This window comes from Girardinichthys multiradiatus, chromosome 5 (genome assembly GCF_021462225.1).
Source record: "Girardinichthys multiradiatus isolate DD_20200921_A chromosome 5, DD_fGirMul_XY1, whole genome shotgun sequence".
NCBI classification, from domain to species: domain Eukaryota; kingdom Metazoa; phylum Chordata; class Actinopteri; order Cyprinodontiformes; family Goodeidae; genus Girardinichthys; species Girardinichthys multiradiatus.
The window spans coordinates 44,703,896-44,848,074 of NC_061798.1; the positions used below are offsets into that span (position 1 = coordinate 44,703,896).

At 40.5% G+C, this 144,179-nt stretch overlaps 1 protein-coding gene and 1 long non-coding RNA gene across 5 annotated transcripts; one reads left to right on the forward strand and one right to left on the reverse strand.

Moving 5' to 3' along the window:
* The first annotated feature begins 837 nt into the window (after positions 1-837).
* On the forward strand, positions 838-111,096 carry fbxw7 (F-box and WD repeat domain containing 7). Of its 4 annotated transcripts, XM_047365366.1 has the most exons (15): positions 843-975; positions 17,685-17,849; positions 18,591-18,667; positions 34,670-34,906; positions 35,007-35,561; positions 81,288-81,370; positions 82,851-82,992; positions 88,776-88,910; positions 89,857-89,980; positions 90,070-90,206; positions 91,218-91,331; positions 98,778-98,959; positions 101,199-101,424; positions 101,931-102,141; positions 107,967-111,096. In XM_047365366.1, exons 4-15 carry the CDS (start codon positions 34,739-34,741, stop codon positions 108,233-108,235), a joined length of 2,346 nt encoding a protein of 781 aa, XP_047221322.1. In that variant the 5' UTR covers positions 843-975; positions 17,685-17,849; positions 18,591-18,667; positions 34,670-34,738; the 3' UTR covers positions 108,236-111,096. The 4 variants fall into 4 exon arrangements, with proteins under 4 accessions (XP_047221321.1, XP_047221322.1, XP_047221323.1 ...); XM_047365365.1 differs by lacking the exon at positions 17,685-17,849 and having other exon boundaries at positions 838-975; XM_047365367.1 differs by lacking the exons at positions 843-975; positions 17,685-17,849; positions 18,591-18,667; positions 34,670-34,906; positions 35,007-35,561 and adding an exon at positions 40,337-40,726.
* Positions 111,097-111,431: 335 nt separating this feature from the next.
* LOC124868296 lies at positions 111,432-113,376 on the reverse strand. Its single transcript, XR_007038299.1, has 2 exons — positions 113,036-113,376; positions 111,432-112,826 (listed from the first exon to the last, which is right to left on the reverse strand). It is a non-coding gene; the product is annotated as an uncharacterized LOC124868296 (long non-coding RNA).
* Positions 113,377-144,179: the final 30,803 nt, after the last annotated feature.

Genomic DNA, 144,179 nt, shown 5'->3' on the forward strand with positions numbered 1-144,179 from the left:
ATGAAGAACTGAAACTGTGATGAAACCCATCTTTATTGTATGGTAAATATTAAAAGGACTCTGATTTGTTGTACAATGTTATGTGTTTTTCAGAGTTACCTGATTTAAAAAAAAAACAACAGATATAACTTCTTAAACACAAATGTTCTTTCATATTTTATCTTCTGTTTTACATGCTTACTCCAATAAGCAAAATATTAAAAGACTAAATCCACAACAACTCAACTTTTTTACCCATGTCTGTATGTATTGTTTATATATATAGGAATAAATCTAGACTATATTTAGGGATAATATTCTGTATTTAGTTAGCAATTTATCCCTCTGTATGTACCTGTGTAATATTATTATTACTATTATTTTTTTATCATTATTACTATTATTAAGCATACTTATTATCATTCATTTAATCACAGTAATTACACAGCAAATTTAACGTATGTTTTATATTTTATTATTTTGATTATTTTATAAATATTACTACGTAATACTACGTCACATTTAGGCGCAGTGGAGCGAACAAAAATGGCGCGTCATCACTTTGCGACCACCACTGTTTCCAGTCGGTAGAGACGATCAAACCAGGCGCTTGTTGAGCAGCCTGTAAACGGCTAAAAAACACCCACAACTTACACGTAGTTTGGTTTCAGCTGGTGTGCTTTCCCTCCTTGTAACTATCCGAGGCCACCATAAGCTGAACTCTTCAAGAACCGAGCCAAGGGTTCGAGCAGACCACTTAGTATATCCGAGCAGCTAACGTTAGCGGTGTTTTGCACGAACTTGGCTCATCTAGCCGGTCGTGCTAACGTGTTAGCCTCGGATAGTCAGGTGCAAGCTGACTGCCGCTGCTGCTGCTGTTTGGTGGGGGATCAAGCTTTGGTTTCCGGCGTCGAGCTTCCATGGATACCTCGCCTTGGATTTACGCTGTCAGACGCAATTAGCGGAGGCTTCTGTTTTCTTCTTCACACCTCCAAGGTAAATACAGTTCAGTGCAAGATCACAACTGATCCGTTCAGCAGTGAAGCGAGGGGCCTAGCATCAACTAGCATTAGCTCGGTTGCTATCTGTTAGCATTGATAACTGAACGCAGTTTTTTTAAAGTTGGCGTTAAAGCGTTGTGAAAGAACATAAAAGTCCGGTTTTGGTTAAATTCTCTTGGTCGTAGTTGAGTTTCCCTAAACAAACCGCAACCAAAATCCCAGGCATGCTAAATTCGGGGAGTTAATCACAGAGCGCATGAACTGGATATCTGTGGAGTTCAGCTAATCTTTATACAACTTAATTTATTTATTTGTCAAAACGCGTTAATCGAACTATTTTATGCTGGCAAAATACGTTTTAAACCCTGTGAAAAAGGGTGAGAAAGTAGAAGCACTGAGCAGAGGAGCAGCATGTGGTTAACTTGGAGAGCCAAGGATGGTTCACAATACCTTGCAGTATAACGCGAACCAATAACTAAACTACAGCTTCCACTGATGCCTACTTGTAGGTGTCACAAATAATAACGTTATAAAGTGTTTAACTGGCCAATTTTAGATCCGTTTGGTACACCACTTAATGTGTAGCTTTACTTTTAAGTGGCAAACATCTATGGAAAAGGTAATGAAATGGTCAGTAAGAATTTAATATTTACATATGATGTTATAGGCATGTTCCAGAGGTTGTTTTTTTTTTTATTTCAGAGCATCTGATGCTCATCCTTAAAGGCTTTTCCAGGACGAAAGCAATACAGCTTGGGAACTTGAGATTATGTTTTTAAAACCTGCATATTTAATTCATTTCTGTCTTTCAGGTCAGGCAGATGTGATCAGTTGCCAAATTATTTGCTAAATCTATGTGTATGTGCAATAAGAAACTAAGTGGCACTTTCTGAATAAAGGCATGTCAGCAAATTTTCTAAAATAAACTATTTTTTCTGAAAGAGCACTGAATTCAGGTGATACTGAGAATATTTGTGTTGGTTAGAAATTAGGCTGAATGGTTATTTTATGTCTCTCAGTTTACACTCAGTTTTACTTTACACTAAAACCTATGGAAAAGTTAAGACACAGGAAGTTTCTTTATTTCCAATAATTTGTTTATATTGCCATCGACTGATTGTCTTGTAATAAGCCTTTTTTTCAGCCAATTGATCATGGTCTTTACTGTAGAATATGATTTATTTTTAACATAAAAACAGTGATGGTAAACATCATTAAAACAGTAAACCGGCATTGTTTGCTATTTAGAGATTACCTTGTTGGAGCCAAGTGCTATTTTAGAACTGCAGTTTTTGGTGTTTTTATTTTTAAAGATGGAGCCAAATGAACAGGGAAATATTGTCCTTGTGACAGACGGTGTGTAACAAACTGCTTCAATATTCATGTGAAAGTAGAACCATGGCCATGTTTTGTGTTATGTGAATGATAGGCTGTTAATGTGGGACTGTAGAAAAACAACACATTCAGTGCATTAAGAGTATCGTTCGCTGTCATTCATGCTGGATGAATGTAATTTTTTTTTAACTGATGTTCGGGTAAATTGGAAAGTTTCTAACCCCATGCATACTTTGTTTCTGACTCTCAGCACATAAAATGAAAGCCGTAACACTCCAAACCCTAAAGTGATGGAGCTGTAAACGAAGATGTAGCTTTTGTTTTCTGTCGGATTGTACATCTTTGTTTTCAAAAATTGCAATCCATCTTTTTTGTTCACCAAGATGTGATTATGCTATTTAGCTTGCTCTGAACTGTAACTTCAAAGTACTTTGATTGTTGTCTATGACACAATTTTTCCATAGAGACAACTGTGTTGGAGAAATGTCTGAAGTTCAGACAATTAGTACTAAGGACACATTAATCTATTGTCAGGAGGTGGGAATCAGCCAATTTTTCCTTGATCGTCCGGGTTAATACTGAAAAAAACTAACAAATTCAATAAACGTTATTAGCCTGAGCCAATACGTGTGGGTAGTTGTAATATTTTCATCGTTCTTTGTCTCGTGACACAAACACCCTCATTAATCACTCGGTTTGATCACGGTGCACTAATTGTCTTCTATCCTGCTGTGATGAATGTTTCACAACGAATCTTCTTAGTGATAGAGGATCGATGGGTACAGATTTTATGTTTGTTTTCTTCTAAATCCAATACAGTTGTTTTTTAAAGGCTGTGACATACATAGAGTGGGAAGGTAAAAAACATTTGGATTTGGTGCTCTCGTGTTACTGATTGTTTTGAAATGTTGTTAGAAGAAGCTGCTGTTGGCAGCAATATTGTAATGCTTTTCTCCACAAGAGTCACTCACCATCAGAACACCTTTGATGTATTCTTGTGAAAGTACTTTAACCACCAGGAGTTACAGAACTTTTCAGTCGAAATGTGAAATGTTTTCCTCATCATCTTTATGTTTGCTTCAGTGTGGTTTGGTGATGATTAAACAGTGCAAGTGAAAAGATAGGACAATGGTGTCAGGAAAGGAACGGCATATTTTCAGTTCACATGGGCATCGGGATGATGAAATAAGATTTCCTGGCTGATAGCTGTTGCGAGACCTTGAGAAGTGAGACCGGAGCGGTATCTCAAGAGTTTGTTTGCACAAAGCCTTACATTCCCACACTCCTGACTTTTGCTGCGCTACGGACTCCAGGGCTTTCCTAACCCCTTTCTCATGTGGACAGTGAGATTTGCTGTCGTTTGAAGCATGTATTGTCAAATCATGTAGTTAGCTTGTGGTGCTCAAGTGACATATAGTCTGAAGAACCAGATCTTTCTAACTCAGATCTTTACAGCTAAAATGACTAGAGAACAGTTTGTGAAGATCTGTTCCTACTTCAGCTATATAATGCCATCATTGATAGGTTTATTCCACTATTTATTCTGTTTTGCTGTCTTGCAAAGTAGTCAAACTCCTTGGGCCTTTTCACATGTAGCCATGTTATCATCAGAAACATCAATGTATGTAATTGGGAATTTATGCGATAATCAACAAGGGGTGATTGTGAAGCAGGGAAATCGACACATGGTTTTATTATACCAGCTTTGCTCTGTTTTTGTACTCAGTCATGTGCAATGTTGGTTTTCTGACATACATATAAAAAAGACCTAAAAGTGACCAGAGCGGCTTCTTCTATGCTTGCTGTGTCCCCTACATGGAGCAGGATTTCTACTGGGTTTCTTTCAGCTTTTTTCAATCTGGTCTTCCATAAAGGTCAGGTTTGTGGAGTGTAGGATTAGTTGCTGTCCTATCAACAGATTTTTCCACATGAACTGTGGATCTCTGCAGCTCCTCCAGTGCTCTTCACCACTGCTCTGTTTAAAGCTCTTCTCCCCGTTTGCTAACTAGTCCTCTAACAGGCCTAATTCAATTGTATTTATTGTGGGATTAAATAACACACCTGGACTGAGTTCTGTAGACAGTTGGTGGCTCTGGGTTTTATTTAGACGTATCAGAGTAAAGGATATATAAGAATATATTGAAAATAATGTATCATTTTCCTTCCACTGTGCTATTATGCACCACTCTGTGTTGGTTTATCACATAAAATCCAATTGAGATTTGTGATTTTAAAAGTTGCATTGTGGACTACTCTTTCCTCTCATTTCCATCCATAATTCTCATCAGAGCTGCTGTCTTTTGTTCAGATTTCTATTTCTTGCCAATTTGTTCTTTATATTGATTGCATTTGTCTTATGTTTTAGACTGGAATCCTGCTGGGGTTGTTAAAGGAACTGAGAACCACTGCTCTTTGGGATGTGAAAGGCCTGGAAAAAAATGTCCCTTTATACCTTTGATGGGTCTCAAGTTCAGTTATTGTTCTGCAAGTCTGTAGTGCCGTTAATCAGGTCCTGGGACTCTGCAGTGCCAGAACATTCTAGCTTTCTTGTTTTTCTTCTGTTAACTTCTTGTGTTTGTGTATATGAATTATACATGTTTTTGTTTATTTTGAGTGTGTATGTCCCCAGTTAAGATTGCATCTAATAAGGCTGCAGAACATTAAGAAAACATGCCGATGTGGTAGTATTGATGTATATAGTAATGACGAAATCTGTTGCTATTAAGCTGCATTATTTTTCCTCTTCTCTTTTTATCGTCATGATGTTCCCACCGCTGAGCTTCACCATCTCTGTCGTTATGATGTATATCAGTTGTTTGCATTGAGTTTGAGAGTCTATCCATTGACCAAATATTGTTATTGTGCAAAGTTTGAACTCATCGTGCTCTGGCGAAGTGGAATTGGCAAATTGGGAAACTGTTGGTAATCCAATGCAGTTGATCTCAAAATGCAACAGCTGATTGGCTGGCACAGATGTCAGATTTCTGTTATTAGTTGTTTTGAATGTAGATAATAAAAAAAGAGATTATTTTAAATTCAATATTTTGGACCATTGTTATTGTAGCTGCAGGTACAAGGTACTTCAAACAGAGAAACATGGTGAAAATCTCCAGGTTTAGCAGTAAATGCTTTGAGATGTTTGTTGCTCAGTAATAACTAAGAGGCAGACACCACATGCAGTATCAGCAGTTTCAAAATGAAATGAAATAAAGGAAATATTTGTTTTCTGGTTCACGGGATGTTTTATGACTTCATCCTGATGTAATTTCCTTCGGACTCAGAAGCTTTACTGGAAAGTTTGGAGTTTACATTTGTGTCAAGTTTACATCTGGTGAAGAAACTCAAAGCAGGGAAGTCTAAAATGTAACAGAACGTGTGCTGGAAACTAGTCCCAGACAGCAGAAGTAAAGTAGTGTCATGTCTGTTTGGTGTAATTTAACAGGGAACTGCAGAGGCAAATTAAACTGCTCTGATAACCTTTAAAGTGAGAAACTGTGTTGGGATTTAACTGGCTTGGCAGAAGTACTGTATGCGAGCAGCGGTAGTACAGAGTGAGATCAAGGAAAAATGAAATCAAAGGGCTTTTCTTTCAGCAGGTCCGGCAGGGATCTCCCGTCTCCAGAAATTCCCTTAGAGAGTGTAACTTTGAGGGAACAAAAGACAACATTTAGGACAGTTCAGCATCACTAAATGGTCAGGCTACAATTAGTTCACACTCTTAAAGTTACATTATCCCTAAAGCTTTTGTCCCCACTGGCTTGGGATCAAGCTTCTTGGTTAATTACTTGCTACAGTAAATATAAACACCACTGAACCGAATATTGAACTAAGTTGTAGGTAATACAATTATACATTTGTTGTTATTGTTACCAGGTTTTGCGCTTGGTATCAAGTTAATTTGAACCAGGTTGCTTGATTGTTAAGTTATTAGAAATAGTTCTTCCTATAAATCCCTTCTTGATCAGTGGGTTCTTCTCTATCGTGTGTCTCCTTAATAGTTTAAAATAACCTGGAGGGTGAAGCAGCTGGGTGTAGGTCTGTTGTGGAGTTGTGAATGACCCTCTGCTTTGTATCAGTGAGGCAGAGGAACGTTGTTAATAATTCAGTGCTCTGCAGGCATCGTACAGATTTTCTTGCAAACAGAGAGGAATCTCCCAGGCTTTGATGTGGGCCGGGTTGTTAACATCGGGCGACGGAGCAGAGATGAGAGGAAGTGGACAGTTTGGGACGAAGCAAGTCAAGAAATGCAGTCGTACAAAATAATTTCAGCAGATCTTGCTGTTGGGGGTTAAAAGTGGTGTTTTTCATTATGAAGGAACGAACAGAGGTGTTTGTTACGCTCGCTCCTCCTCTGTTCCTCATCCTCGTTTTACCACAAAAATGGCCCAAAATGAAGTGCAATCGGTTGCTCTGACAGGAACTGCTGAATATTTACTTAAAACTAAGTCACTATTTTAAAACTAAAAATCACTATTTTATTTATTAATGTGGACCTATGAAATTCTTTTGATCCTTTTTTCTATTTGTAGAGGATGAATGTGTAAGATGTAAGAGTTTTTTTTTTTTTAGAAAAACGAACAAAAAATGGTTTAATTAAATTATTATTTATAATCTTCTATGAACCCTAGATGTCAGTTTCTCTTTTTAACGTGTTTTATAAAAGAAATCACAGCAAACCAAATAGATTAATACGACCGTGTTCCTCAGATATAAGGAGGAATTATTTCAATATTTCAGCAGTAATAACTGGTTTAGCGTAGCATTGTGAGTGTGTTTTTTACCCGTCTCCTCGGTGACGTTAAGGATGCTGCTCCTGTTTCGGAGTGGGCGATATCGACGTAAAATTTCATCACGATATTTTATGGTACTGTTGTGATAACGATAAAAATGATAATAAAAGACTATAACTTCTTTTTGGTGTTTTTTTAATATTTGTTTTGTGGCACTAGAGTCCTTTATTTTTCATTTTTCGATAGTAGGTAGACAGGAAAGACGGGCAGACAGAGAGAGGAGGAAACATTCGCCAAAGGTCACCAGGTCCGGGACTTGAACTTCTGCACAATGCCTCTGCACATGGTCGCACGCTTAACCCCTACACCACCAGCGCCGTGCCCCTTTCACTTCAGCAGCTGATATAATTTCCGAAATGCGGAAAGCTCTAATGGAACCCTAACCCAGGAATCATGGAATACTGTAGGATTGGTTAATTAAACCTAATGAATCAGGGTTTTTTTGTTCAACCTAAATTGTAGTTTATGCTGACACTAATGGATATGACCCCATCTCTCCCTCAAACAGGTACCTGTGTGGGAGATCATGGCGCACCTCACTGCTTTAACAATTACGGCGTTCAATGCAAAGCTCTTGGTTTATAAAGCAGGAGAACAACTCTCCCCGGAAGGTTTATCGGTTAACTAGAACCACAAAGCAAGCATATCAACAAGGCATATAAAAACAGAGATGATATGAGCTAGCATCAGCCTGAGCCATGCGTTCATTGGCTCTGGAGCTAGCCTGCCACAAGCCGCTCCCCAGATAGGCTCCTTCTCAGAAGCGAGATGAACCTTTACTCAAGACTCTTTCTAGCAGTATGTGCTATCTCATGCATTTTATTTTAGATTAGGTGTTTTGGAAAATCATGGCAGCTTTTGAAAATCCAATTAACAAAGCAGTGGAGCAGGGAAGGTTGCCCATAACCCCTTAAGAGACTAAATAGGCTGCATGCTGAACATCATTCTTGGTGTTATAGTAAATTGGGTGAAAAACATGCACAATGCTGAATAAATATTGTTTTTTATTTTGCAAAATGGACTGTTAACTTCACCTTTACATGAAATGAATGTGTTAAAAAAAATACCGAACAATAACTGAGAAGTATATTTTAGGGATCCTAAATATAAGAATCATTGTTAAATTATTCCCATAAAAATCGGATGATTTTCTTCTTCTCTTAAAATGTGTAATTATCATACGATTAGATTCTTTTCAGGTAGCAAAATATATTTACTTGTTAAAAAATGGAATATAGAGAGATAATAACCTGGAAAAATAACAGAAAGAATATAATAAAATAGATTCATAGAGCCTCGAGAGGCGGGAGTAGAAAATGCCGAAACTACATGTTAATAAATTTAAAAGTACAGAAATTATTTTTAATTTTTGAATTCTTTCTTCAGGAAAGGTGCCAGAAATCTCTGCAGATGCATTTTCTATCTTCTATGTTTACTGTCACTATTAACCTTATGAAAGGCATAGAAATGTTAAAAATACCTAATAATTTTACTAACATATGTGCACCCAGTTACTTTAAACACACCCACTTTCTGCATTTATAGATACATTGAGTAAAAAAAAAGTCTGAAACTGAACTGGCTATTGGAGGTTTCAGTACATTTTCCTCGGTGTTATTCCTCTACACCATCTCTGTGACACAGAAACAGACTTAAAATGTGCAATTCAAAGTTATGTAGATTAGTTCTCTGGCCCAAATTTCCCTCTGCGTGGATGAATTATTTACCGTTTATCTAAATTCAAGCAGGCACGCAGTGAGTCGGCTCAGATTTAAAATACATCATGTATGATTTCATCACATGTTGACACATTTAATCAGAAAACCTTTTCATCATGTGAAGCAGCTTGAGAAAGCGCTCCGCTAGTAACCAAAATAATGGAAAAACTAAATGTCCATTTCAATTTGAGCCTCTTAAATTTCTGTGTATTTCAGATGTTTGAGTTTTTTTAATAAACTTAATACTGGCCATTTATTTACACGCGGATAGGGGAAATAAGAGGAGCTGAAATGTTGAATTATTTATGTTGGTGTCGTGCAATGCAGAGAACGTGTTGGGTTGTCGTGGTAGGATATCCTCAGACTTGACCCGCCTGGCTCTCTGCAGGCAGCTGGCAGCCAATTAAAGTGCCTTTAAGTCTATTAAAGAGGATAATCCTTGAGGGAGAGTTTCAGTGAACAGACAGAGCAGGTAAACACTCCCTGATTTTACCCACCATGCAGTTGTGTTCTGTCCCTGTCGTCTGCAAACCATTCCGGCTTCAAGATCTTTCCCTTTTTGCTATTTTCACCATCAGAAATCATGAACATCCCCAACAACCCTGAGGAAAATTAACCCTAGATTATAATCACATATAGTGAGTGCCACTCAGATCTTTTATTCCTCTGTATTTGCAGTACTAATGAACATGCTATAGGGAGACCTCAGTTGTTTTTCTATCTTTATCTCTGGATAAATTGGAGGCTGTGCAGTACTTCCCTGTCCATTGACTGATAGGTTTAACCCTCTCTTATCAACAAGATGGGTTAAATCTTTTTTCCCCTTATCGTTAGTTTCAGTTTGCCGTCTTAGCACCTCCTGTATTCTTACTTCCATTATGCTGATAAAGCATCGCCCTTCTGTTACTGAGGAGGATTAAACCAGTAGAAAATATTACAAGTGAATGCAAACAATCAAAATGCCAATAAGTTTTAGCACAAATGGGTAAACACTGGGCATGGATTCTCATAGTATGATGAACCTGAGGAAAAATAAACACAATTTCACATTAAAGAAAAACATTTTAAACAAAAACCTATGACATTTCCAAAATACTTCTTATTTTAAATATCAAAACAATTATAACAGTTTTAATAATGTTATTAACATGTATTAACATTTATTTTGATTTTAATACATATACTACTATGGAACAAACACCCATGAAACTTATCAGTAGTTTTTAGGTAAATGTGCTTATTGTCCCAAATATTATATCCTTATCATTCTGCTCTGTAGAGTACCACTGGGAGTAGAACAAGCTTAAATTAGCTGGTTAAACATTCGGGCTAGCATTTGGCTGTTAACAGACCTGTTCCTCATAACGTGCTAACTGTAAATTCAGAACTACACTACCCTGAGAAGAGTGATGGGTGGAGCACCTTTACTTTCCCATGTCATACGTGTTTGAGGTTATTGCAACTGGAAATCTAATAAACAGCCAAATGTATCTTGTAGCTGTTTTCAGCCAACTGACTGGCAGTGCACAACAACAAATTGATAAGGTTCATTAAACTCCTGTCTCTCTGTCATCTTGTCTGAAGGACTTGAGCAAACTTGATTAAACAGTAGCAACAATTATAACAGAAAACTTGAGATGTTTTAAAAACCTGGGTATATTTTAATACTGGTACCGGCCCATGCCTGCAACACTAACATTTAATAACTCAACTGGTCATTGTTGTATATTTCCTGACAATTGCTAAATCTAAAGTTTGCCACTGGTATCAGTGCATTGTGTGAGGGGTCTGCCTTTTACCACAGGCATATTTTCATGGAGTCTTACCTCAACCAATACACTCCTCATTTTATTAGTAGGCCTCAATATGTGCCATAATGATATGACTTTATAATTTATAAGGTCTGTAAGTTTGTTTTAGAGTAAAATGTACCTTTTATGACTGTCACTGTGGCACCATCTCACATTTAATAATTAAGTTATTGCAATATCTCTGAAGAGATAGCCATGCTATGATTCTTCTTAATGCTGATATCACCGGCCTCTATGGTGGTCCGTGTGGTGTTTGTTTGGTCATGTGATGCAGAGGACTGTGGGTAGTTTAACTGAAGCAGAAAAGTAATCAGTAAGTCCATGGTGTGATTGTTTTTCACAGCGTTGAAAGGGTAGGAAATGTATATAATATATATCTGCAAATATTGGTTATTGGTCATAACAACAATATTAGTAATAAATACCAATATCAGTGCAAATTTAAATCTTGGTGCATCCCTAGTTTTAAATGTTCTGCTAAGCTTCAGGCTTACAGTCTCTGGATTTGATTTTGAAATTTAGTGCTGGGCATTATGACTGCTTGTACAGGAGTTGTAGTTTTTTTTAGAATATTGCAGTATATCTGTGAATATTTGATTAATAGCCTTTTCATTGCAGCCTCCTTGTTTATGTTTAGGTCAAACAATATGCCACTTGTAGTGGAAATTACTATCAATTTACTGCAAAAAATGCGCAGATTCCTAATTGCTTGAGGTCCAATGTAAAGTGTCCACAGGGGGTTATGATTTCAGGAGCCGTTTCACCTCTGGGGCTGAAACAATCGGATTAATCATGATGAATTGATTATTGAAATAATCAACTAATTTAGTAATCGAATCATGTGAATTCCCATTAAATATGAATGTTTTCTTAATTCTTGATAAAACATGCAATGTTTTCTCATTTTGTTGTGGAATGTGAAATTCGGTGTATAAAATGAAAACCCTGCCCTAGTTTTTCAAATGTGGCATGAATAAAATTGAACATGCTGTGGTGGCTGGACGTTCCTATTGTAGCAGCAGAGCAGGAGACTCTTAGTTCTTGACGCAACCGTCCGGAGCTCCATTCCCGACTTTGGGACCCTTCTCTCATTGCCCATTTCCTGTCTGATTACTGTGACTGAAGGCGACTAGGGACAGAAAATCTTTAAAAAGAGAGAAATGATGAGAATGATCAAATAACCAGAGGCTTGTATTGCCTTTCCCTTAAGAGAAATTATTCTGGATTAGCACTTTTTAATAAGCCATTCATCATTCTTGGACCACTTTGGGAGAATTTGAGGAGTTTATTGTCTTTTTCTGGCCTTGCCTTCGCTATTTGATGGTTGGAGTGTGCGTAGGGGTGTCAAGTTCAACTGGCCTGATCATAATTCACTCACGTTGTTTAGACAACAGCCTAACCCTAAACTAGTAAAGCAGCTGTGAAGCTTTATTGTTTTGCTTGATCAAGTTACCAGACCGCATAGTTGCAGATTCTGTACTTTTGCTTTAAAGTGCATCTTAAAAGTTGTGTAATGCCTCCATGTGATTTTTATTAATGCATCATTTGTAATTATGATTCAGCGAAGACATTTCCTGAGCAAACCTTTTGCAATAAGCAAATAATTTAAGGAAAATAATCAGGAACGTCAGAATGTGTCACGCCTCCTGTCTGGGTTCAGTGAGGTTGTATCAGAACTTGTCGCCATGATTAACCTCAGTATAGAACAATCACATCACTACCGTCTGGGTTGCATGCTAACAGTTTACTATGCTTTCTGGATTTAAGCGTCCATCCCTCCTTTTGTTTTTATCGTCCTAAAACCAAAGATTGTGTAAACCTTCGCCTGAATGGGAAGGCTCTTCCAAAGAATATTTCTGCAATTATATTTCCACAAGTGATTCACAGGGGTCAACTTTCTATAACTCAGAGCTATGCTCATTGTTTTACTTTACTTTTGCCTTTTTTATTGAATGCCATTTATGTTATGAAAAACAATAAAAATATTCTAACACAACGTTAAAGTGCTGAATGTTTGTCTGAGTACATGCTGTTTAATGACACCCAGATGCATCTGTATAAAGTATGCTCAATTTAGAATCGCTTTTGAAAACGTTTTGTGTATTTTTACTCAAACCTTGGCACAACTTCCGACTTTTAAATGTTGCTGCTCACCGTAAACCATAGCTGAGGATTACACCTCTTTAATCTCACATGGGCTCATTTTAGGTACAAGGTCAGGCTCAGTTAGTGGCACCCCCTGTTAATTATGTGTTAAAAAGATATTCTTTCATTCGGAGCATATTCCCACACTACAAATGTTATTTTGAGTGCATTTATTTAGTGGTGGCCTTTAACATTTGTTTTGAACAAACTTGGCGACTCATTTATTGGCATCCCGGCTGGTAACGTTTACTTGTTCTTGCCTGTAGTCTTCACCTTGTCTTCTCTTCAAGTATTTCACAGGCCTGGAATAAATACTGAGAGAGATCTTTAACAGGTCCTGTTGGCAGATTCTATTTAGATCTTCCGGAGTCGCAGGTCCTCTCTTACGCTCTGTTCACTTCAGCTCACCACACGGTTTTTCAGTAGGACTTAAATCTAGGGCCTGAGATAGACTTGATTTGTATTTAAGAAACGATATCTATGGTGTCCACATGTCCTGGATCACTCCTGATGAAAGAGCCCATTTTTAGAGTCTACCACATCATGGTTTAAAATGTCCTTGCATTTCAATGTCATGCACTCCAACAAGGTTCCCAGTGACACTGGAAGAGCAGGAGGCCCACAGCACCACAGATTCTCCACCATATTTAACCAAACTCACCCGGAGTGTTTTGCAAAGCTCAGTTTTGCTCTTGTCTGACCTAAGCACATGGCTCCAGTTAAAGTCAACCTATTCACATTTGTTCTGGGTAGGACTCCGGGCTTGTTGAATTCAGTCACTGGTGGTTCTTATAGAGACTTGGTGAATTTTAAGATGCCACTGTTTGCTGCTCTTTCTCTTATCAACAGTGAGCTTTGCAGATTTTTTTTTATCTCCTTTGATGAACCTCCTCCATATGCATGGTGTCAGGATGAACTTGGATGCTCGTCCATCTTGGTGCCACGATACTAAAACAAATAAATCTCTGTGTTCTGTCGTGTTATTATCCCCTGGCAATAACCAAACGGATTACTAATTCAAAGTTCCTAAAAATCTCTGATCATGTTTGACATATTTGTAACTTCTGTGCTTGCTTTAACACTCAGCCCTAATGAATGCTTCATGCTGCGACAACTAAGAGTTGTAAGAGGTTGTAGCTCTGCCTTTTATGAGCTCATCATCTTCATCGTTCTGAAACTGGGCTTGTCTTGTTTCGCAAAGTTGAATTCAGGAGCATTATGGTCGCATAATTGAAAACAGCAGAAACTCTGTTTCTGGACTTGTCGGCAGACGTGTCACTTAAAAACTCATTCAACGCTACAGCAACCAACACATGAAACGGATCGGAAATAATAGGAATTACTAAGCATGCAGTGGTGAGAATTAAGTCCTGCCGTCACATCTGAAACCAGTATTTAGTAATCCTTACCCTTTACTGTCTTACAGTTATTGAATTTCAAACAGCTGGAGACTCATTCTGTTATTTTTCTGAATTGATTGTATGTTACAGGTAAATTATAATAAGTTAGGATATAATAAAAACTATTTGTTTCAGTAATTCAATTTAAACAGTAAAACATGGAGTACACACAGATTGATATGTGTCAAGCTTTTATTTCTGTTAGCTTACCTTACAGCTAATGAACACAAAAATGTATTTTCTCGAACAATTTAAACATTACTTGAACCAATAAAAATGGATTTTTAATTTGAACGTGTTATGTTATGTCCTGCAACCAAGGGAAAAAACAGGATGGTCATTGATACGCTTCTTGAGGAGGATAAATCACAATCAGAATCAGAATCAGAAAAGCTTTATTGCCAAGTACGTTTTTGGACATACAAGGAATTTGTTTTGGCGTAGTCAGTGCAATACAATACAAATTAAAAAGTATAAACATATCTACAATATAATCAGGGTGGTTTCCGGGCTTTGTTAACAAGGCTGGTGGCAGATGGGAAAAAACTGTTCTTGTGGCGTGAGGTTTTGGTCCGGATGGACCGCAGCCTCCTGCCAGAGGGGAGAGTCTCAAAGAGTCTGTGACCGGGGTGGGAGGGATCAGCCAGAATCTTCCCTGCCCGCTTCAGGGTCCTGGAGGTGTACAGTTCCTGGAGCGACAGTAGACTGCAGCCAATCACCTTCTCAGCAGACCGAATGACACGCTGCAGCCTGCCCTTATCCTTGGCTGTAGCAGCGGCGTACCAGATGGTGATGGAGGAGGTGAGGATGGACTCAATGATGGCTGTGTAGAAGTGCACCATCATAGTCTTTGGCAGGTTGAATTTCTTCAGCTGCCGCAGGAAGAACATCCTCTGCTGGGCTTTCTTGATGAGGGAGCTGATGTTTGGCTCCCACTTGAGATCCTGGGAGATGATGGTTTCCAGGAAGCAGAAAGATTCCACAGTGTCAATTGTGGAGTCACAGAGGGTGATGGGGGCAGGTGGTGCTGGGTTCTGCCTGAAGTCCACAACCATCTCCACTGTCTTTAGAGCGTTGAGCTCAAGGTTGTTCTGGCTGCACCAGTCCAACAGATGGTCCACCTCCCATCTGTACGCGGACTTGTCACCATCAGAGATGAGTCCGATCAGGGTGGTGTCGTCCGCAAACTTCAGAAGCTTGACAGACTGGTGACTGGAGGTGCAGCTGTTGGTGTACAGGGAGAAGAGCAGAGGAGAGAGAACACAGCCTTGGGGGGAACCGGTGCTGATGGTCAGGGAGTCAGAGACGTGCTTCCCCAGCCTCACGCGCTGCTTCCTGTCAGACAGGAAGTCAGTGATCCACCTGCAGGTGGAGTCGGGCACACTCAGCTGGGAGAGCTTCTCCTGTAGCAGAACTGGGACGATGGTGTTGAAGGCAGAGCTGAAATCCACAAACAGGATCCTGGCATAGGTTCCTGTGGAGTCCAGGTGCCGGAGGATGAAGTGAAGGGCTAGGTTGACTGCATCATCTACAGACCTGTTGGCTCTGTAGGCAAACTGCAGGGGGTCAAGGAGGGGGTCGGTGATGTCTTTTAGGTGTGAGAGCACAAGACGCTCAAAGGACTTCATCACCACAGAGGTCAGGGCGACGGGTCTGAAGTCATTAAGCCCTGTGGTCCTTGGCTTCTTGGGAACAGGGACGATGGTGGAGGACTTGAAGCAGGCTGGCACATGACATGTCTCCAGTGAGGTGTTAAAAATGTCTGTGAAGACTGGAGACAGCTGATCAGCGCAGTGCTTCAGGCTGGCTGGTGAGACAGAATCCGGACCAGCAGCTTTCCGGGGGTTCTGTCTCCTGAAGAGTTTGTTTACGTCCCTCTCCTGGATGGAAAGAGCCGTCCTCGGCGTGGGTAGGGGGCTGGTGGGGGGAACTTCAGGGTGGGGGTTGGAGGTGCCAAGGCCCCTCTTGAGGTTGGAGAGATGGGGGTGGTAGATTGTGGCTGCAGCTGTTGGGGGGCGTCGTGGGGGATGGTTGCAGGACTGTCCCTTTGTCTTTCAAAGCGGCAGTAGAACTCGTTCAGGTCGTTGGAGAGGCGTCGGTCATTGATGGAGTGGGGGGCTTTCGGCTTGTAGTTGGTGATTTGCTTGAGCCCTTTCCAGACAGACGCAGAGTCGTTGGCTGAGAACTGGATTTGGAGCTTCTCAGAGTACAGTCGTTTGGCCTCTTTCACTGCCTTGCCAAACTTGTACTTTGCCTCTCTGTATATGTCTTTGTCCCCACTCCTGAAGGCCTCTTCCTTATCCAGTCTTAACCTTCTGAGTTTGGCTGTGAACCAGGGTTTGTCGTTGTTGTAACTCACCCTGGTGCATGATGGTACACAGCTGTCCTCACAGAAGCTGATGTAGGAAGTCACAGCCTCTGTGTACTCGTCCAGACTGTTGGCAATAGTCCTGAACACATCCCAGTCTGTACAGCCTAAACACGCCTAGAGATTCTCCACAGCCTCACTGCTCCACTTCCTTGTTGTCCTCACAACAGGTTTGCAGAGCTTTAGTTTCTGCCTGTATGCAGGAATCAGGTGGACCATGATGTGGTCGGATTGGCCCAGTGCAGCACGTGGGACGGCGTGATAAGCGTCTCTGATGGTGGTGTAACAGTGATCCAGAATGTTGTCCTCTCTGGTCGGACATTTTATAAACTGTCTATATTTGGGGAGTTCGTGGGTCAGATTACCTTTGTTAAAGTCACCAGCGACGATTACTAAGGAGTCCGGGTTGGTCCGCTCCACACTCAGTATCTGGGTGCGAGCATGCGCTGTGCGACCTGCACGTTAGCTTGCCATAGTTAATGAAGCTGCCTGTCCAGGATGCTATTTCCAAGCATATTAATGGAAAATTAAGTGGAAGAAAAAATCTGCAGTAGTGGACATGCGCAGATTCCTAATTGCTTGAGGTCCAATGTAAAGTGTCCACAGGGGGTTATGATTTCAGGAGCCGTTTCACCTCTGGGGCTGAAACAATCGGATTAATCATGATGAATTGATTATTGAAATAATCAACTAATTTAGTAATCGAATCATTGTTAACTGGAGTATACAGAGTCTTAGACATGCTACTTGCTGAAAGAACAACCCACTGTATAAAAATATATATATTTTGCATTTAAGATGGAAAAACCTTTAACCTGTAAATATGCTCTATCCAGAACTCCTTCAAGTGGCGTAGCTTTAGCTTCACCTGGTTCAAGCTCTGTAAGAAATGTCCTATCATCTGAATGTAATCAGATAGGATTAGTAATCCAATCTGATTACTAATCAAATAATTAAAAAAATAGTCAATGGGTTGGTTAAGTTGCAAAATAATTGTTAGTTGCAGGCCTATTCACCTGTGGGGTTGGTTCAATGTTGGGCTGAAGTCAGAGCAGCTGTCTACCACGAACTCTTAGAGCACCTCATGATTCATCTGCTGACAAGCCTTGTTGAGATGCTGATTTCATTTCCTAACAGGACTTGGGACGTGCGTACATCACCATAAGGACCCATTCCTGCTTTAATGACCTTGGCATCACTGGTTCTTGATTGGTCAGCAAGCTGACCTGGCCTAAACTTGCCAGTTGAATTATGCGGTATTGTCTTAAAGGAAGACGAGAGACACCAGACCCAACCATACAGGTGAGCTGAAGACTATTAAAGCAACTTGATCTTCTGCAACACTTCAGCAGAGCCACAGACCTGATCACCTTGTGGCCATGCTGCATTGGTGCAGTAATTCACGCAATATGATCTCTGTGGGTATTTGATCTATGAGTTTCACTTTGTGAATTAAATTATTTAAATAAAATTTTAGGATGTACCCTTTTTTTTTTTTTTTTTTATCCAAACATCGGGTATGCTAGCTTCATCTGCAGCCTCTGCTTCTTTACTGTCTTTGTGAGGACAGTTTTTATCAACATTCAGCTGGTTTCCTTTAAATAGATCCAAAAAATGATTATGCATTGATAAAAATATCCATCATTAATGCAACTCTCAGAGATGTTTGGATAGATAAATTATCATCAGGGTGACTTTGAAGTAGAAAAGAATGGGCATGTTTCTTGGCTGCCAGCCGTTGCCCATTGTTCACTTCCCATCTGTGACGCAGAGGAAGAGCTGACACATCTGTGATCATGACTCACTGCTACATGCTCTTGCAGGTGTTGAATGGTGTTCCACACGGTGAACATGTTTTTTCATTCAAAAGAAGTAACTGTGTTTTCTCTGCCGTTTGGTTAAGGAACTCTGAAGTCCCATCATCCTTATCTTGCTGCTCTGGCTTACCTGCTTTCTTCTCAAGTTCTACACTCGTTTGGCTTGTTAGGTCAATAATGGGACCTCCCATTTATATCCTAATTGGTCTCTTGTTTTTGTCCACAGAAACAATTAACCGCTGCAATAGCACCTGGATTGGCGAAGTGCAATTGTGGCCTGAACAAAGAAAGAAAAAGAGAACTGTGAGTTGAAACTGCTAAGCTCTGTGAACATCTCTGGGCCTGAAGGTTTCACTTGGAGAAGTTGTTATGACGTAACACCAGACCTAAGTGCTGTATGGTTGTAAGGCTCATCGTCAGATGGCAGAGCTCTGGCTTGAGTTCATCTTGTAAAATCAATGCCAAGATGGCTCTGAAGCTGTTCTGGCAACAAGTGCTGGCCTAGCACCTCACTGAAAGACTCCAGATGAGTCAGGCCCGTTTCACGTCGCAAGTTCTGCTTTTATGCCAAAGTTGAAAAAGGGCTTGGCCTGTTTTTTTCAGAGCAGGAGCAAAGTTTTAGGCTAATGGCTTTTCAAACGATTAACTCATAAATATATAAATATTTTACTGTTGGGCCCACATTTATTCATACACCTGGCAGATTTATGCCGGGAGTCTTCTGGCTGAAAGTAATATTACTGTTTTTGAGCGGCCAGAGTTCTGACACAAATCTGATGGAGGGGTATAGATTAGGGTGATGATACGGAGGCCTTCCAGTCATGCAATTTTTTAGTTTGAATGTTAAGAAAAGAAATCATTTTTTTCCCTCAAATTGATGCTCTTTTGACATCTTTTTAATTATTTTCTAAGAGAGGCCTCTCCTAAAATTCTCTTAAAATAGATGTTTTTGCTAAATTTGCCAAGAGTATAAATAATTAAGGCCTGAAATGTGAAATATCTTGTTTAATAATGTTCATCTGCTAACATGGTAGTTTATTTGTTTAAAAGCATGAAAATAGCCTGATTTCCCATCGCTTGAACAGGCGAGACGACCAATTACAGACCAATTGGAAACCTGTTAGTCATATCCATGTATTGATTCCCTGGAGACGTTTTGTTTTTAATAGACAAATATTTCAAATCAAGGGCCTAATATCACGTATGTTATAAACAAAGTCCTGTGCTGCCCAAAAATATGCCTGTTTATAAATGGACGAAATGATACATTATAAAACTGCAAATATCGTCGGATTTATCAGCCGCATTTATTCATCAATCCACCTCTACCCCCATACTTCTGCTTTATCATATAAATGTAGACCACCTTCAGATTAATAAGATACTATTATTTTAAAAAAATTGTTGATTAGAGCAGATTAATTCAGTGTTTAAGGAGTATGCACCTTTGTTTAGCTCTAGATAATAATGTAAAATATTAATCGCTTGACTGAACAGAGATAAATAAAACGATTTTAAAAATCCAAAACACATCAAAATGCATTTTACAGCTTTTTTTATTAAAATCACTTTAGAATTAGACAAGCTTTTAAAATTTGTCTTAAATTGTTTTGCACTAATTAGCGAAACGGTGAAACTAATTGTGAAACCTTTACTGTGTTTTGGAAAACGAGAAATGGTGATTTTGCTTTTTAGTTTTTCCCAAGATATTTCCAATACCTTGTCTGATTTCTGGGATCCCAATTATGTGTGTCGTCTTGTTTTCGTTACACCCCTTGTACCTAGAGTTTGTTTTAGAGAGTGCGATACAATTAAATTTGCCTCATTGATTTGCTTCTAAGGTCAAAGCAAGAGATTTGAACGAAAAATAAAAAACAGTGGGTTATCTGGTTCTTAGACTGTTTCGTTTAATGGCCGGGGGAGGACACATGGAGATTTAGGGTCACAGAGGGAGTCCTCACAGGAGACAAGAACATGATTCCTCTTCTGTATGTACGGAAGACCCCACCCTGTGCTTCATTGTTAGCTTCCCAGGCAGGATGCAGACCTTTCACACTTACAGACGAGACCAAGTGGAAGTTATTGGAGACATTATGAACAAACTGGCTGAATTAAGTCCCAGGCATCCTGCTTTTATTTGGTTATTTGTAAAAAAAAAAAAAAAAGTAAAAACCAAACAAACAGAAGGCTAAGTTGTACTGATTATTAGGATTTAGCTTAAGTTTGTTTTGGCAGAAATCAGCATGAAAATGTCTGTTAATTAGAAATGACTGATTAGGAGACTGCATGCATCTGGGCTGTTGTCTGTGTGTTCAGAGCTGTAATATTTGGGGGGGCTGTTCCTTAAAGCCCAAGCGTGTGGCGCAAATCCTGAATAATTTATTCCAGGCACACATTGGTAAATTAAAGGTAACGTGATAGCACCCTGCGTTGTCTTCCTTGGGCGGCAGCCGCATTTTTAAAGTAAGGACTGGTGCTCAGATGTCAAAGTGTTAACCTTGGCTTCTCCTTAAAGCTCTCTCTGCTGCTGGGGTCTGAAGAAGGGGGCATTATATGCAAGGTTTTAATAATTCACAATCACAGTTTGGGACTTAATCTTTATTTATTTGCTACTTCCCTTTCTTTTATCTGCAGTTTTATTCCAGATATGACTTTCTAATATGATGGTATTTACTCTGCTGCTGGGCATATTTCACAGGACACAAAGCTTTTTTTTCTGCAAATATTTGAGCAGCTGTTGTAATCTCACTGTGCAATAACTGATGTAGGATAGACCCGTAAATTTAAAACTAAAGAATAAAATCAGCCTTATTTTATTGGTTTCATATAGTTTTTTTTGGCCTTTTCTGAGTTGCATCTGTTCCCCATGGTTTGCAGTCTTGTAAGAGTGTTTCTGTTTCTTCCACACATGGAGTAATGCTGTGTTGCACTAATGCAGGGAGAAGTGCTCTGCTGTTGTTTTCTGAGAAAGTCCTGCAAACTGCTTTCTAAGCACAGTGCTGAAAGCGACTGGGATTTAGTTGTCCTCTGTGTCACTCCCTAATCAGTCCCACACCTCTCACCCACTCATTCTCTGTAAATAATTCAGCACAGCGTTTTTCCTGCATCACAGAACCTTACACAGATCTGATGGTGAATATGGACGGTAGAAAACATGCGGTTGCTGCTGCACATATTAGAAATAATAAGGTCAAACAGCTTTGATGAATGGTTCTGTTGGACTTTTATGGTTAAGGCGTCTGCTTTAGATCTACATTGTTGTGGATAATAGGGTAAAGAAAAATCTTTTCAAACTGCAGTAGATGGACTTTCCCCAAATTAAGAATTCAACTCAAGCCATGGTTTGTGTGTAAGTTTTAAGTTGCTTTTAGGACTGTGGGTTTATCACTCAACTAAATGATTATTTTTCTTCTGAAATGTGTTGGTTAGTTTTGCTTTAGGATTTTCTAAGCTTAGTTCTCGTGTTTAGGGGAATTATATAGTTGCGCCTTTTAGTAAGCCCTTTTTTTTAAGCAGGGCCCTTATGATGGTCTATTTATATTCTCCGAGTAATTTTGTGCCGAGTTTGTCTTTTATCTGAACCTTGTTGAAATGTGGTAATAATAGACAGCGTTTTATCTCATCATTGCTTGCTGGATGTTTTTGGTTCGGCCACTAGAGTGCAGTATACTCAGTGAGAAACACCAATAAACTGTAGGTCATCATGCATCAAGCAGAATGTGTTTTATGTCACTTTATCTGTACTTTATACACATTTGGACAGGGCATATTCAGCTTAAATGTTACGATCACTAATTGGTTCGAGGACATTAATCATAAAGCGTCAAACATTAATTGTTTTACAGCTAGCTGTGTTTTTCTGGTTTTATACATTAAAAGATCACATTGTAGCAGAGATGCATGGATCGGACAATTTGTGGCTGATTACTCATTGAATTTCTTACAAACCTGCCAATTTTACTGGATTCCACTTAAAATCTTATTATGTTATTCTGATTTCACTGTAAGCAGTATTAAATTTGCAAGAACTATTTGGATTATTAAAGGACTTGGCTAATTTCATGCAGTTACCTTTTTAATAAAACCATGTTGTTCACATGGAAACGGTACATTTCATTTTTGTCCAGCAGCTGGATAGATTGCTCACTGTCTGAGGTCTATGTTTGCTGTAAACCCAAAGCAGAAAGACAGTATTTTATTTATGACAAGTGATATTGTGATCCCGACATTTACCAACGATTTCACAAGTTTTCCTAACATCGTGCTGCTCTAGCTCCAGTTTCTCTTTAGGCGGTGTAAATACAATTATTTTAATATTTTCTTTTAATAAGTGAATAATTGACTTTCTTGATCAATTGAAAATTAAACTTTCTTAGCTATAGAAAGTTTATAATAAATGTAAAAATGGTTTCTTGAAACAACCCATGCACACCCCCCATCTCTCTGCATTAATGCTATGGAAATAAAACCATAAAGAATTACACCATTTCATCATTCTCCTGTTCAGAGATTGCAGTTAACCAGCTGTTTTCTTTATTTTTTCTTTGTTTTGGTGTGAAAATGAAATGTGCACCACATCACAAGGACCTTCTTGCAGCAAGGCAACAGTGCTACCAAGTGCTTCATCGTGCAGCCATCGAGTAAAGCCATCCTCCATAGCTGAAAAGCCATGTTAGCGTGGTGTCTGGCATTAGTGACAAATAACAATATGATCCCTCTCAGTTCACTCTTCACGAAGTCCTGTTCTGCATTTTGGAAAACCAAACACCTGTAAAAGTGTTTCAGTATTCTTATTTTCTCCGAAGATGTTTCAGGAGGAAGGCTTTTAAATTCCCACCAGCAGACACATTGATTTCTTGAAAAGGGCTGATTTCATAACAGGCATCTCATTAAACAGACTTTGTACCCCCAAACTGGCCCATGCCTGGTAGAGGGTTGTTTCTCTCCTCCTTCGCATTTGGCCTTAGTTGCTGATTAAATAACGAAACCTGAGACTAAAATCCATTTCAAAGCTCAACAAACACCAGGCAAGGTTGGCGTCCAGCTCCCTCTATTATTTATAATCCCATTTAAAGCAACCCATGTCTGACCAACGTTCTGTACATTAAGAGAAAAAGTAAAAACAGTAATAAAACAGTGTTTATTGGGTGGCTTAAACACCAGTTAAGATGCATGTTTAATGGACCATATCAGCCCCATTCTGTTGCCTTGACTTTTCCAAAGCCAGAGTTACCAGTTCTTAAAATATTTTTTATCCCGATCTTTTGTCCTTTAATGTGAAATAACAAGAATTGCCCACTGTATATTATATTCTAGATATATCACACAAAGACACAGATTCTAATGTAACAGAGTTTTAATCATTATGATACGGTTTGTAGAGTATAGGACGTATTTGAGCACTTCTATACTGTACGGTTGATTTAATTATTGTTTCCATAATGGGTCTACTGTTTCATGTGCGTACCTGGCTTGCTGAAAGCTGATAGTGTTGCTCCCCCTAGCTGCAGCATGTGAGATTAGCTCTTGGTCCTCCTGTGAGACTCAGTGCTGTGGTGCATTGAGTCTCCTGTTTATGGATCAATGCTGAAGCAGTGAGCTGACACAGTGAAAAGCAATATTCATAAATAATTCACGAGGCACCCTTTCACCCTGCTTTGCCCGAAAGTCCTGAGCAGGAAAAGAACGAAACTATTAAGATGCTCTTTTGTGCTTGACAGATAAATGTTTTGCTTTCACCTGCATTGATGCAAACAGAGAGTTAAGTGATGAAGTGACTTCCTCACTTCGTCCCTATAGATTATTTCTGTCCTGATGTTGAGTTCATTGTGGTGAGGTTATGGGCTGTTGTTTCAGGAGATCTCTGCCTCTGAAGCACCATGTTGAGGGATGTTGTATCACTTCCTGGGATAGCATGGAGATCGGCATATTGACCTAGCTTTTCACTATTTACACTTGAAGCAACCTGCTCCTGGTTCCAGACACACGAAGCATTAGGTCATAGAGAAATAATAAACAGTAACTTCTCTATTGTCCACCTGGCAGAAGAAAAATGGTGGTTTCATATAATATTTGATGCTGTGTTGGCATTTTTGGTCTCACTATAAAGATCTGGCAGCCTTGTTTATAACTTCAGATGGACTTACATTCAGGACGTGACAGGTGTTATTTGACCAACAGGTGTTATTTGACCAACAGGTGTTATTTGACCAAAAGGTGTCAGCATCTGTCTTTAATGAAGCAGAATAAAAATAGAAATCTGTGGTTTTGTTATTGAGTTTTGTTGGTTTGACAAGGATATTTTGAATAAAATTGCTTTGACTAAATTTGCAAAAAGCATTATTTCTGCAGTTTGAAAAGAAAAAGCAGTGAAATATTATTGTTCTCTGCATGTGTTGCTAAATCTTTGAACAAGATAAAAACTAATATGACTTTGAAGACCTCAAAAAACATTTTTTATTTCTGGACATTTAGTTTCTTTATCATTATTTAACATTATTGATACTTTTATACAGATTCAGTCGCATTAGGCTTCTAAAGACCAAGATAGCGACAGCCTTAAGACAGACGCTCGGTTGGACATGGAAGTTGTTTCCATAAGAGTGGGGAAAGTATGGTATTTTCTGGTCTGGACAAGTAGGAAAAGCAATGAATATGGGATATATTTGCTTTTCAGACTTAATTCCATGTCCCGTTATCTTAGTGTTGTATTTGTCCACCTGTTCGTCCATCCACTCATCCATGCCTTGTTCCTTGATTTCTTGGTTCTTTGATTTTTGCAGGTTTTGCATTGAAAACCTGACTTTTTCCTAATGTGTGCGCAGAAAAGTATGTAAAACGTGTAGGAACCCTGTTATGAACATTTAGGCAATCATGGGTTTTCTCTTCTTATAATCTCTGCATCAGATGAAGCCTTTGCCTTTTCCCCGCCTTTCTGTTTCTGTGTACTTGAGGTGATGACGACATACTTTGATTTTTGGATTAGTCATTTAACATTATTCATGTGCTATTAATAGCCAGCTGTTGCTATTCGTTTAACAGAGGGCCCTTTCTCAGTTTATTATTGGCGCCCCTGCTACTTGCCATCTCTCCCTCTCAACCCCCACAGCTTCATCAGCTCCGGTAACGATTAGCCTTTTCAGTTAGGTAATGTGTGATTTTTCTTATACACGTTAACGTGATGTCTGACTTTAGTGATGAGGCGAGCAGTTACCCGAGAGTAATGTTGGAATTAAAAATGTGCATTTATAACGCTCATTTCTAACTAGCACCTATTGAAAATGCATTAAGATATCCAATATACTGCCAGGATCAGAATATTTGCACCATTAAATGCTTAATGACGTTGATGGAACTTAATTGCATATTTCAGAGGATTTATTTTCCAATTGCCTCTTTGGTTTTTCTTTGTCAGGTATATAAAGTTGTGACATTATTAGGATTTTCAGCCGTTTCAGTATCTGTTCTGTTAAGATGTCCACACTGATCAGCAGTGCATTCATACAACACTGACAGATTATTACTATAATAATCCTGTCTCCTAAAGGCTCACCCAGGACCCCACCCCTGTAGTAAACCCCCAGTGCTTATCGGTTTTTCTAGTGCACGCAGAGTGGCTTGGATTTCTTCTAATATTCTGTCCACGACTTCCTCAATTAACGGAGCAGCCAGGAGCTCAGATTTCATATGGGAAAAGCACTTTTTTTATCGGCAAGTTGAAGGAGTTCAGTCTGAGTGGGTTACCGCTGCGGCTGCTGGTCGTGGGGAGTGTACCGGTGACAGCAGCACTCACAGAGATGGCATCCCTCGTTGCACAGCAGTCGAAGGCAGTGGAGGAAACGGAAAGAAACGGATGAAATAAATGAGAGACGGAACCTGGATAGTGTTTGTAATTAAAGAGAGGGAGTGTGTTGTGGATGGAAGGACTGGGAGCCACAACAGGAGACGTGCTGCTCAGAGACCGTAGTACAGCAGAAGTAGTACTGAGAGGTAGGAACTGGACCAAAACTGTAGTTCTCACCTCAAGTGCCTTTACTTTGGATTAATGTAAGCAATGACATCTGTGGTATGACCATCCCTGCTGGAGTACCTGTGGATCAGCACCACATGGGATACATTACAGCTGTGAGGATGTCTGTTGGCGAACAGTAGGAAGCAGGAAGTAGCTGCGTCTTGCCGCTCGTCTCTTTTCTCCCCACACCTTCAAACCTCAGCACAGCCCGGCTGCTAATGAGCACGTTGATGTGTGGCTGTGGCTGCAGCATCATCTCCTCCCTGATGAAGAGACTGGGCCGCACAGCTTGCTGCTCAGATCTCCTCTCCTGCAGCCATACTTCAGAACAGCTGCAGCGCCTGGCTGCCGGGTGTCCACCTCGACCAAAGGTAACCACGCGAAGCGCCCGACAGCATGGCCGCATCAGGCAGCAGGAGTTATTGCTATTTATGTGCAATGCAGAAAACAAATGAGGCATGGCAGAATATTGCACAAAGCACTGGTGTGAAAGTGCTGTGTCCTTGTTTATCCTGTTTGGGTTTTGCCTGAAGCGATTATCCAGGTATAAGAAATATACACCCTGAAGAGAAGCGCCGTAATTGATTCTTTAATGGAGCCATGTGATTTAATGGCAGTCTGGCTGCCTTGACAACAGTGGACCTGCTTTCAGGTTGCCCATTTATTTAAATGGATGCCTTCAGTCTGCTTGTGGTTGGCCATGATTGCTGCGAGAAAGCTTCTTCTAATGACGCGGTTATACAACAGAGTGCATGTTTCCGGGTGCTTCTGTGCATTTGCTGGTTTATGATGAGAGCCTGAGTTGGCTCATCATGGCTGTACCTTCCAAGGATTCCCTTTCTTCCATAACATTTCATTCAGACGTAAGCAAGCAGAGGAGGAGGTTTTAATTCTCTTCCATGATCTTCCTGTTAGTTTGTCTTTGTTACACCAGAAGGCTGATTCTCTTGGTTTCCAGGAAGATCGGAGCTCTCATGAGTATTGAGACATATTCACAAAGGAACATTTTGTGGTAATGTTGAGTTGTTGCATGGCAACAATTTTAAGGAAAATAGATGAGTGACAGTTCTAGCGAAGGACCGTTTATAGACATTAGTTTCACTTTGAGGTTGTTCTTTGGAGGAACTGTTCTGTTGAGTAAATAAAAAATTTTTCCTCATTTTAGCAGCTGGGCTGCCTCCAATCATTGTTTATTTAGCAATTACATTTTGATTCATCTAAATAAGCAGTTTTCTTCCTTAAACAACAAATCTATTTATTTTACATAATTAGCTCTATAATAAAAAAGAAGAGATGCAATTTAATGAATGAAAAACAGTTAAAAGAAAAAACAAGAAGTTTGTTTCTGACAGGAAATGACACGGACGTTTCCCAAAATATAATGGAAAAATGTAGAATATAGTAGATTTTAAAAAAATCATCGTTTTACATTTCTACCAATAAATAGTGTAGTTCTAAAATGCTTTTTACTGGCATAGATGCCATCAATCCCTTCTTATAGATCCTCAGGTATTTTCTCTGATTAAGTTAAAAGGCTTCCTGGCCAACAGCTTTAGCTTCCTCCAGATTCTTTATCAGATTCAAGTCAGGAACCTGGGAAGGCCACTTCACAATGTTAGTATAACTTCCATTCAGAAGACGCATTATTTAAATCTAAACATGTCAGGGTTATGAATAATTTTAGGTCTAGCTGTAGTGGAGATGGAGATATTGAGTTGCTTTACCATTACACAATATCTCCACCACTCTTCATGAGTTTTAGTGGCCATGCCTCTGAAGATATACAGCAGATGTGGGCGTTGAAGCCAGGAAGTGAGAGAAAGAGCATCACACTTGAAATATAACATCCTGCCAACTATTATGAACAAGCATTGCTTTTTTAATTCTGATATTTGTCTTACTGATACTTCATTTAATTCAGTTTCAATTCAGTTTTATTTATATAGCGCCAATTCAAATAACATGTTGTCTCAAGGTACTTCACAAAAGTCAGGTACATACATTCCAATTAATCCTAATCATTGAACAGTGCAGTCAGATTCAGTTATTTATTCAAATTGGATAAAACGTTTTTCTATCTAAGGAAACCCAGCAGATTGCATCCAGTCAGTGACTTGCAGCATTCACTCCTCCTGGATGAGCATGTAGAGACAGTGGACAGTCACTGGCATTGACTTTGCAGCAATCCCTCATAATGAGCATGCATGTAGCGACTGTGGAGAGGAAAAACTCCCTTTTAACAGGAAGAAACCTCCAGCAGAACCAGGCTCAGTGTGAGCGGCCATCTGGCAGGACCGACTGGGGGTCGGTCATTTAGCTATGAGTAACTACACAATTAAATGTCATTAAAACAAGATGGTGTAAAAATAGTTTTGTTACCTGCATAAAGTCTTCACAATAACTGCTTTCAGCAATGAAAAGTAAATTCAGTGACTTTGTTTTTACTGTCGGCTCAGAAGCACCAGGGTTGTTGTCTCTGCAGCTGCTCGACTTGCTGCTGTGATTGTTGATGAAACCTTTACCGAGCATCTGCACCTCCTTTATCTTTACACTAAATGTTCATTTATTTCAAACCTCTACAACTTTTCAAATCTTTTAAAAGTGCCAGTAAGTCTTTTATCCACCATTTTTGTTTCAAAGCTGCGTTTCAGACGAAGCTAACCAGCGACCGAGCCAAACACAACGCATCCTGCTGCAGAGCTTCAGAGCTTCACCTGACTGACACACAGATGTTTAAAGGTTTAAACACATAAAAACACTATGCTGACTGATTTACTTTCTTCCTCAGACAGATCAGAGCTCAGATCAGTTAAAAGCTTCTCCTGTCAATTAAAGATCTTGGAACGCTCTTCATTTCTGGGTTTACAACATATTGAACCAAAACCTGGACCTCCATAGCTGCTGTAGAACTTCCTGCTCAATGAATCAAAGTTAGGTGTTAAAAGTTAAAAGTTCCCAACCATTTGTGGCATTTGTTGGAGGAAAGAACATGACCTTGAGCTTTTAGCCGCCAGGATGGTTTGTCTGGTCTTCAGTAGTCTCCCACTGCTTTAAGCTGTATGCATCAGCTCCTCAGTGCATTGCTAGCCGCTGTGTGCTTTGAGAACATGCAGTTTGTTCTGCTCTTTCCTACTGTTCTGTTAAAGTTGCATTGATTACATTTATTGCATTCGTGCTGGCTTCCGACTCAGTCCTCTAGATTTCTAAGCTTATTTTAAGTAACGCTCCTGCAAATAGTTTTTAAATCACTAAGCCCTATATGAGGCAGCTGTTTTAGTGGGAGAAATGGGTTGTTTGTCATCTGTGGAGCTTTTAAAAACATTGACAAATTCCCTTTATTTCTTTTTCCTGTGGCAACAAGTCATTCCTCTTCTCTCCAGCTTGATCAGACCAAGAAGGTTTGAGTTTCTGCTTTACACGAGCTGTTAATGTCCTTTTATTGTCCTGATTCTTCACATTGGGTTTTTGCACCTCTAGATCAAATCAGTTTGGTTCCTTGCAGCATAAAAACATAAGAGCCATGGTTAGACTTGATCTGACTCAGTATCTTTTCAGATTTCATCCAAATATTTTGACTACCCCACATGCTAGACACAGTCTGTTTGTGTCATTATTGCCTTCTAAGCTCATCACTAAAATACATTTGTTTATTTGTAACTTTTTTTTTATCAGCTGAACTGTCAGGAAGAAAGAAGGCAGATGTTGTAAATATCTGTTGAATATTTATAGGTTTTGGATTCTGCTTTTTTCTGCTCTTAACAACTTTCTCTGTCTCCTGTCCCTCGTTTTCATTTATGTTGCCTTTGTTCAGCTAAAATCCCATCAAAGCTCTTCTTTTTGTCTCAATTTGCTCTGAAATATTGATATGAATTTTAACGCTGATGACATTGAAAGATGGCTTTTATGTCCTGTTTGAATAATGAGAAAGGTCAGTTAATGACTGGTCTTAAAGTAAGATTATAGATCATGTCCTCCATTTTTCATAAAGTATTTGCTAGCATGCTCATTTTATGACGAGAGAATCAGTTTGTTGTGCATTAGGTGAGGGTCATTAATTCTTGGACAGATTGGACCTCGTTTGTCACATAAAGATATTTCCTTCGACTGATTTGCCTAACGATGATGAAGGCTTTATGTCAGACTAGTATCTCACAGCTCTGAATGTTGTTTTCTGGGTTTGCCCGCAGATGTTTTCTGTTAGGAGACGCTCATTCACACCTGCTCTCCACGTTTTTGCGAAGTGGGATTTCTGCCCACTTCTCAGCTCCTGCTGGACTAAGAATAGAGACTGATGAATGAAACTTGTGTATTCATGCTCAGGGTTCATGCCTAGCTATAATTTAGTCCTATTACGTCTGCTGCACCAAAACACTTTCTGATTCAGTCAAATAACAGTTTGTGGAAATTTTACAGCTACTGTTATTTTCGAGTTAGATTTTGAACCAACTCTTGAAACTGCTTTAAAAATTAGAGCTGAGTGACTCTTATCTGTTTTATCAGTGCCAGACTTTTATTGTTTGTCTGAGAACCAACAATAAGCACTTTTCAAGCTGCGTTAAGAAGACTGATTACAGAATCCTGGTCCATCCAGTGAAAGGCAGAGAAATTTCAGCTATTCATAGCCTTCCTTTTCTAGGCTCACTGCTTTGGACCGGCAGTCCCCAGAGAGAGGGGCTGTGCAATCTGAGATAGGTCTAATGCTTCCCACCACAGCAGCACTGGGACTATAGACCAAATAGGAAGAGAGGCCTTACAAAGGCACCAGTGACTTTTCCCTCAAGGTCAAGGCTCTTGGTGTGAACTGGAGAAGATAAGGTTATGTGAGCATCGTCCAAATATGTCTCGGTTTTTTATACAAAGAGGGTTGTAGACAGTTTGGATTAGTTAGAGGCGACTCATAAGTAGTTTAAATGGTTATTTTAACGCACATAGCTGCTTTAACAAAACTTCTACCTGTGACAAAATATGCCGTTTTAAACACGAGGGTCTTAGAACCATGTTTGTTGTGTTGTTCCTGTAGTTTAAACAGGCTTCAAGAGATCTCAGAGACATTTCTGGATTTTCTCCATCTAAACGAGCCATAGAGAAGCTAGCTGGTTACTGTTTAAAAAGCAGAATGGCAAATAAGTATAATATGCTCCACAGCTGGGAGTAAACTAGTAGCAGTTAGATCAGGGTGTATGTTCTGTGAATTGTTTGTGTAAAATATGTCGCAACAGTATTCATTTTGAATGAAGGTCATCACATTGTCTCATGCCTAATCTCAGCTACACCGACTTATTTTTGTTTTATAAATGAATATTTTTCTCACTTCGATTATTATAGTGCAACATTTTGATCTCACAAACATCCCTCTTACTGTTGCTATGTTTCTCAGTGTCGACTCCTACTGTAGAGTAGTAGGAGAGTTTATTATGTGTTTATTGTGTAGCGTAGGAATTAAAGACTGTAAGGTAGTTCCTATCGCTTTAACAATCCCTGTAATATCACAATCTCAAAGAACTTTCTAGTTGCTATGTTGGGTAGGTTGTAATATTTCTGCTTGCTAATGATATATTTCACCAGCTAGATGAACTTCCTGACTTTAATGGCAACGTCAGACCTTTGTGACCAAGATGCTAAAGCTCAGGGGGTGTTTGGGTCATTGTGATGATGGGAAAAATGTTACAGGTCAAATTTCAAATTACAGTTGAAATCATGACATAAATTAGATATTTATTTTCCTCATTTTGTTTGGCCCTGGTAATCTATTCTCTTCACAAGTTCCGCTGATATTTTTTGATAATTTTAAATCTTTTTTTATTTAAATCTAGCAACAGCTAAACCATTTTACTTTCAACATTTATTTCAGTATGAGACACTTTGACGTAAGTTCCCATTTTCCTGGAGATAAACCGAGAAATCAGCTGGTAAACCGACCAGCTGTACACCAGCAGCACTGTGGTCGGCCCATCAAATACTAAAAGTTTTTTATCCAATCAGTGAACGCATCTCACAAAATGAACGTGCTGGATCCACACACATCACTTGATTTTATGAACCTCTTTTCTGCTACATGTTCAAAGTACAAAATTGGTTTCAGTAATTAAAGATAAATGCTCTAATCTAAGTCAGAATCTGACTTCTGGAACTGTTTTCACAAATGCATCGATTCCTGAACGTTTCTGGATGTTTGAAGGCAAACATGAAGTATCATCTGCCACACTGCTAGCAGAGAGATTAAATCTGGTGTTCTGTCCACCTACTCAGCATCAAACCAAATATCCCCTCAGTGTTCTCCACTCAGAGGGGAAAACTAGTCTACTTTGATTTTGCTAGACTAGGAATAATTGACCTTTTGAATTTAAAAACACACGAAGCAAACTGTCCAGTGTATAAAAACAGAACAATGCTGTGCAAATCTAATAAACTCAATGAAAATTAGTATATGAAATATGAAAAGATGGTGTTGGCAGGTAAACGTTTAGGTGATCGTGTTCTTGGGGCCTAATGCTGTTAAAACTAGACGCGTGAATAAAAAGCAGATGTCTCTAATAAGCTGCTGCAGACTGAAGAAGTCTTTTCAGTTCTACCTGCCTGCCACGGAGTCAAAGGTTTAACTTCTTAATTATGCTCTTGAATCGTTTACACACATGAACGGATCACGCACCTGCTCATTATAGGAGATCTTATTAGAATCATCATATCGTTGAAATGATGTGGCTAATGTAGCTGCAGGTGGACTCATGAGTCTTGACCAGCCTAGCTTCCATGTTGAGCCATGATGTCAAGAGGAAGTTGTTGAGACCACTACACAACGTTGCTCTGCTTCTGTTTGGATGTGGTGAACCATGGTGGGGATTTCCCACGATGGTAAAAGTTTGTTTTATCCCTAGTTTTCCAGACGCTAAGACGGAGTGGAGAGAGGTGATGGTAGGATATGATATTACTGGTCTGTGTTTGCACCTTTTTCTCTCAGGCCTCATCTACATTTGACTATTTATCCTCAACAATTAGATTAAAACAATCAACCAAATGGGTTTAAACAAAGGTAAAAAGGCACAAGGATGTCTGACATGTTAAAAAAACAAACCAAACTTAAAATAATTGTGGAGATAAACCAAACGACTAGTAGGAGCCACTTTTCTCTTAATGACTGGCAGGTCAAACAATAAAAAATATGATTTTGTTTGTCCCCCTATTGGTTATCGACCATAACAGCAACATTAATATTGTATATCAATATTGGCCTAGATTTTATTATCAGTGCATCCCTAATCGTTTGAGATGGCTAAGGTCCAACCCAGTGAACCTGTGTATTTTTGCTGTTTTTTTATGTTTAAACAAATCTTATTTTTTAGTAATTAGTTTCTGATACATGGAAGCCATATTTTCCTTTTTGATGAAACAAATATAAATTTGTTTTTATGGGGTTCCTTCAGTTTGAGACGTTCTTTATTATCTGCATTAATGTTGGTTAATGGCTGACACCATTTTTGTTTTTTGTCATTCATCCATTGACTCAATTTTTTATTAATCTAAATGTCTAATTGATTCAGCAAAATAAAATTCAAACAAAGACTTAAGACACATGAATGTATGAAATACAACTACAACATAAAAAAAAATAATGAAAAGAAGCTCTTTTAATGAATGTATTAAAAATTGAAAGCCTGAATATTCAGCATGTAAATGTGAAATATAGCTCTGAACTGGAATTGCACAAAAACTGGTGTTATTTCTCTAATTCCTTTAAAGTGCGACTTAAAAGGAAATATTTTGTCTGTTAAATGGATGAAGGAAAATCGATTTGTTCTGCACATTAATGGATGCAGTAGCTGTGATAATCAAACTGGAGTCTAAAATTTCTGCAAACATTTATTCAGCGGAGAACCTGAAACCTGACGCTTTAAAAACCCTGCAGCGTCTCTACTGTCAGTAGCTCCTGGGTGTTGTCCTGTCAGATGCACTGCATGCATGGACCCTGTGCTCCTTGCTGAGCACCCAAGATCCGTTTATAATCATCTAAGTCGAAGCGCTCTCATACTTAACAAACTTTGAACATTTTTTACAACCTGACTGAAACAGACAAGCAATCTGATCTGATCAGTCCACAAACTTGTTTTACAGTTTCAGATGCGCTACTTCAGTGTCTGAAATATTTCAGCAGAACAAGGGAGGAGAATCCGTCCTGAATTTTAAATCCACGTCATTCTCTCTATGAGCTGCTTATATGTATTTTGAAACACCATCTAACAGAGGAGGAGACAAAACAAATATTAGGCATTTAAATTTGTTTTTGTGTGTTTTTGCAGAATGCCAAGCCCTTCCCCTCCTCAGACAGCCTAGCGAAGGTCCAGGAGGTAGCAAGCTGGCTTTTGGAAATGAACCAGGATCTGCTGTCGGGGGGCAGCAGCAGCAGGCGCAGTCGAGGGCTGGGGGGTCAGGCCGTGCGAGGTAACGCCTCCTCCACGACCCGGGCACCACAGCAGGCAGCAGAGGACGGCGATGAGGATGAGCACATTAACCGGGTGGTTGAGGTGCAGCAGAGGGTGAGGCCTCAGAATCAGCAGAGACATCTTGGCAAGGAAAGTATAGCAAATAGATTTCTCATTAGATTATTGTTTCTGTTTTTCCTCTGGGTCTCCATAGCCGGAGGCATCGCAAGCTGATGGCGAGCGAGAGCAACCATGGGCGCCCGGCGAGTCCGGAGCAAGCAACGGCCCTCAGGGAGAGGAAGAGGGGGAGGAAGGCCGAGGAGGCCCGCTAAATGAAGTTAGCGGGGAAGGCAAAGGAGCCCGGTGGCAGTGGGGGACAGACCAGAGGCAGCTCCGAGACCAGCCACCCCTCGAAGAGGAGGAGGAAGAGGAAGAGGAGGAAGAGAACCACAACAGCAGCAGTCACCAAGAGGAGGAGGAGACTGAGGAGAGGACAGAGGGAGGGGAGGAACAGGGAAGGGAAGAGGAGAGGGAGGAGGGCGAGGAACGTGAGGAAGAAGAGGAGGAGGAGGAAGAGGATGACGTGGAGATGGACCAAGATAGTGATGAATTTGAGCATTCAGCAGAGAGTGGGAGGGAAGAGGAAGAGGAGGAGGAGGGAGGAGAAGGCGAAGAAGGGTTGCGCTCACTCTCTCTCAGGAACAATGTGTCTGCCCCCAGTAATAATCAGGACTCGGGATGTACACACCAAAGTTCTTCCAGTAAGAAGGTAAGCACTACTGTTTCAGTCACACTGGTTTCCATTGGGACTAATCTTCAGTGTGGAAAGTGTCCATGTGGAAACAGCTTAAACGTCTGAGGATCCCTTTCCATTACGGATGCTACATAAATAGTTTGTGTGTCCTAAACCAACACCCTGTTTAGATGCAAAAACCCACTTGTTTGTGAACCCAGACATGGACTGCTGTCTGTCTGGGTTATGAATTCCCTCAGATTCAGAAAATGTGGTTTCAAGACAAAGTTATGATTAGTCCTGCATCACTGTGAAAAACCGCTGATAATGTCCTGCACTAGCATGGCCTGAAATGGGCCTTATTTATGACAGCAGCACCATCTAGTGGCCTAATTGTGCTATCACATGAGGCAGTGGATGGACAATCAGGAAGCATTAGGAATTACATGACAAAAATACCAGAAATGTAAGGTTTGTTGGGATATAGAGTGGAAAATCAAATAATTATTAAAGTGGTTAGATTTTCCTGAGTGTTGTAAAAAGAAAGTTGGACTTTCGGTATACAGCAGAGATGCACCGATCAGGTTGTTCAGGCTGAAACAGATTTTTGGCTTTCTTTGAGGTCTGACTTGCTGATACTGATTTTGACTGATTCCTATTTTTTTCCTACTGTCACACATAGAAGGAAGAAAATTTGCTTTTGCTTATTTGATTGAAGTATTAGTTTATATCTAACAGGAAAAATAAAGCAATTGCAAGATTATCCCCACATTCCAATAAGAAAATATGTATTTACTGTGAATTCTGATGTTGGCAAATTATGGCTAATGTCTTTGGTTATGAGTGAGATGTAAATATGACATCATGTTTGTTGTTTTTCTTCCATGGTAGCTTGGACCTGATTAGATTATTTGTGTTTCCATGAGGACATAGCAGCTGTTGCTGCCTCGTCGTCTCTCTAACATGTTCACATAAAGTTCAGTTCAGTTTAAGATTCAATCAAGTTCAGTTTATTTTTCAAACTGGTTAAAAGGTTTTCGATCTAAGGAAACCCAGCAGATTACATGGAGTCAGTGACTTGCAGCAGTCACATTTTCTCACTTAATGGGGCTCTTTATTTTCATGACTATTTACATTGTAGATTCTCGCCAAAGGCAACAAAGCTATGAATAAACAGAAGGAATTATGTGGAATTATGTAGCAAATAGCCACCCTTTGCTGTTGATTTGATGCCTGCTTTGCTCTCTTGGCGTTCTCTCTATGAGCTTCATGAGGTGCTCACCTGAATTGGTTTTCCAAAGAGTCCTGAAAGAACTTTCCAGAGGTTCATTGAGAGATGGAGAAAGGTTAATATTTCAGTCATTAGAGCAAAGGTTTAAAAAAAAATCTAAAATATAAAACATATTTGTAGTTCTTTTACAGTTTGTTTGCTACATAATTCCACATGTTCATTTACAGTATTGGTGCCTTCAATGGGAATCTTTGTACACAAATGTAAATAGTCATAAACGTAAAGAAAACCATTAAATGAGAAAGTGTGTCTAAAACGTTTGACCTGTAGTGTACCTTTGTTGAAATACATCAAATGTTTGATATCTATCCTGTTCCAGACTTTCCACTGGCTCCTCTTCGCCCGGCTCCACTCCGCTGGGACCGCTTTGCGAGCATTTCATTACTGTTTTTTCAGTACCGTTACCTACCTTTTTGGTCCCTGCTCCTGAGCAGGTACAGCCGGGGCTGATTCAGGACTACATGTGACGTGAACAGACTGCTGTTCACTGATTGGCCTCGGGACCAGGAGAAATCAGGGGGTTTTTGCTCAGGTAGTGCAGGGATAATTTAATAATTTAATAAAACTCAAGATCAACTACAGTAATATAAAGACCACAATGGCCGGAGTGGGTCAAACCGCAATATACTTTTACTAGTTACAGATCGTAAACCATGCCTGACAGCTGAGAGAAAAGAAAAAGGACACATCAGCTTTCTGAATTACACCCAGGTAGAGGGTGCTGTATTTAATAACATCTTAAATCATCTGATCACACATACAATCAGCTGTTCAGACGCACCAACATTTCCCCGTAAACACAAAAGAATACCACCATGAAACAGCGTGTTTGGTTCGGAAATTTGACGGAAGCAGGCAGAGAGCAGCTGTCTGTAATCAGGCTGTTTTCATCGGATCAAACGGGAGGCCAAAATATCCAATAACCTAAAACTAACTTCGCCCGCAGTCAAAAGTCTGTGGGTTTATAAGTCCTTTTCCTCATCATTGCCTGAGACAAAAACTTCCTCATAAAGCCCAAAATTGTAACTTCTTCAGGCAAACGTTGGAGCTTCACCAGTCCAGACCGCAGCATCTCTCCTCTCCTGCTACATCCCCCTCACATCAGAACCCTTATTTTAGAAGGTCTGGCTGGGCTGTGGTCCAGATAATTTTCTCAGTGGATCATTTTATACAAAAGAAAAACATAAGACATTCTTGCATACACAATACAAATATTATTTGTATTTTGTTGATGTTTTGATTTTCTATGTATTTTTTATCGTTTCACACAGATTAATGTAACAGTGTCACCGAGTATCGCTAACAGCAGCACAGCGCACTACACTGACGGCTGGATCTTTCTTTAATGTGCAGTCTCCTTCTACAATACATTTTTTTCTCTTTTGGATGGATTATATTTAAAATATAAACAAGGATTGGACGGAGCTGCACTGCTTTTTAGCGTTTGACTGACAGATTTCATACACAAGACGCAGACATGTCATCCATTTTGAACATCTGACAGACCACCTATTAACATTTCCGTCTCATGTCTTCAACAAAAACCCACGCGCCATGTTTGGCTTGTCATTGTCTCATTATAATCATGGGAAAAAAAGGGTCGTCAACAAAATAATTTACTCATTGTTGACGATAACACCGGTCCAAGGGCTGCAAATGGCTCCTGGACTGCACTTTGAACTCCCCTGGTGTGGATCATCAGGCTCTGAACTGAAAAACTGTTACTTCTTTATGCTAAATGAAGTCTGAAGACACTTTGCATCATAAGGAGGGATGTCACCGTCCAGTCCTCCAAAAAGGGGCAATGTGTTGTCAGATTTAGTGAACTTGCAGCGTTGGTGTCTACCCTGCTTTCCTCACACCTTTTCTTACTAAATCTGTTTTCTATGTTATCAGGAAGTGAACAGGGTATGACACAAATACGTTTCCTTTTCAGCATAACATTTATCACTTTATTTGCTGGTTTGATAGAATTATTTATAAATTAAGATATAAAATATGCATAGTGTGATGACCCAATTGAGGCTTGATTTTTTTTTTGCCTGCAGTGTGGTGATGTCATCTCAGTCTTTGACACCAGAGGGCGTCATGGAGCTGTCACATGTCCCTTACATTTTTAATTAAATTGATTTACTTTTGCTGCTTGGTCCATATTATTGGCTTTACCAATAAACACATCGTTAACAATAATAACTGAGGGATGTTACCGTTGTAGTACAAGGTTAGAAGTTAGTTTTCTTCACTTTGAGGAGAACGTCATTGTTTGCTTAACTTCATTTCCTCTTGAAACACTGGAAACTAGCTCTAAATGAGACCAGCAGCAGATTGCTTTGATTTATACCCATCATCTGAATGTCGGGAGCGAATTTATGGTGCGTTATACTCATGTTATACTTTCAACACATTGAAATCATTTTTCTGTCCTTTGTGTGCCTTGCCTTGTTAAGTACTTCAATTGTGCTTGAAAATTCAAAAAGATAAATAAAGTGAACAAGAAATTGTTGTTTTGGGTTTAAAATAGCGCAGTTTATTTTAGTGTACAGTTCTCTATATAGAATAAGGAATAGTAGAATATATGACCATGCAGTTTGGTAATGAACACATTTACCATGATTTATTTTGTAATCATCATATGTTTTAAACAAATCACAGCTTGTAAAATGTTTATGTGTCTGAAACTGTTAATTTCCACCTGTGGTTCTAGTGGTGCGTTGGGCTGTGTGTGTGGGGGGGAAGAAGCTTTAATCCTTAAACAATAGTGGAGGCAAGAATAGAAGAGAGGTCAAGTCCGTTTGGTGATTGGTTACCTCGTGTATAAACCTTAAAATGTGTGCTGGAAGAGCTGCATATTTTCCACTTAGTTTTTAATTGCACATCAATATAGCCCTGATTTTTCTCTTTTCTTTAAAGGCCTTAATAGCATCAACTCCCTGCTGCTGCTGCACCACTTATTCCCAATAAACAGCTTCGTTATTTTACATTTCTGCCAATTAAATTGTGTGGTAAGATTTAATTGAGTGGGGAAGACGTCCTGCTTTCTCTTTCTTGTTTTAAGGGCACATGTCCCTCGTAATAACCTTGGACGACTGTGGTCTTCTCTGGAAATATTCCAAACCTCTTTGCTGACACTTACTGAGATTTGTCAACACCTTTGGAAAGAGAAAGTTGGCTTATAACAAATCTAAACTTCAATACATGCTGACCTGTGGGATTCCGATGAGGTTTGTTGTATTTCATCTGGATTTAGGGAATAAACCCCACTATATCCACTGACTGGTTACTGAGTTGGAGAAATTAGACTGGATGACAGTAATGACTCGCCCCGCTCACACGTGTGCTGTGTCAGATGAACCCTAGTTCACATTCCAGTGCCGAGGGGTCGTGAGAGCAGATGCCACAGCGCCTGTCTCAGAGGGGAGAGGCTGAGTGGGTCCATCCTCTTTTCAGACTCTGACATCAGCTGCTCCGCCTGGCTCGGCTGCGACTCTGACCTCACAGACGACAGATACTTTTAAGGGTGTCAGTTAAACGGGGCGGATGAGTTCCTGAGCTGGTCGAAGATCAACAAGTGCAGTTTTAATATATCTGCACAATACTTAGGAGGTCCTGTAAAGGTGTTAGAACATTTTCAAAGTCCTTCTGGGACATGATCCATTAGAAGGCTTGTTTATTTTATTTTGCAATGCTGCGGCATTGCCCTATTCCCCGTTTCTCGTCGTCGGGTGCTCGGACAAAGATGCCAAATGCTGCCCCTGGGAAAGAGAAGGCTTTGCACAACCCAAAGGAGAGTCAGACCCTCGACCTGGCAGACCCCAACGACATCGCCACAAAGTCGATACCCCCCCAGAAAGTACTCAAGATATTTAGCATCAACATCATCGCTCAGGGGTTGCCGTTCTGTCGCAGACGGGTGAGTGCTGTGCGTCACCAGTAAGCAGAGGCCTGACCTCGCTCACATAAAACCTCTTTTACTAAAAATGGCAGAAACTCAGGATATCTGCTGAATTGTATTAAACACTTTCTCTGTTTGTCACCACAGCATGGTAAAGAAAAATGACCTTTTTCACACATGGGGACTAATAAATATTTTTTATATTAATTTAACACAGAACTACAGAAGTGTTTTTGTTCTAGTCTCAGTTCGATATTTTAAAGTAAAGTAGGATATGAACGATATCTTCATTTACCTTTCAGGTTCATGGAACTGAATGGTATTAATAAGAGGAGATAACTAACAAACAGTTGGGTAGAATATAGATTTGTCCTTTTGTCCGTTGTTTCCGTTTCCCATTTAGGGTTTGCTTTCCGTAGCTCCGCCCACAGCAGATGATGGACAACTGAAAGAAAGGACTCAACCAGAAGGCCTATTTTTAGGGTAATTGTACTGCAGTTTTACGTTCCTGCTGAATTAATTCAGCAGAATGAGAACGTTTATCTAGAAGTAAATAAAATAATACCACCTTGTAAGGAAAGATTTTTACGTGGTGTTTCAGAGGAGAATTACAAGACCTGCATCAAGACAATAAAATCTGGTTATAATTCATTGACATGTTGCATGTGACGCTGTCATTTTAAAAAAAAGTATATTTATCCTACCATTTTACGCATTTTAATTATTATTTTCTTAATTTGGCTGTTTTTGTATGTTTTTCTACACTGTTTCCACTCGACATTGAAATACAAAGTACATGTTGAGTCCTAAACAACTCTGAGATATCAGGAGTTGCAACATTACACCTGAGCTGCTGTTTCCATTTTAAGACCACAGTTTGTTTACGGGTTGCTGTTGGTGCTTCTCCTCTTCATTTTTATTCTCCCTGGGTTTTATTGTCACGGATTTCATTAAATAATGAGAGCTCACCATGACCTGCTCCAGTCTAAGTTGATTTAAGTATAAAACTCAGGACACACGGTGTCTGCCTTGCAGGTTTGGCATATTTAGTTTTATTTTTTCTTATTCACGCTCATAAAACATATATAAATGCAGGGAATCCGTACGACCTTTTAATTTGCCACAAGTCTTTGAACTCAACTTTGGCATCAAGAAATATTGTAAAATATCAGATTAAAGAAGTGAAAAGGGACAATAATTAAAAAGGAGAGTGATTCAGTTGTTAAATAGAGCTGCACAAAATAATTTAAAAGAGATCCATCATGGCTAAATCAATTTCTGCAATATGGCAAAGAACTGCTTGGATGCAATATTTGGTATAATATCATATTTCAGTTGCAATGTCTGCAAAATTTGCATGCCAGTAATTCATCTGGCCTGTTAGTTGGGCTTTCACTGCGCTCCAGTCACACGCTTGATAAATATTAGTGGCTGTGATACAAAAGACAGGAAAAAGTGATCATAGTTGTCATAGTTGCGATTGAATTCCTCCATTTCGTAGCTGTTGCCCTTTTGTTCTGGCCTGTTTCCGTTTTGTTCTAGTAAACAAACTATTTTGAAGCAGTGAGCCAACCACCTCCCACCCAGATTAACCAACCGATGCCAAACAAGCATCAAGAGTAAAAACCCCGTTGCAGTGAGATTGTTCCTGTGAACCCAGATATGTGCAAATATTCCAGACATGCCGTCCTTATTTGGAAATTTTGTATTTTTCTATTTTAGTTAGCATCTTTGAATGCTGGTTAACTGGCAGAATTGCTCTCTTTGATCAAATTTATATAAAAAACGTACGCAGCGGCACATTGTTTAGTGAAACCAAATACATTTATTCTCACACAGGATGCAGACTGTTTAACGTAAGTAAAAAAAAAAATATGTTACCAAATCCGGACACATTAACAGGTGTTGAAGTTAGACTTTGCTCCAGAGCTTACAGTTTGTTAGTGAGGTGCAGCTTGTGGGGAAAACTAAGTGCAAATCCTTCAAGGCCGGTTCATGGAGTCCTTGTCCCTGTTGATCCATGTGAAGCAGAAGCACTGAGGCCTCTGCCGTGCATGTGGGCAGCTGTCAATGAATAGCTTGCTGGGAATTTCCACAGATCTCTGTGGTATAATTTAACTTAATTTGACTGAAATCAAACGTTCAGAACAAAGAGTTATAAAGTTATTAGTTATAAACAAAATGATTTGCTGCCTACTTAATCTGTGCTCCTTTTCATTTCCTTGTTGTTTTAGTCATTTGGCTTAAACAATGGAGCAAGAAAACAGTCTCATCATTAAACACAAACCCAAAGATGCAGTTTAGAGCAGCGCTCATGTTTTTAATCAGATCTTACATTCTTGGTCTTTACAGAACAAAGAATATAAAAAGGATTTTGTCAGTTGGGAAGTCAGCAAAGCGATTTAACTACAGACCCACTCAAATAAACTAAACAACATAAGCATTAGGCATTGTTGTTTTTACTCTCAAACTTAATTTGAGCAGCATCTCAAAAGCCTGAAGCTTCAAGCGATATAACTTCAGGTTTGGGCTTAAATTGGACATATCTTATCTAAGACACTTGGACATCAGCATTCTAACTAGCCATTCATTAAGGTAGAAGTCATCTTCAAGTTAAAGAGCTACCAAGAGAATTCCGGTCTTGTCCGTATTTCCGGAAACAGGAATATTGTTACAGCTGTCGAAGAAAATCGTTTAAATGATAAAGAACATCAACAGCTGGAGATTTTAGCTGTTTTGCCACTTTGTCACCCACCACACCCTGAGCTGCTGGCCTGGCGAGTAAGGCAATCTGGACGTGCCCTCTGCAGCTATGTCTGCATCAAGAGTCATCAGCAAGATGAATTTTCTATTTGAGCAGGTGCTGTGGGTGTGTTGCAACTTTCTTTAGCAGCTTCCTTTCAGTGTCTGGTTCCCTTTATGCTGTCCAAAGACACAGTGGTTAGAAGCACGTGGCTCCTGTGTAACGCATATTCATAGCAGGAATGAGCTCTGATGTTTTGGTAATGGATCCTTAAGCACCATTTGATGAATTAGGTGCTTCATAAGCATTGAAAGAATTTATTTTCTACTTTCACATTTTGTCACATTGCTGCAAACTTCTGTCTGTTTTAATTTGACTTCTGCTGTTGTAGACTAACAAGTTTATATATATATATATATATAATGAAGAAAAACTTGAAAAGTGTGTTGTACATCTCCTGAGTCATTACTTGACAGAACAGCGTCTGAAGGCTAAAAGATTTGCTTGTCAGCCCACTCAGTGTGGATGGAGAGAGTGTATGAACGTCAATTATCGAGTCTTGCCACCTCAGTTATATTTTCCTCTGGACTATAGCTCAGTTTTTATTTAGCTCCATCCATCTTTCCACCATTTCTGACCAGCTTCCCTGTTCCCGCCTAATAAAACCTTTGCCACAGCATGATGCTGCCAGCACCCTGTTTCACAGTGGGGATGGTGTGGCGTTTTGTTTTCTGCCACAGAAAGTATTTTGCATGTTGGTCGAAAAGTTACATTTCTGGCAAATTGAAAATTTGATTTTAATTGTTTACAAACCTCTTTTTTTAAAATCAAATCTAATCAGTTCTTTTTTTTGACTGAATTGGACAAAACCTTTTTTGGTGGATTCTATATTTTGGTTTTAATTTTCAAACTCAGTTGAAGTTTTTAGCAGTTCGCACATCCAGGGGAGGAGACGTCAGGAGGGGCTAATCCACCAATCAGTCGGAGTCAGGGTAATTTGAGAACTCTTATCATGTTTATAGAACCAGAAAAAATGGATTCTATTATTGTTTTGTCTCATTTTCTATACTAGGAAAGCAAAATATCAACAATGCAGGCACTCTAGTCATAAGGCTATCATTACTGAGCCCATCTTCACATTTAAGGTTTGTCATAAAGTTACAACTACTTATGGAATATTTTAAAGCTTTCTAAATTTTTGAATTTGGCAAAATAGAACAGTTTATAAAAATGACAATGCAAGGTATTAGCAAGCTTTCAGACAAACCGTTTTGAGTCTGTCAGCTGTCAAGGTCTCATCTTTCTGATATTTTGAGATACCACCTCTGGAGACCACCAGCGTTGAATAAGACATTTTCTCTTGGTTCATGGCTCTACAAGGACATTTAAAAGGGACCTAGAGAGAGGTGGCTCCTTTGGATTAAAGGTCAAATCTGAGGTCTTTGTGCACACAGAAAAATGAGGTTTGTGGTTATGTGACAAATTCATTTACCACAGCTTTGTCAATGTTGCAGCACCACTGGCAATCAGAATGTGGTTTCTTATTGTTTATAATTAGAAAGTAAGCACAACTATACGACAAAACGTATGGCTTTTTAACATGTAATGACTATTGTAGTTCACTGTAGGTGCATTTATTGAAGTTTTCACTTTTACTGCCATGTTTCTGCCTTATTTTGTGTTTTTTATTCTGCAGACTTGTTAAATAAGTCGGCTGCCCTGTCAGAGCAGCTGTGTTTACCGTCGGCGGTCTCTGTAGACAAGCGTTGTAAAGAAACTAAACCTCGCCTGGTGGCATCCTGCTACTCCACAAGCACAACCAGGCCTTTTAACTATTTTTGTTCTGTTTACAGATGGCCAGATGCATAATAATGAACATGACAGTGAAAAGCTAATTAGTCTTTCCAAGATTTTATTCTGTCTTACTCGACTGCTGTTACTGATGCAATGCATTGTAACACGCTGGAGTGAAGTCTGGATGGAGCTAAAAGGAGATCTTCTGGTTCAGTGTAGCTGTTGAACCACTTGATATAGTTAGTTTTGGCTGGTATAAATACCTTTTAAACAGACATATAAAACAATAATTATAAATAATAGGCAAGCAGCAATGTGGTCTGTTATGTTCAAGCTCATCATTAAAGAAAGTTTAATTTGAGTGTAAACCTTTACATCTTGTCTTTGGAAAGATCTCTCTCCAGAAATGAAATATTCTGAAATGTTATGAAAAAGTGACTGATCTAGAGTTATAGGAGTTCAGTGAAGGTCCAAAGCCATGCACATTTTCTTAGCTAGCTCCTCACGTAAGGGATCGACTTGCTCTTTAAAGATTCTGTTCCTGCGTGTTAAACGTCTCGGTCGTGAAGTAAGAACCACACCGCGGGCGCTGCAGGACGGTGGATTCCATTGCCCTTGGGCTGCAAATAACACAGAGCGGAGGCATCTGCCATTGGCTATTCTGAGAAGCTGTCCCATTCCAGAGAGCACACAGACCCGGTGGACTAGCGCCCGAGACCATGAGTTCGCCCAAGCAGTTCTGTTTAACCTCCAGTTTAACTGTGTGTAGATGAATAACCTGGAACGTTTCCATGAAAGAGCTCTGGCGTTTACATCTTCTAGAGTCTTTTTTGGTTTTCTTAATAAAAACAGCTGATTATTTTAATGCTTTTTCAGATTTCAACACTAAATTTCCAATAACGACAGAGCTGACACTTTATTGGTTAACTTAATATGTTTTGATACGTTCTGGGTGAAAGCGGATGTGTTATGGAGCTTCACATGCAGTGAATACTTGATGCCAGTGTGCCCCCACCTGCTACAGGGCTGCCTGAAGGCACTGACAGCTCCCACGTTAGGAGGAAGACGCTGAGGAAAGATGAACTCCTTCTCCATGACTGTTGCAGCCCTTAAATATTGTTGCTTCCTTCAGTTTAAAGGTGAAATAAATTTTACTTTAACATTTATTTAATTCCCATCAGCAAACACAATTTTAGGTTAAATAATCTCAACTGTTCTGTATGGAACATGATACTTAACAGGCCTGAGTCTCAATACGCCATCTTGTTTAATCAAGACAAAGTAGGATAGTTTAAATTACCTTTTTTTTTTTTTTTTTAGAACATCCAGACTATCTTTCATTTTTGTGAAAGTAGAACCCATCTGTTTCTGTGAGTAAATGGTGCGTTGTTTAGAAATCCCTCCCTCAGATTCTTCAAGAGCTGAAACTTGTTTCAACATCCACTCAGTTGTGGGTCACTGCCACTTGGGGGCGCTCTTAAAAAAGAAGAATATGCTTTACAAATGGAGGATAAACAACTGCACTGCCTTCACCTCTCAAATACGAAAGTTTAACATAGACAAATATCCGCCTGATGGGGAAGTATTAAAAGTACATAAGATTGTCCAAGTGCAACTAATATTTTCACACCCTTCGTACAACACCCTATTTAAATGGTGTATATTGATCGTTTTTCATGGCAGGAACAAAATGTTGTCCACTTTTGTATAATACCCACAATCCCTCCCTTTGAACATGGTGAGATTGACAAAGACGGATATTTTACATGCAACATGCATCTTGCCAAAGCCATGCTGAATGTAGCCTATGATGCACTTGCACATAGCCCTACCCGAAATGTTTAATTTGATGGAAATTCATGAAAGAAATGCGCTTCTGAAGGGGTGGTAGAAAAGCTTGCTTTTTAGTTCACATTTATGTTGAAATACAGCTTCTAATTCAGTTTATTACACTTAAACTTGCAGCTGCAACATATTAGGGGTCCATGGACATCTTTAACGAGCCTTTTGCCCTCAGGAATCTGTCAGGGTCAGCAAAGCTGTTTGTTGTATTCAGGGAAGTGTTTGTATTCTGAAACATCACATAAATAACAAGAGACTTACGATTGCTCAGTTTTTATTCATTCATTTATTTAATTTAATCATTTTATACTTCCCTGAGCTTCAGTATTTGTCGTTCCTGATCTTAAGGGATTTTTCTTTTTTCAAAAACCCGTTCATTGCTTTTTGTGATGTTTTTAACAGAATCCACAGAAAATGGTGTAATGTGACATTTCAGAATGCAGAAACTAACCTGAATACAACAAATGGCTTTGCTGACTCTTGACAACAGATTTTCGCTCACACTGAGCCTGGTTCTGGTTCTGCTGGAGGTTTCTTCCTGTTAAAAGGTTTTCCTCTCCACTGTCTCTACATGCACATCCAGGAGGAGTGAATGCTGCAGGTCAACTTTTTAACTAATTTGAATAATAAACTGAATCCAACTGCACTGTTTGATGGTTAGGATTAATTGGAATGTATGTGCCTGACCTGAAATCTCTGATTCGATTGAATTGACTTTGTAAAGTGCCTTGAGACGACGCGTGTTATGAATTGGGACTATATAAATAAACTGAATTGAAACTGAATTCAGTTCATTTATATATGGATATTATATATAGAACTCCAGCCAGGTTCTGGCCCTGGACATCCATGTTTATAATGTGCTCATGTTAATGATGACCTTGGCCGTGGTGTAATCTACCTCCATGTCAACAGTGGAGGCCATGTTCGGACCAGAAATATCCATCTGCTAAAAACAACGGGGGGCCGCCTAGGTACAGGTAGCACCGATGAAATGTGATATGATCCAAGGGATTTAGTTAGAAGATCAATGTGCTTCAGTGTGTTTGAAAGCTTATCACATCCCAAATGTTGCAGAGGAGTTGCAACACAGAAAGGCTTGAAGAAATTGGTGTTTATCATGGCGGCATCGTTTGATCCTAGATCACACGGTTTCTGAGGTAAATGATAGGAATAACGCTTAAGTTTCACGTGTCTATATCTTCCTAAGGAAGATCATCTTTAAATAAGACGCCTATGGTGTCTTCTGTTTTTAGTCTAAATGTTGTCTTTGTTTGATTTTTCTCCTTACTGCAGCTTTTACAGACCACCAATTAATGAAATGCTTCCGGTTCTTAAGAAATGCCTTCACTGTTGTTCAAGAAATGATTCCTTTATACGTCTTAGCCAATGGGGAATATGGCTGCCTTTTAGTTGGACCTCTGAGAGCTTAAAACAGAAGGACTTTAGCTGTCCTGCTGGCAGCTAAAGCAGAGTATTTAAAGGTGGTTTACGAAGGAAAATCATCTTCTTTTGCCCTGTCAACATGTTTATATTGGTTTTGTAGTTTTCCTGCTGTCGTCTTCCCTGCATACGTTCTTTTGGGGATAAAATGTAGGCAGAAGTTCAGAGATTCCTGCTCTTTACACTAGACGAACATTACAACAACTTGTTTTTTCCTCTGATTTAGACATTTGATTTTTAAACTTGACAGTGTCTCTGGGGGTTGGCAACATGGCCGAAACGGTCAAATCAAAAGTTTATTACTACGGAAGTCCAAAGCATTTTCTTCAAATCATAATCAGTTTGTGTAATTTAGCTTACCTATTCCAAGTACAACTGACATTTAATAATGCTTGTCAAACACTTTGCCTGAGCACGAAGCAAAGGATGAATATGTTAAAAAGAATCTTATTTTCTGTTAAGTAAGGTAGAGAAAATGTCATGGTGGGGGCCGGTTTTTCTTGCAAAGGCCCTGGGAACCTAGTTACGAGTGCAGGGCATCATGAACACTTTGGAAGCATGACACTTTAAATAACGGTCTGTTGACCTCTAGCAGGAACTTATAATGTCATCCTTGGGTCTTTTTAGAAGGATAATGTTCCAAAACACCGGGCCAAAACGATAAAAGAAAGGTTTCACTAGAAAAAAAATTATCCAAATCCTATTAAATCAGTGAGGTGACCCAAACACAAGGCCGTATAAGAGAAAATCCGGGAATATGTACAATATAGAACAGGGGTGCCCAGGGGGTAACTTTTTAGATGCATTGCTCCTCTAACACATCTGAATCAAATGGCTGTATTCCCTCATCAGCAGCCATTCAGCTTGACCCATACCAGACTTTTTCATGGCGGTCGGAACAACATTATTCCGATCTTTTCTCCTCCAAAGATATCCAAATTGTGCCACTTCCATATGTTGTACTAAATCGGTTATGTTTCGATACTTTTCAAAGCGTCTGCAGTCAGAACGGTCAGGTCTTCCTAATTTTACCTCAATGTCATGGCTCCAACATTGCCTCCATGCAGACTTCTCTACAGAACGAACTGTTGTCTTGGAACAGTATTTTTCCAACATTCTGGGGGAAGAAACTGTCTCTCTCGAGGCTGGCTTCAAATGGTGCTGGTCTGAACCGTTTGTGTCCAGGGTGTGTGTGGTCTGCAGAGATGTTAGCTGCCCTTTTCCTGACCCTAGACCTGTACAAGTCCTGGATGGAGGGAAGGTCAGCAGAGAGGGTTATCGGGGAGGAGGGAAGCATGGGGGTTGTTCTTTGGAAGTCCACCGTCATCTCCATAGTCTTGAGCGGGTTAAGCTCCAGGTGGTTCTTTCCGTACCAGTGGACCTGCTGTCAATATGCAGACTTATGGTATACAGAAATGAGAGGGTAAACCGTTTGCTTATAAGACAGGAACTGTCTCATCAGGGATTCCTTCAGAGATACAGGAAGGTTGCAGATTTTGAAAGGTTTCCAGCAGACGTTGTTGCTGTTAACAAAAAATGACTGAGTCATGATGGACGTCTAATACTGCAGACACAGGAGCAGCCTTGATCTGGTCAAATGGTTAAAAAAAACACCAAATGAAACATGACTCATCAATGACTCTCATTTGGATGCGGCAGAGCAAGAACGGGCACAAACATTGCTTTTGTACAAATGTTTAGAATTTATATATATATATTTGCATTTATATCATTCTTATTTTAGGTTATTTAAGCTTGACATTTTAAGTAACTAATTAAAGCATTAAGTATTAATCATAATTGGTGGAAAAAGTAGGCAAATAGCAGTTTTCCTTTGTGATGTAATGCCTCTTCTTTGCTAGATGGTGGCTTTCAATGAATTCGAACATTCAGTTTAAAAACATTTGATTGAAAAAGAGAAACTTTTTGATCCAGAACTCAATGTGATATGTGTCATGCTTTGAAGTTTCTTTTTTTTGCACCACTAGGGGCCATTATTTTTTGTAATTTTCTTCGAAAGTCAGCAGACAGGAAACCGGACGGAGAGAGGGGGAAGAGCATGCAGCGCAGGTTTTTGGGGTTCAGGACTAGAACCTTGGACAGTTTGTGTCTAGGCCTGAAGGGTCGCGCATTCTTCCCCTACGCCACGCAAGGAAGCCAACAGTTGTAGCTCATGTTCTGGTCACATCTGAGTTGTGTGACTTTTGAAGCTCAGAGTCCATCCATGTCTTGTTCTGGGTTATCCTCAGAACAAGACATGGCTGTTCTGAGGAACAGCGGGTGCTCAGACCAGTTTTATGGACTTTGGTAACTAAAACTAATCAAGGAAATCAATTTCTGTGAAACAATCATAGCATTGAATCACGCACACAATCCAGCTTTTTCGGTCAAATCTCTGCAGGTAAATGTCTTGACATGTTATTATGCAGGAAAGTTTAATAGTGGTAAGCTGCCATTTAGTGCTCATTGCCCAGTTGTTTTGCTGTGCAACAACAGTTTGGTTTGACAATGCTACATGTTTCAAAGAAGTTTTTTTTTCCACAGGAATTACAATTGAAATGCTGATAGTTTACCGTAGCCACTACCAAAAACGTTATCTTTTAAATCAACCCTTGGATCATTGCAACAAGATGGAGGGTTGTAGTTGTTCAAGTAACTTGTTGCAAAGATGGCATTCCATGTTGCTCAGTTTGATAAAAATCTGTCACCAGCTGCATGTGGAACATAGACATGAACAAACTCTACATTTGGATCTCAAAAAACAACCTTTTGGTTTTTGTGTTACGGTAAAAAAATGCCTTTTAATAACTGAAATCTTTCTTTTTTTTCTTCTATGTCCACATTCTTATGGTTGGATGGGAATATGAAGGTAAGAAACAATATTTTTCACCAAGTAAGACGGTAAATGTTCATGCTGTTGTTTTTTTTCTTTTTTAGTCCACGAATTTAAACCATATGTGTTTGCAAATCTTCCCCATGGTCTCCTTCTCAGGTGCAACAGCTCACAATATTACTGTGACCTCTAGGGGGCAGCATGAACTAAAGTTTGAGCTATTTAGGTGCCTACTTGGGTCAGATAACCAGGATCCATAGATTATAGCCACAATCTTATGTGCACCAGTTCATCTGATTTGTCTTGTGTGAATCTTGTTTGCTTTGCAATCCACATGGATCCTCCTTCCTGCTGCAGTTCTTGCACTGTGTGTTTGGTGCAAGTTTTAAAAATCATAGACACATGCCTGTTTCTTATCCTGCACCTGTAAAAACTACCACATCTGTTGTCTGCCCGTCCATTCCTGTCTCTGACTGACATTAATATGCAAAGGCAGTCTGCGTGTCTCCAGACACACATCTGCCTTCTTTCAAGCTCCAGCTCTCTCCTGTTTATTCATTTCCTACCAGCAGACAGATCTGACTAAGAGCTCCAATAAATGTTCAGGTTGTCATGGCTATGATTGTAGCACTCAGCACTACATTAGGGGACCAGATACGCTCTTACAGTGTTGCGCATCTCTACCACATTAATGCAGTGGATATTGTGCAAAAAAACAACCCAAAAAGCATTCTTGGGAATGCTTTTTGAGCAAGGTCAATGCTAAAAGAGCCATAGCTTTTGTTAAATATTGAAGGAACAATTTAGTTTGAAAGCAAAATGATAGACAACCAAAGGATCAAATATACATTAAAATACTTTAGAAACATCTTTAAAAGCCAAGTTTCCTAAAATATAAATTTATTCAATTTGAATAAGAAACACAAATTTCCCTCTGAATGGGTTTCTCTTAAGCACAGCAGGTTTTAGACCAACAGTTGACATATTTATTCCTATGGTAACAAATTATTCTTTGACAAATATAGCAAATATGATGTGGCCACATTTCCACGTGCTGTGGGTGAAACTGCAGCCCCTCATCTTTGGATGTCTAATTCTCACTGGAATTCACATTATATGATGCATGGTGGTTGATGCCCCCAGAGATGATTTAGGACTTGGTGCTAATGCAGCATCATCAGCGTTCTAGTGTGGATTCAAAAGATGCAGGTCAGCTTTGACAGTGGTTTGGAAAAGAAATTGCAATTATTTCTCTGATGACTGAATCAAAGAGCATTTTATTTTACCACCTTGAATTTCTAAATGTATTTAAAAATACAGCGATGCCCCCATGTATCACTTTATTCCCCTTTAAAGATTCATCTGCAGAGCATGAAGATTTATCAAAGCAATGTGATCTCTTTCAAATAAAATCTAATTTTCTGCTTCCAAGAAATGATAATTTATTACATCTTGAGTTCTCGGAAGAGGAGCCATTATTATGGTGCTTTGCAACAGTTCCTGATTCCATGCATCTTATTTATAGCATATTATCTGTCTTTTTGTAAAATCCAAGCAAAAAATTAATTGGCTTCAGCAAAAAAATAACCCAGAACAAAACCATAAAAATAGTTTTTTATGTTGTTCATGTAGCAAATAATGTGGCACATTGTTAACAACTAACTGCCTTATCCAACAAACGAACTCTGCGGCTCAGTTATGTCCCTGAGCTTAATTTTAATATCTTTAAAAACAGAATTTAATTGATATGCATTACATTTAGAAGTTAATTTTATAAAGCTGCTTTGTGTTTTAGTAAAGCGTTAAGTTTAATTCAACCTGCATTGTACTTTGAACTTCACGAGAACGAGTCAACGACACAGTTTGGGATCATTTCTGTGCAGATCCTTGATTTTTTTTCTTATCAGTCTGAAGAGCTCCAACATTAAACACATGTTCACAGGCAGCTCATCGGGCCTCCGTGTTGATTTCACGTCCAGTGAAACGTGTGCATCTTGTACAGGTCCTTCTCAAAATATTAGCATATTGTGATAAAGTTCATTATTTTCCATAATGTAATGATGAAAATTCAACATTCATATATTTTAGATTCATTGCACACTAACTGAAATATTTCAGGTCTTTTATTGTCTTAATACGGATGATTTTGGCATACAGCTCATGAAAACCCAAAATTCCTATCTCACAAAATTAGCATATCATTAAAAGGGTCTCTAAACGAGCTATGAACCTAATCATCTGAATCAACGAGTTAACTCTAAACACCTGCAAAAGATTCCTGAGGCCTTTAAAACTCCCAACCTGGTTCATCACTCAAAACCCCAATCATGGTAAGACTGCCGACCTGACTGCTGTCCAGAAGGCCACTATTGACACCCTCAAGCAAGAGGGTAAGACACAGAAAGAAATTTCTGAACGAATAGGCTGTTCCCAGAGTGCTGTATCAAGGCACCTCAGTGGGAAGTCTGTGGGAAGGAAAAAGTGTGGCAGAAAACGCTGCACAACGAGAAGAGGTGACCGGACCCTGAGGAAGATTGTGGAGAAGGGCCGATTCCGGACCTTGGGGGACCTGCGGAAGCAGTGGACTGAGTCTGGAGTAGAAACATCCAGAGCCACCGTGCACAGGCGTGTGCAGGAAATGGGCTACAGGTGCCGCATTCCCCAGGTCAAGCCACTTTTGAACCAGAAACAGCAGCAGAAGTGCCTGACCTGGGCTACAGAGAAGCAGCACTGGACTGTTGCTCAGTGGTCCAAAGTACTTTTTTCGGATGAAAGCAAATTCTGCATGTCATTCAGAAATCAAGGTGCCAGAGTCTGGAGGAAGACTGGGGAGAAGGAAATGCCAAAATGCCAGAAGTCCAGTGTCAAGTACCCACAGTCAGTGATGGTCTGGGGTGCCGTGTCAGCTGCTGGTGTTGGTCCACTGTGTTTTATCAAGGGCAGGGTCAATGCAGCTAGCTATCAGGAGATTTTGGAGCACTTCATGCTTCCATCTGCTGAAAAGCTTTATGGAGATGAAGATTTCATTTTTCAGCACGACCTGGCACCTGCTCACAGTGCCAAAACCACTGGTAAATGGTTTACTGACCATGGTATCACTGTGCTCAATTGGCCTGCCAACTCTCCTGACCTGAACCCCATAGAGAATCTGTGGGATATTGTGAAGAGAACGTTGAGAGACTCAAGACCCAACACTCTGGATGAGCTAAAGGCCGCTATCGAAGCATCCTGGGCCTCCATAAGACCTCAGCAGTGCCACAGGCTGATTGCCTCCATGCCACGCCGCATTGAAGCAGTCATTTCTGCCACAAGATTCCCGACCAAGTATTGAGTGCATAACTGTACATGATTATTTGAAGGTTGACGTTTTTTGTATTAAAAACAGATAGGAATTTTGGGTTTTCATGAGCTGTATGCCAAAATCATCCATATTAAGACAATAAAAGACCTGAATTATTTCAGTTAGTGTGCAATGAATCTAAAATATACGAATGTTCAATTTTCATCATTACATTATGGAAAATAATGAACTTTATCACAATATGCTAATATTTTGAGAAGGACCTGTATACTTTCCCCTCTCACTGTGCATCAGCTTGAAGAAAATCCAACCTTTTTGACAGACATGATCTTCTGTGCGTTCTTATTGCTGAGCTGATAATGAATCAAAATAATGTCCACGTAGAGAAGAATAAGAACCTAATATAATTTTTTTTTTTTAAATCAATATGAATATATATTCATCCTACTGCCTGAATGAGTGTGTCGGCATAAGTACACACTTTACCTCAATGTGAAGGGAAAGGATTCTTCTGCTGAGGGATGATAACAAAGGTGTGTGCATAAACAGTACTTCAAACCCTTCAGTGTTCTCTCGAGTGTTATCACCATGCCATATTGCTCTGCTGTTAGGCAGGAGCGTGGCATTAAGCACAAGTTTCTCCAAGATGCTGCTCAATTATTATTATTATTATCCATCTATAGATTAATTTTCTAGCTAACGTCATGTACCATTTGCACCTGATGGGGAAATTTACTGCCAAGGTTTAGTATGTTTTTTGTTACAGGAAGCTTTCAGGATTTTGAGTCAGTGCTTAAAATAAGTCAAGGTCTGATCCACCATTTCCAACCAGTTAAGAGTCAGAAAACCTTCATATGTTCTTGTTTACTTCTAACTGAAACAACTGCAATCATGCAGTGTTGTTTAAAATGACAGCAGACCAACATGACTAACCAGATCAGCATCTGTACCTATCTATCATTGTTCATTGTTATCTTGGTTTTGATGATCATGTCATGAATACCTGGTAGATGTTTCTAGTAATTATCAAGCAGGCTTAGTTTCAAGCATAGAATATTTTACCCTCTTACTGTTCTGCTCTCTATAGAGTAACACTGGAAGTATAACAAGGCGACATTAGTTGGTTTGTTAGTCGTGCTTTTTGCTCGGGTTGCTAGCCTGCAGTCTGCTGCTTAACAGACATGAGATTTGCCAGAGACAAATGGCATTACCTTCTTAGAAGTGATGAATGGCATTCCTTTAGTTTCCGTTTGATGAATACCAGTGTTTTGTGTAAATAAAAACACGAAGAACTTTAGCAGCCAGCTGCCCATCATCAGTGTGTGGCAACAAGTGTGGGAGGGGAAGCACTGTGTCATGCTACACACAGCCAGAGAGAAGTCCATTCCCTCCAACACTTTCTGTGGCATTTCAATGGAACATGGTGGAAAATCTTTGCAGTTTTTTTGCACTTACCAGTGTTTGTTAGATCCAAAAAACATTTAACCTGATATGAATTATTGACGAGAATATGGCTCATTTCTGGGATTTATTTACTCATGTAAAATGGGAAATTGATTTCCTTACACACGAGCACAGAGCATCCAGATCGTCTGTGTGGTTTTATTCTGTTATGCTACCATGATGGATGACAGTGGAGAGGAGTCCACGGCTACATTAGATTTCCCAGCTTTGTTTCCGCATCAAGACGCAACATTCAGAGTCAGAGCGCTGATATTATTAAAACCGTCTTGTTATCTCATTAAACCATCATTTCTCGCCAGTTGTCCAAAGGAAGGTGTTCTTTTGTGACTGACATCAAGCTAAGCAGATTTATGTACACATGTCCTAGTCCAGGAACTAGGTGTTGTAGAGTTTCTTAAGGACAACAGGAACCACATGTGTTCTTAACGCTTCATCACCCCTGATCTCGTCAAGGCTTCACACAAAGCAAACCTCCTCGAAACATCAGCATGCTACAGTGGATAGAAGAGAACGTGCTGAAATGGTGCAACTGGCCTCTTTAATTTGTGATGAGCGTGGGAGAGCGGGACTCCCACAGGGCCGCTAGAGCCTGATGGCCAGGTTGTACTGCTGCTCCATCCCCCTAGCCAGCTGTAGGTGCACCTGCCAAGTCAGCAGCAGCTACAAAGTTCATTTTCTTGTTCTCACCTCCTTGGAAATGAGCCAAATTTGCGACCTTAGACCTGAACTTTGGTGCAAAGTGGGACATAAAGTGTCATCTTTACTTAAAGTACTGTTAAATTCTGCTTTTATCTGTAAGCTGCACATCTTCCTGGTCTTAGTCTAATAGTGGTTAACCAATGAGGTCAAAGGTAAAAGTGGAGTCTTGCTTGTACCATCTTAAAAAAATATTTAAATGTATGAAATTAGGTTTTATTATATTTCAGGTCTGTTTTGAAAAAAAAAATATTTAGTGAAATGTTTGGTTTTCCAGATTTTTTCCATTCTTCCCGTTTCTTTCAAGCTTTTAATATCACAAATACCAAATATGTGTTTGTTTTAAAAGCAATATTTTCAACTCTGTATCATAACTTTAGTCACATGTTGTATTTCTCCAGTTCAGCTGGTGAAGTTACTCTACTTCCTGACATCAGTGAATCTAAACACATTGCCTAGGATGGTTCAGAACTACGGCAGGCTAAACGGTTATTAACATCATGTCTTTAATTAATTCCCAAACAAATGTAATAAATAAAGATAAAAGAAAAATTAACCAAAAGTACTTCAGCTTTGTGCATCACAAAGTATCGAGTCAAGTCTTCACCATTCATTGCAATAATTGTTGCTATTACAATTCTGCTTCAGTGGAAACCAACAAAACATCACCGACCTGATGTTAAAATCTAGCACTAATGGCCCAAAATATTTGATACCGCTCGTTTAAAAATGTCACTTTACTTGATGTACTTTCATCTAGTTTGGTCTGTGGTTGTAGCTTCCAGTAAAGGTCCAGCTGGCCTTTGGCTGTACTCATTTTCTCCTCCCTGGAATTGCTTCCATGGTACAGATATCCAGAGAAATGTAACTGTATTGTGAATCTACGGTTTCTCAGCCATCTTCAGTCACCAGGCAAACTTTTTCATGTTTTTTAATTTTTTTATTTTTTAGCTTTTATAAACTTCAAAATGCTGAAGACTACCTCATCTTGCAGGATGGGGATGCTGTGCAGTCCTGACAAAAGTAGGACACATGTTGAACCTCCCAACTGAATGAGATCCCTGATACTAGTGGGAGATATTGGTTGACTTTGGCCAAACTTAGCCGGGGTGAGGAACACGTCAAACCAGGCAGAGTTTGGAGTAGCGACTGTTCCTTTTCATTGAAAGCGGTCTGGACGTAACCCCCTTAGAAGAGACCCTGGGACAGATCCAGAGCTTGTAGGAGGGGGCTGGCTTCCCTTCTGGCCTGGGAACACAATGGGAATACAGTTATCTCCATGATCAGATCTTTGATAAGTGGAAGATGGGACATGAAGGACGTTGTGTTTGATATATTAACCTTTTCGTTCTGAACCTGAAAAGATAAATGACTCTAGTCTTTGTGAAATAAACACTAATCTTTATTTGGGAGCGAATGTATATTTGCAGGCTAAATTGGACAAAAAATTAAATGGACTACTTTATGGGACCAAAAACAGAAAAGATAAAAATCACAATCATGTCAGTTTTTTGGAAAGCAGTTTCAAGCTTTTGATGCTCCAAGCCTGCTTCCTGTTTACCATTTAAGCAAAAAAAAAAAATAGAAATCCTAGAGGCTGGATAGTTCCTTTAAAAGACTTTGGTTTTTTTTTATCTCTTGCATCTGTATTGGGAGGTTCATAAGGTAAATGGCTGAAGGAGGCTGTTGTTGGTGTGTCTTGAGCCGTATATTATAGCCATTGTCACATTTCTAAGAAATAGAGTTTGTGGACTTTAATGGCAAACAAAAATCTTATCCTTGGACAAGGCCAGAGGCAGCAGCACGCTGCAGGCTGGAGGCCATTGAGAGTGAAGACTGTTGCCTGGCAACAGTTTACAGAGTCTAGTGGGGTCCTTCAAGGCTGCCCACAGCCCTGCCTGCCCTTCGTCATTATCACATTAAGATTAGGTCTGCAACTTGCCTGGCCTTAAATTATTTATATATTATTTTCTCCCAGCCATCAGTGTTTCACTCTGCCAGTCCTGCCTGAAATATTTGACACCACCTGCCGCTGATACGAAGTCTTCTGCAGACTAAGAACTGCTTGTAGCTGTAGAAGGAAAGAAAGCTTATTTCTCCAGATAAAATCCGTGTGTCCAGTCTGATGTTGATAGAGGAGTTAAAAGATGTATTTACTCAGACTTGTTTGTCCTAAAGACTGTATTGAAAGGGAAATATGTCTTCCTTCTCAATGTGTTTGATTTCTTCTGTTTATTTCCTTTTTGCTTTGGGCTGTCTCTGCAGATTCAGTGCTTTCAGTAGCTGTTGCCGATTTGGGGTGCCCGCCTGTGATGGTGCCTTATTTGTTTCCTGAATGTCTAATCTGCCAAGTTCATGCCTTTGGCTACTCACTGAGAAGGGCTTCCTTGTTCTGTGTCTGCCTGGCAATCCCAGCGACTGCTGCTGTCCCCAGCCTCTTGTGCGCATTAACATACAGCTGTCCCACAGGATGTAGTGAGGCAGACAACCAGGAGCTTCAGAGGGATGCAGGGCACTCCCTCTCCTCTCCCAGATTCAACTCACAGGCAGAAGCAGCAGCAGATGGGCTGTGGAGATTAAACCACCAGGCACATGGCGGCTATTGTGCGTTGCCTATTGTGAAATTCAAAGGTCATCTGTAGGGGTCAAGGCTGAATTGGTTGTGAAGAGCACTGCCTCCCATCCATGATCTGGTAGTAATTGTTCGTGTACGTTAGCTTCTTGATTGCACAGAAATAATGTACAATAAGGACTTGGAGTACAGCTTACAGAGAAAGGTCCACCTTTTTATTCAAGCAGTATGATAAAATACTGTCTTTTCCAATAGTACCTGGAAACAAAACACTCAATTTAGTCATGTCTCTACAACACAGGCAAACAAAGAAGATCTCCTGTAGTACAGTTTGCAATATGTTACAATACTCAGGATTCTGGTGATTTAGATGATGGTAAAACCTTCAAATGAAACTTCAGATGAGACTAAAACTGTTAAGCGAGGAAATAAAGAACTTGCAGGAAAAAAGGTAATTGTGTGAAAGTAAGGTGCATTCCAGTGTGTGTGGTTTTGTTGAAACTGACCTTTTCTGCACCACAGCATGAAGATTAGAAAATGCCCAATATTACATCAAAACACTTGTTAACATAAACCCAAATGCTTAAAAGTTAGATTTTTTTTTTAGTTCTAAGTCAGAAAAATTTAGTGAAAGCCCCTGATGGTGTATTTGCCATACAGAATAGTCCAAAGTGGCTGAAATGAGCTTCCTCCGCAGGGTGGCCAGGCTCTCCCTTAGAGATAGCGTGAGGAGTTTGGCCATCCGGGAGTGGCTCGGAGCAGAGCCGCTGCTCCTCCACGTCGTGAGGTCTCAGCTGAGGTGGCTCAGCCATCTGTTCCAGAAGTCCCCTGGAGGCCTCCCTCGATATAGCCTTTTATGAAGTCCGAGGACCCCAAGCACTTCACACTACAATCAGTCATCCACCCTGTCATACACTGGCAGTGTGTAAATGCGTGCATGTGTGACGGTGTAGCCACATCTGGGCCACCGGGCCCTCTGACCACCATCACCAGGCAAGGCAGGTAAAGTGTCTTGTCCAAGGACACAGCGACTGAGAAGGAATAACCGGCAACCCACCGGTTATAAGACCACATTACTACCACATTACTTTTAAAGGTATTTTCAGGCACCGGGAGGAGGCCCAGGGGAAGGCCCAGGAAACGTGGAAGTGACTATGTCTCTCAGCTGGCCTAGGAACACCTCAGGCTTCCCCCAAAGGAGCTGAAAGAGGTGTCTGGGGAGAGGAAAGTCTGAGCTTCCCTGCCAAGATTGCTTTCCCTGCGACCCAGCCCCGGATATGTGGAGGACTTACGAGTACGTGGAAACCCATCCATCCACCCATCCTTATGAGCCTGTTGCACAAAAGATACAGATTTAAAATTTGGAGTCTGCTTTTTTTTCAACGTTTTATTAAACAACGGACTGCATGGTGGCGCAGTTGATAGCACTGTTGCCTTGCAGCAAGAAGGTCCTGGGTTTGATTCCCAGCCGGGGGTCTTTCTGCATGGAGTTTGCATGTTCTCCCCGTGCATGCGTGGGTTCTCACTGGGTACTCCAGCTTCCTCCCACAGTCCAAAAACATGCCTGTTAGGTTAATTGGTCTCTAAATTGCCCTTAGGTGTATGAATGAGTGTGTGCATGGTTGTTTGTGTGTTGCCCTGCGATGGACTGCCGACCTGTCCAGGGTGTACCCTGCCTCTCGCCCATAGACTGCTGGAGATAGGCACCAGCTTCCCCGCGACCCATTATGGAATAAGCGGTAGAAAATGACTGACTGACTGACATGACACTTAACATTTATTGATTACCCACAAAAAATAACAAAACAGGCCACCACAAGACATATAGAAATACAGTAAGCTTAATGCTGGTTACATTTAAAAACAAAGTGTGACCCTCCTTTGCAAAGTAAATCATTTAAGTCCAGAGGCAAGTAGTCCAAAAGGGGTTGCCATATTCTATAAAAAACATCCAAATTGCCTTTTGTTAGGGCACTGAGGTGCTCCACTGGGAAGACCACTCTGAAGCATTGTGTAATAGACAGGGGCTGCACCTGAGTCCACTGTAACAAAGTGGATCACCTTGGAGAGTTTCTTTTAAAAGTAAATGTCTGCCCTTACATAATCCCATAAATCACTCCAGACATACATTTTTTGGTTCATCCATCCATCCATACATCCATCCATACATACATACTCTTCTGCTCATCCGAGGTACCGGGTTCAGGATGGAAACCCAGATGTCCCTACCCTCCTTGATTCACACATACTCCTCAAGGGGAAATAAAGGGCATTTCATTCCGTGTATGTGAATTATGTTAAGCATTACCACGTTATGCCCTTGCATGTTCATTCAAATGATCTGTCAAAGCTTAGCCACACTCCTAAACTGGATATCAAAATGTGATTAAATAAAAATGTCTACTGGTTTCTTCCAGTAATTAACATTGTAAATAGGAAGTAGTATTGTCCCTGGCTTTCTGACTTTCTCTGGCCTTATAAAGAGACTTGCTGATTTTAGTTGAAATGTATGCTGTATATTTGATCAATGGTCCAAGGAGAAAGTGGACATAAATTCACTTTTTGTGGACACCAAATGGTTTTCATTTTGTTTAAGACCTGACCCAGTTTGAGTAAAATACCACGATACCAAGGTATTGATCCAAAATAATTTGGCACTTTCTCTGGCATTTTATTAGGCACTTTAAACTATTACATAAAATCCTTGAACCCTTAACTTTTTACAAGCTTTTATATATTAATAAGATAACTGGCCCATGCCTGTTTTGCATGTATCTACTGCTTAAACAGCACTTTACTGTGGTTTTTGAAAACGGCATATTCAATGTATTCACTGAATACATTTCAGCAGTCAGTCACTTTTTGGCATATTAAGATAAACCCATTCCACAGACTTGCACTTCACTACTGGTTGTATGAGTGAGTGACTATCCCTAATGTTTCAGTCTTTTGGGAAATGCATTGACAGTTTTAATGCATTATTTAAAATACATGACATAAGCAAATAAAACAAGTAAACAAACAACGCTACAACCTCTAGAGGGTTTTTCCAGATGTTGTGTTCTCCCTGTCTCCACTGTGAGTTAGGAAGCAGGGAGTTGGTGGTGTTTGTTTGTGGAGTAAAAGTGTGAAGGAGGACTCTAGAAGTTTGTCAAACTGAAACAAGATGGAGGCAGGGAGACAGAAAGCATCAGAGTAAAGCATACATTCAATCAAGACTGCTTCAAGTGCATTTTTTGGTACCATTTAATTAAAACTTTTTGTTTCTAATGTATACATCTAACTGTACCTGAACATGCTTCCAGGCCCTCCAGCTATGAAGCTGGGTCTTTTTGTAATGCCCTTATAATGCTGGCATGTTGCTTTCAATGTGATGCAGTTAAATAATTCTTACTGGAGACTATGATGGGGTGCTGGTCAGTTCACATACATCAACATACAATTGGATTAAATTATGTGACATCTTAAAATCTTTATGACAGTTTACAGTCACTCCATGGTTTAAGAGCTTTGTAAAGAAATGGTTTAAATACATGCACGTAACGGATGCACGACACAAATAATTTGCAATGCATTATGGGGGGAAAAGGGGGGTATGAGTTGGTGAAGGGGTGAACTGACTCAAAAGCTCTGTGGTCACCTTTTTGGGTGACAGTGACAGGACTGGTAGGGGTTCTTCCTATAACCAGTGGGTTGTTGGTTTGAACCTCTACTCTGTCTGTCTCAGCCGTTGTGTCCGTGGGCAAGACACTTCACCCACTTGGCCTGCTGATGGTGGTCAGAGGGCTCGGTGGCGCCTGTGTATGGCAGCCTCACTTCTGTCAGTTCGCCCCAGGGCAGCTGTGGCTACCTTGTAGCTCACCACTGTCAGTGTATGAATGTGTAGATGACTGATTGTTGTCTAAAGCGCTTTGGGGTCTCTGCAGACTTGATAAAACGCTATACAAGTACAGACCTTTTACCATTTTCTTACATTTCTGTAAATAAATACATTAAGTCCTCTTTCTCAGAATTACAGCAGCAATGTAAAGTGTGTTAATGAAGGAGGTGACTCATAAATGTTTTCAGGTCATCCCTGGGTTACTGCACTTTGCTCTGCCTGAAATTAGACTTTTATGACCCTTGACCTCAATATATGTAGCCTTTTTAATCTTGGCAGATGCATCTCTTAGCATCGCCACTGGGTCATTGACCCACCAATGCTTTTAAAGATAATTAATCTCACTTCCCTGGGTGCTAACATTTCAAATGAAAATGTTTTTGTTTTTCTATACTGCATGTGTTTTACCAGTGTGGAAGCTACAAGACAGCAGATATAATGTCATATCTCTTCACACTTCATTGACTAAATCACTACACATTACCTCTGATCTGCTTTCTCATACGTTCTTTAACCAAAAGCAGTTTTTAGTTTGCCTCAGGCAGTTTTTTTTTAACAACAGCTTTTCGTCCTTTGTTTATTACACATTTCTCCTCCAATGCATATGTTTGCTTATGAATGAGCCATATTTTAAATTGCAGGTACAGCAACAACAGCGGGCTAGTTCAGAAGTTTGTTCTTTATTAGATGAAAAAAATCTGCTTCTTTTTTTTGGTGTGAGGAAAACATCCTCCTCTGATTATTTTTAATTTTGTACCACATTTCAATATTTGCATCATATGGTTTAGGTTAGGGGGGTGCCCAACTCCCTACAACTTTCAGATGCATCCATGCTCCAACACATCTGAATCAAACTCCCTCATCAGCAGTCATTCAGCTCTCTGGAGGCCTGGTAACCAGCCATTCAGTTGATTCAGGTGTGTTGGAGAAGGGATGCATATAAATGTTGGATATTAGCTCTAAAGGACTGGACCTTGGCACCCCTGCTTGAGGTTATCAAGAGTATTCAGTAGTCCTTTTAAAATATTTATATATCACAGTATTTATCACAGATTTTTCTCTTTTGGTTTTTCCACCACATTTACCTTTTGTTTTACACAGCATCATTCAACTTTCTTCCTTTGCAGTTTTAAACAAAACTGTGGGGTGCTATCCGCTGTTTAGTCATTTTTAGTCTTCCTTATATTATATCCTGATAAGGTTTTCTTATCAAACATTCTCATTTATTATGTTCTCTTAAAGTTGAAAGAGAAGTCCTTGGTTGATTGACATTCCCTTACAGAAAAGTAAATAATAGATAAACAAATGAATAGCAGCTTAGACAAAGTTCATAACCATAATGTAAGTCACATCAACAGGGTAGAGTTGCTATTTATATGTGTTTCAGCCAATGCAGCAGCACACCTGGTCGCCTAAAGTGCTGGGTGGGGTAAGGTTGGCTTTTTTTCTCTGTTTGCTAATTATAATTACTGCAGATCCCAGACTCTTATGGATTGCTCTTCTTACACAAACGAAAGTACAGTTTTAAATTATTTGCACACAGTTGGCATAAAGTTCCTGGCAAACCATTTGGGATTCAGTCCCGTTGAGTCGTCAGACTCTACAGTCGGGTCATGTCCGTTCAACATTATGTGTGCAAGTTGCTTCTATGTTACATCACTGGTTGTCAACAAATGTCTAAATGTAAAAATCTTTCTTTTTCTGCTTTATAATTTTTTTATTCAGAGCTTTTATTTGACTCACTGCCATAAAACGCTGCGGTGCTCCAGTTGGTTACTAAAATCGTCACTCTCATAGACTCTACTTGTGGTCCATCAGAGATAAAAAAATAAACAGACAGACGCTTTAGACAAGAGACCCAGCTTCCACTGCAAGGCCCAGTGTACACATCCAAACAAGATCAAATTTGCCCTTCACTTTCAGGAAATTGTGTCGGATATAAACAGGGGAATCATGTTTTCCACCACTTTCATTTTGATTGCCGTTTTTCTGCCACTTCTCTGTTTAACTCGGCCATTTAAAATAGGATAGAAAAAAAAACCAGCAGTTCGTGCTGTGTTTTCAACTTTGGCACGAGTAAACCAGGAAGATGTTCCACCTGCATTCTTTCCAGATTACCTCATGGGTCAGGCTCACCGTCCAGAGTTAGATTTTTCAGACAAGGCAACGGCAGCAGCTCCAGTAGCCAACCCTGAGGACAGAACCGCTTTCAAAACCGTCTGATTTTCTCTTTCCCACATTTGTTTTTCTTACCATACTATTCATTAAGAGATTTAGGTAAATTTTGTTCTCTGATAGTTCTTACAGTCTTCAGTTATGCTTGCTGACTTTTAAGATTCACCAACATTAGTAAAGCCATCAGAGAACACGCAGCACAGAATTAAATGTATCAAGGATTTTAAAGAATGTTTAATTTGTAAAGAAACCGTCTTTAATTAGTAGAGTTTGTGGAGTTCGGATTTGGCTACTTTTGATGTTTAAAGTTTAAACAATATATACACCAGTAATCTAAATTAATAAAAAAATAGGCAAGACTTCACACACTATGGATATGTTTAATGCTTTAATGTCATCTTTTGGAAGAAGACTACTACTAGATGGCTTACACCAGAAATAGGTCAGCTAAGGAAATCTTTTATTTTATGATTGAAAAGGACCTGGTTTTAGTGAATAATGGAGTAAAGTATCCCATATTAACTTGTTTCTCTTTCGCATAAATTGGTTTCCTTCTGTGAATTTTGTAACTGAGTGTCCTTACTGTTTATCACATTTACTATGAAAACAGGTTTACAAACATTTGAAGGTCAAGTCATTATTTCTGTATCTTTGCAACTGGACTAACTGGAAAAATCACAGATTTGCATGGGGTTTCATTCTTAAGTCAATTTAAGTTAAAGTTGGTTAGCACCAGAGGTGGTGCTAGACTTTTTTGTTGTCGGTCATTTTGACTGACGGTCAAAAAAAAAAAATCCTGTCATAATCTATATTTACCCATCACTTTATTTTTTAAAATGATAATAATTAAACGTTCAAAAGCATTTATTTTCATTTATTTTAATTAATATTCAGTCTGAACAAGCTGAACAGAGATTCCACATCAACCAGATGAATACATGTAACTTTTTCTCCACTGACTGTGGTCCCAGTAACTACATAGAAACAATTAAATTAATCGGCTGCATTTAAAATCTGAACAGATCACCTGCAGTGGCCTGAACGCACAGTCTCACAACTTCCTCCTGGTTCGCATGGATCTGAATTGCTCACCCTCATTTGTTTTTCCTTTATCTTCCACTGGATCAGTCCATATTTTTTAACCTCTTTTTATCAACACCATCGTCGTTATTGGGCTTTTTGAAAAAACTTCGGACACTCAGCTGTCAAGTGAAGCCAATCCAGTGAGAAAACAGTTAACTAATATGCTAACTTAAAATGACAGATGGCCTTCAGATTTTTCCATCACCATTCAAAAAAGAAAAAAACGGTCAAAAACTGAAAATATTCTGTTAACGCGACCCCTGGTTAGCACATAAGGAAGTACTGCAAAATGCTCATTAGTTGGTAGGAATAATAAAATTTACAACCTGCTGATTTGACAGGATGGATGGAAACTAGTGTTTAGCTCCTGGTTACTGACCAAATAACTGCGCAGTTTAAAATGTAGACCCCCGTGGGGGTCAGTCTAGAGTGAATAGTAGGGCAGTCTACAGCATCCTTCACACTAATTGGCTCCCCTGTTGAAATGTCTAACTTTAATTAGAAGAATAAAGGTCTTTTTATGCAGAAGCTTGCTGCAGGCAGACATCTTGGCGCTCTTACCATCCTCCTCTATGTACATAGTGGCAAGGTGTACCTGGGTCTTCATCCAGCCTTGTTTGTTGCAGTTCTGGTTGTTTTAAGCTTTTAGATTTTTGCTAACAGTAGACATGGGCAAGTTTAGGTTCTTTTCAGTCAGTTTCCTGACTTCTAAAGATTGACACATCTGCCTTACATGAATGGCACGTTCTCTTTCTTGTCCATGAAGAGCAATGAGGTTCTGAATCATATTTCTACCAAAGGAAACAGAAAGTCATGAATTACTAATTAAACATTTATTGCACTTCAATCAACTAAAGAAAAATAAAGTGTAAATTGCAAAATGCTTCATTTGAATTTATTTGACAGGAATTTCAGTATAGTCTCGCTATTATATCTTCATCTCATCGTTACATTTTTTCAACTGTACAAGCTTGGCTTTTTCATGTAAAAAGCAAGAAATGGTTTGGTTTAGTGTTTAATTCCCTCCTCTGATAGTTGATCCATCCAGATAAACGATGCCTTGTATTTCTTTTAAATGTCATTTCATTTGAACAGAAGACACAGGATTTCTAGCTGGGTTGGAGACCAAGTGTAAGTGTGGATTATCTTGTAGGATAACAGTTGCAGGATTGAATAATACCAAAGGAGTTGGGGCTAGTAAATATCGGTTGTGAATTGATGTCAAAGCGGGCCATCTCTGTGACACTGTGAAATAGTGTCAACACACTTTGAGCTCCTTTTAAAACAAATTTAGGGATCTTAAGATGACAGGTAACACCTTGCATTGACAAATAGGCTCACTCTGCTTCATGTGGGATGCAGAGTGGAAATTAAAGAGGGTTGGATGATTAAAGAGTTTTTTTTTGTTTCTTTGTAAATGTTTTTGCCAGTGCTGGCCGAGTTTCACCTGGCGTTATAAGACACATTTCCAGAACCATCCTTTTTTTCCTAAATGAGATCAGATGACTCAAAAACATCCAAACGCAAAACCTAAGAAGGTGAAACAGAAAAAAGGCTTAGAATGGAGGAAAACTGTTTTTACCTGTACTACCAATAATTCCCTCATGTTTCTGCATAGCCATTACACTGTATGTTTATTTGAGATTTTAATGGCTTAGCCTATGAGAATATCATTTATTGAAAGGTTTAACTGCCCTACAGAACAGGTTTCAGAGTTTTACAATCTTTAATATATTTTTATTTTCTGCTGCTACAGTCTGAATCCCAGCTGTCCTGAAATGCTTTCCCACTGTCCTTCTGGTTTCTTGCTCAAATGCAAAGAACTAAGGCGGGCCACGCTTTTTTCTTTGAAGCATCTTCTAGTTTCCAGCGAGCCACTTGGACTGAACCGCTGTGTGTCATTGGCTCTTTGATGTCCTTACTGTTTTGGTGTGATGCTTGTGACCGGCCAACATAATGACTAATGGCATCATTTAGGAGCAAAGCGACCCAAACCCGGGCATTGAGTTCTTGCACTTCATTACTTGTGCTGCAAAGAAATGACCACATCGAGGAAGCTAACGATGCAGTGTCCATCTTAATCACCACTTCAAGTCCCCCACCCCCCACTGGCACGACTACAAGGACATGTAGCTGATATTCCCAGCGTCCTTTTAGGCCTGCTGGGAACACCCAGCATGGTGTTTGTTTATATTTTTGTTCAAGCAAAAATAAGGAGCTCCAACTTTAAAATGCCTCAAGAGTTTCCTTATCGAGACAGACAGCTGCTCAGGTTGGCTGAAATGATCAAATTATTATACATCTCTTGTATAAACTTGAGATGCAACTGTAAAGCTGAAAACAGTCAAAAACTCAAAGAATATTGATTAAAAAACTTTCTTCTTCAGCCCTCAGGATTTTTGCTTTGTTTCTTTTTGCCATATTCGGGGTGTTTTCTTTGGGGTGATGCTTTTAAGCTGAAGGTGAGTAGACACCAGTATATGACAGCATGTGGGCGTCTTGTGCTGTAAAAGCATGTCAAAACAAAGTTGTATCCGCCTACTTCTATTTCTGTTCAGATAGTTCCGCTTCACACACATTTAACGTCAGCCATCAGAAGAAGTACCTTCACATAGCCTCATCCAGTGTGACACCTTAAGACAGGATTTTTAGGGTCATGTTTAAAGATGAACATACATGCCTGACCCGGTCGCGATTTTATGTCTCTTTAAACATGTGTTTGTTGATACCAGATCCCGGTCTGATACCTTTATTTAAATTGATGCTTAACAATCAAGTAGCTGTAAAGTACAGGAACATAACAGACTATTTTTCATGGTGGTACATGGTCTACAGTAGTAGGCGCTGCATCATTATCTTTTCTACTGATGCTGACAATAGTTTTGTCCCAACAGTCAAATCTGCAGTACAGCCTTATGTTAGAGCCGCAGTCTTTAATAAACTTACATTTTGGACCTGATGTTTTCATGCAGAGCAGTTTGCTGGCCAACAACAACGTGTTTAGTCTGCTTTAACAAAACTTGTTGATAATTTAGCTCTTAACTTAATTCAGTGCATTTCTAGTTGTTTTTTTCTGCTTCAAAAACTAGTCACTGTGAACATTGTAAGGTTTAATGACTTTGGAAAGTACAGAGTTGGTGGTAGGGTTGGAGATGCTCTCTGAAAACCTGTGTCTTCAAGGGTTTTTCTGAAAATGGGTTGTTCTGGCAGGTCGGTAGGTCATTCCACCAGAAAACAGTCTCAATTGTCCTGAACGTGGTGTAGGCACTGCTAGCCAAAGACTGGAGGGACCAAGGCGTGATGTAAGCCTTTGCTTAACTAGATACGGCCACTTTTTTGATTCTACAACTGTTGGATTTTGGATTGATGTCAGTCTTTGTTTTTTTGCTAGACGTCACTTTGACCAGACCAGTCTCCAAGGCTGAAATCCATGCCTTGTTCTGTATTACCCTGCTATAGTAAACTGCAGCTGCACCTTTGCCCTCAGTGTGGTTGTTGGTCTGTTTCAGGTGTTTAGACAAATCTGTTCAGCTGGACAGAGCACACAGGCAGATTAATCTCTATCGTCCAGTCATTGATATAACGAGTTCAGATATGATAACCTTTTTGAACAACACATGGTAAAACTAGCAGAGCGGTTTTTTTAAAGCTCCAACAATGTTAAGTGTATCGACCCCCCCTCACCAGCAAAAAAATGTTTCCTCACCTCCGTTGCACATGCCGTTGACTATTAGCTGCTTTTTTATTGGTTTTTTCCCTCTGCTTTACATTTTTAAATGCTGCATCTGCTTTTAAATCCACATTCTAATTACTAATAATTGCAAATCCAGACCTCCGCTCTCAAATTTCTTCAGTGGATGCCATTGATGTCAAGAGGGAGAAAAATCCTCTCGCTGTTTTAATTTATTTTTTTGACCTTGTCTCTTTAAACTTGAGTGATTCTGTCGTGAGGGTGACTGTAGGATATGTTAATTCAGCTTCATCCGGGCGACGCGGGTTTTATCTCTTCACAGAATGCCACAATCTATGGTTGCCTCATTCAGCGAGCTTCCCGCCGCTGGCACTGCATCTGTCTAGCCTAGAAACTGGATCACACTTCACTGTTTGAGAACAGTCTATAGAAAGCAGACCCCCTGGTTCTCGTTTTTTTTCTGTTGAGACGACAGGCAGACAATGATACAGACCCGTTTAGTGATGCATCAGTGCCTGACAAGTATTTCCCTCCTTCAAGTTCACCAGCTTACATTAATCATTAACTCACTGTTTCTCTTGCCTCAGTCAAAACATTTGTCCTTCTTAAAAAATAACTTGAAACTCAGACCAATTGATCAATTTTATTATCTAATAAAGAATTGTTAATAATCTTGGCATGGTATTTTATCATATATAGGTTTATTTGTTACATTTAAACAATTAATTTATTAATATCTGAGAGAACTTAAAAAGCTGAAAGTAAACAAATTTCAGAAGTAGACATGAGTCAGTGTGGGATTCTCACTGTAAGATTTACTTAAAGCAAAACAAAGTAACCATGCTAGTTGTGTATAATATAAGTTATATTTATATAATTATCTGCTTTTTGTAAAGATGTGCTGATCAATAAATTCACACTATACTCATTTTGGTCATTTCAGATTGTAGAGATGTTTAATGTAGATCTGCACATGTTGCACATTTTCCTCTCTGCAACAAAGTGGTGGGAGTCTTTTTAAAATTCTGATGATGGTTAGATTAGGCGGAAAACTGCAAATGTTTGATTGTACGTACACTAAAAGGACAACAAAAGATGTTCTGATGCATTTTCCTTCCAAAGATGCTTGGATCCCATTAAGTCAAACGCAGAAACCTTGACTTTGATGTTGTCTTTCTGTGTGCAGTCAAATGAAACGCTATTTGCATTTCCCCACAAGCTATCTGCTGCACTGCAATGTAATGAGTGTATATTTATACATCTGCTGCTGTTCAAATACTGCAGCAAGAGAAGCAAGTGTTTAACGAGAATGTCCCCTGAACATGTTTGACAATAACAATTATATCGTTTGACACAGAATACAGCAGGAGTTTGGTTTTGATAACCAGGTCGGCATCATGGAGGGATGCCGACCTGGTAATGCTTTACTAACCATTAGAAGAAGAGGTTGCAGTGTGGACCATTTAAAGGCCACAGAACAACCCCTCTAGCATGCCAAGCATTCCAGTGTGCTGTGTAAAGGTTGCATGGAGCATCAAGAGGGGCTTCCTCATGAGAGCCCCCTTAAACACACACAGACAAAGCCCCAATCTCTGTCCCCTACACTCCAACATCTTATGATTCTGAAAGCTTTTGTCCAGCCGAAGTTGGACTAAACCTTTGTGCCCACTCAGACTTACATCTATTCCTTCACCTTCTAGTTGAAAATTAGCATTTTACTTGTGAAATGAATGTAAATCATTTTAAATTTCTTGGAATTGTGGGATTTTACCAATGAAGCAAATCTCTTTTGAATAGTGGTCCATTTCACGTTTTAACTGCTGTTACATGTGACCCCCCCACAGTTTGAGGCCACTCAGTAATTACAGGTGTCAGCCCGGGTGCTTGAGAACTTAATGCTCCATCACCTCTGAATAAAGCCCTCCCATACCCATTCTTTGTGAATGCTGACGCCTTGTGATGTCAAAAGAAGTAAATATTGATTGAGATTTGAAACCAGTGGTTCAGTCCAAGCAGATAAATCGGTATGAAAAGATCTTTTTAGGAAGACTGCATTCTTGCAAACATGTCTGCGGCTGGGTTTCTATGACTGTGACCGATTTTTAAATAGCTAGTAAATGTTTAAGGGGACTTTTAGTATTCATTTTCTGTTCCTCCAGACTCCATTTTTGTACATTTACATAAAAGCCGTCGCTGGTTGTTTCCTTGATGGGAGAAAATGCTAAAATTTGTGACAGTTTGTATTCACCCAAATAGAAGCTGCCAGCTCCAGGTTATGTTTTTTTCCTTTGATGTGCTGTAGTTGACGTGAAGCTGCAGACAGTGCACGGTGTTACTGAGTGGGCAGCTGCAGCAGAAATGCTGATTTTGGATCAATATAAGTATTGCTGTTTCTTCTTTTCATTTTAATTTTGTTTATAATAAAAGTACTTGTACTCATCGTCTTCCACTTGATCCGAGACCGGGTTGCGGGGGCAGCAGACTCAGCAAAGACGCCCAGACGTCCCTCTCCCCAGACACCTCCTCCAGCTCCTCCGGGGGGAGCCCAAGGCGTTCCCAGGCCAGCCGAGAGACATGGTCCCTCCAGCGTGTCCTGGGCCGTCCCCTGGGCCTCCTCCCGGTGGGACGTGCCTGGAACACCTCCCGAGGAAGGCGTCCAGGAGGCATCCGGTATAGATGCCCGAGCCACCTCAACTGGCTTCTCTCGATGTGGAGGAGCAGCGGCTCTACTCCGAGCCCCTCCCGGATGGCCGAGCTCCTCACCCTATCTCTAAGGGAGTGCCCGGCCACCCTACGGAGGAAGCTCATTTCAGCGGCTTGTATCCGTGATCTTGTTCTTTCAGTCATGACCCAAAGTTTATGGCCATATGTGAGGGTAGGAACGTAGACCAACCAGTAAATTGAGAGCTTTGCCTTTCAGCTCAGCTCTCTCTTCACCACAACGGACCGGCACATTGCCCCCATTACTGTGGCAGCTGCACCGATCCGTCTGTCAATCTCCCGCTCCATTCTTCCCTCACTCGTGAACAAGACCCAGAGATACTTGAACTCCTCCACTTGAGGCAGGAACTCCTCACCAACCTGAAGAGGACAAGCCACCCTCATGATGACCATACAAACGAGGCACGTGACGTCGCCTGATACGGCAGAGCCGGGGTCCCACCCTGGAGCCAGGCCTGGGGTCGGGACCCGTCGGAGAGCGCCTGGTGGCTGGGTTGCTCCACGCGGGACCCGGCCGGGCCAAGCCCGAAGGAGAGATGCGAGGCCATCCCTCAATGGGCCCACCACCTGCAGGGGGAACCGTGAGATACCGGTGCAGAGGATTGGACGGCGGACGAAGGTGGAGACCTCGGCAGCCCAATCCCCTTATTATAAAAGTTTTATCTTCCACTGCTCCATGGTCCAGTTCTGATCCTCACTCGCCCATTGTTGGCCCTTTTAGTGGTGGACAGTAGTCAGGATGGACTACTGACTGGTCCAGAGCTATGCAGCCTCGTAGGTGATCCACTGCGATACACTGTGTTCTGACGCCTTTGTATCAGAGCCGGTATTAATTTCTTCAGCGCTTTTAGAGGCAGTAGCTCATCTTTTGGATTGGACCACATGGTCCGCCTTTGTACCATCGTGTTTCTGAATGAGCCTTGGCTGAACACGACCCGGTCACCAGTTCACCTCTCTTCCATAGTTGGACCCCTTTTGTAAGTTACTGATCCCAGCAGACCTGGAACACCGTACAAATGCTGCAGTTTTCAAGATGCTCTGACCCAGTTGTCTGGCGCATGTTAAACTTGCTCAAATCTCTAGTCTTGCCTATTTTCCTGCTTCTAACATATTTCAGCACAAAATGTTAACTTGCAGGTGATACCCCATCCATTAACCGGTGTCTCGCCTGCCAGTGGTTATAATGTTATGCCTGACCGGTGTAGTTGGTGATGGGAAACTGTTTTGAGAAGTTGCTCAATGTGCATGCATTTCCACCGCATCTTTGAGTCACAGTCTTCGTATCTGCATGTATGAAGCTACTCCTCAGTGATGCGTCTTGAATGCATTCAGCAGAGCATATAAGGGCCGCTGTAGTTTTTACACGACGCGGTTTGCAACAAGTGGAGTTCACCTTTGATGCGTAAAACTCGGCCAGCACGTACCCCACCCTGCTCCTGTGTGCAGCCTCCTCTGCTCTGCATGCATGTTCCCCCGCCCCCGATCAGCAGAGGATGCGCCGCACACTGTGCTGCTGAAATGCAGGACTGCACCATTCCTGCCGTCTCCACCGGGGAGAATGTAACCCGATCCTGTTCGGAGAAAGCCATCGTGCAGGCTGGGAAGAGGGAAGAGGGCACTGCTCTGCGCTCTGACGCTTTCCTCCGTCCTCTCCCCCCTGATTTTTCTACCGAGTGTCACCCTCTATCTCCCCATCTCCCTCCCTCTCATCTGTTCACTTCCCTGAACGGCGAGGCTGCTCGGTCGCAGCGCGCAAGCCTCCGGGATCATCGCATTGTTCGCCCATCGATTCTTATCCCCTCCCCGTTAAGTCGAAGCGAGACGGCGGGTCTTTTCTTTCCCCTCCACCGCCTTTTTCCTCTGAATGTCCTTACCGTGGGAATCTGCTGCAAGCGAGCCAGTCCGGTGACGTGCCCGAGCATGTTCGCATCAGAGGCGGATTTACCTGAGAGTACGCTGCCCTCGCTCCCCTCCAAGCACACGCATTTGGACTTCACCGACTGTCACTAAGGAGGAAAAAAGGAAAACACACCCGATTACAAGGATGGGGTTCTACGGCACTTTAAAGATGATTTTTTACAAAGTGAGTATGGGATTTCAGCTTGAAATCACGTCCTCGGCTCTGAGCAATGAACGCTTCAGTCGCGTTATTTTTGACGCGCGGCTCTCGGCAGATTGTGCGGCCACTGCGGAGGATGAACAGCAGTGTGACAGACCCCCACAGACGCCTCTTTAATTGCCTGGGCCGTAATGTGTATGATAGGGCACTGTTAAATGTTTAAATACAACGCTGTGATTTCAATTCTTTTCCATTACTTTAACTTTAGCTGTGGTGGAGAAAAGCCACTGCTTTAATTTGGATTTAAAAATTATTTTATAACCGCTTTATAATGGTTAGGTTTTTAACATTTAGCTATATTTATACTGACATATCTACACGTTTTCCCTGGATTCACACATAAGAGCAGCTCTGCACCTGCACATCAACTGTTCTGCCTTTCCTGAAACCACCTGGGTGCTTTTCCATTCCATCTTTTCTGCATATATATAGCATTGCTTTGCTTCTGTAAGTTAGACCTTCAATTGTTAGAAATGGGAAGCTCACAAACAGCCTGTTTCCCCCTGCAGCCCAGCTTGCAGGGGTTAACATAATTAGATGTTACGCAGCACTGGTTATCTTCCACTGACCAAAGTGACTGCTTGAGATGTGTGCATGTGATCAGTCCGCCTCTGCTTGTTGGAGCAGCCTATTCCCTGACATTGTGCTTCTCGCCTCAGGCTCCAAACACAGATAATGGGTCACTGTGTCAGACCGCGTGAGGTAGAATCTCCTCAAAGATGTTTAGTGTATTCTGCTGGCTGGCTCCCATATAATAAAGCCCGTTTAAATGGAGATGCGGGGTACAAACTAATAAGTATTACAGAAGCGCCGCTTTCATCTAAATAAACTGGTTGATCTTTTCTATTAAATTTTTAGGTTTTTTTTTTTCAGAGGCCTTTACTCTGTTCTAGTAATCATAATAAGCATATCATAATAGGAAGTGGTTTATAATTGAAAATGTTTGCTCACTCATACTCTCACCATTTTCAAGGATTTAATTAGAGATGCTCCAATCAATCAGCCAGAGATTGTAATCCTCAGATCTGACCCGTGATCAGCGGGTCAAAAGCTGAAAGTAAAACAGTTTTTCCTATTCATTAAATACATAAAAACCAGGAACTACTTCCATTTTTTGGTGTATAATCCATAATACTTTGCAGCACATATTTAGTTTTTTTGTTCTAAGAAAAAATGAGAATTGTTAGGTTGAACCTTTAAAAAAGCCTTAAATTATCATTCCAGGAAAACCCTGATCATTTCATGTCTAAATGCATTACTACACTGCAGAATTTGAATATTTCACTCTTTATGTGCTCTTCTGATTCGTTTGGATAGTGGTTCTTGGAAATCATAGTTTAGATTTTAGATTTTTGTTGTGTCTGCTCTCTTTGGGAAACTGTTACATTGATCACTCAAGCAGACTTTTTCTACAGGCAGCCCTAATTAAAATGTACACATTTCCTGAGAGTGATTACTATCTTAAAACATTAACCCTCTTTGTATCCATCTGTCGGGCTTTTGGTCGGGTAGAGAAAGGGAACCCAGAGGGGGAGGGAAGAGGAACGACTGGTTGGGGGTGATTTACAAACACTGCGTCCTCTCAGTCTCGTTACCTTTCGTTAAGCTGAAACACAAGAAGAAGCTTTTTCCACTTTTTCTCTTTCTTCTTTTCTTTCCTATGCTGACGTTGAGTTTGAGGTTTTCTCACACAGAGGCTCAGACTAACCGCCCAGTACGCCCTTTTTTTTTCCCCTCTCTCCTGTCTCTCACTCCGAAACACACACACACATACACACACACACAAAACAATACTGCACACAAACACACCCTCTGCATGCATACACACACCCAAGCTCTCCTTGGCTACTAAACTGCCGATGCAGTGAGATCACTACTTTAAGAACAAGGCTTTTGGGTGAAAGAACCGGGTCTAACTATTCTGGACATTTTATGATTCACCCCAATCACACAGTCTTAAAATTTTGTCCAACGTAGGTTACACACCTGACCTGGCTTTCACATTGTTTGCATTAGACTTAGAAACGCTCAGAGATATTTCTGTACATTTCCTTCATCAATTAACTGGAAGTTTTTGCTGTCAAGCGCTCAGCATTTGCATACAGGAGTTGAGTTTCAATGGGGGAAACTGAAAAAACTGGTAGAAACAGGAAACTTTCAACCTACGGGACACTTTGGTATTTAATTGGTTACATGTAGATTTGTTTTTTTTTTGTTATTTGTTATTAAAACAAGATTCCCAAGCAATGTTAAAAAACTGGAAAAAGAAAATGAAAGATTGGAAATTATTGGCATTTTTCCATCCATTCATCCAAACATTATACTGTAGAATTATCTGCTATACATTTATATGGAAATTCAGTATTTATTAAAGCTGCACAATGTATCAAATGACAATGAGCATCCCAATATTCCCATCGCAAACAGCTGCTTAGATGCAATGATTGGTAGAAGGCTAGATTTTAAGGGTCTTTCATTCTCTGCATGTCGACAACATATTTGTCCAGTTGAACGGACTCACTACCCACACCTGATGAATATTGTTAGTGGCTGAGGCTCTAAAGCCCACAGAGAGTGGTGGAGACATCTTGTCATTGTAAAGAAAGAAAAGAACATTTATTTTAATTTTTCTTGCACTGAGGTTTGCTGTTCATAACATTCATGTAAGCCCATGAAGCTGAAACCGAAAACAGATGCTCAATCTTTCTCTTTCACTAAATTATAGTGATAAACAAAAAAAGCACACATCTTGAGGTAGACATGTAATCATGCCACTGTAGAGCCAGACAGCGTGGAGTCAAATGTCCAACGGCGTTTCCTTGTGTAGAATACAATACTACAATAATAAACATGCATCAAAAGAGCATTGTTTGCCTCCGAGGGGAAAAATAAGTTGAATTTGGTTTCTAGTTTCTATAAGCCATCTAATTATGCTCTGCCGTGGCAGAGATGTATGTTTTCTTCCACAGGTTGCAGCAAAACAGGCTGGTCTTTAACTGTAAACGAGACATTGCCAAATGTGACTGTGTACAAAAATGTTAGGAACCAAACCGAGAGAATAAGTCATATCTGAGCTGCAAAGATAACCTAATATAATTAATGCAACAAGGCCAGAACGTCACGTTTGATTTCTTCTTGTGGCAGGACACAAAACGTACGTGCTCAGTAATTCCTCTGGCTTGTTTATTCATCCCGGGATGACGAAGGGATGGTGATCACTCGCATGTGTGTTGAGAAGGCGTGCCAGGGAGAGTGGCAGGCATGGGATGAAGGAAAATTGGCTCGCCCAGGCCCTCTACACAGCCTCTTTTGTTTGCACAGTCGGGTAGGTGGTAACGGGGGACTAAACGGTGCGCGCACACGCAGGTGATGAAGAATAATAAAGAACTGACTTGCTTGTTTTCGTTTGTGAGCCATCGATGTTAATCATGCAGTTAAAGAATGCACTGCTTGCCCTCCTTCTAAGAGTCCTCCTATCCTGTGGTTATTTAGTGTGTGTGAACAACCTGTACCTTGGAATCTGGGTGTGAATGTGTTTGCCTCTGGATATTATTGTATGTCTGGTAGCTCAGGGATCACTGTTCCCAGTTTTTGTGGTTATCATGTTCAGGATGAAACACAAAGAAAGTTAAACACCCACCTACCTTCTCACAATAATGAGCTCTTTTAAATCTACAGATGAATCGTATCTCTGTTTGGTTCTGCAATATGTTACTTTTAATTTCTAGCCAATAGATTTTTAAAATATGTATTTGCTGCCATGCAGTGTTGTCAGCATTTGAATATGCTTAATTTAAAACCTAATAACAAAATTTCTAATCTGCAAAAGCCATCTTTTATCTTTAAAAAGCTCCAGGAACCATGACCTTGCAAAACTATTCATACCACTTCAGTTTTTTTACAGTTACACATCACCACAACAAACGTTTAAAGCAACAGGATGTTAAACAGTAGACTAACACAAACTTGCATTAGTGGGAAAGTAAAAATGCACACAACCACATTTTGCTGTACTTGCAGCTGCAGATCCTTTTGGGAATGTGTCTACCAGTTCCGTGCATCTGGAGACTGTAGTTTCTGAGAGTTTCTGCCCGTTTGTCTTCGCAAGGTTGCTCTAGCTCCATCAGAAGTAATGGAGAGCATCTACAGGTCCTTCTCAAAATATTAGCATATTGTGTTAAAGTTCATTATTTTCCATAATGTCATGATGAAAATTTAACATTCATATATTTTAGATTCATTGCACACTAACTGAAATATTTCAGGTCTTTTATTGTCTTAATACGGATGATTTTGGCATACAGCTCATGAAAACCCAAAATTCCTATCTCACAAAATTAGCATATTTCATCCGACCAATAAAAAAAAAGTGTTTTTAATGCAAAAAACGTCAACCTTCAAATAATCATGTACAGTTATGCACTCAATACTTGGTCGGGAATCCTTTTGCAGAAATGACTGCTTCAATGCTGCGTGGCATGGAGGCAATCAGCCTGTGGCACTGCTGAGGTCTTATGGAGGCCCAGGATGCTTCGATAGCGGCCTTTAGTTCATCCAGAGTGTTGGGTCTTGAGTCTCTCAACGTTCTCTTCACAATATCCCACAGATTCTCTATGGGGTTCAGGTCAGGAGAGTTGGCAGGCCAATTGAGCACAGTGATACCATGGTCAGTAAACCATTTACCAGTGGTTTTGGCACTGTGAGCAGGTGCCAGGTCGTGCTGAAAAATGAAATCTTCATCTCCATAAAGCTTTTCAGCAGATGGAAGCATGAAGTGCTCCAAAATCTCCTGATAGCTAGCTGCATTGACCCTGCCCTTGATAAAACACAGTGGACCAACACCAGCAGCTGACACGGCACCCCAGACCATCACTGACTGTGGGTACTTGACACTGGACTTCTGGCATTTTGGCATTTCCTTCTCCCCAGTCTTCCTCCAGACTCTGGCACCTTGATTTCCGAATGACATGCAGAATTTGCTCTCATCCGAAAAAAGTACTTTGGACCACTGAGCAACAGTCCAGTGTTGCTTCTCAGTAGCCCGGGTCAGGCACTTCTGCCGCTGTTTCTGGTTCAAAAGTGGCTTGACCTGGGGAATGCGGCACCTGTAGCCCATTTCCTGCACACGCCTGTGCACGGTGGCTCTGGATGTTTCTACTCCAGACTCAGTCCACTGCTTCCACAGGTCCCCCAAGGTCTGGAATCGGCCCTTCTCCACAATCTTCCTCAGGGTCCGGTCACCTCTTCTCGTTGTGCAGCGTTTTCTGCCACACTTTTTCCTTCCCACAGACTTCCCACTGAGGTGCCTTGATACAGCACTCTGGGAACAGCCTATTCGTTCAGAAATGTCTTTCTGTGTCTTACCCTCTTGCTTGAGGGTGTCAATAGTGGCCTTCTGGACAGCAGTCAGGTCGGCAGTCTTACCCATGATTGAGGTTTTGAGTGATGAACCAGGCTGGGAGTTTTAAAGGCCTCAGGAATCTTTTGCAGGTGTTTAGAGTTAACTCGTTGATTCAGATAATTAGGTTCATAGCTCGTTTAGAGACCCTTTTAATGATATGCTAATTTTGTGAGATAGGAATTTTGGGTTTTCATGAGCTGTATGCCAAAATCATCCGTATTAAGACAATAAAAGACCTGAAATATTTCAGTTAGTGTGCAATGAATCTAAAATATATGAATGTTAAATTTTCATCATGACATTATGGAAAATAATGAACTTTATCACAATATGCTAATATTTTGAGAAGGACCTGTATAAACATCAATTTTCAAGTCGTGCTACAGATTCTGTGGTGGATTTAGGTCTAGACTTTGACTGGTCCATTCCATCACTTGGACATGCTTTGATCTAAACCAGTAAGGTTGTTCTCCTGCTGGAAAGTAACCCTAGTTTAAAGTCTGTTGCATTCTGCTAAAAGGTTTTCTTTCAGGACGGTCTGTATCCAGGCCCATTCTTCTTCATTAACTCTGACTACTCTCCCTGTCACAGCTGTAAAAAATATCCCCCCAGCATGATCCTGCTACTACCTGACCTCATGGTGGGCATTGTGTTCACGGTGATGTGCAAGGTTCCTGGGGTGTGAATACTTTGCAAAGCATTCAAACTCATTTCAAAGTGCTGCCTTTTTAAAAAGGAAGTGTGTAATTTGTTTTAAGCATAGACTCCACAGGGGTTCTGTTTTCTAATGTTTTCCATTATTTCTTTCCTTTTCTCTTCAGATGAAGAGAAAGTTGGACCCAGGCCCAGAGGTCCGATCTTTCCCTTCAGGAAAAAAGCCCTGCAAAGGCCCAGAGTATTCGAGGTACAGTCAGACATCCTGCTTTTTACTTCCAACAGTTTACGTTAGCGCACCAAGTCTTGCCTTTGTTTCCCATCTGCCACACATTGTAATAGTGCCAATTAAACAAAATGTCAAGTGTTATGAACTCAGAATGCTGCTCATGTTCTGAAACAGTAGGATGGATTGTTTCTGCAGTATCCAGCCTGCAGTCCCAGTTGTTTTCTCTTGCTCTGAATCTTTAATGCATGTGTTCACATGTAGCTGCATTAAAATTCAGACCCAACACATCCACTTATGTGTAAATGTTGCTATGTAACTGCCTCCCTCTCTGCTTCCTCTGCCATTAAAAATGAATCAATAATGAAATCGACCCCAGCTTCCCATGTTGCCACCAGCCGGCTGAACCGAAAGCATGGACAGTATCCACTGGATAGCTTCTTGTTGGTCAAATGAAATATAAACTCTCCCATTCAGTTTTATTTGCTGTACCTAACTAGAAATTAATGCAGTTTAGCAGTAACTCACGTTTATGTCAGTAGTTTTGTTGGTCTTATAAAGTAAATGGTCATATTAATTTGCCATCAGAACAGAGACTTGTTCTTGATTAAGTAAATCACTGGCAAATTATAAAGCTTTTAGCTTTAATGACATCCTTCTCTGTAGTGATCAATAATTTATCCTTCTCCAGTGCTCCTCTTATGTGTGGAGTGCCACAAGGCTCTATTCTTGGTCCCCTTCAATTTTCACTTTCTATGCTGCCGGATAAATTATAACTACGCACCAGCCTCCCACTGTTATGCAGACGACCTACAAATATACTTGTCTCTTCAGCCAGGTTGCAGTCTTATCATCGTTACACTGAGTTCCTGTCCTTTTTGAATTTATTTTAAACTTTTATTGTTTGTTTTTAAAGCTCTTAACAGCCTGGCCTCGCATTATTTAACTGGAATTTTCCATCTTTTTGTACGTGACAGACCCCTAAAGTCATCAAATCACTTTTTATTAGATGTTTCTAAGGACCAGGGTCAAGCATTGGGGCGACTCTGGAACTAACATCTTCGCTCCCCCACTGACCCAGGCATCTTTAAATTTAAGCTTAAGACTTATTTTTTTATGCAGGCTTTCAACACCAAGAATCATGGTGGCATTTTAGACATAATTCTTATTTTCCTGTTGTCTGGCTGCATATTTTCTTTATGTGTTGTGATCTTAGTGTTAAGTCCTTTGGTCACTTTATCTGGTTGCTTTAAAGTGCTCTATAAATCAGTAAATGAAACATATGAAATCTTTAAATGTGTCACTTGCCGTTTTTTTGTGTCATGCTGTCAGAGTAATTTGTATTGAAATTTTTGCGTAAGTTGTAGCAGAGCAATTTCAATGTTTATTATTCCACTTGTTGAAAGCAGTGCTTTCAGTTTCCCGTCTGCTGCCTATTTTTGTGCCGGTTGCATCTAAAGGTCTCATATCAATGCAGATTATTTTTTTTGTCTGTAAATTGCAGCCCAACAGGAATTGTTCCGTGTCCAGCCACACCCACCACCTTTGGTCACATCAGAGCGGCCAATGGTCAGGGGCAGCAGAGACGACGAATCACCTCAATCCAGCCACCTACGGGTCTCCAGGAATGGCTCCGAACATTTCAGGTGAGCACACAAGAGTTATAAGGAGTTATGTCCCCCACTCTGGTTGGTGTTAAACCCTCGAGCAAAAGCTCATTAGAAAGCAGGTGTCCTTCCAATCACTGTGCACTTAGTCTGTGAGATAATTGCTGCCTTGTTGTGTTGGCCCAGCATATTACCATAACCACTGTAGCGTGGAATTGAGATTAGCCGTACCTGTTGGACTGAAAAGCAGTAAAAAGATCAGTCCGGTTCAGAGCTTTACTCTTTATTAAAGGTTCTCCTCTGCGTTCGTCTGAAATGTCCCTGATGACCAAACTGTTTAGTTTTTCTTGTTTTGAGCCTCTCTTTAGGGCTCATCAAGTCACTGCAGAGTTTCATCTCTGTCATCTCTGCATGTTGTTAATTTTTTGTTTGTTGTGATTCTTGAGCTATAAATAAGATGTGATTTAAACGTATTAGCTGTGATGATCCCTGTGATTTCTTTTAATGTAAAGAGTTGTGATAGATATCATTACTGCAGAGTAATGACTTACTATCTTCGAATGGCTGGGTGAACCCGTGACCTCTCAGAGCCTTCATTCTTACAGCAAAAGCTAAAGGGGGATGAACTGCATTCTTTTTTACAACCCATTCCAATGAGTTGTGAAAAACTTTGTGTTTAGTTTAAAAAGTTCTCAAGATTCTTAAAAATATACTTTATCTCCAAAGAGATTATCATAGTTTCAAATATGCCTGCAGAGGTGAACAGCGTTGTATCTGATAACGTCATCAATACATTGATCGCACAAGGAACCGTGTTCGGCCCAATCCTTTTTAACTTGCTTAGAAACGATGAGATGTTGTGTCCATATGAGCACAAAAGACACGGTTATTATCGTTATTTATGTTTTCTGATGAAGGTTGGAATGCTAAATTCATTTTTAGTGAAAGTGTAAGCATGGTTGGATGCTTCATTCTTATTTGTAAAAACTATGAAAATATTGTTTTTCTGATTATTATTAACAGCTGCTGTAGAATTATTATTGATAAACAACAGAGAAATGCATGAGGTTAAGATTTGACAGATGTTCTGTTGAACTTTAAAACTCTTGTCAAAATTATTTCTAAAACAACATAAATTAATAATTGTTTTAAGATAGTAAAACCTTTGTTTTGTCTGATCGCTCGTCTGACATTAGGAAGTCGGGAATCTGATCTGTTGTCTCTATCAAATGTTTAAAATTCCTGATTTAAAAGTAGGAAGGGTTCAATTCCTGCCTCAGTTTGTGTCGATATACAGGTCCTTCTCAAAATATTAGCATATTGTGATAAAGTTCATTATTTTCCATAATGTCATGATGAAAATTTAACATTCATATATTTTAGATTCATTGCACACTAACTGAAATATTTCAGGTCTTTTATTGTCTTAATACGGATGATTTTGGCATACAGCTCATGAAAACCCAAAATTCCTATCTCACAAAATTAGCATATTTCATCCGACCAATAAAAGAAAAGTGTTTTTAATACAAAAAACGTCAACCTTCAAATAATCATGTACAGTTATGCACTCAATACTTGGTTGGGAATCCTTTTGCAGAAATGACTGCTTCAATGCGGCGTGGCATGGAGGCAATCAGCCTGTGGCACTGATGAGGTCTTATGGAGGCCCAGGATGCTTCGATAGCAGCCTTTAGCTCATCCAGAGTGTTGGGTCTTGAGTCTCTCAACGTTCTCTTCACAATATCCCACAGATTCTCTATGGGGTTCAGGTCAGGAGAGTTGGCAGGCCAATTGAGCACAGTGATACCATGGTCAGTAAACCATTTACCAGTGGTTTTGGCACTGTGAGCAGGTGCCAGGTCGTGCTGAAAAATGAAATCTTCATCTCCATAAAGCTTTTCAGCAGATGGAAGCATGAAGTGCTCCAAAATCTCCTGATAGCTAGCTGCATTGACCCTGCCCTTGATAAAACACAGTGGACCAACACCAGCAGCTGACACGGCACCCCAGACCATCACTGACTGTGGGTACTTGACACTGGACTTCTGGCATTTTGGCATTTCCTTCTCCCCAGTCTTCCTCCAGACTCTGGCACATTGATTTCCGAATGACATGCAGAATTTGCTTTCATCCGAAAAAAGTACTTTGGACCACTGAGCAACAGTCCAGTGCTGCTTCTCTGTAGCCCAGGTCAGGCGCTTCTGCTGCTGTTTCTGGTTCAAAAGTGGCTTGACCTGGGGAATGCGGCACCTGTAGCCCATTTCCTGCACACGCCTGTGCACGGTGGCTCTGGATGTTTCTACTCCAGACTCAGTCCACTGCTTCCGCAGGTCCCCCAAGGTCTGGAATCGGCCCTTCTCCACAATCTTCCTCAGGGTCCGGTCACCTCTTCTCGTTGTGCAGCGTTTTCTGCCACACTTTTTCCTTCCCACAGACTTCCCACTGAGGTGCCTTGATACAGCACTCTGGGAACAGCCTATTCGTTCAGAAATGTCTTTCTGTGTCTTACCCTCTTGCTTGAGGGTGTCAATAGTGGCCTTCTGGACAGCAGTCAGGTCGGCAGTCTTACCCATGATTGGGGTTTTGAGTGATGAACCAGGCTGGGAGTTTTAAAGGCCTCAGGAATCTTTTGCAGGTGTTTAGAGTTAACTCGTTGATTCAGATGATTAGGTTCATAGCTCGTTTAGAGACCCTTTTAATGATATGCTAATTTTGTGAGATAGGAATTTTGGGTTTTCATGAGCTGTATGCCAAAATCATCCGTATTAAGACAATAAAAGACCTGAAATATTTCAGTTAGTGTGCAATGAATCTAAAATATATGAATGTTAAATTTTCATCATTACATTATGGAAAATAATTAACTTTATCACAATATGCTAATATTTTGAGAAGGACCTGTACAGTTAAGGGATTTAAAAATTAGTTTTTCTGATCAGGGAAAGTTTGTTTTGGAATATGAATTGATTTACGCCTCCATCTTTTCAAGGATATGTTCTGAAATCATATGTAAGACCTGCGTGTTGTTTTCTACTTAATACGAGGTTTATTTTTAAACGTCATTTTTCTGATCGAGAATGAACCAAAGGAAGCCAGCTTCCACATTGTTAGCCAGCTACATTTCACATCAATATTTTCTCACAATGCTCCAGATGTTCTTGTCTGTTTTTTTTAATGACAGATATCCAAAATCCTTCTTCACAGATAAGATTAAAATGAATTTAAAAGTCTCTTTGCAAGACAGATTTTTTCTAGATGAGAAATGTCATGATGCTTTAATAACGCAAGGTCTTGTTACACTTTATTAAATACTATAAATAAATACATAAATACTATTAAAATTTCTACTTAAAAGTATGCTAAACATGTTTTCAATTGTCACCCAATTTTAGAAAGAATTTTAAAAGATTTGTAATGTAGTAGAAACGTTTAGAAGGAAAGCAATTTAACCTCAGGTTGAGAAGGATGAACAGGAGCAACAATCAGTTGCTGAAAGTTGATGTAAGAGTTAACTATCTGTTGCTCAGCCCTCTGTTTGTGGGGAGCGCTCTGAACTTCCTCATTACCTTCATAACCAGCACCTCTGGCTAAACCTTTCAGCTGCCAAATTACAGTTGGAGGGCCAGATTTTCCACTTTGCATCATAGCCTGTAATCATTGTTGGAGCCCAGTGTTCCCCAGGGCAGAAGACCTGCATCTGTCGGGTTCAACAAACAGTTTAGAGCGTTAGTCAGAAAAAAAACCCTGTTCCAAAACATTGAAGCTGGAGGACTTGGACCGCTGAGTGCCGCTGAGAAGCAGGTTTATGGTGTTGAACTTTTCCACTGATTGAAAAACCCAGATGCCTCAAGCTAAGGCACCGCTGCAGAACCCACATCCCAGGTCACACTGAGACTGGAGGTTTCTAGGTTCCTTCTGCCAGTAAACCAAAACAGTCATCCATTTTAACTCCTCAGTCCTGTTTGCTTGGTTCACTTTCACTCTTAACACCAAGGGTTGAGCTCAACGACGTGGAGCGAACGTTTTTAGAGCTGTGTATATATGTGTTTATCAGCATAGATGGAAACAGACTTCTGCTGCTCTGTAATTAATTATTTGTAACTGTTTTGCAGGAATTATATGGTTTGAGAAATGAAAACAAAGTTTAATGCAATTCCAGGTCACAGAGAAACTATTGTGGCACAGTAAATAAGTTCATTTGGCTTCAGTGGTTCAATAGAGTCATGTCCTGTTATGCCACAGAAGATGATGTCTGTAACTGGATTAGTGTATCTTATCAACAATCTGATATAACAGCTTTGCACATATTAGAAAACAAACTGCGTTCAGCTTGTAAATTAGACAAATGCAAAAGTTAGTATTTAAGAAATCTCAGCCTTTTATTTCTTCAGTAAAATGAGTTGGTTCTATTTGCTTCTTTTTTGATCGTTATGGGTGAAAATGAACATTGATCTCGATCTTTTGTCAGATTTTCTTATGACCCTTCATTTATTTGCCCGTTTCAACCACAGGTATTACATATCAAAATGTTCGGCACACTCTGAGCTTTACCTTTCTTGCATTAAACCACCTCTACTCAGGTGGATGAATTGTTCTGGTGCTTGAAATTGGTTTACTTAAGTTTTAGCTTTGCAAAAATAGTGGAGTATTTCAACAAATTAGTAGATCCACAGATTTTAGATCAGTTATGTTGCAGGTCAGTAAACACATTTTAATATCAGACAAAGATAACCTGGGTAAATGAAAATAGAGGATGATAAAAAAGCTGTCCAAACCAGCTTGGCTCTGTGTAGAAAAGCTATTTTCCGCAGTTAACCTAATGGGGCACCCCTGACGGCAACAGCTCCCCTTAGGTGTTTCTAATAACTGTCAATGGGTCTTTTACATCCCACTGTTCTGTGCAGAATTGTTTTAATTCAGCCACATTGGAGAGTTTATCAGCATAATCATAAAACAGCCTAACGTTCTGATTTTAAGGCTGGACTTTTAAGGCCACTTCAAAACGATCATCCAGATGAGAGGCGGTTGATGTGCTTTGGATCATGCTCCAGCTGCGAAACCCAGACATTCTCCTTCAGGATTATCTGATAGAGAGCATAGTTCAGGAGCAAAGCAGCTCCAGAACTTTACACTACCACCAGAATCACCAGAAATGATCTTTTTTTCTTTAATGGCTTTTGGTTTTATGGAAGATGCAGCAGGATGTGCATTCTCCAAAAAGTTCCGCTCCTGTTTTGATCAGCGGTTTGACCTTGAACCTTTCCTATGGATATCATTTTTGCTGCTCTGTGTTCCTCTCTAACCCTTCATTCATTTTTATTTTAGCCTACCTCATGTTGCCAGATAGGTTCTATTTAAATAACTTCTTTACTGCCAGAAGTGTCAAATAATCGGGACTTGGTGTAGTTAGTGAAATTATACTCTGCTTAATTAAAAATGTTGTTAAGCTTTTACCCTCATAAAGTAGATCAGCATTTGAAAACTGTCATTTCTATTCACTCAGGTTATCTTTGATATTAAAATGAGTTTCTTCTAAAACAAGATAATGTGACAACAAAGCAAAATTAGAAAAAATCTCTTTCACTGCCATGTAGATCAAAAATCTTGACAATTAAATGTTTCCTGTAAAATCAGTCAGTTCCATTTGCTTCTTTTTGACTTTATGGGTCTAAAATCAGCTTTGATCTAAATCTTCATCTAGATTGATGCTTTGATGATAATTTAATCTGAAAGAAAAGCAGAGCGTGTTTGTTGCTGCCTTCATCAATCACAAGCACTTAATTGATAACCATCTCTATTTTTCCTGTTGGTTTCTGCAGAGCTGGACCGGCCCAGAGAAGCTGCTGGCGCTGGATGAGCTGATCGACAGCTGTGAGCCTACACAAGTCAAGCATATGATGCAGGTGATCGAGCCGCAGTTTCAGCGCGACTTCATCTCCCTGCTGCCCAAAGAGGTGAGCTCTTCTCTAGCCCCTGTTTTTTGGAGCCTGCTCTCGCTTGTTCATTTTTAATGCAACAATTTAAGGTGCCTCGCTTTTGCTCTGCGTATTACCTGCCAGATGTTGATGAGGTTCTGGTAAAACAGCTTCTGTCAGCTGGATGTTCTGCAGCAGACTTAATGATCTTTCTGGCAGGGGATGATACAGAAGAGCAGAGAATGGGATATAGACTGAGGCAATAATATGTAAGGTTTCAAGATGTCAGAACAAATTGATCCAAAAGTAAATATTCAAACCGTGTCAGGTGTTCACACAAATTCAATCCTAATCCTTCTGTTAATCTGTCCTGTTATCATCGGTATCTTTTGGTAATTTCATTTTTCCTCTGCTAGATCTGTAATTGGTGAGGTTGTTGGGTTATTTGATTGCAGGTCGATGTCATCCCACTGCAGATCCAAACTAGGTTGAAACTATTATTATAACAACTCTGACGTATCCAAACAATTAAATGCTGACTCAGACTGGATATTTACTGATTTAGGCCCTTTCGGATCCATGTGATTTAAAGGACATCTAAAGCTAACCTGTAGCTATTTAGAAGAACTAGGAGGGACAAAAAGTAACTCCAGAAGCTATAAAATAGTTTAGGCATTTATCTAAACTTTCCTGATGTTAAAAAAAGCTAAATTTGCTCATTGCTCATAAATATCTACAGATACCTGCATCGGTTAGACGATGATAACTAACCATTAGTCGTCATCATCTAACCGATCATCTAACCACAGAACATCTGCTTCAATAAAATCAGTCTAATAACCAAAATGAAATGCTTGCATTGGATGTACTTAGTTTATATTGTGTATATTTTATTTTGGATTTGACAAAAAGGTTTTAGTCACCTCACTGTTTTGATGTTATGTTATAATGTGCACCATTTAACGTTCTCCTGGTCTGTCAACAGCTGGCTTTGTACGTACTTTCATTCCTGGAACCGAAGGACCTCCTCCAAGCGGCGCAGACGTGTCGCTACTGGCGCATCCTGGCAGAAGACAACCTGCTGTGGAGAGAGAAATGCAGGGAAGAGTGTAAGTCTCCAGTCACTTTCCACCCTCTTAAAATCACAGCTGATATTTAGCTTTTAAGTGCCTTCAGCTAATTATTTCTCTCTGAGCAGGTATTGATGAGCCTCTGCCCCCGCGGAAAAGGAAAATTGCCAAGCCAGGCTTCACCCACAGCCCCTGGAAGAGTGCCTACATCAGGCAGCACAGGATAGACACTAACTGGAGGAGAGGGGACCTCAAATCACCCAAGGTAGCTTCCTCTGCAAACTTTAATTCCCCACGGGTTAGATCTTGAAGATCTGTTATCAGACGCCTTTAGGACAAAGAAGGCAGGTTCAAAAAAAGAGTCTGAAGTGTGGAATTGAAGGAAAGATGCCAATAAGTCATGTCTGAAGTATTTCTGGGAAATAAGCAGGCCCACAGGACAGCCTCCTTCAAACTGAGGTCTGTTTTTATCTTTCACCTGTGAAGAAGTTTTTCTTCACATCATGACCTGAATGTTTCTCCAGTAGACGTTAAAGGTTTCAGCTGTTTTGGGAACATCTGTAGGTCATTTTAGGACACTACTGGCACAAATTAGGTTCCTAGGGTCGTTTGTATTCTTCTGCATATGCAGCAAGCTGCGTGATCTGCTGAGCTGGCATTCCCATGACCCAGTAGCAGACAGACATAAACACAGAAGCAAACACCTCTAAAAGAGCTTTGCACACCTCCAGAACTTTGTGACATTTTCCTCTGATCTCATTCTCACTTTGATTCAATTCAATTCAAAAATACTTTATTAATCCCAAAGGGAAATTAAATGTTGTTATAGCTCATATTATGAAGGTTTCCTCAAAGAGCCGTTGTAGATGCTGATGGCTGTGGGCAGAAAGGATCTCCTACAGCAGATCTGAAGAAGCCTCTGACTGAAGACACTCTGTTGTTGTAGGACAGTCTCATGAAGAGGATGCTCAGGGTTCTCCATAATGTTCTTCATTTTATGAAGAATCCGTCTTTCCACAATGATCTCCAGAGGTTCCAGAGGAGTCCCCAGAACAGAGCCAGCCTTTTTTATCAGCTTGATGAGCTTTTTTAAGTCCCTGGCTCTGATGCTGCTTCCCCAGGAGATGATGGTAGAAGAGATCACACTTTCCACAACAGACACAAAGCCCTGGAGACACGCTGCTGTCTGTTCAGCTCTTGTCATTTGCTTTGTCATCACACATCCAACTCCTCTTGTCCTCTTCATCCTGTCTCGCCTCGTCTGTCCTTTCTGAAGGTGCTGAAGGGACACGATGACCATGTGATCACCTGCCTCCAGTTCTGTGGCAACCGCATCGTCAGCGGCTCCGATGACAACACGCTGAAGGTCTGGTCGGCGATCACAGGGAAGGTAAAGTCAGGTTTTTATTGTTTGATCTTTCTTTTTAATATGAGTTATTTTCTAACACTTTTTGCCTGAAACTTTAAAAGAGAGAATAATTGGACAAATGGGGGTTCTTACCCAGTCTCCCACAGTATGGAATTAGCTGTTATCATGTTCTAAGTGTAACTATGTGTTTTTTTTTTTAATCGATGTACTGTAATGTGTGAGGCGTTAGTCATGGATGATGCCTAGATGCTGTTATGGTCTCCAGGGAATAAAAGTTGAATCTCAACAGCAGCTCTGATTAGTGAAGCCTGTGAAGGGACCTCTTTACACTACTATCATTAGATACTATCAGAATAAACCATTTATCTTTGTATGGGTGACAGAATAAAACACAATTAACCATTGTTTTATTTTTTGGAACAATAGTGAATCAAAATGTGTGGCATTCGTTTTTGTTCTCAGAGTCGTAAGGAAGCTCTCAGACTTGATGGAGAGTGTTTATGAACATTAGTGTTCAAATCAGGCAACATATTGTTAAATTGGTTTAGGCCTGGACTTTGACCGGGCCATTCTACTATTTGTACATCTTTTAAATTATTCCATTGTGGCTCTGGTCGTATGTTTTGGGTCACTGTCCTCTTGGAATGAGAACCTCTGCCCCACCATAAAGTCTTTTGGAGCCTCTAAAACGGTTTTCTTCTAGGAATGCCCTGCAGCTCTAACCAGCCTCCCTGTTTCTCTTGAAGCAAAGCATCCCCACAGCATGATGCTGCCACCACCATGTTTCCCACTAGAGAGGGTATCTTCACAGTGATGTGCAGTGTTAGCCGTCTTCCACACATAGCGTTTTTCCTTTTGCCCAGGTTTGCTGTGTCCCCTGCATGGGCTGCAGCTCACTGCAAAGATGACTTTTTATGGACTTCTTTTAACAGAAGCTTTCTTTCTACCAGGGCCAGATTTATGAGCGACATCTTTAAGGCCACTGGTTTCACTGGATCTTATTTAGAGCTATTCGAATACATGGATTCTAATTGCAAGTGTCCACCTTTAAGTATTAATTTGAATGAAAATCAAGCAGTACTTTGTGTTGGTCTGTCACACAAAATAAATATAGTAATAAAAAATGTGAAAAGGTTCAAGGTTTATGAATAGCTTTTCATGGTACTGTATGTAAAGTTTTATTTCTACCCTGTCTTGATTTGAAAAAGAAGGAAACATCTCTGCAGACTTTCTGTGCACTGCATGTCTTCAGAAATTCCCGGTGCACTAAAACTTCATCTTGAGCACCAGACTGCCAGATAACTGGAGATCAAAAACTTATTTTTGCATCCAGATACAATCTTCTGATGGGGCTTACCAGCCTCTTCTCGTTCCTTACATTGATCCGTTTTGCAGAGTTGTTCCTCAGCATTCGTCTGCTCGCCGTGTTTGTACTCATAGCTGAAGCCGGAGCAGTCACACAGGCCGGTTCTCTTTATTAAAAAGAAAGGTGGTGCAGGATGTTGCAGTGAGGTGTATTTTGTTGCAGATCAGAGTTTTCATGTGTGCTTGTTGGATTCCCATTTAAATAATCGAAATAATCATTTGAACACAGTTTGCATAGGTCTTTTTTGATTTAAAAATCTAATTTCACAAAGCATCTTAATGTAACCTTTAAGTGCATGTGCATATTCTGTGGATTTTGTCATCCTTGGCATATAATTGGGAAAAAAAGCTTTTTATTGATGCAAAGATGCTGCTTCACACAAGCCTGAGTTGGCCCTGATCCCATCACTGATTATAAGCGCACCAGTCACAGCATTTTCTGATCTGAGTCGATCTTACCAAGGTCATCTGATGGGGAAGGAGCTCAGTTTGGCTCTGCTTCACTAAAACACAAATATCTAGCTGACAGGTTGGTGAGTTAAAGGCTCAGCGGCTCCATATTGGGGGCAGAGGTCTGCAATGAATCACTTCACCAGCAGGATGTACTGCTTTTTCCTGATACCACCTTTATTCAGACTGACAGTGTCGTCTCCTGCAGTGTTAAACTGCCTCGGGATTGTTCGCTTACAGCAAAAAAATATTTAAGAAACAAACTCAAATCTGTTTGTTTGGGTGCTGCAAACACCCCATCCCCCCCACCCATGCTCCTGGAAGAACAGCCAATTAGGCTGAGTCAACCCTTTCTGTAAACCGTCTGTCGATGCTCCTAAAACTTGAGTAAAAATACAATAAGGGTCCCAGCACTCGTAATTTATTTTTCTTTTCTGTTGTCAACCTGTGTTAGACTTTGCCAGCTCTTTAAAGCCACCTTTTCTATGAATTCACCTTCAGCTGTTACCTGTGCAGGATACAGGCGGGTTTTATGGCTTGTTGTTGCCCCCTGAAGGAATAACGCACGTGACATCCAGTGCACCCGCCTTGCAGCCACTGCTTTACCATTATACAATATTTTATTAACCTTGAGTGCATATTTTACTGTTTTCTCTTATAACCTCAACAAAAGCTGCAGATCCCCATTCTGGAGTTCTGCAGCAAAGACAATTCAATCAGTGCCAGAAACTGATTTTATTCTCTCGCTTTTCTTACTGTGGTGTCACTAGATTCAAGATTTAGACCCATTTTCTTAAAAAAGTTACCGTCTCATGTGTCTTGGCTGCAAACATATGGTCAGGGTTGATGCTTTGATGTGCCGATACCAATTTTTGCTGATTGTGATTTCTCTTTATGGACAATAATATTATAAGATAAAAGAACAGCAACACTAAAGTGTTTCCTAGCTGTCCTGCGGTAAGCAGCCATAAAATGCTGAAATCAGAAGCTAAAACAACTAGGGTTGAAACAATCGAATTAAATGTGATCAATCGATTATTGAAATAATCGTCAACTCATTTAGTATTTGTATAATGGTTAACTGGAGTATACAGATATTAAAACATGCCATTTGCTGAAACAGCAACCCACTCACTGCAGTGATTAAGCCAATAGCATTAGTGGCATAGCTTTAGCTTCACCTGGTCCAAATTCTGTAAAAATCTCTTATTGAGCACCTTTTGCTATCCAATTATTTATCGGTTAATCAAAAAATAGTCAACTGATTAATCGATTAACAAAATAATTGTTAGTTGCAGCCCTAAAAGCAGCATCAGGCGGTGTGTGTGAGACCAGTGACCACCAAATGAGGTTTCCGGTGAAAGCGTTGGGTAAGAACTGCACTGTGATGAAGTAAATGGTGCTTTTGGACCCTTGAAAATGTCCCCACTTTCGTCCCAGGCTGGCTCTGAATATTGAAGCGGATATAATTTAGACATGCTCCTAACAGATGTTTCTATCAATTCTTTAACAAATCTCGTTTCCCTCAAAGATGAGTTTTTTTTTCCCCAAATTGACTGGTAACGCCACACCAACACTCACTTACAGAGACATGATCTAAATTTTTAAATCTTCAACAAATTAGTGCAGCTAAATCTTCATCAACCACCAAGGCGAATCCTTCATTTTTTTGCTCCATTTGTTCTCGCCTTGGATTATGATGTTAAATGAAACACTGAATTCAACCCATGCTGAGAGAAAATCAGAAAATTAACTTCATTATCTTGGTATTTGTAAGTATAAAGAAACAAAAAGCAGCTGGAAGACAAAAATATCTTTTTAAACCTGCAAATGCGGTTTGTATTTGTCATTGTTTTCCCACTAGTTGTTTCTGGGAAGGTGTTTAAAGATTCTGTCCTCAGTGGATGAACCTTTTGTCTTCGTGTGTCTCCAGCTCGGTCCCGAGCTGTCAATCTTCCATCCGCACACACAAACAGGTGAATAGATCTCGGCGCTTCAGAGGTGGCTGCCTTGTGTTTAACAGAGCAGAGCTTGTCCTTGGGGCTGCCTGTCAGCGGTAGCCTCGGTTGTTACGCAGATTTAAGATGGCAGACTTGTGGACTGATGCTGCATCCAGGGAGGGATGTCCGCTGTGGACCTGCAGCATTACCCTGTTTTCTTCATCAACAAATCACAAACATTTGAAGTTGCTGCTGTGTTACTGAAATAATGTAAGATTGGGGAATTAATGCTGTTAATCTTTTATTTTAATGTTTTTGACTCCATTGAAACGTAACTCATTCTAAATCCTAAATCTCCAGATTAAAAGAACATCTCATCTATTTATGTGATTCTTGCTGCTCCACGGCTCTAAAGAAAAATGACCCCTTTTCATACAGATGTCATTTGAAGGTTTATTTCTGTTGCTTGTTTTCAACAGTTTGAAAACTACAGATGCTCAATTAAATGACTTTAGTCACAATAACATCTTTTTATTGTTCTTATAAAGAAATATGAACAACATAAAGAGATAAAAAGACAGGCATAAAAGGATTATTTGGTGGCTGCATGTGTTCTATGTCCTTGTTGACTTTGACCCCTAGAAAACTCTGGTCAGATGAGACATTAACCTGTAAAGTAACCTTACAGGTATATGTCCACAAATCTTTAACATGCTGTCCACACAGGATCTGGTCACAGATGATTACTTCTCTACATCCAACAAGACGCACACATGTTTTTATTGAATTTTGTTAGATCCCATGCCTGAAAGTGGGATGTTTCAAGCTACTATCTAAAGCACTCCTCACCAAACTAATGCAAGCATGCCTGGCAATAATGTCAGAAGAGGCTGAAAGCTCAAACGTGTTGTTTTGGTTTTCCAGTGACACAGCAGCAGCAGGACCAATAGATGAGGAGCACACACTTGTTATATAGTGGTCTTAAAAGCATGTTGTTTGTGCATGTATTGTATTTCCCAGCCCTGAGTCATTTTCTGCTCACTAGTTTGAGGTTTGCCATACACTGCCTTTCTAGAGTTTAGCAACTGCCATTCAACGTGCCACCAGTCTCCAAAAAACGCTAAATGAATGCAGCAGGCGTCTTGCTTCTTATTGATTGAAACAAATACTCATTTATTTTGATCTATTTCCTTAACAAGAAAGATGCCTCAGACGCAGGTGTCAAACTGGCTTTGAGGGGTGGTGTCCTGCAACTTTTAGATGTGCCTCTGCTTCAGCACACCTGAATCTAATAATTCGATTATTAGCAGGGCTCTGGAGGACCTGACTGCATACCGGTGAGGTAATTCAGCGAATTTGATTCAGGCCTGTTGGACCAGGGACACATCTAAACGTTGCAGCACAGCGACCCTCTGGGACAGGAGTTTGACATCCCTTAGAACCATGATTCAGGCGTACTATTACATACCTAGTAAATCTGCAAAACCGTTTTATCATTCTTCATGATAATAGTGTTCAAGGTCTGCAAAAAGGGGATTTTGTCAGAATCTTGCCATGGATTGCGAGAAAACTTTCTGAAAACAAATCAATTGTAAAGAAAGAATCTTATTTTCTTGAGGATAAAGATTTTATGCAAGCATTTGATAAATTTCGTGACTATAACCATCATGTCAGGAGGATTAATTAACCCAAGTTGTCCACAAGGTTTTGATATAAAAAAAAGAAAATCGCAATGAAACACGTCTCCTAGACATCTTTCACTGTCCCAGAGGCAACAAAAGAAAACAAACATTTAATCGGATTTCGCATCTTGGAACATTTTTCATTCAGCTGTTTGTTATTTTAGCTCTGAGGCTTGTTCCCCAAGTCTGTCACGTAACATTTATAACCTCTTTATCCAGTCTGTCTTGCTACAGGCTATCGGGTATAAATATGTAACATTATCCAGTAATCTTTTAATGATGTGGCGTTTGGTTGTAATTATCTAGACTCTTTACCTATGGCTGTTAATGCTTGCAAAGTATGAGCTCAGTGCACATTTGACCCGGTTTACCCGTTTTTTATTATATTGCTCACAAAGATCAGGTTTGTTTGTTTATTAATATTTCATAGAGATAAACAATCGGCGCTTTCTGTAAGTGTAAAGCACTGTATCAGCAGCCCCATGTTTTAAAGCCGGCATTCACAGTTTGAGCGAAGGAAGCACTAATCTTCCTTCATTCTCAGAGAGAGGCTTATTTTATGTTGGATGCCTAAGTCCTTCATTTCAGATACAGTCTCTTCCCACGCAGTTTTTGAGTGGGCTCTAATCACACCGATCCTTGTTCTCTGAGCTTTCTTCTATATCTTTAATTCACAAGATGAATTCTGGATCCTCATATGTTCGGTACAAATTACATTAAGGTACAGCCCTCTCAGCACAAAACACAAAACTGTGGAAACTGCATTTGTCACAATATTAAATTAGGACGGTTTTTATTACACAGATTTTGAGTAATTGAAATAGTAAATTTGACCGTGCAAAAGTAATAAACCATCTTTGATAACGGTATTTAGATTCTCACGGTATGATGGTGTTGAGTAAAAGTACTACAGTTTATACAATACGATTTTAAACAAAATATACATGCATTTAATCCAACTGCTGCAAAAATAATGTAACATATTAATTAATACTGTTATTCGAACCAAAGCTAGAATTACATGGTTTCTTTGCAAAGCTGTCTATCATGTGGGGACATAAGAATGGTTCATCCCTTGAGTTTAAGAGTTGTTTTATGTATGAGTGGTTCAAAGGTCTGAATCAAGTGACTTTAAAACAAAACCAAACTGTTCCTTAAAATAACTAGGTACCGAGCTTAAAATGTGTGAAAAGGTCCAAAGAAGATGTTTTAAAGACCGCGAAAGTGTATCAAATGAAGCAAAATATTATCTTACCTCTGAAATGAACTTCACATTAATGTCACAACTCTTCACTACAGTTTTTGAAGGTCCTCTGTCCCTGATGGGTCCAAACAAGGTAGACAGGTTGCAGCTTTAATCTTCTGTGTCAACTCTTCCTCTTCTAGTATTCACTTAAACTGTTGCTTATCAGCTGCAGTCACAGGTCACATGTTCTACACTGGAGCGACAAGCCTCACTCTGAACCTCACAGAACCACAGCTGCTGCCCGCGAATGCGCCCCCCCCCCTCCCCCCCCCCCAGAGAGTTTCACTTTAATGCATTTAAGATAATTAAATCGACCCAAACGTGGGACAAACTGCGGAGACGCAAATTCAATTGATCAGAATGATTTCCGTAACTGCTGTAATCAATAGCTAATCTAGCATCCCTAATGAGGACGAATGGACGCGTCTTATTGAGGATGGTTGTCAACCCTTTCTGCAGCAAGAATGAATTGGCCGCGTTTCAAACAGATAAGTAAAAGCAATTATAAAAGCTCGCTGAGGGCTCGGATATTTAGCCCCTGAGCAGAAACAGCGTGCACAAGCTCCTTCTTCCAATAACAGGTCACAAAAATTCAATTTTCCTTTCTTCCCCCCCTGAAGGCAACATGAGGTCAACGACAAATGAAATCCCAAATGAGATTTCCAGTTCTGAACCTGATGCTGGATATGTGTAAATGTAATCACCCCTGCTGTCCTTCAGACTACAACTTTGGATCATCCCAGGTAGGCAGAGAGGAGTCATGGCTCTTTGTCTGTGTTCACAGTGTCTGCGGACGTTGGTGGGCCACACCGGGGGCGTCTGGTCATCCCAGATGCGAGACAACATCATCATCAGCGGCTCCACTGATCGCACACTCAAGGTCTGGAATGCAGAGACGGGAGAATGTATCCACACCCTCTATGGGCATACCTCAACAGTACGCTGCATGCACCTACATGAGAAAAGGTATGAAGCAGTTCTTTGATGAGCTTTGCTAAGCTCAGATTCAACTTTAAAGAATGCAGCTTTAGGTTTTCCTTTGCTTTGAAGATTTTCTAATGATCTTAAAGATTAAGGGAGTGGATAAAGATTTCAGAAAGTGGATAAAGAGTTTATCTTTTTTTAGCCAAACATACAACACCTAATACTATTGCAATGCACTGTATTCTTTTTCAAACAGTGAGCTTTTCTGTGTTGTCTAATAATCAAATAAAGACGTAGCTCCTTTCTGCTTAGTGAACAAAACATTTGTGTTTGATTCACAAGTATTTTAATAGATAAAATGTATTGTTTTACTATGTTAAATATAATACAGCAGTTATATCTTGATCTACAATGCCAACCACATCATCTATGACACCTCTGTTGTGCTATTTGTACAAAACCAGAATCTTGATTCTTTTATTTGTGTTTCTCGTGATTTGCAACATGCAAAGCAACTCGCCAAAAAGAGCAACAGCAGCTATGGAAAATAGGACGGCATCTATGGTTTCACAGTGAATAAATGGAGGCTGTGAGCCGTCTTAAGTGAACTGCTGCTCACTTGTTCACACTCTGCTCTTTTTGCCTTAGGGCCTACCAAGGTTTTTGTGTAGTACTTGATTACTCACCGGGTGGAAAGGCTGCGAGCTGCAGACAGTGAATAACATGCCAGTGATTTCCATCTTTAAAGTGCTGTGAGGCATTTACTAAATAAAGAGTGTGAGCTGTGTAGTCACAAGTTATTTATTTATTTATTTATTTATTTATTTAATTTAAGTGATCTTCGAGGAGAATCTTGCCATAAAAGGCTGCTTGTTTTTGATTGTAGTGAAACTGCTGGGAACCGGGTGAAGCTGTGACAACCAGTCCCCGGACTCAACATTTTAATAACAGTCACTCCTAAAGGGAGTTGTCTTTTTTTCCCTTAACCTATAATAATCTTCCCGTCCGCCATCAAGACATGGCTCGAGGCGGCTGTTTGAGTTAAAGCGCACATTCTGTATATTCAAGTGTGAGCATGAATGCGATGCTGGAGGAGTGAGAGAAAATGTTTCCACCGTCCTGTTCTGTCAGCACAGCTGCCACAGTATGAATAAGGACTGATGGACACTTTTAAATTTAAGCTGTTGGAGAACTTAAAACTAGAAAAACATCATCTGTGCAAAAAATGCAGCTTATCTTCTATTAGGCACGTGCCGAGATTATGGCCGAATGAAAACATTGTGCATAAATACCACAGCTTCCTGGTATCATTACTGATAAACAATAAAAATAAACATTATTTTTAAACATTCATTTAAACAAAAGGATTCTGCTATTACTATTGTCGGTAACTATCATATTGTTAGAATAATATTATGATAAATAAATAAAGACCAGAATTTGAACCCAGGACGGCTGCGCCGAGGACTGTAGCCTCCGCACAGGGTGCACCTGCTCTACCACCTGAACCGTCCTCCACCCCCAGTGCCAGCACTTTTAATGTTTAATGTTTCAAAAGATAGATTTTCCTTTAATATTAACGAGCACAGTGATGTGAAACCCTTAATAAAAAATAGCATCACTTGGTTAGTAGTTTTGTCACTAGCAGTTGTTTAAATAAGTGTCGCACCAAAAACGGAGAAGCTTTTCTGGTACCCGAGCTCTGAATGTCAATCATTTTGATATACAATCGTCATAATATACAGCTGACTGACAGCATGCAACAACAAATGGGAGAAGGGAAGTGCTTCCCTCATTTGGTTCTAATCTTCAGCTGCCTGAAAGCTCAAAATAACCAATGGGGGAAGGTAGGCACTACCCAACACACTTTAATTTGTTTGGTCAAAGAATACAGCTAAATGACAACTCATAGCAACAAATTGTCCAAGGCTAGCGAGACATCCTTCCCTTCCTTCAGCTGTGATATACAGCTGACTGACAGCACACAGAAACAAATTGGGATATGAGGCATTACTTGCTTCCACTTGTACACAGACATCATCACAGTATCAGTGGATGCAATATCCCACTTTGATGGCACTGTTGAAATGAAACATTTAGTAGAATATTGTATTTGAAGTGCCACATATGCAAGTTCTGCATGTCAGTGATATATTTGGCATGTTGGAAGACTTTCACTGGCATCTCATTTAAAGTGGCTTAAACTTCAAAAACATGAAAGTTGAAAGGCCTAATGTAAATAAATCTTGACTCACCATGTCTGTGTTTGGTTTGTCTTCAGGGTTGTCAGTGGCTCTCGGGATGCCACGCTTCGTGTCTGGGACATCGAGACGGGTCAGTGTTTACACGTCCTCATGGGCCACGTGGCGGCGGTGCGCTGTGTCCAGTACGACGGGCGGCGGGTGGTCAGCGGGGCCTACGACTTCATGGTCAAAGTGTGGGACCCAGAAACAGAAACCTGCCTCCACACGCTGCAAGGCCACACCAACAGAGTGTACTCGTTACAGGTGAGCACTTTAGATACACAAGCCAACTGTAAGCATCTGAAACACAACTTTAGAGTGACTTCTTAGTCTTGATACTGTGAGCATTCTGCTCATGCTTTGTGTGCTGTTTTGAGTCAATTATATGTTAATTTAAAATTGCAATTTAGTTCTTTTTTTGTAGAAATGAAAACGGATTTCTGTTTTTAGGATGTTCTCCGTGCTCACCGTATACTGACAGAGCACCTAAGGTAGAGAGGAGGCTGTTTACTGTGCTAATGGATTGATTTTGCAACGCCACCTCTTTGTTAGACTTTAAATGCATTTGTGCTCTGTTGCTTTAGATTGGGATGAGAAAGATTAGCTCTGACAGATCAATAACATTCGATCCCTTTCAATGAGTTTAATCTAAAGTTTGTAACTGAAAATGCTGCGTTGGTGAAATGTTTCTGCAATCGGCTGCAAATTGAGGTGACAGCTGCAGTTATTCTGTCTAAGTATATTAAAAACTGATCCTTTCGGTCTTCTAGTTTGATGGGATCCACGTTGTAAGCGGCTCTCTGGATACGTCTATAAGGGTCTGGGACGTGGAGACGGGAAACTGCATCCACACTCTCACGGGGCATCAGTCCCTCACCAGCGGCATGGAACTGAAAGACAACATCCTGGTCTCGGGCAACGCAGACTCCACTGTCAAGATCTGGGACATCAAGACGGGCCAGTGTCTCCAAACACTGCAAGGTAAACGCTCGCTGCTTCTACTTTCGTTTAGTCACTTGTTGACAGGATCAAGAAACGGTAAAAATTAAAAGCAGTGGCTAAATGGAACTGATAAATATGGGTTTAAAAGATCTCATCATTCACCTGAGATAAGAATACCAGTTTAGCTATTTACTTCAGGAGGATCTGAAGGTTTTCGAGATGATTTTATTATTTACGACAGTAAGGCTGTATGATGCAGTCATCCTTTCCTTTGTGAAAAACTTTGATGTGCGACAGAAATTATTGATGTGTGTTTAATTATTCAGAACTATTGGTAAAACCACACCAGCAGTTCACACGTGGGCCTCACAGCTGTCATTACATGACAAGATAAGCAGAGCTGTTATGTAAAACCCGGACAGTGGGCTGACACAGCTGAAAAGAGGACATTCATGCAAGTGTGAACTTGTTGAACGGGTTGGAGGTTAAGGGATACAGTAGCAAAGGCAGTTTCTGTGATGACCAGATGGTTCTTCAGGATTACGTGTCTGTCAGACAACATGGAGTAGCGTGGTTGTTTTCTTTCATGCCTCTGAAAAGCAGATTGATTCCATATTGAGACCCACCATACCATACAATGTTCAGGCCTGTTTTTAGGGCTCCAAAATGTGAGAAAAGTCCCAATTTTGCTAAATTGTCTCTTTATTTTGGGTTATTAGGATGCTTCTCTAACCCTCTCTGTGACCTTTAGCATCGACTGTAGGCTGAATATTTAAGAAAACATGTAGGGATGTTGATGGATATCTCAATGATGAAAGGAGTTGCAATAAGTAAACAAATACTTCAGTCTGGAGGGTTAAAGTCCTTCTGCTTTGGCTTTTTGCACATATAGATGCCGGATAGCACGTAGTCTGTCCAAATACTGAAGAAATAGTATATTTTCATTCCACCTACATGGTGTAATTGAACGTTCATTTGTCTACAGGTGATATATTGGCAGTGAAACAACTCAGTGGCACAGCAGTAGTTTTTTAATGACTTTACCAGGACGTCTTCAGCTAAAAATACTTATGCCCAAAGGTTATTCACTGATATTCATACTCCTGGTAGATTTAGATGTAAAATTAGTTTCATTCAACTAAGAAGTTTGTTTTTGATTAAAAAGAAAAAGAAGACGGGCATCTCTCAAACTGACAGGATGTGGTCAGCCAGTTGTTGTTCCTCCTGCTTTTTGAACACCTTTTTTGTTTTTCGAAGATAATTTTGTTTATTTATGTCTGTTTTCCACTTCCTGCGTTTTATGCAGCTAACAAGTTAGAAACAAAAAAAACCCAAAAAGATAATAAAACAAAGTGAAAGTGTATTAGTTTAAAATTCATTATGGATGTCCTTCTCAATGTGTAATGGAAAAATCTTTGTTGGCGTTACAGCCATCAAACGCTTCTTGTAGTGGCTGTGCAGCTTTCAGTCAATTTATCTTTGGTGATGAGCTCCACGTCTTTGAGGGTGGAGGGCCTCCTCGCCATTACCCTAATCTTTAGCTTCCTTCACAGATTCTCTGTCAGATTTAAGTTTGGCCTCTGGCTCGGTCGCTCCAAAACTTTAATATTAATTCCAGTCAGAAGAAATATGTTGGTAAAATTCTTTTAAACCTAAACATGCCAGGGGTATGAATAATTTTGGCCTTATCTGTATATTACTGAATGGCTAGCAGGAATGTATTGCTTTCATATGCTAAATATGTCTTAATTAGTGTGTGCAATATCAGCCTTGTAAAGAATGTGATGTCAATAAATTTGTGATTATATTCTGCAGCCTTAAATATTATTGGATACCTGATGTTGCAAACGTTGCATCAATGTTTCGCGGGCCGCACTGTGTTCTACTGGCGTCCCTTTCACAGCTTTCATCATGCGTTAATATTCTGTGTGAAAGTACTGAGGAGGGATTGGTGGGGGGGACCGGAGCTACCGGTCTACAGATAACTGGGCTAAGTTGAAGTCGGCTGTTGTATATTTCTGAAGTGAGTCCACTTTGTTGGGTCTGTGAGAAATAACTGGCGGTATTCCTAAGATGTTGGGACTTGGGGCTTCATCCGACCTGGTTCAGGACGGTTTTAAACCAAATCAGTCTAGAAAGTAAACCCACTTGCCTCCTTGAAACCTCAAAGTTTGTTTTTACCTCCAGACTGCTTTCGGTTGTGGCCGGGATTAAGACACTGACAGTTTTTAAAACGACGGTAAGAAATTGAACTGGTTATATAAAGAAATCTGTACCTGTTGTGTACAGTTTTGGAAAATAGACCTGGTTCTTACCTGTTTTTGTCGAACCGGACCTGAAATTTGAGGAGGTGACTAAAAACATGCACCAGCCTGCCTAAGATTTTATTCTTTGCTAAACGGAAGCTTTTTATGTTGATGTGAGGACCAACCAAGAAGTACCATCATTTTTAGGAGCTGGATATGACAGGCCCGTTTACTGTTAGATCACTAAAACAGAATAGGTCCGTTTGCTGTTACTAAAACAGAGCTGGAGTGTAAAAATCAGCAATGCTGCTGCAGTGATAGAGCTGCAGACCCACTCAGATTAAAAACTCCTCCTGGTGTTTGGAGATACTGAACCCTTCTGCTGGTTAGATCCTTGTTTCCTTTGTGTCCATTTGAATAGTTTTATCTCCATTACCAGGACTTAACGTCTCACAGGACGAACGAAGTTGTTTTCCTGAATAGACGAGGCTGCCACTGGCGCCCTGTCCCTAAATACCCTCATTAGCAAACTACAGCCCTGTGTGCTTGCATTTGGAGAGCATCTAAATAAAAGGATGCCCCAGTGAGAGCCTGAAGAGACGAGACGGGGAGAGCATGAATGTCTGCCTCGGTGAAGCAGGGGAAAGGGCCGCAGATCTTTGTAGGTCATATATCCAGGTCAGGAGATGATTCCTGCCATTCGTTAGCGTGCTTTGATAAGACAATAGTGGAACAACAATGCCATTACTGTCATTGAAAGAGGGTGAAGGTAATGATGAAGCAGGCTGCTTTGTTGTGTCAACGAAGAGCCGAGGATGATGGGAGTTGGTGCCGAAGGACAGGGACGTTTGATCTGAAACGAGACAGAAAACCAGAAAGACCATCTCACAGTAAGACTGTTATACTCCTTTAAATTTATTATGAATCGAAATAATTAAAAATCTAATTTCAAACTAAATTAGATAACCGATGCTCCTAGGGAAAACATAGTATGGAAATAAATTGTAATTCCACAGTTTATTTCCTCTGCCATAGTTTAAAGGTTCCGTCCGTTTGTCCATCCATTCTTGTTTCATTTTAAATTTCAGACCACTGTAGAAATACCTGCCATAAATTCATTTTTTTTTTTTTTTTTTTTTTATGGTACTTTCTCTGGAGTGGGTTTGCTTGTTGCCCCCCAGATCAGCCGTCTCGTGATTGGGTTTACCAGGCTGAAGTCACCGAGGTGGTTAAAAAGCTCTGTGGTGGCAGGGCTTCGGGGGTGGATGAGATCCGCCCTGAGTACCTCAAATCTCTGGATGTTGTTGGGCTGTCATGGTTGACATGCCTCTTCAACATTGCGTGGCGGTCGGGGACAGTGCCTCTGGACTGGCAGACTGACGTGGTGGTACCCCTACATATGAAGGGGGACCGGAGGGTGTGTACCAACTACAGGGGGATCACACTCCTCAGCCTCCCTGGTAAGGCGTACGTCAGGGTATTGGAGAGGAGAGTCCGGCCGATAGTCGAACCCCGGCTTCAGGAGGAGCAGTGTAGTTTTCGTTCCGGCCGTGGAACACTGGACCAGCTCTATACCCTCTACAGGGTACTCGAGGGTTCATGGGAGATTGCCCAACCACATGTGTTTTGTGGACCTGGAGAAAGCATTCGACTGTGTCCCTCGTGATGCCCTGTGGGGGGTGCTCCAGGAGTATGGAATCGGGGGCCCTTTACTAGGGGCCATCCGGTCTCTGTACAAGTGGAGCAGGAGTTTGGTCCGCATTGCCGGCACTAAGTCGGACCTGTTCTCGGTGCATGTTGGACTCCGGCAGGGCTGCCCTTTGTCACCGGTCCTGTTCATAACTTTTATGGACAGGATTTCTAGACGCAGCCAAGGGCCCGAGGGGGTCTGGTTTGTGGATGACGTGGTCCTGCTGGCCCCCTCTAGCCAAGACCTACAGCATGCGCTGTGGCGGTTAGCAGCAGAGTGTGAAGTGGCTGGGATGAAGATCAGCTCCTCCAAGTCCGAGGCCATGGTACTCGACCGGAAAAGGGTGGCTTGTCCTCTTCAGGTTGGAGGGGAGTTCCTGCCTCAAGTGGAGGAGTTCAAGTATCTCGGGGTCTTGTTCACGAGTGAGGGAAGAGCTCAGCCATCCGGGAGGGGCTCGGAGTAGAGCCGCTGGTTCTCCACATCGAGAGGAGCCAGTTGAGGTGGCTCGGGCATCTATACCAGATGCCTCCTGGACGCCTTTTTCGGGAGGTGTTCCAGACACGTCCCATCGGGAGAAGGCCCAGGACACGCTGGAGGGACTATGTCTCTCAGCTGTACTGGGAATGCCTTGGGCTCCCCCCAGAGGAGCTGGAGGAGGTGTCTGGGGAGAGGCACGTCTGGGCGTCTCTGCTGAGTCTGCTGCCCCCGCAACTCGGTCCCTGATAAGCGGAAGACGACGAGTACGAGTACTTTTTCTTTGTACTCGAAAATAGGATTTCCCGATTATCCAGGCGGAAATACAAAACAAATACCTGCGGAAGTTGGAGCTGTCCGAGTTACCCAGAGTTTAGTACTCGGTATGGCAGTGCGCAGATAAAATGTGAAGTGATAGAATTGAAGGTTACCAATATAAACTATTCATTAGCTCTTCTTAAACTGGTAGCATCACATAGTGCTACTAGACCGCTCCCAACTCGGGTGTTCTGTCAACCCAGCTCCTGTTCTGACAAGCTTGAACCCAAACCGAGCAGACTGATGGTGCTCAATCAGAAGAAGGACTGATTCACTGCATCACTGAAGTGTTGTTTTCAGGTTAATATTTAGCATCTGCTTTTATTTTGAATTAAATCTTTTTTCATTTTTTGTTCCAGTAACTGCTGTTTGTTTTTAACCGTTTCCAGGACCTTTAGAGGTTTTTCTTCTATAAAACTTTACTGGAGGTGGTAAACCTCACTGATTCAGACAGACTGATGTTAAATTAAACTACAGTGGAAACATCGCCAGCCACAGTTGTTGGCACTGATCACTGGAACTATAATTTGGCTTTTTTAATCTGGTTCAGTTTAGGTCAGCAGAGGTGACCTCTTTCACCTGCCTCACAAAGGAAGAACTGTTCAAACCTAGAAGTTACCTTTCAGCAGAGTTAATCACAAAAGCCTCCAGGGCTCATATTTATAGGATTCATGTTATTCAGCTCAGCTTCTGCTGCCGCTGATATTAGAGTTTGTCTGAACGATCGACGGCGAGGCCATAAAGCCACAAACCTAGAAAAAATATCCCTGTAATTCAGACCTTGCTTTCAATAAGGAGGATATTTTTCACAATGTGCTTTTTGAGCTTCTTCAGCACCACCTCAGGTATCTGTCATCAGTAGTATCACCTTTGAGCAAAATATCTCAGCATAATAATATTGAAACAAAACCTTAAAATAAAAAGGTAAATCCAATCCTTAAACTATTCCTACAAGGTTCCTACACTCTCTGGAAAAGGCTAAATGAAATTATAAGATATAAAAATATTTGCGTGAACAGATTTTGTTCCCTATCATATAGTTTAAAGGTTTTAATCATCCACCTGTCTTTGATCCATCTCCTTTCTCTTGCTCTCTCCTTCTAACTATCCTTTTTTCCCCATCCTTGTGCATTCAGGTCCCCACAAGCACCAGAGCGCCGTGACATGCCTCCAGTTCAACAAGAACTTCGTCATCACCAGCTCTGACGACGGCACGGTTAAACTGTGGGACCTGAAGACAGGCGAGTTCATCCGGAACCTGGTGACCCTGGAGAGCGGCGGCAGCGGAGGCGTGGTGTGGCGCATCCGAGCGTCAAACACCAAGCTGGTGTGCGCCGTGGGCAGCCGCAACGGCACAGAGGAAACCAAGCTGCTGGTGCTGGACTTTGACGTGGACATGAAGTGAGAGGAGGGGGACACTCTGAGGAAGGAAGAAGAGAGCGATCCGCAGAGAAAAGAGGGAGGGAAAGAGAGGGAATGGGAGCAGCGGCGCCTGGAAACCAGAGAGCCAACACCCAAAACTCTTCACCTAAACTCACAAACGTCTACAATCACAAACAGGGGGCGGTGCTGTCCTCTGTTATCACCCACGTCTCCCATTTTGGGTTCATGTTACTGACAAACACACAGTTCCTCAAGTGTCCAGCCCTCTTCCCACCTGTTCAAGGTGAGTTGGAGGGGGATCGGGCTGGAAACTGGGGTCCGAAGCCACCGCCGGTGTGGCTGGGAGAAACAGAACGAGCGAACTGTCCTGAATTGGCTCCCACCTGTTCGGTTCCGAGCCGGTTTCGTGCAGAGACCCGGTTTCGCTCCAGTCTGACAGATTTTGAGATGTACAGAGATATATTATTTTTTAAAACTCCAACCCCCCTCCCTCCCTCCTATAAGAGCACGCCCACACACACACACACACTCATCACACGGCCAGCCGAGAAGTGGGTGAAGGCGGAAGACCGTGGAGGTTAGAAGAGATTAATTTCTACACAGTTACTCCCAAAGAGCTGCTCGACGTCGCGGGAAGGAAGGAAGCGCTTGGAGCGCCGTGACCTGTAATCCAGGCTCGTTTCTTTGTCACTCCATTTCCGTTCTCATTGGTCTCCGCTCAGTTTCTGCAGTTTTTATTTTTCCACACAAACTCAACTGTGAATTTCAGTACCTGAAGAGGGTTTATTATTATTATTTTTTTGGTTTGTTTTCTGCTTCATGCAAAATCTCAGTATTAGAGAAACCCATTCAGTTCACAGATGCTGTCTCCTTTCTACCATCTACATGTCGTTTTGTCTCCACATGAACGTCAGTGCTGTGCAGCTTTGGTGGTTTTCTCAGAAGCCAGAGGAAAGCTAAAGAGCTGTGGATGAACACCTCTTCCCTTACACTGCCCCCCCCCCCAACCCCCCAAGTGGCCAAACTGAATTTTATGCTGCTAGAGGAACCGAAACCAGAGAGAAGGAGCGTCTACTAGCTGTGACGTTTTAGTCCACAGGCAAAATTCCTAATAGGTCTCTGTATGTTTGGACTTGAAAAAAAAAGAAACAAAACGCGACATGATTACCATCCAACGTTTTTTATTTGTTGTTGCTTTTTTTTTTTTTTTTTTTTTTTGCCACTGAAACTTGAGCCAAACGTGCCTCTACGTTTGAGGCTGCAAGGAGGGAGCGCGTCCGACAGAAACTGACAGGAGAGGAAGAAGAGAAGGGGGATTGTAACACTGTTGGAGTGCGTGTGTGTTCTGAGTGCACGAGTGCGTGTGTTAATGCGTGTTAGCGGGCAACTTGTAAACACATTCCTCGGGACAACGCTTTTCCAGCCTGTTCTTTGGGAAAATGTACAAATGCTGCGTGGACTGGCTTAAAAAAAGAGGTTAAAAAATAAATCAAAGGCGATGTATCGATTTTAACTCGTGAATGAGAGAGTGGTCTGTGTGTATTTGTGTGTGTGAGACTGTGTTTCTGTTTTTGTTTCCCATTCAGAGGTGTCTGAAGCAACAGAGGAGACCACCACAAGCATCAACTGACGGGTCGGGCTGCAGAGCGTCTTAGTGTTACATGTGCTGCGGGTGAAAATCCCTGCGGCCGTTAGCCGGCAACAAACATGGACAGAAACCTTGTAGCCAAACAAGTCGTCTCAATCTCCAAGAGTCACAACTCGAGCTGAACTGTGAAAGTGGTATAACACTGTATATTAAAAAAAAAAGAGAAAGAAAACAATCTCGCTCTATCTCCTCTTGTTGTTTTCTCCGTCTGTTTTTAATTTATGATCTGGTTTGAGAAATCAGATTTGTTGCAGGTGTTTTTATTTTGTTCAGTTCATGTAAACTGCCTGGCAAAAAAAAGAAACTAAAAACAGACAAAAAAAACCTGAAAGGGATTGTGTATTTGTTTGATTCACTTAGAATTTTATTTTCTTATAACTTAAGTGCAATAAAATGTGGGTTTTTCTTTTGTCATTTCAAGCATATCAGTTGTCTGTTTTTGTTTACCTCTGTGAAGGCATCTTTTATGGTCAATAAAGCAAAAATATTTGGTTAAATGCTCCTGAACGATTATAATCTCAGCTTTCCAAGACTGAGTATATCAGTTTTCCTCAGACATCCTCAGACAGGACTTAAATTTGTTCATACAGTCAAAGTTTACTCAAACCCGGTTTTATTTTTGTTTATTGTCTAAATTCTTTTTCTGCGATGGAATGAATAAAAACCGGAGAACTGCGATGAATTTTAAAAACAAGAAAAGTTAGAATTTTTTACGGATTTCCTCAAAGGTAGCACTGCTGCCGTGCAGAAAGCTGGAAGGAGCTTGCTAGTTCTCCCCGTGGGTTCTGCCGGGTCCACCAACATGGGGTGTTAGTTTAATTGGCCTCTGAAGTGTTGCCCAGTGGTGATCTGTCCAGGGTGTACCACAGACCGCTGGAGATGGGCTGATTGGTGGTGATGTTTAAACATTGGGAGGAAGTCCCTGTTTGGAAAGTACCGGTACCACGGAGGTTGAAACAGTCCCCCACCATGATACTACCACCCTCGTGCTTGACAGTTGGTACAGTTTTCTTGGGTTTAAAAGCCTCAACTCCTGCGAACATAATTCGTCTGACCAATTATCTCCATGTTCGTCTCTTCTGACTGTCAAACCTCTCTGGAGGAGGTCGAGGTGCAACTTGCTCAGGGATATTTAAACAAATATTATTGGGTGCTTGTTTATATTTTAGCCTTTATGTACAATTTTGACCCCATGTGGATTAGAGAAAATTCACATTAAATATATAGTTAATTCATGCAGTTGTGTTCTAGTCATTCCACCCTGAAAGAGGTACGGTTCAAATACTTTTAAAGGCCACAAATGAATGACATTCCTGCTCATGATTAGCAAGTGGGAGCTTCTCACCGGATCTGGTTGGTTGTTCACATCAGTATCAGACCAGTTGTCGGTCCTGGGTCAGACATACTGTACACACAATAATACATAAAAATGAATTGATATATCTTAATATTGGCATTTAAAAGGATGCAAAATTAATAAAAAAAAGGTGTTGCTAAGCAGCTCAAAATGACTTTGAGGGAATTTTTCAGCAGATTCTAATGCTTTATAGACACATCAGTGAAGCAGCAGCAGAATCAAGGTGTTTATTAGGGCTGAGCAATCCTTTGCACATTCTCTTAATATCAGTGCATATAACAGCTGTTAGCTAATTAAGTACCACGCATTCAGGCTTTCCATGATTGGGACATATTTGGTGACACTAGTTTAAAGCAGCATAAAAGGTTGTCAGAAGGTAAAGACGGTTGAAACTTGGACGATGTTTCAATGCAAAAACAGCAGATCTCAGTCAGAAGCAAAAATGTTCAATAAAACCATGATTCTGAGAAGAAAATATAAATTCTGTTTGGTATGATATGAACCTAAAGCAGAAACACATTAAAACTTTATTTATTGCAAGTCATATCGTTATCAATTCTTGCACCAATATCATTTCACATTTTCCTGATCTTGCAGCCCTCATGTTGAAAACTGCACAAACAATCCTGTCTAATTCCTTCATAATAGTTTTCACCTTTAGGATGTCAAATGTAATTTTTACCAGGAACCTTTATCATCAGTATGAATTCAGACCTGTTGGAGCTAGTTTATTTTTAAATGGTTCCTCCTTCAGTTCAGCTGTTGCCGATCACAGATGACTTAAAGTAAATAACACTAATGAAATCTATGGATTTATCGCCCTCACTTTTTACAGTGTTTGTCTCATAAAATGTATAAAAGTTTCACTTTTCTCTCCTAAAATAGTCCCTGTCTGAATATGGTAGAAAAAATATCCAGAGGTTGACATAAAGTATGAATCAAGTTTTCAAAGCTCACGATGCAGTAAGGATGGTGCAATCACAGCGCCTTGCAGAAATATTAATACAACTTAAGCCTTTTCAAATGTTTGGTTACAAAACAAACTTCAAGGTATTTCACAGTTTTTGTGTTGGAAACAATACAGACTAATGCATATTTGCAAAGGTGAAAGAAAAATGAGTCATTAAAATCTGAAAGTTGTGTGCACTTGATTCAACCCTCTTTACTCCTAAATAAAATCCAGTGAAACCAACTACAGTAATTTAACTACAGGTGTAATTTAAACTCAGTATAATACAGCTGTTCTGTGAAAACAATTTGGGAATGAACAACAACCTGAACACCAATGAACAGGTCCATCCTTTTAAAATGGCAAGAGTACAGCACAAGATTCATCAGAAACAGTCAGGAGCCCCAGGGTGACTGTGGAGGAGCTGCAGAGAGCCACACCTCTGGTGGGTTAATCTGTCGACTGGGTAATTTATGAGTTTTGCATTTCTCAAATCCGTCCCTTATGGAAAAGTGCCGGAACATAGTCGGACGTCGTGATGATGGTGACGGCATCATGCTGTGGGGATGCGGGGACAGAGAGGCTGGATGGAGATAAATGTATGGTGTTGACCAATGCTCTGGATCCAATCTGACTGCGCATCTGGCGTAGTGTTGAAGCTGTAATTCGAAAAGGTCTTTAACAGTGTTGACTTGAGGTGAACAAATACAAATAAACATAACACTTTAAAAATATTGAATTCGTTCTACATCACAATTATGCACTAAAGACACTACTGTTAGTCTGCTGCATAAAATCCCAGTAAAATACATTGACGTTAATGGCTCCTTAAACCAGAGACGCTACTTTAATAGAAAGCAAACAGCACCTTTCTTGATGAGGTTTCTATAAGACGCTGTTTACAACTTGTAAGAAAGTGTTTTTATCAGACTTTGCAGGAAATGGTTGAGGCACAGAAACAAGTTCAGCTCTTCTCTCATTTTGTGGTGAGGATAAAACTGACTGCAGTTCCGGCTAAAGAAAAATAAACCACATTTCTTTCCCGACAGACTTTGGCGATAGACACATTCACGGAATGGTCAAATTATCGTACATTTGGCCTTTTTTTTTTTTTTTTTTTAGGAATATTGATCGTACAGAGAGCAAAATTATCGTACAAATACGATAATTATCGGACACCTGGTAACACTGGACCCAGCCCACATAGGTCCTTCGAAGGATGCAGCCCCTGAGGCTGACTTCCGGGTCAGCCTCGGCGTTGGTACATTCCCTTTCCGGTTGATTTTGTCAAATGTAAATTTGTTTCAGTACTTGTAAAAGTGTTTTGCATCTTGTTAAATTGTTTTCTAAAATATTATTAAAATAATATTATGTTTCCAGAACTCAAAATTCGTTGAGTTCAACCAAAAACAGAGAGCGTCAAAACCAAAAGAGCGAGACTCGTAACCAAAGATTTTTGACTTGCGCAAATAAAAGTTTATGTTTTGCAAATAACTAATAATTTTTTTTCTCCCCAAAATAAAATATTCCATAAAAAATATATATATATATATATCGTTACAACTCTGAAAGTTTTGATCACAACTTAATATTTTTTGATTGAGATTAGTTTTTTGTTTGATTGAATAATATCGAGACAAATTTACCTCCATAAAATATTCATTTGTTTTCTGAAATGTAAATTTGTTTCAGTACTTGTAAAAATGTTTCGTATCTTGTTAAATTGTTTTGTGAAATGTTAGTTTGTCTTTAAGTTCGTAAAAGTGTTTTAGATTTGCCACCCCCCCACCCCACCCGCGCCCCCCCCGGCCACCGTACTTTACAGTTAAAAACAGTAAGTAATACTTTATGTGTTTTATTTAAGTTTCCTCAAATTGTCGTAGACCCTGATGGCTGTGGGCAGGTTCTCCTGAAGTGGTCTGTCTTACAGCAGATCTGAAGAAGCCTCTGACTGGAGACACCGTTGTAATAAAAACTGATGAAGAGGATGCTCAGTAATGTTCTTCATTTTATGAAAAATCCTTCTTTGTAGAATCATATCCAGAGGTTCTAGATGAGTCCACAGGACAGAACCAGCCTTTGTTCATCAGCTTGTTGGGCTTTTTTATGCAACTGGATCTGATGCTGCTACCGTAGCAGGTGATGGCAGAAGAGATTGCACACTCAACAACAGACCTGTAGAAGATCTGGAGCATCTTGCTGCAAACACAAGACTGAAGCTTCCACGTGAAGTTCAGTCTGTTATGGACATAGTGTTTGACCTGATTTGATCTGATTTATTCACGTTCAAGATGAGTTGATTGTTTCTGTACCATGCCATAAAGTGGTCCACCAGCTCCATGTACTCAGCCTCTCGTCCATCTCTGATCCACCGCACGATTGCAGAATCATCTGAGTATTTCTGCAGATGAAAGGAGTCTCACTTGTACTGGTAGTCTGAGATGTACGGATGCTCTGGACAAATCAAACAACGTGATCCTCACAGTGCTGCTGGCTTTGTCCAGATGGCACGATGGGGACGTAATCAGATGTAAATCAACCCTATTTTGATCAAAACACTGTATCTGTATAACCTGAAAGAGCAAAGAGGAGATGTACAATAACACTTTTATCCAAGATTTAAGATCTGCGATCATGTTTGAGCATCCTCCAAACAGCTTTCTTCTCATAAAGTGAATGTTTGCCTCGATGCAGCCCTCCTGTTGCATTTATTCTTCTCTTGGTTTCATTTAAAGGACAATGAAGGTGAGCGGGGAACAATTTACAAGCCTTGAGTTTTTGTCGTCCAACAGCAATGCATCATGAGTCTGCTCACCCGAGCAGTAACAGAGTCAGCCCTGTGCTGCAGATTTCCTCCTGTTGCCTAGCAATGGCTGGTTTCTGGCCCGGCCTCAGAGCTCCATGTCCAGTGGAAACAGTTTACTGTGTGGATGCGGTGAGGGGCTTCACATCCTCACATGAATGGGCATGTGGGGGAGTCTGCACTGTGGTTGGCAGGATCTCTCTCTGCGACTGTTGTTCCCAGGATCAAATCATGTGCATCTGCTCCACTCAAGTGCATCTTTGCTGCTTCTGAACTGGACACATGAATCTAGCTACAATATGTGATTAAAAGTTGATTTTTGTTTTATTTTGTATTATTTTGCACATCTCTGCTGTTTAGGTTCGGCTGTGTTGGTCTTTTGGTTCAGATTTAGATGATGCAGTTTCAGCCCATACTTTGGAGCAAAAAGCTTCATTTTCTTCAATAATTTACCTCCAAACAGCCAGATCCTTGTTGCAACCTCTAAAGCTGGTCTCAATAAGTATTTATTTTTCTCAGATTTGCAAAGTGTTTACATGTTTGTTTATGTGGAGAAATTTAAGAACAAAATAAATATTGGATCCTCAGTAGCCTTTTACAGAGAGAGCATTTGTTCCTAATTCTGTAGCTGAATATGTTGAAAAACGCCCTAAATAACATGGTTTGGCATACAGAAAAAGATTTATGAGAAAAGTAAGGCACCCAGATGAAATTATGTGATTTTGACAGAATTGTTTACAAATGCAGATCAGCGAAAGATATGTAAAAGATTTAAGTGTTTGCGACATGATGTAAAAATACGCTTCACCTTAGAGCTGCATGATATTAGGAAAAGATACAATAGTATTATTACTGATGAATATTTGTAAGACAATATGGGTTGCAAATAACCCACATTTTTCTCTATTTTTACCCCATCATCATGATGGTCCTGCCATTCTCCTTGAGCTTTAACATCTTACATCTAGGTCAGGACTGCCTGAGTCCAGTTCTCGAGAGCTACTATCCTGCAACTTTTAGATGCATATCTGCTCCAACATTCCTGAAATTCCTCATGAGCCTTCAGTCGTTCAGCTCTGCAGGGGTCTGCTAATGAGCCATTCATTTTATTCAGGTGTGTTGGAGAACAGATGCCTCTAAAAGTTGCTGGATAGTAACTGGACTTCAGGTAATTTGTGGGCATCAACATCAGTGAAACTCCATCCAGTTATCCAACTGTAACCTTGTTGCTGGAAAACTCAATCTCAGTATTATCTGTCCAAAGCAAACTGTCCCAGTGAAGTTTGACCAAAGTCCACATGTTAACGTTGGCAGTAGTAGGACAGAAATGCCTTTTTCCTGGTCCCAGCCCACCAGTTAACACAGGGGTAGTCAAGTCCTGGCCACGAAAGCTAGCATCCTGCAACTTTTAGACACATCCCTTCCCTAACACACCCAAATGAAATGAATGGCTCGTTATCAGGCCTCTTGAGAACTAAGGTGTGCTGGAGCAGGGATGCATCTAAAAGTTGCAGGACAGTAGCAATCAAGGACTAGACTTTGGCACCCCTAGGTTAACAAGTAGTGTGTAGTGGAGACCCGGTGACCCCATAATGCCTCTATTTGCTGCTGTTTCCTAATGGTGACTTTTTGGCATACTTTTAACTCCTTTACCAACCTGCTAATTGTGTTTGGGGGCAAGATAAATAATGGGGTCTCATTCAGCCTTGTGGCCAGCGGCTAAAAGAAATGGACGTCTGTGTTATATTGTATTTAAACCCTCTGGGAAACAGGAAGACATTACTAATTAGAAGTTCCTATACACTCTGATGAGCCTAATAATAAAAATATACTTGTTGTGGTAACAGTAATTATGCAACTGATGAATTTGTTAAGAACATTTATTCCTTAACATGGGACTCTGAATTCATGAATTCAAATTAAAGGCATATATTGTCTGAAGTCTTTAGTGTTTTTTTTGGTTCTGCCACAAAAGATAAATTTTAGGCCATTTTACACATCTTTGGTATGCAGATGGGTTTTGCTCATGAATAAACAAATATTTTACCACTCACATGATAAAATCTGCTCATTGCACAAACATGAAGGGGTATTAAGCAAAGACAGGACATTTTCGTCTTTGTTAAGACTCAAATAATTATCCCACTTTACTGTTAATGCTGTAAACTCCACTCATTTTTATGTTTACCCATATTTGCTCTATTTTCTATTAAAAACTCTTTTTGTGTTTTAATTAAGATTTTTTTTTTCTGGGTGTAAACATTCAGAGTTCATCCAGCGTAACAAACAAGATAGTCTACTCTGTAGCAGACAATGATGGATCTCCACAGGCAGTCCTTAAACGAAGTTAATATCAGGAAAAGATGAATCATCTCATTCTTTCAGGTGATTAGCCATTTATCTACTTTACTCTCACTGCCACAACTGCACCGTGCGTCCTGTTGATGAATGAATGTCCCCTTTTCTCAGCTCTCACCGCTCAAACAAAACACGTCTGCTGGAACTCTGCAGCACTAACTCATCCGGACACAAACAACACGCCGTGAGCGATGGAAAGTGGTGATGGGATGCTCTCCACCAGGAGATGAGCTCTGGATGGCATGGGAAGCTGTTTGGGGAGGAAAGAGCTTGTATTCAGTATCCCTCCATCCCTTTTTTTTTTGGTAATCCTGCCCTAAAGCACTGCAGCCCCTCTAATGGTGAGCAGATGTTCGAAGGACCGTAGCATCAGAAGTGGTTGTGTTTCACACTTCAACTTAATCCTGTTTGGGACGTTTGTTGTAGCACAGGAATGGACCATAAACCAGCCATCAGAGGAGGATGATATAAACATTTAAATCTCCTTTCTTTCTTTCTTTCTTTTAGGCAGTCGATGTTGAGTTTGATCAATAATACTGACCTCCCGATAAGCTGTCTTTCTCTGCTAGATGAGGCCACTAAAAGAGCGACTACTGCCTTCAACATTTAACTTTTTTAAAATTGGAAGTGCTCCTGTCAATAAACTCATCTGTGTGAATTATGGATGAAATTGTTCAAGACTTGTAAATCTTTCTGCTCTTACGATGTTTCACCAAAATACACAGCAGCGGTTTGAATGTTTTAGTCAGTATTTGCAAGAAAGAGCCAAACTTCTTTTTGTTAAAACATCTTAAAAGGCATTGAACCACAAAATCTACTGCCTAGACTCAACCTAAGCTGGCCCAAAGAAAAACATGCTCAGAAGTTCTGGAGAAATGTGGTAAATTGATGTAACGACTAAAAGAGTGAGGCCTAGAACTCAAGCAGCTGAAAGACGCTTCTTCAGCTGGGCTCAGCCTTACAGATGAGGTGAAGAGCTTATAAGGATGCGGCTCTTTGCATCGAAAGGTGTCAGTTGAGATGGATTGGGCAACTAAATAGACTGCGTCCTTGATGGGCAGGTCCAAGCGGGAGAAGATCCCAGGGCAGACTCAGAATTCCCTGGAGGACTATATACTCTTTCTGGGCTGGGATGGTGTTGCTGATGTTCTGAACTTTTCCCTCAACAACTAACATCACATGAGCAGAAGACAATAGAAGGATGGTGTAATGGAAATTCTTTTATTTAGTGCTCCAAAGTGTGTGACCTTTAGGTTACCTCACTCCTCAGAACATCTGTGTTATAGAGGAGGAGGCTGTAAAAGCCATTATCAGAAGTTTAATGGTTAAAACCCATGCTTTAGGGTGATGTCTCAGGAAGAGCAGATGGGTCTGTTCCTAGATAACTTTGTCACCTCTGAACCCGAGGAGGGTCCAGGGCCATAAAACACAGACTCTTTGAAGTTGAGATAACACTGTCGTGTTTGGTATAAATACTGTGTGTAAATGTTGATCGGGGCTCTGCTTCACTGACTAACCTCAGTGACAGGGTCTTCAAACACTGAATGCCTTTGAATAAAACTTATAAAGACAAAGTCCGGATTTTTTCTTGTTGTGAGTCAACTTCTCTCCACTTTGATAAGAAAATTCCACAACAATTGACAGATGAACAAGACATCTGGTCTCTTTAAAGCAGAACATACTGCCTGGAAGGTCTTAAAAATGAGGATTCCTTTAGCTTTATTTGAGCTTTTGTTGCATCTGACTGTTGGAGAGTCTCTCAGAGAGTCAGAGTTGGAGAGACGCTCAGACCTCTTCCCATTTCTAATGGAAACTTCAGCTGGAAATTGAGAGGAGTCACTCCAAATAAATAAAAACATACATAAGAACACATTGTCATGCTTCATCTGGCTTGAAAGCCAAACAGAAAGGTAAAAGATATGGTATATACTAAGTCTCATTTTGTCTGACCCCTGACCTTATCCATTTTGCACCTCAGCCACACACAACAAGCTTCTGGCCTAAATCTGGATGGATATTTGACCAGTTATTTGCCACAGATTCTCAGATCTAAGTGTCGGCCATTGTTATCCACTCCACTGTAGCTCTGGCTGTATGTTGAACGTCGCTGTGCTGTTGGAAGGTAAACCACCATCCCAGTCTTAAGCCTTTTACAACCTCTTGGCAAACTACAAATAGAGCTTCTTATGGGTTTCCTTCAAAACTTGTTTTCTTCTGGATTTCTGTTTAGTGGCTTTATTTTGGGATATCAGTAAAAAAGGGGGCAGAGTAGAAATGCTCACCAGACGTTTTTGGTTTTTATTTGTTTTTAAAATTATGCATGACTTTCATTCTGCTTCACAAAATACAAATTACTTTTTTGTTTGTTAACTCCCAAAATACTAATAATATACCTTAAAGGTTTTAGCTGTAATGTGAGAAAATGTGGAAACGTTTTAGTGGTGCAGATACTTTTGCAAGGCACTGTAATATAAGAAAAACAGTCTTCAAATCACCTAAATTATTGATTAGTTCTCATACCAATCCATGGGTTCTGGTCTGTATTTTACTTTTCTCTTCTTTGACCTTGTCTCTGCAGGTTTTAAATGTTTCACAGTCAAAATATGTTTGCAGACCGTGGAGGGCTGCGAAGGATCGCTCGGCTTTATGCCACGCCGGAGCCCATCTGTGGGGCTTGTGTGTGTGGGCGTTTAAAGTATGGTGGAGGAGAGGATGCCAGCGCACAGTGCTATAGGAAGGAGCCCGGCCCACTGACTGTCCAGCACCACCTGTCCCACTCGGCTGAACTGATGGGACAAGGTGTACAACGGTGTGCTGCTTTTATTTATCTGCAGAGGAGGAGATGAGTAAGCAAATTCACCTCAAGTGATAATTATATGCTCAATTTTCTGCAACAGAGAGCAGAGTGTGTGAGTGCTGCAGTGATATATGTTCTTGATTCACTCAGAAATGGAACAAGAGTTCCAGGAATTAAGGTGATCCAGTGTCAGATGAATGTGTTTGCACACTTTCCCCCTGTTTTTAAGCGGTGTGTGTGTTTGTATGTGTGTGTGCAGCTGGGGCTCTTATGCTGTGTCTGGCAGTGACACTCTGCAGCTTGCTGCTTCTGAGTGAGACACCGAGAGCTGCAGGTGGAGCTTGGGCGTGACAAAGCCTTCTGGACCAGACGAGTGACTCAACGGGACCGGGTTACACAAAAATACAAGATACTCTGACCTCAAGAACCGGTCCCAAAGCAGATACAGCATTGTGCAAATGTCTTAAACCATCCACGATCTTCCAAGCAACGAGACCTTTTTGGTAATCTCCTAAAATGTTTCGGATCAATAGTTCTCCAGGCCTCCTGAAGGTTTTAAGTTGTTCTTCGGACTCTACCAGCTTTTTCACCCATTTTCCAGTCCAGTCTCTGTACCATCTAGTTATTGAAGGCATGTTGTGAACCTGCTCAATAGTGTGTTGGTCCCAGTTTTGCCGCCAAAACAGTCCTGAGGCTTTGATGCATGGACCCCTGAAGGTGTGCTATGGGAGTTGCACAAAAGTGTTAGCAGCAGATCCAAAATTGGACCCCCATGAGGTTGGGAAGTTTGTCCAGCAAGTCTCACAGATGCTTGAGTGGACTGGGATCTGGGGAATTTAGAAACCAAGCCAACACCTTAAACTGGTTGTTGTGCTCCTCAGACCATTCCTGGCCCAGTTTTGCTTTGTGGCAGAGTGCGTCATCCTGTTGAAAGTTACCTGAAATTCTGTGGTGTTCTGATAGACCCATTAGACTAGGAACACCTCACATGAGCCAGTTTTCGAGATGTTCTGACCAAGTCAGCTAACCATCACAATTTGGCCTTTGGTAAGGTCACTCTAATCCATAAGCTTTCCCATTTTTGCTGCTTCTTACTTTGAGAACACGTTATTCAGCTGCTGCCTGCTATATCCTAGCCTCCAGCAGGTGCCAGGATGAAAAGATTATCATTGTTGTACAGTCAGGTCATAATGTTATGCCTGATTTGTATCAATATGAACATTTAGTAGAAATATTTTGACTAAAGACTGAGTTTAGGTCTTATAATTTGTTATGATGATATTGTGCCAGAACCAGAGCTTCAGACTTCCAGAGAAAGCCAGATGTTTTTTACAATAGTAAACTGCCTGGGGTAGGAGCAACAATCTTTTTATACTTTTAAAAGGATGTAAAAGTTTGTAAAAGACTTCAGTTAAAGAAGAAATTGTCATGATGTGTTCGACGAAGGATCTAAGTGTAGAGTGTAATTGGCAAAAGAGCAACTACTGGCAAGTGCTCGTCGTGCTCCATCTGGGACCGGTTTGTGGGGCCAGCAGACGCAGACACCCAGATGTCCCTCTCCCCAGACACCTCCTCCAGCTCCTCTGGGGGGAGCCCGAGGCGTTCCTAGGCTAGCTGAGAGACATAGTCCTTCCAACGTGTCCTGGGCCGTCCCCTGGGCCTCCTCCATCTGGGACGTGCCTGGAACACCTCCCGAGGGAGGCATCTGATACAGATGCCAAGCCACCTCAACTGGCTCCTGTCAATGTGTAGGAGCAGCAGCCCTTCTCCAAGCTCCTCCCAGGTGGCCAAACTCCTCACCCTATCTCTAAGGGAGTGCCCGGCCACCCTGTGGAGGAAGCTCATTTCAGCCGCTTGTATCCAGGATCTCATTCGTTTGGTCACGACCCAAAGTTCATGCCCATAGGTGAGGGTAGGATCGTAAACTGACCGGTAAATTGAGAGCTTCACTATTCACCTCAGCTCTCTTCACCACAACGGACTGGCACAGCGTCCCCGTTACTGCGGCGGCCGCAGCAATCCATCGGTTGATCTCCCACTCCATTCTCTCCTCACTCGTACTTCAATTCAATTCAATTCAAAAATACTTTATTAATCCCAAAGGGAAATGAAATGTTGTTATAGCTCATATTATGTAGGTTTCTTCAAAGAGCCGTTGTAGATGCTGATTGCTGTGGGCAGGAAGGATCTCCTGTAGCGCTCCGTCTTACAGCAGATCTGAAGAAGCATCTGACTGAAGACACTCTGTTGTTGTAGGACAGTCTCATGAAGAGGATGCTCAGGGTTCTCCATAATGTTCTTCATTTTATGAAGAATCCTTATTTCCACAATGATCTCCAGAGGTTCCAGAGGAGTCCCCAGAACAGAGCCAGCCTTTTTTATCAGCTTGTTGAGCTTTTTTAAGTCCCTGGCTCTGATGCTGCTTCCCCAGCAGATGATGGTAGAAGAGATCAGACTTTCCACAACAGACTTATAGAAGATATGCAGCATCTTGCTGCAAACACCAAAGGACCTAAACTTCCTCAAGAAGTACAGTCTGCTCTGTCCCTTCTTGTAGATGGCTTCACAGTTACATCTCCTCTCCAGTATGTTGTCCAGGTGAACACCGAGGTATAAATACTCCTCCACCACCTCCACCTCTTCTCCCATGATGGAAATAGTTTTTGACTTATTCCTGTTTTTAAAAAAAAATCTACAATCATCTCCTTTGTTTTAGTCACGTTCAAAATGAGATGATTATTTCCACACCATGCCACAAAGCGGTCCACCACCTTCCTGTACTCAGCTTCTTGTCCATCTCTGATCCACCCCACGACTGCAGAATCATCCGAGTATTTCTGCAGATGACAGGAGTCTGTCTTGTACTGGAAGTCTGAGGTGTACAGAGTGAAGAGGAATGGTGAGAGTACAGTCCCCTGTGGTGCTCCTGTGCTGGTTGAACTCCTCCACTTGAGATAGAAACTCCTCTCCAACTTGAAGAGGACAAGCCACCCTTGTCCAGTCGAGAACCATGGCATCAGACTTGGAGGAGCCGATCTTCATCCCAGCCGCTTCACACTCTTCAAATAAGGAATTATTAATAATAAGAAAATACAAACCTTCCAAAACAGGTATGAGGAAATCTGAGCGTGGAGAGATGGAAAAAGGGCATAGTAATGGCCGGTGAGTACATCTACTAAAGCAGGGGTGGAGAAATGACCGGCAAACCAGATGAGGAAACGAGGAAACGGGTTTCAGCTGAGGTAGAGAGAAGGTAGAGCAGCTGAAGGAGGGAGGCTAATTAACATGAATGGAGCACACACAGAGAAACCCAGGAAAGTTTTTAACAGAGATCTAACATAAAAATAACTATAGACGAATAAAAAACACTAAAACACATAAAATGAACTAATAGGGAAAACACCTAATAATAATAAGCTTGAGGAAACAAATAAAGAAAGGCCTACAGAAGATGAAAGCAAAGAAATGGTCAAATTACACAGAAAATCAAAGCCGAACACCTCTGGACTGTGACAGAAACATTATAGGACAATTTTCTTTATAATCAGAAGTAATGGATATAAATTCAGGTTAAATATATTTGTTTATTACACATAAAAGCACAAAATAATTTTTTTTTCAGTGCATGAATATTATGTAGTATATGTCTTGCTATATGGAAAACAAGGTTACCTTGAACCACTAATAAATCAAAATAGGAGGCGATTCCCTCACAGAACGCAGCCAGAACCAAGGCAAGATGGTTTCTTCTGTCTGTAGAATAACATAAGGATGAACCTCTTTCCTGGGCCCAGGACGATGATGGTAAATCACTGATAATTCATGATTTAGGTGTTGTGATCCACCTCTGTTAGGTTTTGGGTTTAGGTACTATTTGTTCTTTCTGCACTGCCATGTTCTTCAGTGGCTATTATTTCTGTTCAGAATTTTCATTTGTGTTCATTTCAGGTTGAGAAGATTCACCATTCATTCTTGTGTTTAGATTCTTAGATCCCTGTGTGAGATATTTTAGTTTCCTTGTGGATCTGTTCCTTCCGGTTTATGTTCTTTGAGTTAGTTTCTTGGTTTACGTAATGTTTGTTATTCTTCTTAAGTAATTGCTCATCTGTGTTAATAAACCTCCCTCCATCAGTTACCTTACATTCCTGGTCACCAGCTGCCTCATATTCTTCCTGATTAGTTCCCTGGGTTCATTAATTCATTCTCCTCCTTACCTCAGTATTTATTCTCTCTGGTTTTCTGTTTTCACTACTGGATCGTACTGTTTGCTACTGTGCTCAATGGCAGACGCCCTTCCTGTGTTTCATACACCAACTCTGTTTTTTGCTCTGCATGTTGGTCCTACCTAAGCCTTCCGCAACATTAATTTATTCTGTCTAAGAATCTTCATATTTCTGAACGACACAGATCCGATTTTTTCAAATGCAACCCAGGCCACTTTGATATGTGGTCCTAAATCCTATACGTATCTGATCTTTTCAAATGCGACCTGTGGCTGTACGGCCAGGTCGCATTCATCCGACCTGTACATCATTGATACTCGACAAACGTCACTATTCTGGGTCCTGCTACGCAGAAGCGGGAAGACAAATATGCACAAATGCACATAAAGGTTGCCTTTGTCATTCAAAAATTATGAATGAAGTCCGTATCATTAAAGCCGCTCACATCACTATCCCACCACTGCTGGCTTCGACTCCGAACCCACACGTTTCTCTGTACGCTACCGCAGCCCCACCAAATGCCATGGCCAAAAACCTGGCTCTCTTTCTTTTCGATTTTCTTGAAAATACTGCCTTGTTAATATGCGGGCTCCGGTTGGAAAACAACTTAAAAATGGCTAAATACAGGCTAACATTTCCATGCATACTTACTTCCGCAAATACTAAGCACGCTCGCTACATGTGACGTCATTGCGTCGTCTACTGCGCATGCGGGACACGTGAGTTGTATGAATGCGTTCACACAAGAGATCACTACAACTTACATATATTTGGAAATGTGAACGACCACTCAAAAAAAATCGGATTTCACCAAAAAAATCGGAATTGAGCATTAAGACCTGCAGTGTGAACGTAGCCTTAGTTTCAGCCGCAGCCTTTGCTATTAACTTTTTTTTGACACTTCCTTTTCTGGTTTTTGGTGTCCTGCTTTGGTGTCAAACAGAACAGATCAAACTGATCCACTCAAACTCACTAGAGTTGCATGATGGTGTAACTCTCTAAGAAACTTCTTTCTTCTATCAGGAATACTTTTTCTCTTGACAGAAGTTTTTTTTGGTCCATCTTGAATGTCCATCATGCTATAGGATGACGTCTGACGACTCTGTGCTTGCAGGCATTGCTGTGAAGTTATTTTTTTGGGTGAAGTAAAAGCAGGAGAAGTGTTCATACTTACATATTTTTCAACATCCTCAAAGTAATCTACTATATCTAAGAAGATCCAGCAGAACTAGGGCATGGATTGTCCTTAAGAAGAAGTTCATTAAGTCAATCTGCATTTTTAAACTAAGAAATCACAAATTAAGTGTATAGTCGGTAAAATGTTTTACTGTTTCTGGGTCAAATATTACCCAGAGACTGTAGTACTTATTAAACTCACCATCTGCTAAATATCTCACAGCAGTGGTTTCAGAGTGTGTGGTGCTGTTCGGCTGTAAGCAGAACCACCCCGTCCCCTCAGGAGGAAACACTTCTTATACAGATTCATTACATGAGAGTGAAATATTTCAAGCCTTTGTTTCTTGTAGTTCTAATGATTGTGGCTTACAGAGAATGAAAAATGAAAACCCAGTGTCTCAGAAAATTGCAATATTACATAAGATCAATAAAACATTTTAAACAGAAATGTCAGGATCTGTAAAGTACATTAATTTCTATGCACTCAGTACTTGGTTGGGGCTCCTTTTATGTGAATTACTGCATCAATGCAGCGTGGCATGGAGGCGATCAGCCTGTGGTTCTGCTGAGGAGTAATGGAAGCCCAGGTTTCTGTGACAGCAGCCTTCAGGTCATCTGCATGGTCGGGTCTGGTGTCTCTCATCTTCTTATTCTGAGAACCTATGGCTTTCAGCCCTATGGAGAGTGTGGGCAGGTAACAAGTCCTGCTGGAAAATGAATTCAGCATCTCTATTAAACTTGTCAGCAGAAGGAAGCATGAACTAGTCTAAAATGTCCCGGTAGATGGCTGCATTGACTGAACTTCAGAAAACATAGTGGACCAACACCAGCAGATGACATGGCACATCAAATCATCACTAACTGTGGAAACTTCACATGGGACTTCAAGTAACGTGGATTCTGTGCCTCTCCACTCTTCCTCCAGTCTCTGGGACCTTGATTTCCAAATAAAATGCAGACTTTACCTTCATCTAAAAAGAGGACTTTGGACCGCTGAGCAACAGTCCAGTTCTTTTTCTCCTTAGTCCATGTAAGACACTTCTGATGTTGTCTCTGGTTCAGGAGTTACTTGGCAATCCTCTCAAGGTGCACCTTTTCTTCCACACGTTTTCCTTCCATTAAACCTTCTATGAATATGCTTGCATACAGCACTCTGTGAACAACCAGCTTCTTTGGCAATGACCATTTGTGGCTTCCCCTCCTTGTGGAGGGTGTCAAGCACACATATATTTAACTTTTTCCACACCATTCCAATTTCTTTGAGATATACCTATAGGTCAAAGCAACAATGACATATCTTAGATTGAATCTTGAACTCTTGAGCAGAATACATTTAAAATCCTCTCAAAGGTGATTCAGATGGCCGTGTGGTGAAAAATGTTTGCAGAAGGATTAATATCTCATGCAAAAATAAATTGTTTGACTCTGAGATAAGCTTGCAGGCTGTTCTGAGCACTGATTTCTATCACCGGATTTCAGACCAGCTTTGGGAATTTAAAGGATCCATCTGTCTAGTAACCCAAAAAAGCTGTTGGGTTGATAAATTGGATGCATGTCTGTATGTAATGTAGTGTCAGGCAATTAAGAGCTTCACAGACTAGGAACAGGATCTTTAAATCAGATGAACCTTAGACAGGTAGCAATTGGAGATTTTAAGAGAGATATGTAAGGCTATTAAAGGTTAGAAAATACTGTAATCAACCAGAGCAAAATAAGGAAGAGGAGCTCATGTTCATGGAGGCTGAGGGATTTAGGATTCCATCCTGGATTATGAATAAAGCTTCTACAACAGGTGGAAGGCTCTGAGTGGTGCAATGAAACTGCTCTGTTGGATCAATCGTGACCTAGAAGATCTTGGAGAAGCTAAACGTTTCAATGGCTTGCAAAAATATCAGGAGAGAAATTAAAACGCATAGAACAGTGCTTCCTCAAACATCTGAAATGTGTTATAAAATACACATAATACAGGTTTGTTGGACCTACAGTTCTGTGCATGACCTCTGCGACAACATTTTTTATCCCCAAATCCAGTTTTTTGTTTCTTTAGTTCGGTTTTAATGCATTTTACTTTTGATAAAGAAAATGCCTCTGAGTTTCTAAGACTTACACTTACAGAAGGAAGGGTGGACTGGGACTCAGCAATTTTCCTGACATAAAACTCAACCCTTACTTCAAGTGAACACCTCCTGGATTATGATTTCATTTGTTCTGTGGTTTTATTTGCGGCGATCCTCCAGCGCAGGGTCATGGTGACACATCCAACTCGTCAGTGGTTGGACATGTTGGCAGGTGTTTTGAATGTCCTCCTTTTTTTAAGTTCACTTTATGAAATATTAAAAAAGATTCTTAAGGTTTATTTAAATTACAGTTAAAATGTCACACTAAATATCCATATGTCCAAATAGGTAAGGAAAACACAGGGGTTATCATAGGGCAGGAGTCTGCAGCCTGCGGCTCTGGAGCCACAGGTGGCTCTTAATAATTTGGGTTTAAAATGACAAAAACCAACTAATGTTTTTAAATATTGACATAATACTAAATGCAGGTTTTATCAGTTTTTTTTTTTTTTTCATTGAATAATTGCACAACAGAATGACACTAAGGAACCAGGTACCAGGAATATTTTTAGATATATTTTTCCCGTTATTTAGTTGGAAAATAAGCGCTTTGTTTATATCATCCACATCAGAAAATATGTTTTTCTTTATGTTAAAACATAAAAATTCTACTTTTCTGTAGTAGATATTTATCACAAATTATAAGTTGTCTTTTTTCAAAAGGTCGTGCAATATTTGCAGCTGGAGACAAGTTCTTCTATTCAGGTGGACTGAGGGCAGAAACGGCTCTTTGGACTGTAAAGGTTGCAGACTCCTGTCATAGGGTGTCCTAATTTTCATATCACTGTTTATGTGTAAGTTTGTGAAGAAAACATATGTATTTTTCCTGCCACTCCTGTACTTTTTTCTAATGCATTCTCAGTTTGGGGTGAGGACTTTCTCTTCACCTTTGTGACAAGATGTTACCTGAAACCTATAGTGACCTCACTGTGATCTGCAGTTGTTTTATCTCCAGAAGTTTTCTATAGTTTTCCTGCCATCAGACACCTTGAATGTGATTGATTTTTCCACCCTTTCAAAACTAATTTGCCCTAAAGCATTGTTTAATAGGTGTTGCTGTTTCTCGTTCTTATTTTGTTTGATCACCCTTAATTACTAAAATGCAATAATAGCGAACAGATAACAGCTATAATAACTTCATTAGCTGCTGCTAATCCCCTTTTCCAAATTCGCAGGGTTTTGTTTCAGTTTTTATTTCTCACTTAATTAGTCTCACATCAAGGGAGCTGTTTTATTGTATAAGCAAAACCTTCTATTAGTCACAAATGGATAAATGAAAGACTGTGCTACTTTCTGTTCTCCACAGTGACTCCGGATGCTTGCATCACATCAGTATCTCCCTCTTTAGCTCCCCGGGGAAGATCCTCATCTAGTTACCCGCTGATGTTTTAAACCCCCTCCCCCCTATGGTTGGGAAGAGACTTGTGAGCAAGAAGGAGGGAAGCTTTGCTCTCAGTGACAAGTCTAGGGAAGCTCAGACTGTTGAGAAAACCTGACATCAAAAGAACAAAATGAGGAGAAAGAAACACATCGAATGCAGTCATCAGAATGGAGAGTAGGCCGATGTAAAGGTTGGATGTTTAAGTTGAAGCCCTAGAATACTGTCAGGGAGACAGTACAGACACACACACACACACACACACACACACCCTACATCATCCTAAGACACACACATCCTTTGAAGCCTGCAGGTCTTTGACATGTAATTAAGAAAGCTGCAGATGGATTTTGGTGTGTTGCAACGCTCTGGCCTGTGTTTTGATTGATAATAATGATGGTGGCCTCCGGCTGTGTGAGAGGACTTGCATGGTGATGTGCATCGCACAAAACTGATCAAAGTGCCTGAATATGAAATGTGAAGGCGAATGTTGGAAATGAGGCTGAGAGAAATAACTTAAAGGGAAAAAAGCACAAGGTTGACCAGAGAGACAGCAGATGTTTTACAGAAACAGGCTCATTTCTCTCCGAAGGGGAAAGCTGGTTGAAACAGGGTGGAGGTGGGGTGGGATCCCCAGTGAACTGTGATCAGGTGGGCATTTCCCTTGCAGAGCCCTGGAATGCCGAGGACTGGGATGAGATGAGAGTGAAGGGAGATTGAAGAAATCTGCAACAGGCGTGAGTCATAAGCGTTCCTCCTGCACAGGTTCTACCAGAGGAGATCTTCTCATATGTCAAGGGAGGAAGAAGAGGCTCCTTTATGTGGAAAAAAGAGAAACAGCAACATGTAATCCCAAAACATCCCTCTACATAGTCTGTTAGATTTCCTCTGCCAATAAGACGGAAGGGCTTGTGGTTGTCAGTCAGACGCTGAGTGGGATGAGACAATCTGCCAGCACACAGGATGAGTGACATCACCAAACATACTGTATCCTGTCTGCATCAGAGGAGCGGCATCCTGGTTTCTGCTGCATCTCAAAGCACCAACAAACTCACATTTCTTGTCTGAGACGGAGCACCTGGAGCAGGTGTGGATCTCGAAAAGAAATCATTCAGGGGTGGGCAAGAAGATTAGGAAGGGGTCCATGTTCCCCCACCGGCTTTGCCTGGAGATATCTTCAACAAATCATTTTGACACAGGTGAGGCAGGAGCACAACAACTGGATCAAGGAGCAGATATCTGATGCCATTGCTAACACACAGGTTTTGTAAAGAGAAAGTAAAGTTCAGGATATTATTGTGCACAGTTGCAGTTAATGCATGAATGCCACCGTGGGCGAGCCTCCCCTTCTAGACCCAGAAGATACTGAGTATGCCAAGAGATTTTACCAGTATGTTTGAGAAAACTGAAGATTTCCCTGTTGGTTTTTATTCTCACAAAACAAAAATGAGTTTACCAGAAAATTGTTAGTGAAAAATTATTTAGTTAATCAGGTTTGATTGGTTTATTCATGTTTTTCTCGATATAAGGTGGCTCTGATGAGATTTTCCTTATCAGCGAAGGTATTTAATAATCTAGTGTGTTTTATTGGATTTTTAACTAACTTTTGTCCATTTTTAGGGACAACAGTTGAATGTTTTCTTATGTTGAATGTTATTTTCTGTTTCAGATGGGAAAACCTGACCTTTCTGAGCCGTGTGTCCGGGATGCTTGTTGTCTTCTCAGATATCTCAGGAAATAATAAATTGCCTCCAATAGGTTGTATTTGGAGTCCAGAACAGCAGTGTCAACGTTTTTCATTTACATTTTGCGCTATATCCATCTTTGAGGGGAGTAACTGTAGAGTGAATGGCCAATATCATGAAATAAACTGACATAATCATAAAACAGGATCCAATGAATGTGCATTTAAATCTTTCATTTAGTTTTATGTTGTGAATTTCAGAGTAATGTATTTCTGTCTGTTGTCTAATTCACATCATGCACTTTAAATGCGTTAAAGAATGAGAGAAGTGTAAATAAAAGCCCAAAATTTAATTTCTGAGTGTAAAGATAAAGGATTTGGATGAGTTAAAATCACTGGTGTATGGATTTAGCATAGCTACTGCGCCCCAAGTCGATCAATGTGCAAAGCCTGAAGCCACCCCTGCTTTCTTTGACCAGTTTACAGAAACCAAACCGAAGCAACTTATTTCTACTTCCTGAAATTATCTGTTTTGATTTTTAAGTTTTAATATCATTCATCTTCTTCTATACCGCTTATTGCATAGTGGGTCATGGGGTAGCTGGTACCTATCTCCAGCAGTCTACGGGCAAGAGGCTGGGTACACCCTGGACAGGTTGCCAGTCCATCGCAGGGCAACACACAAACAACCACACACTCATTCATACCTAAGGGCGATTTAGAGTGACCAATTAACCTAACAGGCATGTCTTTGGACTGTGGGAGGAAGCCGGAGTACCCGGTGAGAACCCATGCATGCACGGGGAGAACATGCAAACTCCATGCAGAAAGAATTGAACCCAGGACCTTCTTGCTGCAAGGCAACAGTGCTACCAACTGCGCCACCGTGCAGCCCCAGAAAAAAAAAAGGTACAGCAAGAATTATAAAAGGTCAGTTTCCTCCCTCAAGCAATGTCATCTGTACATTACCAATGAAACGCACAGAAAAAAAACACTGTTTTAGACCAACAAATGTTTTTTAAATATAGATGAAAAAACAAATTCAGGTTTTTGTAGTTTTTCATGTTTTCATGGAATAACTGCATTCATTTCTAAAAACATGGTGCATCATTTTCCAGTTTTATGCTTTTCTTTATTTTAAAACCCAAAAATAGAAATAAAATGATGGTCCTTTAAAAATTACAACAAAGTTTACTTAGTAGATATTTGTCAAAAAATGTGTTATCTATTTTTTTCAAAAGGTCATACAACATTAGCAGCTGTAAACGAGTTTATTTAGCCGGACTGAGGCTATAGGTGGCTCTCTGGACAATAATGGTTGCAGACCCCTGAGCTAAGGGGATCCCCTCCACAACCATTGATGTTGTGTTGAAACTCCTGCCTTGTTTTCAACCAACCCCAGCTCACCTGCACTGTGATTTGTCTGCGCTTTGAGAAAACCTCCTTCCAGTAGTGTTCAACCTCTTATAACTGTTTCTTTTACATTTTGAACACTTCTTGTGCTAAGAGGTCTTTCTGATCCCTCCATCCTCGGATATCTTTAATGTCAATGTCAATCCATCACTGTCTTGCATGCTGCTGCTTCTGTCAAAGACAAGAGGAGCTTGTGCTTATCTTTCAGTGTGCAGAGAAGGTGAATGGCTGCGATCTGTCTTCCCTAAAGGACCTGAATGTCTTCAAGACTTAAAGATGTTTAGAAATGATCAGGTCTCTTTCCTGTGTTGTTCGTAAGCTGCAGCTGGACTGGTCAATGCATCTGATTACCTTCCCCAGCCCCCACAATGATAACACAGTGACAGTAATCACTGTCATGGCACATCTGGTAGCACTGCTTCCCCACGGCAAAAAGGTTGTGGGTTCAAATCTCTGTTTATGTAGGTATCTGCACAGATTTGTTGCCTTTTGCACACAGCTTTCTATCCAGCTATCGTGTATAAATAGTACATGTGTTTTATGGTTAAACTGGGATTGTCCTGATCAGGAATTTTTGATCCCTGATACCCACCCGAGTCATTTAAGATTTGCCGATACCAAGTCAGAGTCTGATACGTGATTAAAGTTATTAAAATCACTGCAGTTTAATTGCTTTACAGTGCAGTAAAATGACACTACATTTCAACAGCATTAAACCTATGTACTTGTCAATGTGCTTAGGATGCTGCTGTATCTGTTTTCCTGATATCAATAGAGATTTTATCACAGAGTTTCTGCAGGACAATCGTGATATGCTACTTCAACACCGGGTTAACCAAGTAAAGAAACCTACTACAACATGTTGTCAAAGCGTCTCCTGAAATGTGCACAGCTTTATCATTTGATGCTAAAGATGTATCTGACTGAATGGATCCACCTGCAATCATCAGTTATCTCCTGCCTTGCCCCTAGTGTAGCTGTTGACATGCAGAACAATTTGCTGAAGTGGTTGGCTAACTTCAGCACATTTGCACTTGGTTTTGACAGGACTTGTTAATAATTTGTCTCATAGCATATTTCAGTGCTGTTGCAGTTAAACACATGAAGATATCACTTTCAGAAAAAGTTGTTTTTCTTCTTTATAAACTTAACTTGCTTTTAAAGTTATAAAATGTATTGACTACAATTAACTCTGTTATTTCACAGTCAAAAACACAATAATACTGAATAACAGCTAGACACTAAAAGATGAAGCAGACTTAGAAAAAGAGGAGGAAGCTCTCACTCTTTGTATATTCTTGGCAATTCTAACAGTCATAAAATCTAAATAAATCCAAAATTCTGTTCAAAAGAGGTTCAGTCTGTGCTAAGCAGACAGGTTGACATGCTTACACAGTCAGACACCTGTCTGTGTGAGCATGAGCCCAGCTGATCAGAATCAGAATCAGAATCAGCTTTATTTCCAAGTTCGTACATACAAACAAGGAATTTGCCTCCGGTACACTTTGCTCTTTTGTGCTGTTTTTGCATTACAGAATATACAAATTTACAATTTACAATGTACAATATACACATATCTAATAAAAAAGGTGCATTTGCAACATCTGTATGCTGTTGTTTTGTACTCTATTGAGAGAAACAGCCTGGGGGAAGAAACTGTCTCTGTGGCGGCTGGTTTTAGTGAACAGTGCTCTGTAGTGGCGGCCTGAAGGTAAAACTCTGAACAGATTATGTGCAGGGTGTGTGGGGTCTGCAGAGATTTTGGCAGCTCTTTTCCTGACTCTAGACCTGTATAAGTCCTGGATGGAGGGAAGGTCAGCTCTGATTATTCTCTCTGCAGTCCTGATTATTCGTTGCAGTCTGGACCTGTCCTGTTTTGTGGATGAGCCAAACCACACTGAGATGGATGAAGACAGGACAGATTGAATGATGGCAGTATAGAAGATGACCAACAGCTCCTGTGGAAGGTTGAACTTCTTGAGTTGCCTCAGGAAGTAAAGTCTCTGCTGGGCCTTCTTTCGAACAGTGTCTATGTGTGAAGACCATCTCAGGTCCTCAGAGATGGTGGTTCCTAAGAACCTGAAGTGGTCCACGGCCGATACGGTGTTGTTGAGGATGGTGAGGGGGGTGTATGGGGGTGGTGTTCTCCGAATGTCCACCACCATTTCCACAGTCTTGAGTGGGTTCAGTTCAAGGTAGTTCTGACTGCACCAGTGTACCAGCCGATCCACCTGCTGTCTGTATGCAGACTCAACACCGTCCTGGATCAGTCCAATGACAGTGGTGTCGTCTGCAAACTTGGAGCAGCTCACATGATGCAGACAGGCAGAACGCTGCTTCAGCACATTTCTTATGGTAAATCTCACAGTAAAGAGTGAAAATGGCTTAGAGTGAATGTGGAAAACCATCAGTAAAATAATGTCCAACATAGTGTTGTGAGTTTTCCCGGGCGTAATCTCAGATAGTAGATCAATAACAGGTAAGAAGCCGAATTTGATCAAGAACGTCCGATACTGATTATTAAAGAATGTTGTAATCTGGACCCTGATCCGATATCTGGGATGGGATTAATCCGAGTTTATACACTGTTCTGTCTGTTCTTGACCACCTTTCTTCTCTGCTGAAAAATGATTGAAAACTGATCTTCTCATTACCGTGGATGGTTTTTAAAAATACTTCATGTAGTACAACATAGTTATTTTAATTATTTTCTTGTTAATTATCTGCGATAATTAGAGATGACATTATTGTGGGAATGTTTTGGTTCCTGTCCTGTTATGATTTGTGGGTGTTTTTGGGTTTTGTTGGTCTGTTTCACAGTTAAGGTTTTGATTCATGCTTCTGTTTATTATTTTCCTGGTTATGCTTTAGTTTCATGTTTTTCTAGTTTCTGTTTATCTGGTTCACCTGCTCCAAGCTAATCTGTCTCCTTGCTCCACCTGGTTCACTCTCCATATATACACACCTGTTCAGTTATTCATCGCGGAAACATTTTTCAGATCTTGCTCACGTCTTGCTTTTTGGATCATGCCATGCCTGTCTCGCCTGCCTGTTTATGTTTTGTTCCTGCCTCATCTGTGAGTGAGATTTTGTTAATTAAATAATATTTTTTCACTTACCATCATGCTGCCTGCTAGTCTGCATTCTGGGTTCCTACGCTGCACAAGTCCTAACAGTTCCAGTCAGCAGCAACCTCAGACTTTTACCATTTACATCCTGTTAATGTCCTCCGTTTTATGATGTCAAAAAGCTTTCCAACTTTATAAAACGTTAAAACTCTGATTTCAAGATCTCTGAGAATGACATTTTTTTGCTAATATTGTCAGGTTGTTGTTTCTTTGATGCGCTTAGAAGGTTTCATTTACCTCCAGAAAAAATTTGAAACATTGAGCCAATTTCAGTCAAATTCATGTAAACAACAAAAAACATTATTTTCTTTTACTAAAAGAAACCAGAACTAAACATGGAGAAGTAGCTTTTAGTTCTTATGCTCCACTAATCTGGAATAAACTGCCAGAAAACTGTAAAAGCGCCGAAACCCTAAGTTGCTTTAAATCAAGATTAAAAACTTATTTGTTTGGAGTGGCCTTTGACTGTGCCATTTAGGCATGATTAGTTGCGTTTTCAGTCCAATTTTCCTTTCATTTTCTTGTCCATCATTCTATTCTCTTTATTTTATTTAACTTTTTTAAATTACCTCTGTTGTTTGATTTTATCATTTGATTTGTTTTTCTGTATGTATCTGTGTTTATTTTCTTTGTGATTGTATTGTAATTGTATGTACAGCACTTTGAGTGTCTCGTTGCTGAGAGGCGCTATATAAATAAACTTACCTTACCTTACTAAAAGTAAAAACAACTTTTTAATCAAATGCAACGCTTTAAAATCTTTTTCTTGTGACTAACTTTATAGATTTAATTAGATATTTTTGGTGTTAATTTGTTTGTGTTTATTTTAGGAAACCTTTAATCTTACAGTTCACTGTGTGTGTTGCTGACTGTTAATTTAGGAGAAATTAATTAAAAAACAAACAAACCGAATGCTGTTTGTCAGTTTGCATGGCACATCTCTCATCCTCTTGGTTTTACCGCCTTGTGCAGAGCCAAAGGGAATGATTAAAAAAAGGCTGGAGAGTTTAGGATTCTGCATCTGCTCCGGACTTCAATCAGCCTCTAATTGAAAAGTTAGAACGAGCTTCAACTGAATCCGTCCAGCTTGACTCCCTTTTCCACATTAAACCCATTTGGATTTCGACAGGACTGAACCGTGAGGAAACACTCTCAACGCTTGTTTTCTGACTTTCTTATAAAGCCTCAAATGAAGCAGCATAAATATGCAAATGAAAAGAACCAAATCAGTCTGTATTATTCATTTCTGCTGCGCATTTAATCAGTCCGTTTAGAGCGGTGGGAGGAAACACGGGAAAAAACACAATGCATACATATTGCATTAAGGAGCAGACGGCTGGGGAGGAGCATCATTAATCAAAGACTCACAGGCGCCGCTCATAACGTTGAACCAGCGGATGTTTTCAAAGCTGTGGAGGCTTCTAATGAGCAATTTATCTATACATCGTTTTTCTACAAAGTGGAAAAAGATCAACGGCCAGATATGTATTAAATTAGCAGTGAAAACATCTGTATAAACAGCAGAAGTTGTTTCTATCCTTACAGCAGCTCTCTTACTTGTTTGACGTGAAGAATCAGCTTTTATCTTGTTTCTCTGTGAGCTCCAGGGAAGTTCTGATGGTATTCCTCATACCTCTAAACTCACAAAAATAAATGTGCAGATGAGCGTCAGCTACTTCTGCAAAAGAAACCTTCCCATAAACATCACAGCATGCAGACAATCAGTTCCCACTCGGTTGCCTATGTTGACCTAAATCAATTTCCTGATGAATAAATTCATGTTTCTGCTCTTGCTCTTCATCAGCGGTCCTCGGCAGTTTGATGTCGTAACTATTAGAGGAAAGCTGCACCTGAGATGTTCTCTGAGTCATTGGCAGAAAGCTTATGGAAACATGATCCATTATTGTTGACAGGAGAGAAGAGGCAAAAGGGGAAGAATATATTACTCCTAATAAAGATATGGAAAAATTCTTAAAATAACGAAATTCAGTCTCTTAAGAAACTCCAGGGTCCTCTCGTATGCTCTTTTCTCTTTAGCTCAACGTAGATTTTATTTTTTTGCAGGGTTTAGGTCTCTGGGCCACAGAAGACAACTGGTTTTGTGTCCGATCGACTTCTGTGTTGATTTGGCCACATGTTTTGAACCATTATCTTGCTGAAAGACCCAATAAGGACCAATGTTGCTTTATTTAAAATGTCAAGATATTTCAAAGAGTTCATGATACCATGCAGTCTAACAAACTCGCCATGACCCACAGCATTACACATCCTCCACCATACTTAACAGTTGATATGAGGTGCTTTTTCCACAGTCATTGTTTGTTTTAAACGTCACTCACATAAAACCTGAACCCCTGCTGATGTTTCTGTAATATCTCCTTGACACATCCAATCACTACAACTCTATTGTCAACTCATTCCAGATTCAACAGAGTTGCACTTTTGTTCTGAGTTGTTCTGTTTGTGAGCCTAAATGTGCAGCTTAACAAAAGCAACATGAGAAAAAGAGGAATGAACTAAGTAGGCCTACAAATAAACTCAGCGTCCGCGCATAGTCACAAAAGATTTTAATCCTTATAGCAAAACTGCAGTAAAATGCTAGGCAGCCACTCAGCTGCTATGAACACCTTTATTAACCCGATCACCTCATGTTGTCATTGGGTCAGTGAATAGAGATTATAAAATTGTTTTATAATTTGGTGATCACAGCAGATGCAATCAGCTCCAAATTAAACTGCAGATTATGCACATAAAAAAAAGAAAAAAACGAGTTTATTGTAAGTCTCAAATAATGCTACAGGGGTTGGACAATGAAACTGAAACACCTGTCATTTTAGTGTGGGAGGTTTCATGACTAAATTGGACCAGCCTGGTAGCCAGTCTTCATTGATTGCACATTGCACCAGTAAGAGCAGAGTGTGAAGGTTCAATTAGCAGGGTAAGAGCACAGTTTTGCTCAAAATATTGAAATGTACACAACATTATGGGTGACATACCAGAGTTCAAAAGAGGACAAATTGTTGGTGCACGTCTTGCTGGCGCATCTGTGACCAAGACAGCAAGTCTTTGTGATGTATCAAGAGCCACGGTATCCAGGGTAATGTCAGCATACCACCAAGAAGGACGAACCACATCCAACAGGATTAACTGTGGATGCAAGAGGAAGCTGTCTGAAAGGGATGTTCGGGTGCTAACCTGGATTGTATCCAAAAAACATAAAACCACGGCTGCCCATATCACGGCAGAATTAAATGTGCACCTCAACTCTCCTGTTTCCACCAGAACTGTCCGTCGGGAGCTCCACAGGGTCAATATACACGGCCGGGCTGCTATAGCCAAACCTTTGGTCACTCATGCCAATGCCAAACGTCGGTTTTAATGGTGCAAGGAGTGCAAATCTTGGGCTATGGACAATGTGAAACATGTATTGTTCTCTGATGAGTCCACCTTTACTGTTTTCCCCACATCCGGGAGAGTTACGGTGTGGAGAAGCCCCAAAGAAGTGTACCACCCAGACTGTTGCATGCCCAGAGTGAAGCATGGGGGTCGATCAGTGATGGTTTGGGCTGTCATATCATGGCATTCCCTTGGCCCAATACTTGTGCTAGATGGGCGCGTCACTGCCAAGGACTACCGAACCATTCTTGAGGACCATGTGCATCCAATGGTTCAAACATTGTATCCTGAAGGCGGTGCCGTGTATCAGGATGACAATGCACCAATACACACAGCAAGACTGGTGAAAGATTGGTTTGATGAACATGAAAGTGAAGTTGAACATCTCCCATGGCCTGCACAGTCACCAGATCTAAATATTATTGAGCCACTTTGGGATGTTTTGGAGGAGCGAGTCAGGAAACGTTTTCCTCCACCAGTATCATGTAGTGACCTGGCCACTATCCTGCAAGAAGAATGGCTTAAAATCCGTCTGACCACTGTGCAGGACTTGTATATGTCATTCCCAAGACGAATTCGAATTGATGCTGTATTGGCTGCAAAAGGAGGCCCTACACCATACTAATAAATTAATGTGGTCTAAAACCAGGTGTTTCAGTTTCATTGGCCAATCCCTGTATATTTAGAGCATTCCAGATTAGTTGACAGCAAAGATGATTTATTTCTGTTTGAATCACATCAGGTCAGTGGGAGGTCCTCCAGTCTCACAGATACCAAACTAATGCAGATACAAGTGTCCAAGGCGACCTTTGAAGGTAATCTGAGTAAAACTGTCTTAAAAATGTTTTTTGCATTTGCACTTGCATTTAGGGCTTTTCAGGACTGAGGCTCTTAGTCTAACATGACCGATGGTCCACTTGGCCCTGTCTTTTAGTGTTTAACCCTGTCTCTCTCCTAGACATAGCTATTGATTGAGCTTTTACTGTGACTAACTGATGTGCTCTCTCTCATACTCTAAACTTAAAAACTGGCCAGAGTTTATCTGCTTTTTCTTGCCAAATGAAACCACTAGAGGAGCTAACATTTATTTTTCCTTCCCATAGAAAGTACTCCTGGATCAGTGCTTCTTTGTTCTTTTTGTGTCTCTGCTCTGTTCTCTCAAACCTCCAGTCGGTCGTGGCAGATGGCCGCTCACACTGAGCCTTGTTCTGGTTCTGGTTCTGCTGGAGGTTTCTTCCTGTTAAAAGGGAGTTTTTCCTCTCCACTGTCACTACATGCATGCTCAGTATGAGGGATTGCTGCAAAGTCAACGCCAGTGACTGTCCACTGTCTCTACATGCTCATCCAGAAGGAGTCAATGCTGCAAGTCACTGACTGGATGCAATCTGCTGGGTTTCCTTAGACAGAAAAACTTTTTAACCAGTTTAAATAAATGACTGAATCTGACTGCACTGTTCAATGGTTAGGATTTGTTGGATTGTATGTACCTGATTGGAAATCTGTATGGTTTGATTGAATTGACTTTGTGAAGTGCCTTGAGACGATGTGTTGTGAATTGGTGCTATATTAAATAAAACTGAATTTAATTGAATTTTTCGGTTTAGTTAGAAACTGATAACTAGGATGCTGCTTCTACAAATGGTGGAGAGCTTCATTGTAAGAGATGCTGGATGACATCCAAATGTGCCCACACGCTTGGTAGGTCTGAGTAGCCTGCAGCCTCCTCCTGAATGGTACAATGCCGTGCAGGTTTTCTGCTGTTTTCACCGTATATACAGCTAGTGAGAGACATTGTTACAACACATAAAAAGCTGACTGAGATTTGTGTTTCTAAATGAGGAGATCCCCTTAAGATTAAGGGACTTTTATGTCCAAATCAGACTGTGGTGCACAGGGTGAGGTGGACGGAATCAACTCAGAGGAGAAGGAAGGGAGACTAAAGTTATTTCTGAAATGTAATCTCTGTGTGATAGTTGGAAAAAGCATAAAAAGAATGTTAAATACTTTATAAATTACTGTGACTGCAAAAAGGAATCATATTTTTGGAGTCAAAAGAGGGTGGAGTTTGCTCCTCCCACTTTTAAAAAGGGGGAATAAACAGCTGTTAGTAACCATTTTCTTCCAGCCATTTAATGATTTATGAAGGTCTACACATATCTGCCCTAATTAAATGGTATGTTCACTTGTCTTTCACATTCTGAAGAGTGAGAGCCAGCATCAAGTCATATTTGTATTTCAGATATTTCATTTATTTTGTTGTGTTTTTGCAAAAGAAAGAACGTCTTAACTTTAGTTTTATTCCCACTAAGAATATCTACTCAAAGGTTTAAAGGCTGAGTTTTTCCAAATGTTTCTGGGTGAAACCATATTAAATTATAAGAGCAAACAATTTATTTTAAAGCTGTTTGCACATCTTTATTAGGTGTTTCAATAAATGAGAACGGTGTAAACCTAAATTTTTAATGTGGGTCAGTCTCATCAATATGAACTTTTTAATATTCTTTGTGTTGTCAAAGTTTATTAATATGCAACCAGAGTAGATATGTAGCTGCTGTATTATTTCCTGCCTTCACCTCCTTTAACACCAGAGAAACAGATCCTGAATGGAGCCTTTGGGCTTTTGTTTTTCTTCCCAATTACGTTGAGTCATTCTTTATCTCTTGCTGATTCCCAGTGGAACCAATCTCCAATATCCTGTTGGTTTCCTGCCAAAGAGCATTGAGAAAGGGAAAGGAAGATAAAGGAAAACAAAGCTCAAAACTATCATAGGTCCAAATGGAGCTATTACCATCATTCTCGCATGAAGCTATTCACTTTTGTCATATCATTTCGCTTGGAGGCTGATGATCAAAGCCCCCTCCTGCCTATCTCCATTAAGCTCAGCCTGTCGACCAGCTAGCTGAGCAGAACGAGAGGAGAGGTAGAGTGAATGAGGAGAAACAGTGATCATAATGGGCCAGATGATAGCAAAGGTCTGAAGAACACTGTCATTTTTGAGGAGGGCAACTTTGATAAGAAAATCATAATATTTGATACAAAGGAGGCCGTTATTAGCAGGTTTGTCATCGTTTCGAGTTAACTGCCCATTTTTACAGCATTTTTTAGCACTGAACTCTGCATTATTCATGCAGCTATGAATTAAATATGGCTTCTTACTGCATTGATGGAAATTCAAAAAGATTTCTGACACTTGTTTTTACACGTTATTTGCTTAATGTACAGACTGTCAGTCCAGGGCATTTAGAGACGAGTGAGAAACCAGATAGAAAGATGAGCCTCGCTATTGCTAGATTTCCTCCTGTTACTGTTGTAGCTCTCTGTTAAAAATATTCACCTGTAGCTCAGAAATAAAATGAAAATACTTTTTTGCATTATTTTCTTGTTTCTAAACTTCTTTTTGGGTGTTATCACCACATGTTACAGTCTATTTGGCTGCTGCTTCACAGGTCACTGGTCCTCCATCCACCTACCTGCTTACTTACTGCTTTTCTGTGAGACTTTAATGAAGAAGCTGCTCTCAACACCAAAATTATCAGTCGGATAGCAAACCACTGCTCTGTTTGCTTATACAAGCATACCCTTGTTTTGTTTAATTTTATTTCTTTCTAATCATTTGCGCACAGTTCTTCTACAGCAAGCGTACCAGAGCCTTGAAATGGAAGACAATGGTGTCCTCGGATAAAAGCTCCTAATCTGGTTTTCATAGACGAGGAACAAGGGTATGTGTTTCCAGTCCAACCGACTCCGTCTCTCCCTGCTGCTCTGACAGCTGTGTCTGCTTCACAGCCCTCATTATGAGCCTCTTTAAGCCCTCCTCATATTTTTTCCTCACTCTTGCTATCCCACTGTCTGGGACTGATCCCTGGCTGCCACTCCCATCTATTTGCAGGTCTATCTATTGCCCTGATTGGCAGGTAATTACCAGCCTGGTGACAACAGGCTATTCCAAGAGCTGGGAGGTCATCAATGTGCATTTTGGTGCACAGTTTTTCTGGACTAACTGAACTTTCTCCTCTTGAGAGACGATGGGTGGTAGTAGCACAGAGCTTTCAGCGTGAAGATGTCAGGGCAGCTTCCATCTACATCTTCTCAACTCATTTTTGATCAGCTAAATTAAACAGATAGGGAGATTTCTTTTGTCTTACCTGTTGTTATTGCAACTGGGCCGGAATGTCGGTACTCTAATTCAACTGCATGTTGAAAATATGAAAAAACAGAAAATTAGCAATGCCAAACAACAGACGATGGTGTTAAGGAGAAGACAGATGCATTTAAGTGTTAACATCTAAACAAGTAGAGCTGAAGGTGTGTTTCATGCTAGAAATGATGGGCAGGGAGCTCACAGTGTCTTTAACAAGGAGAACCTTTGAAGTAGATCTTCAAGCTTGGTAGATTTAATTTAAAAAATAGTCTAAGGGATTGATGCATGACAATCTCAGAGAACAGATCTAAGATGCAGATCTAGATCTCATTAATTCCATCTTATCATGTTTACTTTTTGTTGATGTTTTGATCAGTTTGATGCTGCTGCTTTTAGTCAGAGAAGTTACCGGAGTCAGAAATGCTGAGTAGATTCAACATAACCTGAGTTTTACATGTTTTTGTAATTTACATAAGATCTATTCCATAAGATTCAAAGCTTTATTAGATTTATGCAAACAGTTAATAGAGTGCGAATGATTTCTCCTGATAACACCAATTATCTCTGCCATGCTGTATATCAACCTCTAGGTCACATGCTGATTATTGGTGGCCCATTCTTGTCTTATTAGTGATGTGGTTTTGAGAACTAACCACATGTTCTCAGTGAAGTTAAGATGTGGGACGGGTGTCCTGGCCACTAACAACAATCAGGGAGCCACTTTATAACTTTTACTTTATGAAGCTGCATCATCATGCTGGACCTCATACATATCATCACCAACTTCAGCCTGGATTCTTGGAAGAAGTAGATTTTTAAGGACATTTGGATCCCACTCTTCATGCATGGCAGTGTTCTTGGGCAGAACTGTGAGGACATCTATGCCATTGGAGGAGAAATAACACCAAACATGGATTGTATCAGGTTGTCGCACCACTCAGTTTTTATTGTCTATACAAATAAATTTACAGATCTTCCAAAAAAAAAAAAATCACCAGCCTTCTGCTGTCCCATCTTGTACTTGATGCTTTTCCTTGACAGAATTGGCTCAATTTCATTTCTTTCTTGTCAAAAGGTCTATGGCGCACACTCAAATACTACCAATACTGAACAAGCTCTGCACCGGCGGAACATGACTTTGTAGAAATGTGGGCTCCTCAAAAGATGTCTGGCAAACACCTTGCTGGTGTTTACACTAAAAAGACACTTAAACATAATTTACAAGATTTAAAGGCACAGGTTGTGGGATTAGTCCAGCTTATGCAACAAAACTATGGAGGACCGATCCTGACAAAATTAAAAATAAAAGCAGAAATATATATATTTTGTTTTTCCTTTTCCTTAAACATGCATTTTCATCAAGAAATTTAAATGTTTTCTTTTTCCTTTTCCTTACAC

What these genes read in the sequence shown, in the direction of transcription:
- fbxw7 (XM_047365365.1), top strand. Translation starts at nt 34,739, where the DNA reads ATGAACCAGGATCTGCTGTCGGGGGGCAGCAGCAGCAGGCGCAGTCGA. An exon ending in AAAGTTCTTCCAGTAAGAAG is followed by an intron (nt 35,562 to 81,287) that starts GTAAGCACTACT and finishes TTTTCTCTTCAG; the next exon opens with ATGAAGAGAAAGTTGGACCC. An exon ending in ATGCACCTACATGAGAAAAG is followed by an intron (nt 98,960 to 101,198) that starts GTATGAAGCAGT and finishes GTTTGTCTTCAG; the next exon opens with GGTTGTCAGTGGCTCTCGGG.